Consider the following 115,220-nt stretch of genomic DNA (forward strand, 5'->3'; position numbering starts at 1 on the left):
GTACTATACAATCTGTTGCACAACGAATTGCCTCATTGGGGACAAATAAAGACTTTGAACTTTGAACTTGAACTAATATTCTTATGCCTTGTTTGTTTCTTTCTTTTTTACATGCTCATATAGCTTAAATAAACCAGTACGTCTTAAAGTAACGTTCAAAAATGTATTTATTACATATTATTAGATTTGACACATCAAGAATGTCTGAAACCCCAATACAAATGAAGAAGCATAAAAATGTATATAAAGTTATTTTTGGCAAAGACTTAAAGGCCGTTCTGTTTTAACACATCAGCAAAAGGAGCCATTCAACTTGTGTCACGCCTGCCTCCAAAATCTGTCTGAAAATTATTAAATACGGATTTGTAAAAACAGTAAAATATGAAACATACCCTATATGCACTTACGCTGATCCTTCAATTTCTCCCAAACACAAGAGGCACTATAACCGCAGTTCCTCATGTTTTCATACACAGTTAAAGATGGCGGAGTCTGAAGAGCCGAAAACAACCTGCAAGTTTCTTTTTAAGAAGTCAAACAAGAAATTTTCTGCACGGAAAAGAAATGCAAGTGATAGCGAAAAAGGTATTTCGCTCTTGTTTTTCCTCAGTGCTCGGACTGGGCGGTTTTCGTACAGTGAACTTTATGTTTAGTGAGTGTCCAGGTTCAACACCTTTCTGCGTTAAATCAGTATTTGTGTGTTCATCAGACAGAAGCAGCGGCGAGGAGGGCAGTTCTGTGGTCAGGAAGAAGAAAGCTGCTGTTACGAATCCCATGATTCAGAAAGTATGTTTGTATTTTATACTCGAAATCTGCATTATTTGTCTTTTACGAAGCTGTTGTTGACACCGAAGCCATAACCACCAGTTATATCCCTGCACATAGACAAAGAAAGTGGAGAGGGAAGAAGTCTCATCGAGCGAAAGTGAAGAGGAGAAAGAAGACAAGAGTGTCACTGTCTCTTACAAGTCGACTCGGTCCGCGGTGAGTCTGTCACAACATCTTTACCTATGATTCATATACGACCGTGTGATTTATACTGTAACAAACCTTACATGAAGAACGTGAATCATTCTTAATTCATTTCACATCTCTGCTGACCAGAGCTACAGAAACATTAGAGTCTTGTAATTCAGTGTATTTCTGTAAATTTCCTGCAGAAACCAGAGGGACCGGATGACATGGGGGCCACCGCTGTTTATGAGCTGGACACAGAGAGGGACAAAGATGCTCAGGCCATTTTTGAGCGCAGCCAGAAGATTCAGGAGGTACAGTACAGTTAACTGCACCGACATTGTAAATTCAAGTTTATGTGTATTGCACACTTTACAATGCAAAATGCATCTAAACAGCTTTACAGGAGTAAACAGAAGAAAAAAGCTAAACAATGTTTGTGTTTCAGAGTTGTTTAATGAGGATTCACTATTTCAGTTATAAATATGCCTATAGAAGATAATCTAGTAGGTGTATTGAGGCCAGTTCAGTTATTTAGCGACCTCATTTGATTTCAAGCACAGCAGAGTTGATGCATTTTACTGAATAGTAATTATCTAAAAATATAATTGAATAAATGGGTGAAATCAAAACAAAAGTTTGCCTTCGAATCAACTGTTGCAAATAAATATTTCTTCTTCTTATTAGTTTATTCAAATATTGTCTAATTGTGTCTTATTTACTATTACACTTTTTCAAACTAAACTTGCTTACACTGCCGTCTTAAATCATGTTTCTGTCTCTGATGAAAAAAATATTTTGTATTACGTTAAAATAAATACAAATTTAATCAGCCTATTCTACTTACGATTCTATGTCGAAATCAACACCAACTTTGTTTTAAAATACATCGCAAAATCTTCTAACTGAAGATCACATGATCATAAACTGAAATCAGTTCCGTGAAGTGACCATCGCGTGTTCCCTTCGCTAATGGACTTGAAGGGATTCAGTTGTTCACTTTCGTTTGGAACGTCCTTCAAGGGAGCAAAAAAAGCCGTTTGGAATTGCCCAATGTATTAGAAGAAGAGCCTCTGTGACTTATAAAAACATGTGGAAACAATCTTGTAGTAATTCAACGGATATTATGATAAACTTTTAAAGAGAGAGTTCACCCAAAAATTATAGATTTTGCCATCATTTACTCACCCTCTTGTCTTTTCAAAAAGATGTTATTAAGCAGGAGACAGAAAAGTTTAATAAAATATTAAAAATAAACACTCCCTTGGGTTATTCAAAGTCCTCAAAAACCATGCTGTAGCTTTGTGTGAGGAACAAAAGTCATTATTCACAGAAAATGATCCTCTCAACCTCAACTCTAGAATCTCGTTTGAGTGATTTAAATATGCACATATTCAAACTTGGTGCATACAACAGCCAACTGTTTCTTTAAAGTTGCAATGAAACGGAAGTAGCGATAGGTAATTTCTTATGCATTGTGACATACATCTGAGTGAAAGATATTATCAAAAAAGAAATAAAATGTAGGACGTGACTTGGTTCAGTCCATTAGTTGTTGATTGAATGGAAGTAGATCTGAATGTGAGCTTGCAGTAAATTATAAGAGAAAGGGGTGCCGTTTAAGTGACCTAATGATTGGAAAAGTCAGTTATTCCACCGGAAGATCCAGTTATTACATTTTTAATTAGAATGTAAAAAAAAAAGAAACATAAATAGATGATCTGTTTACAGTACGATCATTAAGATGCACTTAGAAGATAAAAGATGGTTGAATTTCCATTTTATATTTTAAGATATATAATTACTGATGTTTTTAGGATGGCCACAATAATCACAATCTCTTAATTTAGTGACATGCCTGTATTTTATTTCTAGGAGCTCTCTGGTAAAGATGACGATAAAATTTATCGTGGCATCAACAACTACCACAAATACATTAAACCCAAAGACTCCACCATGGGCAACGCTTCCTCTGGTATGGTCAGGTGAGTCAGTATAACTGAGCCGCTGAGTCTGTTTGCTGTGACTGTATCTGTTTTTGAGGACACGCAACGTTAAACTGATCCACAATGTCTTTTATGTGATAGGAAAGGACCAATCAGAGCACCTGAGCACCTGAGGGCCACGGTACGGTGGGATTACCAGCCTGACATTTGTAAAGACTATAAAGAGACTGGCTTCTGTGGGTTTGGAGGCGAGTAAGCAACAGATTTCCTCTCTAGTTTTGTCATTCCTTTGAGGTTCATGCGAACAACCGTGGCGATATTCATTGCAGAAATAAACGTAACTTTTTTTTTTTTTAAACCTCAGACAGCTGTAAGTTTCTTCACGACCGCTCAGACTATAAGCACGGCTGGCAGATTGAGCGAGAGCTAGAAGAAGGACGATATGGGGCAAACGGTGAGCCATCTTTACAGGTCAGGTCTTTAGGTAAACTTAGCTTCTTTTGTTCTGTTTTCTGACATATTGTTTATCTCACAGATGGGGAGAACTATGAAGTGAGCAGCGATGAGGAAGATTTTCCTTTCAAGTGTTTCATTTGTAGAGATTCGTTTAAAAACCCCATTATTACAAAGTAAGTGCTACATTAAGCCATGGCCAGTTTGAATTGCAAATGCTATTCCCTACTCTTACCACAGCACAAATCCACATTATTTTGCTTTAGTCTCTCGTATCTAAATCATTTGACATTGTGTTTGCATGTCATAGCCACATATTTGACTGTGGAACTAGTATGTCATTGTATATTCATAAGTATGATGTCTTTGTTTTCCAGGTGCCGGCACTACTTCTGCGAGGCCTGTGCTCTCCAGCACTACCGCAAATCTAAGCGCTGCTACGTTTGCAACCAGCAGACCAACGGCGTCTTCAACCCTGCCAAAGGTGCTTATCTACTTATAAATCTTGAATTGAACAAAGGTTCGGGGTCAGTCAGATTTTTGTTTTTGAAAGAAATGAATACTATTATTCAGCAAGGATACAAATAAATTTATAATGTTACATAATATTTCTAAACAGCCCTGAAAAAATGTATCACAGTTTCCACAAACAAAAACGAAAAACTTTTTACTGACCCCAAACTTTTGAAAGGTTGTGTAGTTTAAGGTGGCAAATTCTTTTGCATAAAATTACAGATAACTGGAATAGGTGTGGTCAGTTCAAAAGTTGTGGAAAATTGGTAGATCCCTGATGTTTCACTCACCAATATCCTATATGTGACCCTGGACCAGTCTTAAGTCGCTGGGGTATATTTGTAGCAATAGCCAAAAATACACTGTATGGGTCAAAATTATAGATTTTTCTTTTATGCCAAAAATCATTAGTATATTAAGTAAAGATCACATTCAATGAAGATATTTTGTAAATTTACAACTGTAAATATATCAAAACGTTGTTTTTGGTCAGTAATATGCATAGCTAAGAATTCATTTGGACAACTTTAAAGGCGATTTTCTCAATATTTAGATTTTTTTGCACCCTCAGATTCCAGATTATAAAATATTGTATCTCGACCAAATATTGTCCGATCCTAACAAACCATACATCAATGGAAAGCTTATTTATTGAGCTTTCAGATGATGTATGAATCTCAATTTCAAAAAATTGGCACTTAAGACTGGTTTTGTGGTCCAGGGTCGCATAGTATTTGAAAAGAAGAATAAGAAACTCATTTTAGTGTATTTTTTCCTCAGAGCTCATGGCTAAGATGCAGAAGCAACAGGCAGCTGATGACCAGCCTCCCTCAGATGAGGATGATTAGCGCCACACAGCTTCCCCTTCTGTGTTTTACTTTTGTTATTCAGATTCCCTCGAAGTTGTACATTTTTGACCTTTGAAATAAAAGTGGAACTTGTTTTGTAGAACGTTTTTTCATGACTTTTTTTTTTTTTTAGAATTCACAGGATAAAAACCTTAACTGAAGTTTTAGTAATCGTTCCATGTGAACATGAAAGCCCACACAACTATAACAACAATATCATTGTAATTTAAGGTTATGAAGGTTAAAATGTTGACAGCCAATCAGAATCCACCCGGCATTAACCTCGGTGATTGTTGTTAGATCATGGCAAAGTTAAATTTGATCTTTAAAAATATTTTTTTACACTGTTAAATGCAATCTTAGCCAGATCTCGGAAATATTTGTATAATGTATATTGTAACATGATGGCTAAGTGCCTAGAATTTAAAATTAATTTATTTTTCCTTTTTTTATTTAGGTAAGTAAGTATGGATTTTTAATATCTGCCATTTATTAGTTGTTGGCCATAATATTAATATAATTATCAGCTTCTCTCTAAAATTTATGTGCATTCCCTATTATAAACTGAATATTATATGAGAAACCATTATTGCAGAAGCTGTTTTTCAAAATAGTTTGTGATGTAACAAACAGCATTGGTAAAAACAAACAAGGGCTGACACTTGTGAAGTTGCGACATTTATTCCATTTGAACAAGAGGTAAATTTGCTGAAAATACACAAACGGTCCACTGAAGTACTTCCTCCTGTAATACATGCCAAGAACAGAAATGAATCTCAGCAGAAATGCAACCAATTTAAAACTAATTACTACACCAGATAGCAGGCAAAAACTAAATCTTGTCCTCTAGCATATTTCTGGTGGCGTCAACATTTGTGCTGGGGGAAGAAACTTGGTAGTTTTAATACCCACAATACACCCATAAATTGAACAGTTGTATGTTTAAGTTGACTTTACTGACAGCTCTTTATGCTTCATTGGACAAATATGCTGGGAGACATGGGAATACAATTGTGAACCTGTTTTTCTGTAAGCTGGTAGACATTCATAGAGTGTCATTAGTTCAGGTGAATCACCATTGTCACATGGCCAGTCAGTTTGCGCAGTGCATGCCTCAGGCTTCAGTTCATGCTTCTGAATGCATTAGCAAGGCGATGGCGGCTGCTGGTTTTTCATTTCTCTTTATAGTCAGTCCTTGTAGTTTCAGTGATATACACAAATCACAAAAGACAACAAGCTCTTTGTAATGTCTATAACACATTCACATAGCACCAGCCTTCCCTTTTTCTCCCTTAAAACACAACAAAAACAATCAGTTCTCATGAAGAGTCCTACAGTATCTCCTCCCTTTCTGTCCAATCCATTGTCCCTTCATTTCTCATCCCATTAATGTCAAAAGTCCCAGTCATCCACATCCAGCTGGCTGAGATCAGACTCCAGACTGGCTAATCCAGTGGGTGAATCCTGAGGTTGCATGCAGTCTAGGCTGCTGATTGGAGAAACTGGATGCAGGAGCTCAGGAAAAGCCTCGGATGGTCTGCGCTTTATCTACAACATGATAACATTATACTGAGTCAAGTCACATTTATTTACAGTATATAGCGCTTTATTCAATACAGATCGTTCAAATCAGCTTAACATTAATAAACAGGAAAATAAGTGTTAATGTTGTAAAATTAATCGGTTATGAAACACATTCAATTTCAGCAGCTCTACAAATGAAAATGGTGTCTTAACTTAGTTCAGTGTTGTTTCAATTCAGTTCAATCCACCTTATTTTTCCTGTAAGAGCAGATGCATGATGCATGTCTGGCTTCCTGTCTCATCTGCTTCCAGCTAATTTTAGCTGTCCAAAACAGCTCGTTTTGCTGCTTGTTATTGAAAACTGGTGTGTCTAACCATATTATCTTAATTATGAACACAGTGGTTTGTAATGCAAACAGTTTTAGCATTTACTGCACGTTGTTATTCTTCTGGCTATTTCCCTACAGAGGCTAATGAACCGGAACAGAAAACGGCTTACTTCAGTGTTGAAAAATAAGGTGGATAACTTTGTCGGTGTTGAAAATTTCATAAATGTCTTTACTCATCACATCCCATTAAACATTCATGTAAGTGAACTTTACCTTGTTGTCATTACCTGGATGATCAACAAATGTTGTTCAGAACAAACAAGGAACTCATGAAACTCAAAGATTAGAATTGTTTGTGTTGTTAGCTCAAGCAAATTATGTTTATCTATATCGATTTTAATGAAGACCAGATGACATTTTGACTTTTTTTTTTTTTTACCTGTTTGAAGAAGGAATGGCCTATTAGAGAGCTGGCAGAGGGTCTGTGGGAAGACATGACAAACATACATTTAGTCTATTTATTACACCATGAAAGTATGCATTAATTTTGTGAAACTTTTTATGCTACAGTTATTTTTAGTTTGGAGCCTGGATCACCTTCATTATAATGTAACGAGTGATCAGTCCATTCCTAAAATGTCTCTTTTTGTGTTCCACAATCATTTGGAATGATGTTATGGTGAGTAAGTGACAGAATTTTCAATGATTTCTTTCTAAATAAATATAAAATCACAAAGAGTAGAGTGTTATTTACCTTTTCTCAGGATCTCTCTGTAGACAAAGTCCCACAAAGGCATGAAAGTGAGGACTGAATGTTCGGCTGTACGGGTTTCCTCCAGAGGACGATGAGGGCTCTCCGTTAGTGTGGCGAGCTCCACCGGCACCGGGACCCTCGCAGATCCCAGAGTCGGCCCCGGAGCGAGACGGTTTCATGCTCAGTTCTTCAGGGGGGATGGTGGTGGTGTCCAGCAGGCAGGGGACTGTACCATTCAACTTCTCTAACAACATCTGACACAGGCAAAGAGACCATTCATCAAGGTAAATGTAAGATAAAAAGGAGGGAAAGCAAAGAGATTGATTTATAAAAAAAAACAAAAAAAAACAGGCGTTTGCCTTACCTGTGTAGCAGGCATGTCTTTGAAGGGCACGTGTCCATTAGCTAGTTCACATGCAGTGATGCCCAAACTGTAAATGTCTGAGCGGAAGTCATATCCCTGAAGATTCTGTCATATATAATAATAATTTCCAGTGTGTTATATAGACAGTTTAAACGTCTGTAAGATTTAAAAAGTCTCTTATGTTCATAAAGGTTGCGCTATTTTATCAAAAATATTATGAAATATACAAATTTTTATTTATTCCTGTGATTCAAAGCTGAATTTTCAGCATCATTACTCCAGTCTTCAGTGTCACATGATCCTTCAGAGATCATTCTAATATGCTGCTCAAGAAACATTTTCTTATTTTTAACATTTCTATTTAAAAAAATCTTACTGACCCAAACTTGAGATTGGAGGTGTATATATATATTATATATATACAGTGAGGAAAATAAGTATTTGAACACCCTGCTATTTTGCAAGTTCTCCCACTTAGAAATCATGGAGGGGTCTGAAATTGTCATCGTAGGTGCATGTCCACTGTGAGAGACATAATCTAAAAAAAATCCAGAAATCACAATGTATGATTTTTAACTATTTATTTGTATGATACAGCTGCAAATAAGTATTTGAACACCTGAGAAAATCAATGTTAATATTTGGTACAGTAGCCTTTGTTTGCAATTACAGAGGTCAAACTTTTCCTGTAGTTTTTCACCAGGTTTGCACACACTGCAGGAGGGATTTTGGCCACTCCTCCACACAGATCTTCTCTAGATCAGTCAGGTTTCTGGCCTGTCGCTGAGAAACACGGAGTTTGAGCTCCCTCAAAGATTCTCTATTGGGTTTAGGTCTGGAGACTGGCTAGGCCACGCCAGAACCTTGATATGCTTCTTACAGAGCCACTCCTTGGTTATCCTGGCTGTGTGCTTCAGGTCATTGTCATGTTGGAAGACCCAGCCTCGACCCATCTTCAATGCTCTAACTGAGGGAAGGAGGTTGTTCCCCAAAATCTCGCAATACATGGCCCCGGTCATCCTCTCCTTAATACAGTGCAGTCGCCCTGTCCCATGTGCAGAAAAACACCCCCAAAGCATGATGCTACCACCCCCATGCTTCACAGTAGGGATGGTGTTCTTGGGATGGTACTCATCATTCTTCTTCCTCCAAACACGTTTAGTGGAATTATGACCAAAAGTTCTATTTTGGTCTCATCTGACCACATGACTTTCTCCCATGACTCCTCTGGATCATCCAAATGGTCATTGGCAAACTTAAGTCGGGCCTGGACATGTGCTGGTTTAAGCAGGGGAACCTTCCGTGCCATGCATGATTTCAAACCATGATGTCTTAGTGTATTACCAACAGTAACCTTGGAAGCGGTGGTCCCAGCTCTTTTCAGGTCATTGACCAGCTCCTCCCGTGTAGTTCTGGGCTGATTTCTCACCTTTCTTAGGATCATTGAGACCCCACGGTGAGATCTTGCATGGAGCCCCAGTCCGAGGAGATTGACAGTCATGTTTAGCTTCTTCCATTTTCTAATGATTGCTCCAACAGTGGACCTTTTTCACCAAGCTGCTTGGCAATTTCCCGTAGCCCTTTCCAGCCTTGTGGAGGTGTACAATTTTGTCTCTAGTGTCTTTGGACAGCTCTTTGGTCTTAGCCATGTTAGTAGTTGGATTCTTACTGATTGTATGGGGTGGACAGGTGTCTTTATGCAGCTAACGACCTCAAACAGGTGCATCTAATTTAGGATAATAAATGGAGTGGAGGTGGACATTTTAAAGGCAGACTAACAGGTCTTTGAGGGTCAGAATTCTAGCTGATAGACAGGTGTTCAAATACTTATTTGCAGCTGTATCATACAAATAAATAGTTAAAAAATCATACATTGTGATTTCTGGATTTTGTTTTTTAGATTATGTCTCTCACAGTGGACATGCACCTACGATGACAATTTCAGACCCCTCCATGATTTCTAAGTGGGAGAACTTGCAAAATAGCAGGGTGTTCAAATACTTCTTTTCCTCACTGTGTATGTATATATATATATATATATATATATATATAAATAAAATAAACATACCTGCTGCAGAACCTCTGGACTGAGCCAAGGTAGTACTTTAACACTGTACTGAGGAAAATCGTGTACAACACGTGCTCTCTGACCGTGACGGATCAAGCTGAAGATACTCCTGAGACCGGACAGATACACCTGTCCATCTCCTGAAATCAGGATGTGGCTTGCCTTCACACTACTATAGACACATATTGAGATGATAGAAAAAAACTTCAATATTCTTGTAGCAATCTACATTAAAAACATCAGGCTGACAGTACGGTGTGGTTGTTGATTCATCAACCTGTTTGACTAATAATAATAATAAAAAGAACTAATCATAATTTGTCATAATATGTGCTCCTCACCGGTGAACGTAGCCCATCTGATGTATGTACTCCAGCGCTCTCAGCACACCCAGCAGGATGTAGGCTATTGTCTGCTCACTCAAACCGTCAGTAAAATGTGTACTGATCAAGGCTCGCGCAGATCCTGATGAAGAAGAGAAACACATGGGAATGGTAAGCAAAACACATTTAGAACTGGTACTACAAGCTGTTTAGACTTAATATAGTTGACGCAGAATGTCTCGGCTAACCGTAGGCCATGAAGGGTGTGATCACCCACAGCTCATTCTCAGCGATGAAGACGCTCTTGTATGGGAGGATACAGGGGTGGTGGAACAGCTTAGACACATGGAGCTCTCCCTTTAGAAAAACAGACAGTGGTTACAATGCATACGTATATATGCTAACAATACGCAGGACTAATTAACTAGTTCAGTGTTTGTTCTGCACCAACTAGTCAACTAATAAATACACTAAACTTCTCAAAACACAAATTGAAATACACTTTCATACTGAATCAGTGTTATTATTGTTAACTAAAACTCTAACTATTGTAAATTGTTTTCGTTAATTGAAATATAAATAAAACACAACAAAATATAAATATTAGTTTAAAAAAAAAGAAAAACTAGAATGAAAATGAGAAATGTTGCCTTGGCATTAAAGGAAATAAGCAGAAGTACTAAAATGAAATTAAAAGTATATATATATATATATATATATATATATATATATATATATATATATATATATATATATATATATATATATATATATATATATATATATATATATATATATATATATATATATATTAACTCAGTCATACAATGAGCCTACAGAGTATTTCAACACTTAATTCACACTTACAAATGTATGAAATGTTATTACATTTGATGACCAAATGTCCTCTTTAAGAAATGTGCTTATTCACGTTTCCAAGCACAACACTTCATTAAAAGAATATATATATATATATATATATATATATATATATACATACATACACACACTTTTAATTTCATTTTTAGTACTTCTGCTTATTTCCTTTAATGCCAAGGCAACATTTCTCATTTATATATATATATATATATATATATATACATACACACACACACACACACACATTTATATTAAAACCACTAAAAAGCCAAAAATTTCTAACTTGAACTACGAAAAATGGAAACTGAAAATATAAAAATAAAAGCCAATTCAAAAATTTAAAAAATAGTATAATATGCTAGTGTATATAAATAATATTAAATAACAGTACATTTATTGTACTAAATCTCTCTTTATATATAAATGATCAATGTTCTGATTAATGTATATTGCCTGATTCAGTTGTGTGTCTAACTTTTATATTTTACTATATTAATGATTATATTTATTTGATATTTTATTTGAATTATTCTGGTAGATACAAATTTAAATAAATTTCAAAAATTTAAATATATATAAAATTACATTTTAATATGAAACATTTTAGCTTGCTCTATTCTATATGTTTTCTTTTTATTTATTATATAATAATAAAAAAAAAACTTGCTACGTGTACTGCGTTAAGCTAACTGAGACTTGTTATAGCGCTTGCATATCATTGCTCTTTTGTTGATTTTGATTGCTTCCATTGTCCTCATTTGTAAATTGCTTTGGATAAAAGCGTCTGCTAAATGACTAAATGTAAATGAATTGTCCATCTCTGATATATCGTGACTCGTGAGAGAAGCCCTGCTGTCACCGCTACTGACCTGTAAGTAATTGACCATGTCGTTGGTACAGGAATCCAGGTCAATGCGCCGGATGGCCACATACTCTCCTGTGGGTTTGTACCTGGCCAGATTCACTGTCATCAAGTCCTCCAAACCTCGACCTTCACAAGCAGAGACAGACACATATCACCATCAGCAGGAGGAATCACAGACGCTCCTCAAAGAGATCTAGAGCTGTTCTAGTGCTGGGCGGCCTTGGCCTCACCTATGACAGTGCGCAGCTCATAGGCGCTGTTGTCTGGAAGGAAGCTTCCCATGGTGTCTCTGCGTGGGAGCGGGCTCAGAGACTCTTGACTGTCCTCATGGGCCTGAGCCAAAAAAACAGCATCATTAGTCAAATGTGGAAACACTAAATAAACATAGTCAAAGTGCAAACTGGCCATGGCTGTGTCTCAATCCACTTCCTGATGTCAGAGAGTATATTTTACACTTAAACTCAGGCATTAAAACCAGCTGTAATCTACCAAATACTGAGACACTAGGGAGCAGGTTGAGACACAACGCGGGTCCCAGAACATGTCGTTTGCCTTTTCAACACAATTAAAACCTTTTAACATAATTCAATTATTAGGTTGTGTACCCTGTGATTATTAAGAAGGTGCATTTGTGAAAGTGGTTTGTGGGTACTCAGTCATACAATGAGCCTACAGAGTATTTCAACACTTAATTCACACTTACAAATGTATGAAATGTTATTACATTTGATGACCAAATGTCCTCTTTAAGAAATGTGCTTATTCACGTTTCCAAGCACAACACTTCATTAAAAGAAGCTTGTTACGTTTTTAAAAGATAAAACAATAGATAATCTGTGCAAAATGAAGATGAAGCATAATTTTTCATTAGTGGAATGTGATGAACTCCCTGATCTATGGTGGATGAACTACACTATTGTTCAAAAGGGCCAAATTAAAAAAATAAATAAAAGAAATGAATACTTTTTATTAGCAAGGATGTATTACATTGATCAAAAGTGACATTAAAGACACCTACAAAAACGTTTTGCTGTTTCCAAAAAGGTACATTTTTGAATAATTATAAATGTTTCTTAAACAGCAAATCAGAATTTTGAAATGACTTCTGAATGACCTGTGACGCTGAAGACTGAAGTAATGTTTTGCTATCAGTTTTAAAATATAGAAGTCATTTTATACTGTAATCATTTTCCACAATATTACTCTTTTTACTCTTTTGATCATAAAAAGAATACTCTTTTGATATTTTGTTTCTAATGCACATACATTTTAAGCACAATTTATGTGTCCAAATACTTTTTTGACTCACTGTGCATTCAAAGATATCATAGGGAATTTGGAAAATAATATAGTGAAACATAAAATGCTCGATTTGTCATTTGAACGTTTAGCGTTTCTGACAGGATTGGTGTCACTGTGCAAGCAGTGTTCGGGTAGCACACATTTTAAGTGCATGTTAGCTTTCCTTCAAATGCATCATAGTAATTTGGGATATCAACCAAATATACTATGACCATCAATGTCAGTTTCAGTGAATTAGAAACATTTCAAGATTACACACATATACAATCACAGACACTGATGCCACTGTTGTGATAACAGCACAAACCAACCTGGTTTTGAAGAGGGGAAGGGTTTTTATTGCGCATACACTGATAAATCCCAGCCATTGCAAAGCTCTTCAGAGAACAATACAGATCAAGCACTGAAGATCGGCAGATTATGGCTAATTAAAGATTCAGTCCAACTGTTCTGAGACTCGGTACGAGACCAAGAAGTTGAAAACGGCAGCAGGAATGGCTTCACAAAACTCTGCGTATTTGCAAAAGCATGTTATAAGCATCAAATAAACTACAATCCACTGTGTTGCATTTGGTTATAGATATGCATGATCCCATAAACATCAAATACTTGTTTTTTTTTTTACTTACATCAAAGTGTCCATTGGCTCTGCCATGGAACTTACAGATAAGAATATTAATTCCTCACACATACGATGAGAGCATCTGTCAGAGGAGATCATGCAGGTCTATGGCAATTCATAAAACAAATCATTTTATGCCCTTTGAAGTGTAGGCAGGACTAATTCAGTGAACAGTGCAGCAAGCCCAGGCTTTGACAGGATGACTCCATGTGTTGCAATAACACAATGAGCATCATCCCACTCCACATGCTTAGGTGACCAATGACAACATCACCATTATTCCTGGTGTTGGTTTGTTCTTTGTGACAACTCTTATGAGGCAATTTCGTAAGACCGATGTTCTAATATTGCGTCAATGAGGGGTAATGCAGAATTAGTCTCACTGATTCACTCTGCATATCTCTTGTACCTGTTCTTTCAAATAAATGTTTAATTCAGGCTTAATACTTAATTATGATATTAGTATTAAATTACTGGGAAACTGAACCCCAAGTTTTCATTTCCCTGTGGATGATCAAGCACAATAATAAAGCACTGTACCCAGAGAGTTTCATGAGACCTCATCTTTCTTTTCCCTGCTTAAATACAAGCATTTCCCTCTCCTGGAGCCTCAGTCTGAGCGAGTGTGGAGGTATGAGTGTCACAGCAGCACGATGAGTGCATGCAGACAAACACAGGAGCACAGGGGATGTATTCATCTGAGCACGCACACACACGCGCACACACACGCGCGCACACACACACGCGCACACCATTACTCTTACATTTGCACACTTACACAAGCACACGCCATCTCACATGCTCACTCACACAAACAGGCGGATGGAAAAGCCGGAAGATATTCCGCACTTACTTTCCTTAGTGGGCTTGCCTGAGTTTGCTCTGGCGTAGAGAAACCGTGTAAATGACGCAAAAGACACACATACAAACAAACAATCTGCCTTTAAAGTGGTTCTCACAAATTTAACAAACTCGCATTGGAACAGCTTTAGTTTTCTGAGAGCCAGCATCCTTCCAAGCAACACTTTCTACATCCTCCATGCGATTTAATACTTTTTTTTTCCCATTTTAAATACAATTCAAATAGATACTTTGTATAAAAAAATATATATGTCATTGATACCAATTTATAATTTTATTTTCTGTTCTCTTAAAAAAAAACAATGTAACAATGCAAGAAAAACATAAGTATCCGTCAAATGTTTTTATTGTCAAGTCAAAATTTATACCATGTATATTATAATCTATATCATAGCATCCTGCATATACTAAATGATAAAAATCATTTAAGCAAGAAGAAATTATATGAGCATTCAATTCAACAACAAAATGACAAACCATCAGAAAAACTTTTTTTTAATTACTTATTTTATATAATTTATTTTTTGAACAAACTTGGTTATCAACCCTTGACTCATTGCTATGGAACAAATAACAGCCAAAAGCAAACATAAATGAGCATCGCTACAGCAGACATGGAGCAGCGATTATGGACCACAGGAAAATGAGTGAAAGCAGATATACAAAAAGCAACATCTAAAAAAAAAAATCCCTTAATGCATTATACACCCATCTTAGAGACAGGCAACATTGAAAACCTATTGATATTAGGAAATATGTAACACTCAGACTATCATGACACTGGCTAAACACTTAAAAAAAAAATATATATATATATATATATATATAGCTACATGCTACATGGCATTAAAATAGAACTCTTGAACAAGACCCATGTCAGCAAGACCATGCAAACTAGAGAACTGCACAAAATAATGCTTTTCATATTTACATGAAAGTTTGCGCGACTGCAGTTTACATAGGGTCAGTAAGATTTTTTAAAATGTTTTTGAATGAAGTCTCTTATACTCATCAAGGTTGCATTTATTTAATCAAAAATACAGTAAGAACAGTAATATTGTTAAACATTATTACAATTTAGAATAACATTTTTCTATTTAAATACCGTATAAGATAAAAAATTTTTTTTATTTTTTCCCTGTGTTGGCAAAGTTGAATTTTCAGCAGCTAATACTCTAGTCTACAGGGTCAAGTGATCCTTCAGAAATAATGTTTGGTGCTTAAGAAATATTTCTTATTATCAATGTTGAAAACAGTTGTGCTTAATATTTTTGTGGAACCCTTGATACTTTTTAAGGATTCTTTGATGGACAAATTCCAAAAGAACAGCATTCATTGAAATATAAATCTTTTGTAACAAATGTCCTTACTACCACTTTTTATCAATTTAATGCATCCTTGCTGAATATAAGTATTAATTTCTTTATTTATAAAAAAAAAAAAAAAAAAAAAAAAACTCACTAACCCCAAACTTTTGAACAGTAGTGTATATTAACTTGTTATGTCTTGCAACTATCTAGGAGAAAATATGGATAAAAAGAATAAATACTGATGCACACCAAATACTATCCAAAAGAACTGGCATCAAAAGCTATCAAATTTGATATCTGGATTTCCCTGTAAACTAGTATAAGTAAAAGCCCACAATCCGCAAATACATGTGGTATTCCTCTAATGTACAGATTTCATACCACTTCAGCAGTGTTGGACCTGCCCTGCAGATCAGTCTACCCCTTGTTAGGCTGCAGTGACTCAGCTGTCAGTTGCACCACAGAAGCAATCCATCAACACCTAGCAATAACACTACATCACAGCCAGCCATACATATAGATACATCACCACAGGAAGGAGATTAAAAAGCCTCACAGACACAAGGACACACAGACTCTGCTGTCACCACCATCATTAGTCACCATGACGCAAACGCAGTGTCACACCACACTGCAGAACACATTTATGACAAAAACTCAAAAAGACTGACAATATTAAAATTCACAAATTCTTCTCATAAAGAACACGCAAAACAAATAGCGAAGCCACGTTTTTGCTTTTGCAAAAGTACTGATTGGTTGTGATCATGGGTAATCTGCATATGTAAAGCTCCTCTTTTGCTATGGGCCTGCATAGCTGACTATGAGGGGGATGTGTGTCCAAAAAAATGTGTACTACTATTCCATTTGATGAGTTCAAGATGGGCCAATTGTTCCTTTAAATGTTGCAGAGGAATCTTTAAATATGAGTGTGTTATAGAAACGAAATGTTTCTAGGATTCCCCTTCACATTCACCCGGCTAATGTGGAAGAAAGCTCAGGCGGGTGAGGTTTGCTGAAAGAGGTACGAGAAGCACAGCAGCATGAGATGCTGGACTACTGAACTCACCTCCAAATAACTCCAGATCCCTCAGGCTTTCCACACTGAGTTTCTCTGACACCCAGCGCTGAGAGAAAGGGAGAAAATATGGTGATTTAATGTACACGCAAACAAAATCAATCACTTTGACAACCAACCAAGTTCACTCACCAAAAAAGACATGGATCCTGGAGATGGTGATGACAGGTAGCAATACTTTCACAAACACACAAAGAGTACAAATCTGCAAGGGGAAAAAAAAAATAAGATTCATGAAATTAGAAATAGAAAACAACTTCTTTTCTTCTGCCCTGATACTTTATGAATTTTTAGCAGTAAGTTAGCCTACCACAGAACAGTGCTCGGATTCAAATGAGACTGTCTTTATAACTGCATACGTTTGTAAATAAAATATAACACCTCGGGTTCGCCCATTTAGTGCGCAGCACGAAAGATGTGTATTTACTAATACAACACAGCTATATTTAATAAGCAGAGTTATTAAAGTATAAAAAAATGTGGCATGCCAGCTTACAGGTCGGTATCGTTCAGTTAGCCATGCAGCGACATGATTATCTCTCTATTATGATAAACCGAGCACGGCGCTCCAGTGTGTTTGTGTAAGTAATACAATACAATCGTTGAACTCACCCTCTGCTAGTAAATTGTATGGGTCTTACTTTTCTATATCGTCAAATGTCCAGCTATCATCAAAACTGCAGGTTGTAACCACTGATCTATATATCAGTGGCTGTAACGCATTTCTTCTGCTCGTCTCGCGGTGGGCTGGTCTTGTGTTAAGGAACGTTTGCTGAATGGACGAGTGACTTTGACGACGCGGCGTCCTCGTGTTCCTATTGGACCAAAGGTTGGATGCGTGTCTCCTGATTGGCCAAAACTCGCGAGCGAATAAAATAGTCTGCGTTCTATGTTGCCATATCTTCTTAGTCGCATATAAACATGAGCTGTTGCAGGTTGCAGTCATAATGTCAAATATCCCACCCACTGCCATGTTCACAATAAAGAGGGATTTATTGTTATATTTGCTGATATTTGTCATTATTATTATTGAATGTGTTTGCTATATTTGCTTTTCTTGCAACCGTGCTGTTAAGCTTTTTAATCAGTGGCTTTTGTATGTTTTCTATGCAGATCAACGAAAGTTACTGACTTTTGAGAAATGTTTTTATTATTTCTAAGTATAATAAGGAAGGGATTCGTTCAAAACTAAAGCAAAACAGGACAGTCTTTGTTCCATACATTATTATTATTTTTTTATTTTTTGTCTTACTGAAAAAGATTGGGATCTGGCAACATTACATTACGTTCTCCACCAAACGCGTCGCACAAATTTTACCAAACACAAAACGAGTCCATTGTAAATGACGTAAAACCCAATCTCCGAGAAGTGTGCAAGATAGCCTGAAGTGGTAAATACGTTGTGGATAAATAAGCTATCCACCCACTTTAGAAGATCGTTCGTTTCACGTTATCAGAAACAGGTAAATAAACATTGTAAATAAATCCAGGTTTTACTCTTCGACGCATGCAATGTGACAGTAATCGAAGCATAATCCGTATAGGTTACACATAACACTAGCTCAAGGCCTCTCCACCGCCATCAGCGTAGCATTACGAGACAGCGTCTCCTTCTTTCTGTTTGGCCCCGAAATATTGAGATATTAGAATTTTTTTTAAAAAGCGAACCATGAAAATGAATTAGCAATGGCAAAAAACAGCAAAGCTGCTGAGAAATATCTATAAGCAGTGCGCGAGCAATGAGACTTTGTAATTGTTTTGCTTCTGTAGCCTGATGGGGATATACACATTATACAGTCTGGATTTAATTAGCATTTAAATAGTTGTTTTAACCCCTAATCTGATGCTTTGTTTTGCAGCCCAACAGCAATGAACTGGAACAAGGGAGGCCCGAGTGGCAAGCGAGGCTTTGGATTCGGGGGGTTCTCTCTTGCGACTGGGAAGAAAGAGGAACCTCGTCTTCCCCAGAAGGCCCACTCTGCATTTGGTGCTTCAGGACCATCCGGTGGATATGGCAAGAATCAGCAGCTTTCGTCTTTTTACAAAATAGGAACAAAACGAGCCAATTTCGACGAGGAGAATGCGTAAGTACTTAAAATGTGACTGCTTCTACAATGAAAACATTGCTAATGGGACAGTTCACGCCAAAATGAAAACCGTAAAATCAGTTCAATCTAAAAAGAAGTTCAATCTCGTTATTTACTCGCCCTCATGTTGTTCCTAACCTATCTGACTTACTGTTTTATGTGGAACACAAAAGTGTATGTTTCAGTCACTTTCATTCACTTTTATTGCTTTTGTTCAAACAATGAAAGTAAAAGGTGCCTAAGAAGACTGTCATTATAACTAATATCTGTTTTTAAGGTTGAGTAAATGAGTTTTAGGTGAACGAAAGAGGCTTTTACAGTTATTGCTTGAAATGTATTTTTTCCATAGTTATTTTGAGGATGATGAAGAGGAGTCTAGCAGTACAGATCTGCCGTATATACCCGCCGAGAACTCTCCCACTAGAAAGCAGTTCCAGTCTGGAGGAGGAGGAGGCGGCGGCGGCTCTGACAGTGAGGATGACCCTCTTGATGCTTTTATGGCTGAGGTGGAGGTGAGAGCTGAGCTCCTGAACTGATCTCTTTGAGAAGAGGCAGTGGACATTGCTGCTGTTTTGCTTTAATTCTTGTTTTTGACTTCTTTCAGGACCAAGCAGCAAAAGACATGAAGAAACTTGAAGAAAAGGAAAAAGAGAAAAAGTTAGCCAAGTAAGATTCTGATATTATCACAGAATTTTTTAAGACCGTTCATCCAAATAATATTTATAGCAGAGAGAATGGGAATGGAAGGGGGTTTATGTGTAGAATATGGGTTTCCATGGGTGATTGAGCGAGTCGCAGGGAAGTTTTTTTTCTCCGCTTGTTTCTTCCAGGGGTATACGGGATGACATTGAAGAGGAGGATGACCAAGTGAGTGACCCTCTTGAAGTTACTACCGCCACCGTATCTTTGCCACAGAAATGACTGTGCCCCACTCCTATTTCTATTTTTCTTTCTTATATTCTCTATATCAGTTTACAGACTGAGCCATTCAAATGTTCTTTTGGTGATGGAGCAGGTGTTGTTTTTAAGGTTTTATATGCAATCCTCATACTTGTTTTCTTAACCAGTTCATTGGTTCTCAGTTATTATCTATTGTCTTTAAATGCTTACAGGAAGAGTGATTCTTTTGTGACTGAAACATGAGATTAGAGTCAGTGCTATTTGTTAAAATAGCAGTGATCAATTAAAATGAATTTTAATGTCATTGACAGCACCTCAGTGCTCAGTAAATTGTTGGTTTCAGAAGTTACTATTTAATAATTAGTTATTCTAAATCATTTCTTTAACATCATTTTTTTTTAACATGCCATGTTTTATTAGACGAGTTCATTTCGATGCAGTCTAAGGCAACATTTAGATGACTTTTTTTGATATTCAGCAGTAAAGACCTGCTGCTGTTTGTCTTGATCTAAATCATTTTTTGCATTCTTTGCAGGAAGCATATTTTCGTTACATGGCGGAAAACCCAACAGCTGGGCTGACCCAAGAGGAAGATGAGGAAGAAGTGGACTATGACAGCGATGGAAACCCCATTGCTCCTACTACCAAAAAGATTATCATGCCACTGCCCCCAATAGACCACTCAGAGGTACTGTTACTGCGTTTCCCAACAGTGATTGTTGCATTAATGTCCTTAAATAGACTGCTGCAGGGATGGCTTATTTTTTTAGGCCAGCTCAGACTTTTTTATAAAAAAAAGCTAATAGTTTTTGGGATTATTGCAGAAAACAAGCTCTGTGACCATTAAAAATATGATCCTTACACCTTGGTGCATTAAGATAATCGTCACAAATGAACACAACTTTTATCAATTTTGAAGCTTAAATACAGTTGCCAGAAGACAAACAACCCTTTAATCAAAAGTTAGAAAGTTTGAGTTAAGAGTTTGCAATAATGTGACTACAAAACAGTAAGGCTATTAAAAGCGCACTTGAGTTTTCCTGTAAAAAAGTTTTCCTGTGATGCTTTAAAATGTTCCCAACAGCTTCTGTAGTCCTATTTAGCCACTTTTGAGCAACCACCTCTTTCAAGACATTGAAAAAGCTTAAAATTCAACAGTGGTGTATTGCTTTCGTATTTTATGTTTTAGAATGAAATGTGAAAATATCTTGAACTTGTATTAACAGCAAACCTTATTTCAGACATTTGATCCATTTAAACAAACATGTCAGTTTCCCAACTTCTGCTAACTTGTTTTCATGTTTTAGGACTCATTCCTGCAGCTCTATTGATGAGCAAGTATGTTGTAGATTATTAGATTGCTCATATCAAGAAGACCCTTGTATATACATTAAAACAAAAGTATATGTAATCAAAGTGCAAATCTCGAATAGTATGTTTTTATGTCTCTTCTGTCTATAGATTGACTATCCTCCCTTTGAGAAGAACTTCTATATTGAGCATGAGGAACTCAGCAGTCTGACTGAGGCCGGAGTGGTGGAACTGAGAAAGAAACTCAATCTGAAGGTCAGTGGCAGCACATGCAAGCACATACACAAATTATCGTTCTCTTTCTTTCAACCCACATTAAGCCATATTCAAAATGAACAGGTTTCAGGTGCAGCCCCTCCTAAACCAGCCACCAGTTTTGCCCACTTTGGATTTGATGAGCAGCTCATGCACCAGATCCGTAAATCAGAGTACACTCAACCCACACCCATCCAGTGCCAGGTGAGCTGCCAAACCCTTCCACAAATGAACCTTTGTTTGTTTAGGTATTGGTTTATTTTTCTACAGTAATGTGTGTTGTTTCACTAGGGTGTTCCGATAGCTTTGGGTGGCAGAGACATGATTGGCATTGCAAAAACTGGCAGTGGAAAGACCGCAGCTTTCATTTGGCCAATACTGGTGCACATCATGGACCAGAAGGAGCTGGAGCAGGGAGAGGGACCCATTGCTGTGATCGTCTGCCCCACCAGAGAGCTCTGTCAACAGGTCAGAGAGGACAACAAAAATACTCTTTTATACTAGGGAAAGGTGTAAAAGATGGAAGGAGATGAAAAATAATTGCTGGGAAAAAAGGATTAATTGTTTTTCTTATGTAGTCTTGGTCATGAAGCAAGTTTTGTAGTGTGTTTTGGCTTTTAATCACTTTAAAATATCTATCTGTGTGGTTCAGATCCATTCTGAATGCAAGCGCTTCGGGAAGGTATATGGCCTCCGCTCAGTGGCAGTATATGGAGGAGGCAGCATGTGGGAACAAGCCAAAGCTCTACAGGAAGGAGCCGAAATTGTTGTCTGCACCCCAGTAAGAACATCCTATCTTTTGATACACAACCCAGTTTGACCCATGTTTCTGTTTACGTGTGAGGGTGTTCCTTGGTTGTTCTGTTAAAGGCTCTTCTCACTTAGGGTCGCCTGATTGATCATGTGAAGAAGAAGGCTACATCTCTGCAGCGAGTGACCTACCTGGTGTTTGATGAAGCCGATCGCATGTTCGATATGGGCTTTGGTACGTTTAAAATAGCACTTTTTTGTTTTATCCCATTAATTTGTGTCCTATTATTGTCCTATTGAAAGCTCTATCTGTGCAATTCCAAACTGATATTTCATCACTAAAGTAATAAATTAAAGAATTAGTTCAGTAGTCTTACTCAGCCTCATATTGTATTAAACCCGCAAGACTTTCATTTATCCTAAAAACAGAAATGATATCTGAGAGATTTCTATTTCTCCTTTGAAAGTTCATTCCACCAATACTTCGATGTTTAAAAAAGGCCATAAAGACATGGTAAAACTAATCCATATCAGTATTGTTTTTTTTTTGTTAAAGCCTAAATTAAATCTGTTTGGAACAATGAGGGTGGGTAAATACAGAATTTGACAGAATTTATTTTCTTTTAGGTAAACTATTCCTTTAAAGAACATAAGTGCACATTTCATTTAACCTTGGTCTCTATTATACAGAATACCAAGTGAGATCCATTGCCAGCCATGTCAGACCTGATCGACAGAGTAAGTATCTCTCAAATTTATATTAATGTGCTGCTTCTACATTCCAGCATTTACCCAATCCAGTGCGTTTATTGTACTTAAAAGCTCTTCATGACCTCTGATCTCTCGCAGCTCTGTTATTCAGTGCAACATTTCGGAAGAAAATTGAAAAGCTGGCTCGAGATATTTTGGTCGACCCCATTCGTGTTGTGCAGGGAGACATAGGAGAGGTGCATACTTAATTTCTTATGCGAGTGTTTGAAAATGCACATTGTATTTGAAAATGTCCATTTAAACCTCTTTTCTCATCCTCCCAGGCTAATGAGGATGTCACTCAGATAGTGGAGGTGCTGCCGACTGGGCTGGAAAAGTGGGGTTGGCTGACACGCAGGCTGGTTGAGTTCACCTCAGCTGGCTCTGTGCTGATCTTCGTCACTAAAAAGGCTAACTGCGAGGAACTGGCTACAAATCTCAATCAGGAAGGTTACAGCCTAGGGCTGCTGCATGGAGACATGGATCAGAGCGAGAGGAACAAAGTCATCGCTGACTTTAAGAAGAAGAATCTGCCTGTATTAGTAGCTACTGATGTTGCTGGTTAGTAGGGCTTATTCTCTCTATCTAGCTCTATCTTTTCAGAATAAATGAACTATTTCCGTTTGTCACCTTTTTTGTATTAATTAAAATTTCTCTTGCACTTCTCAGCTCGTGGGTTGGATATTCCATCTATCCGTACAGTTGTGAACTACGATGTAGCACGAGACATTGACACACATACACATCGAATTGGTAGAACAGGTCGTGCAGGAGAGAAAGGTTTAGCTTACACTCTGCTCACCACTAAAGACACTTCATTTGCTGGTGACCTGGTTCGAAATTTAGAGGGAGCCAATCAGAGTGTTTCAAAGGAGCTGATGGACCTGGCAATGCAGGTAAAACAATGACCTGAATACAATTCCAATACCTTTCATAGTACAACATGTTTCACAGACTTGCTCCACAACTTTTCATTACTGTTTTTTTTTTTGTTTGTTTTTTCCTAGAATCCCTGGTTCAGAAAGTCCCGCTTTAAGGGAGGGAAAGGGAAGAAGCTAAATATTGGAGGTGGAGGCCTGGGTTACAGAGAGAGACCAGGCCTTGGATCTGAATCCACTGTTAGTTTGGCTTTACTTTTGCTTGCTTGCTTTATGTATTTATTTATTTTTAACAATTTATTATATAAAAAAAAAATTCTGTTCTGCCCCTCCCCCCTTTTATTTTGTCGCCAATTATTTTTTGTAATTACAGACAGAAATCACAGCTAATTCATTGCTAATGCTTTTATTATATTCATTACATCTTAAATTGATTCAAACAGGAGCGCAGTAGTAGTGGTGGTGGTGGTTCTGCTCTTGGCAACTATGAAGCCTACAAACCCTCCACTGGGGCCATGGGAGACCGTATGTCTGCCCTGAAGCAAGCATTTCAGGTACATTTTAATTTTTTTTTATTTTGTCTTGATCACGTCTTTCACGTGTTTCTTTTGCCTCCCACTCTTAATGGGGTGGTTGATCAGCTTTTTTCGAAGGCTTGATTGTGTTTTTGTGGTGCAGTGTAACACGTGTTCATGTTTAGTTTTTAAAAAAAGCACATTATTTTCATATATTTTACCTTTATTCTACACCGGTGTTTCCGTTCTCATCAAAACGTTCTGTTGAGTTCTTGGTTCTATGAATCCCCTCCCTCAGAAATACATAATCGGGCTCAGATTAGTTAGCTTTGCACTTTGTCCGGAAATGTCACGCCCCCTTACCATTATGGGTAGATGCATGTTCCCGGGGGCAGGTTTACGCAAACATGGGGGTTAGTGATGTCTCAAACCTGGGAAGAAGCTTATTGTAGTCCCTAGCAGTCTTTTTTGTAGTCCTTAAACAGTGATTTCTTTGCATTGAACAGCAACATTAAACACTAACTTAAGTTAAAAAAGTGAAATCATACTCAACCACCCCTTTAAGTTCCTCAGTAAAGATGTCTAGTCTTATGTACCAATTTATGGATTTTGTTTGACTGCTCTTGCTTTCCCCTCAGGCTCAGTATAAAAACCACTTTGTGGCAGCATCTGGTGTTCCTCCCAAACTCACCACAAAGTCCAGCAGCTCCTCTGGGTGGACCAGTGCAGGAAGTCTAAGTTCTTTGCCTTCAGGAGCACCAGAGGGGCCTGACAGAACCCAACTGTCCTACTCGCCACCGTCCTCTTCCTCGTTTTCCCCCATGCCGCCACCTCCTGCCCTCAGCTCGGGCACCAAAATGAGCGGCTTCAGCAGTGCAGGCTCCCTGAGCTCAGTTTCAGACTCTTATTCTAGCTCTTCGTCAAAAGAGGGGTCCCGTAGCGATAGGAATGCTGACGACAGGGGTCATCGTGGAGATAGTCATTATCGTCACAGTGACAGGCATAGTGGCGGAGACCGTGATCGCTATGGAGAAAGGGAACGGCATAGTGACAGAGATCGTCACAGCGATAGCCGAAACGGTGAAGGGGGCCATAGGGACAGAGAGGGGCGGTCAGAAAGAGACGGGGGTGAGAGGTCAGGGACTCATAAAGACAGCTTTGCAGTTCCTGATCCCCCCAAACGTAAGAAAAGCAGATGGGACAATTAAAGTGTACAGGAAAGAATCAGTCAACTGTTCTTAGATCAGAATACACAGCTGACCCAGTCTCCCTAGCAGTGTCTTTACCTGTCTGCTTGTCTTTTTGTCTGTATGTAAGATGAAGCTGTTTTAAGGGTGCCTAGGAGACTCCCACCCCATCACCCTTGTCATTTACCAGAAATAAATGCATCCATTACAGGCTCTTTCAGCCAGTTAGAACTGTGAATTGGCAAGATGAATAAAATGCACCATGAGCCTAAGTAGATGTGACTGTTCAGTGGCACGAAAGTTGTTTCTTTCTGAAGAAGCGAATTGAATGAGAAATGTTGGCTGTGTAACAGAAAAAATAACAGCAAAAAAAATTATTTCAAAACCTCTTTGTTAATAGTTGACAACTTGTTTTATTACTGTGTGCTGCTTCACAAACTATTTGTCAACTATATATTTTGTTTAAGACTTTAAAATTTTCCAGTGTGTTTTAATATGTGCTGTCATGTTTCAAACACCACCATTTGTAAGTCCTTAATGTCCATTAATGGGTTTCTTTTGCTCATACTTGTTAATATTTGGAATTCAAAAGCTTATTAGTCGTCTGTTCAGGTTGTATTTCTGTGCTGCCCAGCATGTAGTATAGTTCAATTTGAAGGAATGAAGTCTACTGTAAATCCACACACACTGATCAACCTAGTCATAAAACAATTGGAAGGGGGAGAAAACATATCAGTGAATCTACAATAAAATCTATGTATGATACTATGATCTTGCATTCCCTTGCTCCATTTCCATCTCTTGTGAAGACAGATGTGCTGATGTGAGGTACATTGTGTCACAATCTAAACCTGACTGTAGAAACATGATAATCTTTATTATTTTGGATACTCTAGTGTACAAGTCTGTCTGTGGTCATGTTTCTGAATTAATAAAAAGAGGACACAAAAAGGCTTAGAGGTTGGTTATGTTTCAGAGAATTGATGTCATTTTGATATTTAAAATAAGCAATCATTTGGTATATCTTCTAATACAACATGTCCTTATATGGGGCGTAGTTTATTCTGAGTAATGAGAAATGAATGATTTTCACCTGTGACATATTGATTGAGTAAATTAGCTGGTCCAGAGAAAAATGATGCTTGTCACGAGAGAGGAGGAGCCATCCTGATTTTCAGCTGTATAAATTTGCATGGTGGAACGCTAATGCATCATTGAACTGAAAGCTTAGCAACAATGGGGTTTTGGCAAGTTGGGTTTGGATTGGTGTGTCTTCTGGTGCTGGGATTTTCTGAAGCACAATCGAGACCCAGAGGAAGAAGCATCTTTAGGCCTACTGCACAAGTTCAGCAGACAGACTCCAGGAAGCCTCCAGTTCCCCAGAAATATGGCTCTGGCAACCCTGCATCTGCACAAGGATTTCCCACTCAGTTTCTTGTCCAAACGCCAGCTAGGAGTGACTCTGGAAAGCCTTCTCAAGATCTCTTTGGTGTTCAGTCAAAAGTGCTGCTGGGTCCAGTGGCAAAACTGACATGGCGCTTTCCAAGCCTACCAGAAGAACCACAGAAGCCAGATATTCCTTTTGAGTTGCGTCGTCCTGTCCCTGCCAACAGTGTAGCAGCTCAGTGTGGAGAAAATTCAATACATGTGGAAGTTATGGAAGACTTCTTTGGGACTGGAAAGCCACTGAGGTCATCTGCTCTTACACTGGGAGGCTGTACTGCAACTGAAGACCCTTCTGCTCAAGTGTTTATCTTTGAGTCTGAACTGCATGGATGTGGCAGTGTAGTAACGGTGAGGTGTTTCAATCTTCCATTCTGAATGGTTTCTGTGACTAATATGGTTCTACTCCCTTCAGGTGACTGAAGATGAGCTTGTCTATACCTTCAAACTTCTCTACACCCCACAAGAGGTTTCATATGGTGTTCCTATTGTTAGGAGCAGAAGTGCAGTGGTTGGTATCGAGTGTCACTATTCAAGGTGAGTGCAAAATTCATGGTTGCTGGATGTACTAAAGCCACTGTTAGGTGACGGTATTTAATTCTCTTGCAGAAAGCATAATGTGAGCAGCGATTCCTTGGTGCCTGCTTGGATCCCATATGCCGCTACTAAAATTGCAGAGGAGGTCTTTGTCTTCTCCCTCCAACTCATGACTGGTTGGTATAACAAATGCTTTAACACTTCAGTCCTTGTGAACCTGTGCTAAAGGTTATCTTTGCAGATGACTGGAGATTCGAGAGACCTTCTAAGCAATACTTCCTGGGTGATATCATAAATCTTGAAGCATCTGTGCATTCGTACAGCCATGTTCCCATCCGTGTGTTTGTGGACAGCTGCATAGCTACAACCGTCCCTGATGTCACATCTGTCCCTAGATACTCCTTTATTGAGAACAATGGGTAAGTGGTGCACCTCGTGTGTCCCATGCTCTAGATGTATTGCAAGATGTCTGACTGGGTTCATTTTCCCAGGTGCCTGGTTGATGCCAAGCTCACAGGCTCCAGGTCTCACTTTATGCCCCGAACCCAAGGTGATAAGTTGCAGTTTCAGTTGGAGGCTTTCAGGTTCCTGCCACCAAACAGTGGACCGGTATGTGACCTGTTGCACAACACTTCATATGATGTGCTACCATGGTTTACAAACAATGGTCTTTGCAGGTTTACATCACATGCATGGTGAAGGTGGCTGTAGCAACTCCTACTCCAAGTCCTGAACAGAAAGCTTGTTCGTTCTCTGCCAATGGGTATGTTCCCCTCCCCACCCCCAAAATAAGTGTACAGGTGACCTGAGGAATTGCATTAACTTAAGGGTTTGTCTTGACAGTTGGGTGTCTGCAGATGATTCTGACCAGGTGTGTGGCTGTTGTGACAACACCTGTAGTATCAGAAGAGGAAGTGATCAGCTTCTCAAAGGTGTTTTTTTTAATTTTTTTAATATAAATGTTGGGGGGGGGGTTCACTGCTCTCTCACACAGCTTGTTTGTTCTTCAGATCTGCGGTGGGATAGAACATCTGTCGGGCCCATCAATGTTAAAGAATATGGCTACGTCCAAAAATAATTGAAAGTGCCATGTGACTTCTGTTGACTTAATAAAAAAAAAGGTATTAATTGGTTGTGAACTCCTTACTCACTTTTGAAAATCTATAACTGCTTTTATTCTATTCTAGAAGCCAAACTCACTGTAACAAAACTAGTTCTTTAACTTAGTAATTCTGGTGACAAATGTATGAAGCTTTTGACTTGTACACTGACTAAATGGTGCCAGAAGCCTTACTTCAGTGTAAACACTGGTTAGGGTAGGGCTGTTTACACTTAATATGGCTGCCATTGAAACATCCTTATGTTGCGTACTGGATAAGGCCTCATCTGGAATGCACTGAAAATAACTAGTGAACATTGAGCACTGCATCTGTGTATGGTGGCAACTAGTATTCTAACTCATGTCTTAAGTGCTACACAAACATGTAGCACCTAGGAAGTCTCATGCACTACCTCTTATGTCTTGCCTTACTGGTTGCCACTAAATTCAAGGCCCTGATACTGGGAGACAAGTCACTAGATACTTTTGCAAGGCTACCATGCAAAATCAAGCTGACAAGCCCTAACTGGATTTGCTGAACTTTATTTAACCTTTGAGTGTTAAATACTGGCTCTGTCAGGCTGTTTAAAGTTATATACTAGGTTAACTCCACTCTAAGAGTCAAGAGTTGTCTTCCAGGTTTTGAAAGCTCCTCAGTTGAATCCCTTTTGTTGCACTTTTGTCTTATGCAGGGTTGTTTTGCTCCAATTCATGTAATGGGGGGCCAGCTCGCAAGGTAAACCTCACTCCTCTGATCTTGAGGTGCTCTAGTAATCTTATATTAGAGGCTGTAATCTTTAGCATCCTCTGTTAGTGTGCCGTACCTCTCACTTTGAGAAGATCAAATAGAACCAATGGGGTTGCATATATGTAACTTTAATGCAAGGATAGCCATTTAATCAAATTGCAAAAATGTTGCAGAGGTTGTTTCGTGCTTTCTGCAGTCCCTTGTTCCCTTCAAAGCAGCTGATTCAAATTCCTTATACAAAAACCTTTCTTGCTATGTTATTCTCTCCAGAAACAAAAGTAGGCTTTTTTTTTTTTTTCCCAAAACCAAATAAAACTTCCAGTAACACTTTGAAACATTTTACACTTTGGTGTAACATTTTAAAATGTAATTAAGAATTAATAGAAAACAATGGGCTACTTGTGTATAAAAGGTTTTCAAACTGTTCCTGGAGTCTCCCCAGCAACATATTTCCTTTAGACACTCCCAGCTTTTTGTCATTGGGTATGATCAGGGTATGACAAAGTACCGCAGGAGTGATTTAAAATCATCTGGATCCATCTGCTCTCGCGGTACTTTGTCATACACTGATCATTCTGTGCAGCGCCGATTCAAGTCGAACACACCTGTGGAGTACTCCACTAATCAACTGATACGTTTAATTCAGCTGGGTTATCTCAAAATGAGGGAGACTCCAAAAATAAATCCTCTATAAAAAGACAAAAAAAAAAAAAACATTCAGCATGTTGATTTAAAAAAAATAAATAAATGGCAATGGGGTTGAGTCAAGCAGTATTTGGAAAGTTATTTGTGTTATTACATGCATTGTGAAGGCGACTGCAACATCCACCCCAACAAGTCTAATGGGTGTGTTAACTGACCCTCGAGATGTAAGGGTAAATGAGGTTGTGCAAGTAATTAACATTTATCCAGCAGGTGGGTTTCTGCGGATGAATCTGACCAGGTGTGTGGCTGCTGTGACACAACCTGTAGCATCAGGACTGGAAGTGATCAGCTTCTTACAGGTATAAACTAACTCTGCAACTTTTTGGTTATTGTCATGTAGAAGGCCTTCTCACAATTAGTTTGTTCCTCAGATCTATGGTGGGAGAGTCTCTCTGTTTGGCCTATCAGTGTTAAGGAATATGGTTATGGCCAAATTTAACTGAATAGCTGTGTGGTGATGTCAAAAAAATAAAGTTTTAAAAACCATCATCTGGCTATTTGTTTTTATTTAAAACCACCCGTTTGCTCTCTAGATTTGAGTAATTATTTTTGGTTCTGAAAAATTTTGTAAGTGGCATGTTTCTTCTGAACCCATATTAACAGCCATTCACATTGCACACACTAACAGTGGTGTAGAACAGTGAACTGTTTTAGCATTGAGAGTTTTGTGTTTGTGTGCGCAGTGCATTTTTGCACAAAATGGGCTGAAAGTGCATTGTGGCCTGTAGCACGAAGCCAGTTAAAATTTTTACCCGGGAAAGTTCACATTTAGTTTAAGCAAACTATGAGTTTTTGGGCTCAAGAAGGTGGGTTGGTTTTGAGTGGGTTTCGTCACCATGGTAACTTACCTTACACAACTTCCCTGCTCCGGAGCAGGCTTTAATCTGGGTTAGAGATCGCAAACCAAAATGGACCAATCAGCTGATAGCAAAGTGACCTATATCTCATGCAATGAAGCCACTCCCCTGTATCTCTCGCTCCAAATTAAAGCAGTTTACAGTCAAAGAATTTTAGAGACAAAATTGCCTGACTTTTGCAGCTACTTATTTATATTTATATATAATTTATTATATATATTATATAATTCATATAATTTATTCATATAATTATTATATGAAGTGGAAATTAATTTCAGGTTTTGTATTTAAATTAAATGAAATCTATATATTTACACACACATATAGATAAGCTTTAATATATCCAACTTTTAAAATGACTAGGCTAACATTTTCCTTTTGAGCTCTGTGCGAAACTATAAATAAATAAATTTAGTTGATTCCTTTGCATATAGCCATATATTTTCTTTGTGCTGCCAAACTTTTGCAGAAGTGTTTATTCCTACCTTGTAAATGCATTTAAATTTATTACATTTTTAATAACGACATCTCTTAATCTTCAGCAGAAAAGTGAATTGCTCTGACTCTCGCAAGAAGTGAATCCAAATGATGCTTTGCTGATTCTCTCCACGTTCTGTGTGATTGGCTGTTTGCTGCATGTGTCACACTTTCAGGTGCAAGCTCTCCAGAGTTAATCACAAACTCTGAGTTGACAGAGAACATTTATATCGAGGTTTGTAAGCCCGGTGAACCTTGGGCCTGTACCATGATGGCAGATGAACAAATTCAGAGTTATAGGATAAGTTTTGACTTGACAAATGCAAACCACTCCAATCTGGCTTTGTTGGTACCATGAAGCTGATCATCAACTTTCTCTGTCAACTCAGGCTTGATCCTGAGTTAATGGAGCACGTGCACATGAATGTGTGACATCAGCGGCGAACAGCCAATCACAACACAGATCAAGTGTGATTCACTTCTCGCGAGAGAGTCAGCGAGATACAAAACTCTTTTGTTAAAGGTTAAGAGATTAAAGAATATGAGGAATTTAAACGCATTTCCACTGAATTACTTGTCCATGAAAGAGGACAAATAAAGGAAATTATCTTGCTCTATCAGTGCAGTCACAAGTGAAACTTGTAAAGTTAGTTTATATAGTTGATAATATATAACGATAGAGACTCAAACATGTAAGGTCACATGTAGCCATTTTTAAAGTGTTATCTATTGATTCTACCACTTATTTATATTACATATGATCTGTATATTAATATTCATTTAAAATAAATGCTTTATAATAATTGTTAAACTAAAAGTGATTGTGTAATGGAGTAATAATAATATAAATCATATTAAAATTATATAAATCATATGTAAATCATATGTAAATTGTATCATATAAAGCCAGACAATTTTGTTGTTGTTGTTGTTTTTTAAGGTACTTCATAGTGACCTTTAATTTGTAGGAAGAGAAACTGGGGGAGTGACTTTTGTTTGTGTCAGACGTGTGTCACTTTGCTCACATCCGATTGGTCCAATTTCAGTTTGCGATCTCTAACTCAGAACATAACCTGCCCCGGAGCAGGTTAGCTGTGCAGTGTAAGTTACTATGGTAATGAACGCAGCTAAAAGCCAAGCCACTTTCATGGTACCTAAAACCCAGGATTGGTGCAAACTAAACTGAAATTTACCTGGCTAGCCAGCTAATCCGGCTTCATGGTACAGGCCCCTGATCTAAACCAGGTTGGCTTTATTGGGTTTTGTCAACAAAACTTCCTCTGCAACTCTGAGTTTGTTCATCTTGCTTCATGCTACAGGCCACAGAAGCTCATTTATCAACATTTCTTTGCAATCTAGTCTTGAGTAACAATATATAGTGAAAATTGCTCTGTATTAGAATGTCAGATATCAGCTTGTAGCAAGTTCCACATGCAATGACACACTGCATTGTTACTTCTATCAGTAACTAAATCCTGATGATGCATTTGCATTTTGTAGGTTGAGTGTAGGTTAGTTAATGCTTGATTTGTAAATATGGTCATTGTTTTATGGAATTTAATTCATGACAATCTGTATATTATATAACTGCAATGTGCCAGCGACTTACAATTTCTGATATATGTGTGTATAGCACCAACACTGAGCATTTGTATAGCGGTGGTGTGTGTGTGTATACTTATATAATCATTGCATCTAGTGATCTTTTTCTTGTTCTCAATACTGACATGAATGATTCATTAAAATTAGAAACATACTGTAAAATTTTATTGAAGCAATCACTTGGTTTGTAGCTTTTATTTATATACTGGGAAATATACAATCATGGCCAAAAATATCTGCACCCTTGGTAAATATGATCAAAAAAGGCTGTGAAAATTAATCTGCATTGTTAATCCTTTTGATCTTTTATTAAAAAAATTCACAAAAATCTAACCTTTAATAAGATAATAAGAATTTAAAATGGGGGAAATATCATTATGAAAGAAATGTTTTTCTCTAATACACATTGGCCACAATTAACAGCACCCTTTTATTCAATACTTTTTGAAACCTCCATTTGCCAGTTTAACAGCTACACTGTAAAAAATTGCTGTAATTTTTACAGTAAATATTTACAATAGACTACTGTATTTTGAAATTTACAGCATTACTGTATTTTGCTATGAATTGTGGGAACATATAAATAATTACTGTAAATTTTACAGTAGTATCTACCATAATATACTGTGCATGTTTTTAAAGGAAGAATGTTTGTGCATTTTCCTATAGATTCTGGGAACATGATTATGCAGTAAATGCTACAGGATATCATATCTGATTTATTAAAAAAAAAAAGTTTTGAAATCCAGTTTTGGAACTCAGTCAACTGTAATAAATACAGCCTTTTTAACGAAATATTTACACCATGTTGACTCTGACATATGATTATATAATGTACACATCTATTAGTTTAAAACTGTTTGCTTTAAAAAACACACATGATTAATATCACTCGTAAGGGTGCATGTAGTCATATTAGTAGTTTAGTTGTTCATTACAAAGTACATTGGACATTGCTGTGCACATGCTTATTATTGCAGTTGAACATGTTTATCTGTCAATTCTGTAATAATGAGAGCAGCACAATCCCACATTTTGTGCAGCATGTGAAATTGCATAGAAATGTGCCTAATTCACAATTTAGATGTGGTGTGCCTGACTGCCCACATGTTTTCACAAAGTTTTCTTCATTGAAGTCCCACATATACAGACATCACAAAGAACATCACACATCTGCTAAAGAGTTTCAGGCACAGATGTGTGATAAAACATTTAAATGCCATATGGACTTTTGTGAAGTTTAATGTGGGACCCTAACACAGTTTTTGTCTCATTTGAAGATATTCTAACATAAATAAAGGTCACTTCAGCTTTAGAAAAGCATATTATGTAATTACAATTATTATACAATTAATTGGTAACACTTTACAATAAGGTTCATTAGTTAACATTAGTTTACATGAACTAAGAATGAACAATACTTCTACAGCATTTGTTAATCTTAGTTAATGTTAATTTCAGCATTTACTAATGCATCATTAAAATCACAAGTTGTGTTTTTTAACACTGGTAAATGCACTGTGAACTAACATGAACAAACAATGAACAACTGTATTTTTGTTAACCAGCATTAACAAAGATTAATAGTTAAATTTAATAAATGCATTGTTCATTGATGTTAATTAATACATTCATGTTAACAAATTATACCTTATTGTAAAGTGTTACCAATTCATTATACAAATAGATGTATTTGGCACACAAAATGAGATGACAGACAGAGACACTCTCTCACCATTTAATTAGCTACATGGAAAAGTAACTGAATGACACATCTTTCACATTCTGCCAAACATCTCCTTTTGTAAGTCATATAGACAAAATAAAGGTAAGCTATAAGATGCTTTGGATAAACATGTCTTAAAATACCTTATAGGGTTATGATAACCAAAACAGTCCTGAGCTAGATCAAGCTTTGATCTCTGTAAACCAAACTATCACTTTAATGAAATAATTTTTTCCCACTAATAAAAATTTTATCATTAGCTAGTTCCACACTGGAGAGCTGCTTTATTTCAGAAAATAAAGTTGTAATTCTAACTGAAAGCGACACTGACTGTGGTTTTTCATGTTTAATACCGTAAAGCTGCTTGAATTAAGGCTATCTATTGCATAAAGTACTATATAAATAAACATGATGTGACCGGACTTTACTGGAGTAACGTTACGTTACTGAAAAGCAGAGCTCATGCTAACATCCACATCGTTGTAATTAGATGGATTTTTAACTGCTGCTTTCACACTGCTGCCAGTTTTTGTTGTTTATTTCGTTACTGAGAGGAAAGCGCGCAATATATATTTACATATTCATCCAAACGCCGCTCACGTTCTGGTGCATTTTCTCTGAAGCGCTTCTTCTTCTTCTTCTTCTTCTTCTTCTTCTTCTTGGCTTTTGCAACTTGTTATTGCATATCGCCACCTACTGTACAGGAGTGTGTAGAAGGACTTGACAGATACTTCACTTATTTAACTTAGGGAGAAAAAAAAAAAGTAAATTCAATATAACTCAAATAAAATAAACTCAAATTATTAACTTTTCCGTACCTAAATTCTTTTGATTAATCCAGTATTTTCAAGAAACATAAACAAAGCTTTGAGTCTATTTCTTTCCATCCCTTGTTCTCTAAGAACATCTTCAATTTTATTTTCTTCTTCCATTTCCTGCCATTTCTGCCTAAATTCATATTTATTGCATCTAAACAAGACATGTTCTACATCTTCCTTGGTTTGACATCTTGTACATAATCCATTACTCTTCCCTATGATCTGTAATGTATCATTCAATCCAGTATGACCTAATCTCAGCCTTGAGTATACCACTTCTTCTCGCCTGTTTTTCATATGTATCCTATTTCCTCCTACTTTTGATTGATTATTATGATAATGTTTAGCTTTAATTTCAGACTCCCATTCTTTTTGCCATATTTGCATTATTTCACATTTGATCTTAGCTTTAATCTCTCCTTTTCCCATTGAAGTATTAATTTCTACTTGCTCTTTTTCCAATGCTTCTTTTGCTATCTTATCAGCCTTTTCATTACCTTTGATGCCAATATGTGCTGGAACCCAACAAAACTGAACTTATATTCCTAAATTTCTAATATTTAAAAGCAAATGTCTAGTTTCAATGATTAAATCTTCTCTACCTGAAATATTACTTTCTAAACTTTGTAAGGCTGCCATTGAATCTGTACATATGACTGCTCTGAAGCGCTATGTCTGTCTTCTTCTCTTGAATTGCATCCAGGAGATCTGAATTACAGTCTTGCGCTACAGCGCCACACTGGTCAAACAGCAGTATTGCAGGCTCTTACATTAGGTCATATGAGATCAAACGATTACTCGACAACAAAAATGTTTGTCGACAATTTTTTATTGTCGACGTTGTCGATAATGTCGACTAATCGTTGCAGCCCTATGCAGAACCATATATTTATATATATATATATACATACAGGTACACTGTATATACGAGTGGTGTGAAAAAGTGTTTGTTCCCTTCCTGATTTTTTTTATTTTTTTGCATGTTTGTCACACTTTAATGTTTCAGATCATCAAACTAATTTAAATAGTAATCAAAGATAACACAAGTAAACACAACATGCAGTTTTTAAATTAAGTTTTTTTATAATGAAGGGAAAACAAAATCCAAACCCACATGGCCCTGTGTGGGACTCCAGCAAAAATCAGGAAGGGGCAAAGACTTTTTCACACCACTGTTTTATATATATATGTATGTATGTGTAATTATTAGAAAAGAATTATGAAAATAACAGGAAAAAAGGGCATATATAACAGAAATAAAAAGTAAATATAATGTAAATAAAATAAATAATAATTATAATTTTATTAAAAATATATTTCTCACCTTTGTGGAGCATGTTGCAGCCATCAAAATCAAAATTTATTTTCAAAATACAATTAACTTCAGTAAACTTCAGTAAAAATGGTCAGTAAAACCATTGGAAATATTTTCTTCAGCCCGAACTCTTCAATAAATGAAATGTTAAGGAAAATGTGATTTTCAAAATAACACTTCAATTTATTTTATTCTTTGAGTATATGCTGTTTTTTAAAAAAATAATTGATGTGTGTTGTGTGTTTTTTTTTTTTCCCACAGAGGAATTGTGGGCATTAACCCGGAAACTGGATCAAAAGTTGCTGGAAAGAGAGACAAGAAAATGAAAGGAATGAACCCACATGTATGCACACTGCTACGGAAGTTAATGGACTTTGAATGGCTTGCCATTTAAAAAAAAAAAAAAGTGTTCCAATGAAATTGAAGTGAGAGACTCTGAACTGATTGTCAAGTGCATCGTTGATGTTCAAGTTAATGTACACAATGTTAATGTGTCTTGCCCCTTCATGGACTTGGCAATTTAAAGGTAGGCACAGTTCAGACCCTTTCTTTTGTATTTATTTAAACTTTGAGTTTATGAATGAAGGTCAGTCACACTGTTGAAATGTTTTTTTTTTGGTTTGTTTTTTTTCCCCAAGGCTAAAGCCTTTGGTCTAATGTGCAATCTCCATTTTTGTTTCTCCAAATATGTTTTGGAAAATGGTGCATATGTTAAATGAACATTATTGTACAATAAATTGTTACATTTATGAAAACCTGTTATTTTGAAAGGTTTATTCTTCACATTACACATTAAATTGACAGACTACTGAAAATTACAGGGAAAAGTAGGTTTACATTATCACAGCAGTGAAAAATCTCAACTATTAATTTAGTGAACTGAATTTCACAACAAATGCATGTATAGCAGTACAAGTTAACAGTTGCTCTAGTAATTCCAGTCACATTTGTAAACATTGCTACTGTAATTTTACAGGAATTGCTGTAAAAAAAAACCCCATAAATTTACAGCACATATACAGCAGTGCTGTATTTTTTACTGTATTTTGTAATTATTGATTTACAGTACTCTTGTAAATTTTACAGTCTTACTGGCAACCAAAATTGCCAGTAAGTTACTGTAAATTTTACAGTAAATTTTTTACAGTGTATAGATTTTCTCCTATAATGCCTGATGAGGTCAGGGGTGCAACTGCACATTTGCAGAGGGGTATGCAAGATCAGTGTTGGTGCCCCCCTGTATTCTAGTAGCCCCTAAAACAAACTCCCACAGAAAAGTTTAAATATAGGTCTATTATTCAATTGCCTCAAAGGTATTCATATTTTTGCACATTTTTATATAATATGAGAACACTGTAAGTAAAATTTACCTTAAAGAATGTCTGCACCTTTTTTTTTTCATTTTTACTTAGAGATAATTCATGGAAAAGTGGCCATGCTAAATTGAAGATTTCTGCCAATATTTCACCTGGCAGAAAAACAAATAGGCCTACTATTAAAATGAATGTCATGATTTCCACTATGACCATTAGATGTCAGCAGAAGATCATTTATTGTCTCATTTACCATTTCCACTTTGTAATATGGTTCTTTTCACATGTTTTGCTAATGGATTTATATTTAGACATAAGAATCACAATTATAGCATTTAAAAATGTTATTTTTGTCAAAATTCAGCATTGTTTTGTATTGAAGTATGAAGTAGCAAGAGTTTTCAACTCATCGGATCTACTTCAATCACAGATGGCCTATTTTGAATTCAAAACGGCAATTTTTAGTGATAGGTGGCTAGTTTGTATTGTTTACGATCTTCTCAGTTTCTCTCAAATGTAAATCAAATGCACATTCACAAACGTGGGTATTTTATATTTATTTTTTTTGAGGAATTGAGATACTCAAAAATGAACTGATATTTGCCGCCTTAGGCAGTGGATGTTTTCATAGGGGTGGCCAGTCTGTGGTGGCACAGAAATCTACAGGCCTATTTGACTACACTAGACTGTTTTAGTGCCTAAAACACAACTGAATACAATTAATTTGTACGTAATTGTAATTGAGAATTTGTGAAGTTGTGAATTAGATCAGGTAATTGAGTTAATATGACCATTTTTGTATGATTTTTTGTATTACCTCCAGGTATTTATTTTAATAAAAGGGCTCACTACAGATTTATTGTTCAGTCAGCTTGGTTCTGGGTCTCAACACCCCAAAAGCTTGTCCTCCATCATGGATATTCATGGATGAGACATGCAGATAGTTCAAAGTTTAGTCAACCTTCACTGAATTTTATATAATCAATGAACTCTGGAACCCCCCCATCTGCAATAATGTGAAAAAGGGCACATAAATGTCAGAAAGTAAAATGTTTATTTTATGCATTTAAATATTATTTCATTCAAAATGTTTCATTACATTATTTTTAACAACTAAGCTTTTGATTATTTATGACGTTTTATTAAATAAGATTTTCACATAATGATTTTGGCAATATAGCGCCCCCCTATTATGAGGCGCCCCGTTTTTGCACCACTGGATGAGGTTAGAAAACACCTGACAAGAGATCAGAGACCATTCTATGGAGTCAATTTAATGCCGCATATATATGCAAAAGAAAATAAAGTTTTGCAAAAGAAAATAAGTTTTGCAAAGAAAAATAAAGAATTGCAAAAGAAAATGAAGAATTGCAAAAAGAAAATAAGTTTTGCAAATAAAAATAAAGAATTGCAAAATAGATAAATAAAACAGAGCAAAAGCAATGATTTTGCAATACATATTTTCCATGGCCATATCTACTAATTTATTTGCAATGCAGCTTTTATTTTGCGTTTCAGTCAAGTTTGAGCTTGCCATACCGTTTTCCCTTTGTGCTTCACGTTTCTGCGCGTCTCACTTTGTGGCGCTGTTTTGATGTGGGGTGGAGTCAGGGGACGGGGGCGTGTCCAACAGGCCTGGGCATGCCTCCCTGGAAGTGACGTCATCGGCCCGAGACGCAGATCACAGCTGATCCAGGCACCGTCATTGAGCAGAGGCATGGGGTGGATCGTTTCCTTTTATTCACTTGCTTTAAAACATGCATGCTTTCGTTTTATTCACAAATATATATGTGTATTAGCAGCGTTTGCTCAAGTTAAAGAAGTTGTTAATATGAACATCTGCTGTTTATTTCTCTCAATGTGTGCACACTTTTATAGCATTAAAATGTGTATTGTTTCATCTGGTTAACTAAATGTGCATTAATAGTGCTTGTTTAAAATCTCTTAATCTCTTAATCTGTGCACAGCGCTCTTTGTTTACATTAGTTCAGAGTTACTGCTAGTTTTAATGTAAAAGAATGCAATTAACTTCACAAACTATACATCATTAAAAAGGTCTAAGACTCAAGCTTCATATCCATCTCGACTTCGTTTTTCATTTACGTAACTCCTGGCATAAATTAAGAAATGACTGGCACTGGAAGTTTAAAAAATAAAATGAAGCTTGAGTCTTTTTGGTTTAAATTTCTCGTGGCCACAAGATATTAATGGGTAAACAAACCAGCGTGACCATACTTCATTTTCTTTTGCAATTCTTTATTTTTATTTGCAAAACTTATTTTCTTTTTGCAATACTTCATTTTCTTTTGCAATTCTTTATTTTTCTTTGCAAAACTTATTTTCTTTTGCAAAACTTTATTTTCTTTTGCATATATATGCGGCATTAAATTGACTCCATACCATTCCTTCATCCAGAATCACTCCAGACCCTTTAGATTCACAGCTCCATGTTGGTGCTTCTTCTCTTCAGTTCACCCACTCATTATCTACAGGGTTCAGGTCAGAGGACTGGAATGGCCAGCAAAACTTGGTTTTGTGCTCAGTGGTATTTGATAGAATCCATGATGCCATGTGTCTAAACAAGATGTCCAGGACCTCCAGCAGAAATATAGGCCCACAACATCAAAAATACAGCAGTATATTTCATTGTACACATGGGGTACTTTTTATCCCTGTGTTCACCAAACCCATCTTCAGTGTTTGCTCATTTTTTAGTTTCACCTGACCATAGAAGCCAGTCCTATTTGAAGTTTCAGTCATGTCTGATAACTGAATATGCTGGAGTTTGTTTTTGGATGAGCGAGGAGAATTTTTCTTGAAACCCTCCCAAACAACATGTGGTGATGTAGGTACTGTTTGACAATTTTTTAAAAAGGTTTTCTGACCCCGAGACTCAACTATTTTCTGCAATTCTCCAGCTGTGGTCCTTGGAGAGTCTTTAGCCACTCAAACTCTCCTTCTCACCGTGCATTAGGACGATATAGACACACGTCCTCTTCCAGGCAGTTTCATAACATTTTATGTTGATTGGAAATTCTTAATTATTGCCCTGATGGTGGAAATGGGAATTTTCACTGCTCTAGCTCTTTTCTTAAAGCCACATCACTAATTTGTGAAGCTCAATTATCTTTTGCTGCTCATCAGAAATATATTCTTTGGTTTTTCCAAATGTCATTTAACAACACAAAACTCTCACATTTTCCTTTAATTAATGATGACTTGATGATTTTCACCTGTGACATGTTGCGTTAGTCAGTTAACAAGTCCAGGGAATGATTATGCTTAATGCTAAAGAGGTGGAGTCAGGCTTATACTATACATAAAGGAAAAAGTCAAGGATCAGCATTAGGCTTCTGAAGGTTTCTGACAATGGGGTTGAGGAAAGTTTGTCTTGGATTGGTGTTTATGGTTGTATTTGGTTTGTCTGAAGGACAACAGCGAGGAAAGTCAAAACAAAATCAGAACCCAGCTGCGCCTAAGCCTAGGCCATTAGCTCAAGTTCCTCAACCGACTGAAACCAGGATTCCTCAGGTTCCACATAGATATGACCCTAGCATCCCTGTATTTGCACCACAAAGTTTTCCCGTCCAGACACCAACTGGGAGTGACTTTGGAAGGCATTCTCAAGATCTTTATGGTGTTCAGTCAAAAGAACTGATACTGGGTCCAGTTGCAAAACTGACATGGCGCTTTCCAAGCCTACCAGAAGAACCACAGAAGCCAGATATTCCTTTTGAATTGCGCCATCCTGTACCTGCCAACAGTGTAGCAGCTCAGTGTGGAGAGAATTCAATACATGTGGAAGTTATGGAAGACTTCTTTGGGACTGGACGACCCCTAATGCCCTCCGCTTTTACACTGGGAGGCTGTACTGCAACTGGAGAGGATCCTTCTGCTCAAGTGCTCATCTTTGAGTCTGAACTGCATGGATGTGGTAGCACATCATTGGTAAGGTTTGACTGCAGTAAAATGATGGGTGTTCTAAAGTCACTACAAATAATGGTTCTCTTCTAACCCTTCTGTTTAGGTAACTGAGGATGAACTTGTCTATATTTTCTCCGTTATTTACACCCCGCAAGAGGCTTCATATGGTGGTCCTATTGTCAGGAGCAGAGGTGTGGTGGTTGGTATTGAGTGCCATTATCCAAGGTAAGGACTAAATTTGTTCAGGATTACTGGATGTGCTAATCGCATGCACTATCTTAAAATAAAGTGACTGCCTCCAACTCTTCTATAGAATGCATAATGTGAGCAGCGACGCCTTAATGCCCACTTGGACCCCTTATGTCTCTCCTGTAGTTTTGGAGGAACTTTTGGTCTTCTCCCTCAGGCTCATGACTGGTTGGTATAACGTATAGTGTCTGTAACATGCCAGTGCTCGTGAACCTGGGCTAAAGTTCGTTCTTTGCAGATGACTGGAGATTTGAGCGATCTTCCTACCAGTACTACTTGGGAGATTTCATTAATATTGAGGCTTCAGTGAGGTTGTACAACCATGTTCCTCTTCGTGTGTTTGTGGACAACTGTGTGGCTACTTCAGTCCCTTATACAAATGCTATCCCCAGATACTCCTTTATTGAGAATAATGGGTAAGACGAGGTCCTTCATGCACGACTCACTCGTGGCGTCATAAGGTCTGATGGTTTTAATTCCCTCCCACACATTCTAGGTGCCTAGTTGATGCCAAGCTCACAGGCTCCAGCTCACGATTCATGCCCCGGACACAAATTGACAAGCTGCAGTTTCAGCTGGAGGCATTCAGATTCCAGCAAGAGATTAGTGGATTTGTATGTATGTGGTTTAGCAGTTTGGGTGCATGTTTGCATTGACTATACAAGTAAAATTTCTCTTTGTAGGTCTACATCACTTGTGTTCTCAAGGTGGCTGCAGCATCCACCTCTACTAATGTTGAGCAGAAAGCTTGCTCTTTCTCCACTAATCGGTATGTTGCCACTGAATTGAAGTACCTGAATAGCTGTGTGGGAATCTAATGCTTTGTTTATCTGACAGGTGGGTGTCTGCTGATGAGGATGATCAGGTGTGCAGCTGCTGTGACGCAAACTGTGGCATTGGGAGTGGAAGTGATAAGCTCCGTAAAGGTATATGGTTTTTTTTTTTTTTTTTAAATGTACAAAGGGAAATGTGTATTTTGTATGGTCATACTTTGTGGTGGGGGTCCCCCCATTTTTCTTCTGCAGATCTGTGGTGGGACAGAGCCCATGCTGGACCCATCAGAGTCAAGGACTATGGTCTTGGTCCAATGTAACTCCACTGCACAATGGCAAAATAAAGTGCTTAATCATACTGTTTGAGTTACTGGTTTATCTACAACTTTAGTTTGTTTGTGGTTAAATTTAGGAGGCATGTGACGTGAGCAGTCTTGATGCTCTGAGCAAAACATTTCACCTCCATACTAGTGCAGTGCAGGAGTCTCAAACCCTGCTCCTGGAGAGCTACTGTCCTCAGGGCCGGATTATCCATAGACGGGATTGGGCGAGTGCCCTGGGGCACCAGCCAATAGGGGGGCACCAAGTGATTACAATAATGACAAATCAAGTCAAGTCACCTTTATTTATATAGCGCTTTTACAATACAGATTGTCAAAGCACTTAACAGTATCAAATTGGAGGATAGAGTGTCAGTAATGTATAATGATAAGATTAAACACTCAATTTTCAGTTAAAGGCATTTCATTATTGAATTCAGAGATGTCATTGTCTAGCTCAGTTTAGTTTAAATAGTATCTGTGCGATCAAATCGGCGATAATCGCTAGAAATTAAGTGTCCCCAACTGAGCAAGCCAGCATAAGACAAGACCTTTAAAATATTTTTCATGTTTTGTATATATTATTTTGCTGGAAGAGATACAGATGGGTAGAAAATGAACAGTTAATGATACAATATACGGAGAGAATATCAAATATATGCACGCATATAAATAATTGCGATTAGGTCAGGTCACAGTGTGCCCCCTCCCCCCAGTCAGAGTCAAGCATATTTATTCTCAAATGGATAGGCAGCATCAATTTGGCGGTTGTGCGAAACGTAAATAAAAAAAAAAAATTTAAAAAAAGAGAAAATATCACGACACATTGCCAGGGCTATACAGTGCGACTGAAAAGTAGCTACTGTGTGCGACGATCAAAAAATATTTAGGAGCACCTGTGCGACTAACCCGATCAGCATAGACTATTTGTGTTTGCGCTGAGAGGAGCTTCAAAGATTTCTACTTGCGTGTTTGTGCAGCGGTGAGTAATGTATCGCAGACATGATTCCTTGAATGCAATGTTAATCAGAATCCACTCACTGCTCAAAATACTTTTGTTCATTGCTGAGTTATGCAAGCTCACAAATCCTCTCATTATAACAAACAAAGTGTAGACGGTGTAAATAAGAGATTCGTTGTGCAGTGTAGAGGGCTTCATTGATTATAATGGAGTTTCGTGAGATTGCGATGAACTGAAGTGAGTAACAGCTTTTAAAGATTATTAAAGGAGTTTGTAAATGTGATATTAAATTAATACAACAGCTCAATAAACAATAAGTTATGTAAAGTGATGTACATTGTATGACTTTTAACAATATTGCCCGATTTTGCTCTATTTGGTCAAGGAACATAGTTTCTAACAGTCACAGCTGAGCCACTGCTCATCATTCAAACACAGCTGGTGTTTCATTTATGAATGAACCTGCGTTTTTAAATGAGTCTAGTGAGTCAGTGATTCAATTACCCACTCATAAAGACAGTCACTTGCTTCGTTCCTGAATGAATCACCTGTTCAAACGAATCAGTTGAATGAATGATTCAGTGAAAAAATCAGTGACTTGCCGCCATCTACTGGCAGTTTTATTTTTATGTTTAAAGTGTCCGTTCAGTTATTTAAATCATTTCAATCAAACAATAGTTCTATATTCAAAATTGTATATTTAAAACATTAATCTCACAACATTGTTATGAATTTAAATCATCCATGCCACCTCTGAGCCTCTGTAAATGTCTGTAAATTCGTAGCCTATATGCCACTTTGTGTTCTTCTGTGCCACCTTTGTAGTGGATTTTGTTATATGATTTCTTTTGATTAGTAACTTATTCTTCTTATTCTACCTGTTCTTATTCTATTTTTTTATTATTAGAAATTTTTGAAAAATATACATTTTAAAATTTGACAATGACATAGCCTACCTTTAATAAAATTAAGGGAAAAATGGCATTACAAAAAAATGCCCCTGTAAATCACTTTAAGTAGTCAAATATTACCTTGTAATGGGAAGGCTAATTTTTGTTATTGATCAGAAGGTGCTCCTGAATTGGGGTTTTGGGGGCACTTCAAATGTGGTCACCCTAGGGCACTACACTGTGTTAATCCGGGCCTGACTGTCCTGCAGACAATTCCATCTCTACTCCAACAAACCTGCCTCTAAGTAACCTAGAAGGCCTTGATTTGGCTGGTTCAGGTGTTTGATTGGGGTTTGAACTCAACCTGCAGGGCAATCTCTAGAAGCAGCGTTGGAGACCCTTGGTGTAGTGAAAGTCACTTTGGACAAGTGAGAATCTTATTTTTTTTTTTTTTTGTTTCTTTTAAACCTGCTGAATGCTACTGCTTCGCACAAGACAAAAGCACATTGGGACAAGAGGTGCTCAACTACTGTAATGTGTATGCTGAAAATGGAAATGAGTCACTTTAGAAATTGCTACCATGTTATGATTGTAGAAAAGGGCAAGTAACACAGCTGGCAGTTTGAAAACTGATGGGGTGTTTTCTTGTAAAAACTAACTTCAATATATGCTATAATTTGTTTTGCGTGTAGTACCTACTGTAGATCAGCGCATTCAAATTAAGCATTGATGTGGTCCAGTCACTAAATTTCCCACCCACAAGATTTGAACAATTGTATAAATTTAAGCCTGATTTGCCCAACTTTTCCAAAACAAATTTTCAACCACAGTCAGTATCTTATTAACATGCTGAATTGGCTGTACTCTAATGCTAATGTTGTGAAAGCCAAACAAAGGTGGTCTTGAGGTGTACTGTATCAAGAACCAAAGCAAAAAACCTAATCTTTCCTGATATAAAGTCTGTCTTCTCAGCTGCAGTTCTAGTATTTTCCCACCAGATGGTGGATGCTTAGTTCTTTCCCATTGTACTACTTCCCTGAATGTTATAAAGTAGCCAGTACCACCTCCCTTTGGTATGAAAGGTGACTCATGAACATCTGTTTCCAATAAGCCAGAGTCACCACTCCCGAACAGCTTAAGGTGATCACTAATGAAGTCTTCATCTACCTCTCGTGTTACTACTAGCAGATTTTTGAGAATAAGCAGAATTAAAGTAATTTTTAAATTATATGGTCTAAATATATTTTGTAGCCTTGTATATTCACTTACAGCAGCACATTTGAAGAGCTGCTGCAGAGGATGTTAACCTTTGTATTGTGTTCGCTTTCTGGGTACGATTTTGATGGAGCGGGTCAAATTGATCCTAATTGACTTCAATGCAATTCCCTAAATATCACATTATTGAAAACGAGGAATAAGGTATGAACAGAATTTTAATATCAGTATTCGTCACGCAGTGCAAACCATATCAAAAAGTATTTTTTTTTTTTATAAATGTTTAACCACTTTTTTTTAACCCCTTAACTGTTACCGTCCTGCTGGTAGAAGTTTACTACTGTACTTTTACTATATTACAGTTAAATCCTAATCTAATCATGACAAACTATATATCGTTGGAAAGGTCTAAGACTCCTAAATAGATATTTTCTATCACTGTTTTGTTACAAATTATGTTGGAACGTAATAGATTAATTTATGACAAGACTGCACCTCAAAACATACTACATAATAGGAGTTCTGACCTCTGTCACAAAATTTCTTGGTTTCATTTTTCCCTATAATATGTTTTAGTAATCATAAATTATATATCATTTGAAAGCATAAAACCTCAATTTATCCTGTGAAAACCATTTTGAAACCGGACATTGTGTTAACAAGGAAATGGTACTTTAAAATCTTTGTTTTTATATCAACTTCAAATTTGGAACACAACTTATTTAGACATGTTCATGGCCCTAAGTGAGAAAAAGTAACAATTTCTGGAAGAAAAAGATGTTAAATAGTATTTCATGTACATTGAAAATTATTGCTCACTTTTAAGTATTTCTGCACTGAAAATGAGAAAAAAGCTATTTTTTTTCCCTTTCCAGGATAGTAAAAGACCAAAATAGCAACATATATCGAAGAAATATATTTAATTTGGGTCTGTGCAGTTGCCTTGGAACCACAAAAAAAAAAGGTAGTCAAATTGACCCGTGAACATCAAAATTGTCAGAAAATGATTTGTGTGCACTTCAAAACACATCAGTGTATCGTGACTTTGCATGCATGTTCATGGCCCTAAATGAGAAAAAGTCACAGAATATCAAGAATAAAATTACAGATTAACTGGTATTTCCGACAGCTGGAAAATCAAAATGTGTCAAATTGACCCGGAACATAATACAAGGTTAAAGGGTTATGAAACCCCAGACTACTTTTGCTGAGATTTTAGCCGAGGTGTTTGTGTTGCACATCATAGAATTTAGCATCCATTAATTTAATTGTTGGAGAAAATAGGTTAATTTTAAGCTTTTTTGCACTATTTTCATCTTCTGGGTTTAAAATCTACATCGTGTTGACGTCACAATTTGTGATGTGGCAAAGGACTATAGTACATCGATGATGCATCGGTGTCTATTAAATTATTCATCGAGACTGCATCATCATATCCTATGAGAAAACCCTTTGCTTGATTATTCACAACAGCATATGTTGATTTGCTATGACAGATGCTTCAGATTATGAGACCGCATACATTAACTGAGAGAAACGTTCATGGATCAAAGGAGAGTGTTTGTTTTTGCTTTGTAATAAGAGTTCGGCACAAACGCGATTCAGTGAGTGTAACCGTTTTTACAGCTCCTTGACACAACCCGTCTGCAATCACTGCAGAATAATCAGTCATTATCAGAGGTGCAACAGCGTGTTCATATATATGTTTTGGATGCAGAGTGCAAATGGCTGTGCATGCATTTATTTGTGTTTTTAACTAGATGGGACTGTGTTGTCTGTCTCTCCTCTTCCCCGGGTTGTGGCTAGAAGGGATACAGCTCTGACCGGAAATTAACAATGAAATTAATTTTCTACCTATTAGATTGTGTTTTATTAACATCTACACCTACCTAAACCTACCCCTTACAATAATGAAAAATTGTAATTGTTGTACAGTGTGACGACAAATTACGCCGTATTGATGTGCGCATGCCCAGTAGTGCCAAACGTATCCCTTCTAGCCTTAAGATCATTGCACACTGAGTCTGAAATTTTCGCACATTAAAAAATAAATATGACCTCACGTTGTGTTAATCACATTTATACACTGCCTCCGAAACTTTCGTCTGTCATAAATTCGGATCAGGTTTGATTTTCTGCGTTTTCGCATCCGTAGCATGCATTTTGATAGGAAAGGATTACGAATACGAAAAAATGGGAAAATGCATGTGAAAATTTCAGACTCAGTATACAAGGACCTTTAACCCTCTTCCCCCTCCACTCGCACGCACCCCTCCACTTTTTTAGCATTTTTTAAAACTGTGGTGAGAACTAACCAGTGTTGAAACAGGGGTTTCATGACCATTTAAAGGCCATGGGGGATTGGTTGGAGTCATTGATCATTTTTAAATCATACCCTATTAATTGCATCAAAATTTGTTAATACTTTTCTACAGTTAACGGTGGATAATCTTATCAGTTGTTTATTATTCATGCAACAATACTGTTAGCATTTTTTATTAATAACCATTGCTATATAGCTGATAACTTTGTCTAGTGCTCTTATGACTGTTTAGGCCTATATAGCATGCTTTGTGAAAATTTAACTACTATACTGAATGACAGCATTGACTTTTTCATGGCTAGTGTTTGCGAATTTCATTACCTTCTGTAACCTACTTGTTCTACAGATCTGTGTACTAGTGTATGCTACTATTTTTGATAGCATTGATAACGTTTCTGACTAATAATGTTTTTATTTAATTTTTTTACGTTTCCCTTATTGAATGTCGTATCCTGTCAGCAATAACCTGTCCATGGGATTTTTGGATTACTGTCAGTTTAAGTGCCAAAAAACAAACAAAAAATGAAAAATAAATAAAAATAAACTGAAATTATTTAAAATCTTTTGCAAATAAAATAAGATAAAGATATCACTGACCCTAAACTGCAACTTCCTACTTTATTAACTTTCGAAAGTGTTAAATTAAGTGGAAAAGACAGATCCCAAAAACGCTTATAATGGATCTGGTAACATGGGCGCCCGCGCCCTCACTCACAACTCTCTCTTATCACCTCTTTCACTCCGCCAGAGTCTCGCAGCGATCATTTTAACACCATGGACGGACACTAAACATTCTTGCAAACTGTCTAAACTGAATTATACATGTCAAGCAGACATTCAAATGAGGAGTTCAACAGCAAATTAGTCATTCAGAGAACAAATTAGATTTTTGAACATGAAAAATATACGAGGTCCGGACCTCTGTGACCTCAGCTGGCTATGGGCCTGATCAGAGGTGCAACAGCGCATATGTTTTGGATGCAGAGTGCAAATGGTTGTGCATTTATTTGTTTTTAACTCGATGGGTGAAATGAAACTGTATGAACCCGAAGCTGTGTGTGTTGTCTGTCTCCCCTCTTCCCCCTCCACTCACAGTGCACCACGCCCACTTTTTAAGTTTTTAAAACTGTGGTGAGAACTAACCAGTGCTGAAACAGGGGGTTTCATGACCATTTAATGAACTTAAATTTGGTTCTGCTCTTCTCTATATTATTATGACTTCGGAAGACTTGGAATGTTGCACATGAGTTGCATAGCCTACTTTTACAAGGCTTTAATGATGTTTAAACTGATGTCATTTTTGAATATTGACAGATTTAAGATTCCGCAAATTGTCCAGGTTAGTACACCAACAATTCACCCCCCGGAGCCGCGTGAGGCACGTTTTATTATGGATGGATGCGCTTTATTTGACTACTTTTGGACTGTTAAAAAAAAAAAAAAAACTACTACCTTTCTAACGCTTGTAAGAGCAAAGATAATTTTTAATATAACTCTGATTGGATTTGTGTGAAAGAAGAAAGTAATACACACCTACACTGTAAAAAAAAAAAAAAAAAAAGTTGAGCCAACTTAAAATATTAAGGCAACCAGCTTCAGCAGATTTTTGAGTTTTCTCAACTTATTTTTGTGGGAGATTCTCAAATTTTTTTTGTATAAACAAGTTGAGAAAACTCAAAAATCTGTTGAAGCTGGTTGACATAAAATTTTAAGTTGGCTCAACTTTTTTTTTTTTTTTAAACAGTGTAGGATGCTGTGAGGGTGAATAAACATGGGCTAATTTTCATTTTTGGTGAACTAACCCTGTAAGTGCTGCAAAGAAGAAAATAAATACAGGCCATATTGGAACGACATGACGGTCGGTGAGTATAAAATCAAAGTATTCTGTAGTCTTTGGTAAAATATGACCATTACTAATCCATCAGTATCCATTACGTTGTAGAGATGTCAGTCGAAGCTAAATTACGATGGCTAAAAACGAATTATCCCGGTTGCCTCTTACTTACCTCACATATTAGTCACTAATGACTGAATAAAGACAGCGGGAAAGAAACAGGCGAGGAATTAGGAATCCATGAGGTAATATGGCTATTTCTCGCCAGAGTCTCCTCAGAAAATGTACCTACATTCAGAGGTGGGAGGAGAGCGCGAGGACGCGGCACGAGCGGCGTCCAATCGCGTGCGACATCCTGCTGAATAAAAAAAAGGCGTGATGAGGAGAGAAAGAGAGAGAGAGAAAAAACGTCCGTTGAAAAGAGAGGTGGGGGGAAAGCACGTCAAGCTCGTGTGCTGGTACGTTTCATTTAGCTCAACCGGAGAAGTTAATCGTTTAGACGAGCGGAGGAAACGAATGAGATTTCAACCGAGTCGCGCACAGTGAGTGGACCGGACCGGACCGGACAGGGCAGCAGATCTCTCATCCCCTTTCTCTTCAGCAGACTGATAAGGAGACCCAGATGGTGAGTTTCTCCGCTTTGATTCAGCTGCAGCCAGTGAACCCAGCGACCCCCTCGTCGTCTATTGTGGTGAGGTGCAGTCCGCTAGCAAGAGTGCTATCAAGAGCTAACTGTGGGATACTGGGCTCGGACTTACTAGTGTTGCAGTGATCCATCAGATCAGATGATTTGCTTACTGTAGAGATGTATTTATGTGAGCTTTAGGGTTGGATACAGAATATGAATACTAATCAGACCTGTGTTGTGGGAGGCTAGGTCTCAGGGTCCAAAGCTGTCATGTGTGTTTTCTTGAAGATGCCTGTTTCCAGATGAATTTAGACCGAAAACAAAGCCTTCTGGTTTTGACATCTGGTTTTCGTCGACCCAGTTTAGTTCACGGAAAGCTGGACCGGTACTGAAGCAGCGGTAAACTTACATGTGTTTTTTTTTTTTTTTAACAATACATTTTTCGTACTTCCTCTCAGTGTAACGGTGCATCTTTTCCGTTATATGTTGCTTGATTACATAAAATAGCCCAGCCTGTCTGTGTCTAATGCATCTTTTCTCCTGATGAAATTTATTCATCATTTGGCAGACACGTTTATCCAAAGTGGCTTGTAGTGTATTCAGGTTTCACATTCTGTTTGTTTCTGTGTGTGACATTATTAATTGAGATTCATTACTCAGCCCAAATGTAGCCTAAACTCTAGGCTGCTTTCATATAGACAAACATCCTTTCTTTTTGTCATTGTATCATGGAAAGCAGCGACTAGGACTAGGCATAGGTTTTATGTGGAAATTTATGTAAATGCTTTTTACATGTGAATCTCAGCCTAATGTTGTCATGGTTACATGTTTGTTTAACTCCTGCCCAGCATCAGCTGGCTGAAACCATATATTCACACAATAATAATGGGAAGAAATGTATATTGGCCAGTTTTAGATGATTATCATTTTGACAATACAAGAAATATCACGCTTGACAGCGATTCTGTTGTAGACCTGAAACTGCAGGTAGTCACAGTTGTGATGATATTCATTATTGCAGTATAAATGCAAGTTCTAATAGCCTGAATATTATTGAGCATCTTGTTGCAGACAAAAATTTGCCAGTTATTTTGTACAACGAAAATAGTTCTAAAATTACAATGAAGTTTTGCGTGTTCCTGGTTTGGAACCGCGTATGTGTTCTTCAGCGACAGGGATTTTCTCACTTCCTACACATTGAGGGGAAAAAAAAACACACAAAAAGCTCATGTGTGAGAGAATATGTAGATGCTTTGACTTCCACTTTGAAAAACTTGCCCCACTTCCATTCTGCATACTCCAGAGTGAAACACCACAATTTTACAGTAAATATCACTACTGAATCAAATTTGAGGAACTGTTGTATAACCAATAAAGCTTAAATGTGTGTATCTTTAGTCTTTAAAGCTCCCATTTCTTTCGGACTGTTCGTGGCAGTCATTAGTGATAGTGGCACTTTGTTTTGGCGGTTAGGGATCACCATCTGCCAGTGGATTGTCTGATTAAACATATGTACTTTCTCCGTTAAATTGGCTCCATTGGGCATTCAGCAGCATGAGGAAAATGCCTGTTTTACAAACGATGTGCATGAGAGATTGCGAATGCTCAAGCAAATGGTACAAATAAACTTGAATGTGACCTCTTTCCGAGTGTTGCTTTTTAATGATGGCTTCTTTCATTAGAGGTGTCAATCTCTTGTACGCTGAAGTTAAGAGCAGACGGCAGAGGCCCTCGGGGTTTTCAGATGAAACTAAGCCCTGAAGATTGTATACGCAGATTATTCAGGTGGAGATGACAGCCTGCGGCGTCAACTGTCCAGTTGTCAGAAACGAACGTGGAGGGATGTCATTCCAGGTGTTTCAAAACGTTGTAACTTGCAGGAACTTAAAAGTATTTGGGAGGCCCCAAGAAATCATCCATAGTGGATTTTTTTTTTTCTTTCTTCAAATTCTTATTCTTGACAATATCAAATAATTTAATCATGGCCATCTAGGTGAGTTTATTCATTCAAGTCTGTTCAAGTCTACCATCAAATGCAGTATTTTCTTTTGCACGCTGTGCATCAGTGATGTTCCTGTTTGAGCTGAATGTCACACACTGAGGTTCTAGTCCATGGTCTACTCTTAGTCTCTTGACTATTCTTAGATCTCCATACTAATGAAATTATGCCAACAAGGACTCTGGGACAGCCTCTGCAGAGTGATAATGGAACCCTTTTTTTCCCTTGCAAAAACTGTCTCCTTATATGGAGAAAGAGAAGAAATTAGGCTTGCTCCATAGGCCTAAATAGAACTTTCCACTGAGTGACTAACTGTAGTCGATGCAGTGGTTATCTGTGGTGTCCTAGCAGTATGTCTTTGACTTCAATGTTGGTTCATGTATGTATTTGTGGTGTAATATGTATTTTTATGTTAATGCAGGTTTTGGGTGTTAAGTTTGTTTGGCCTGTCAAGCCCTTACCGGCATTGAGTTTAACCCAATTTGAGACATATTGAACACTTCTAGCCTTCATATAGGGGCTCTTTTGTTGCAGATTGTTTTTGTGCTAAAATGGCTTTCCTGTGTGAAAATGTGTGAAATGTCCCGTGAAAGGGCAAAGGAGAAGAGGTTTGCCATCTCTACCATGTTTGTCAAATTCCATTTGAAAAGAGCAATGTCTCTTGGCAGTACTTCTGTGAATGCTTTATGATTTCTGATTGCAAAATGCACTCCCTTCCTTGTGATAAGATCACGGTATGGTAGATGCTGATGGCTGTGTTTTGTGAAGTACCACGAAGTGCCTAGATCAAGTTTCGAACTCTGTCTGAACATGTGTGAAAGGATTCAAAAAAGGGATGTGTCCTAGCAGTACCGTTCTAAGTAATGATCCAGTGGTTTTCTGCTCATTTTTGCAAGTGTTTTGCGACGTGTAGCAAACATAAACTGAAGTTACAGAAAATGGGGGGAGATTCTTTTTAAAACGTGTTTGAAAACGATTATTATTTTTGCAGTTGTGTTCTAGTGGCGCCACTTCAGCTTTAACAGGTGAAATTTTACACCGTGCACTTTCTCTTGGTCAAAGGTGTACTCTGGAGTTAAATGAAACATTAGACTGTTCCTCTACAACCCTGCCCACAAGCCTTCTCTTTAAAACATCCTGTACAGTCGTCTTCAGATTTTTTTTTTTTCTGCCTAAACACATTTTACAGTTTCACATCCGTGTGTACACTCCAGCATCAGCTTCTGTCTGCGGCTCAACGCATTGGCAAAGACTTTCACGTTCTTCTTTAGAAGTGTTTAAACCTTAGCGTTTTCTGCATCCTCATGCAAATACTTTCACGCAATCGTTGTCTCTGACACAGGGCGTTTCTGCTCTCAGCAAGAATTCAGTCAGCTGTGACTTATGAAAACGAGCACTATAATAATTGGAAAAGCACTTGGGTCTAACGATGGTGCGAAACAAAACATGAGGTAGAAATTTGGCTAAGCCAAACTGAAGCTTTCATTTAAAACGTATACAACCGTCATATATCTAGATACAAGAGTAATTGGCAGCCAAGGCTTTGAGTATTTGCTTTCTGTTTTATGTCTCCTGTGAGTTATCCATCTAAACTGAAAGTAAGCAATGCATTGCAGTGGAGAAATGCACAAAATAATGGAATCTTTTGGAAAATGCCTTATTGATAAGCACTAGTGGAGGACGACTAACCCTAATGTGTCAACTGGTAAATGAATGTATGTGTTTTGCTGCCTGAAGGCTCATTTTGCTTTTCTGGTTACAGGGAGATCAATCATAGCTTGAGTTTTGCAAAAATGTGCCTTCCAGCGTCTTTTAAAACATTGCTTCTCATTCATGGCGCCCAGCCAGACTCCCTCAGGGTTTCTGCATGAACATCTTATCTGTGTTGCCAGGAATCTTGACAAAAGAGTTTTGTCTTCTAAATCTGACTCATTTCTCTTGTTCTTTAAGAATTATTAGCTCGGCAGATTGTGGCAAAAGGGACGTCAGCCAAATCATTCACTCCATGTCTAGGTTGGCCTGTTTTTACCTAATATTCCAGAGGATCCATCTACAAGTGGTCGCCCAAAACAGATTGCCATTTACACCCATTATTAACTGTCATCTAAAATGCATGGCACTGCACGTTGAGTCAGATATTCTGTGGGCAATTTGCAGTGGTAGCACAAATGTAATGGTTCTGTGCATCCCAGATCACATCTGAAAGATCACAAGATGTATTAGACACAAGGTGAACAGGGGTTGCGTGGGTTAACCACATGATGGTTGTTGCCTCCTCAGTCCACTGAACTCCTGCTTATTCCCCTGGCTGTCTGGACCCATGGGGAGCAGCTGATGGGATTTTGTCCAGCTAATGAGATTAAAAGAGCGTCTGCAGTCCAGTACTATAGAGGAAGAGTAATGGAGAGTGAATGTTGTGTGTGCTCGGTGTGTGGCTGTGAGAGAGAGTAAAATACTGACCTTTGGTAATGGTAGGGGATCACAAATCTGTCAGTGTCTGAGAGGGGAGCAAAGGTTCAAATATGTATACATACTAGCCCGGGTCACAGAATTGCCCACAGTCCATCTGGTTGGCTGTAATTTTGAATTTGGGTAGATGTTTAGCTCGCTGTGTCTTGCACTCTCTCTTTACCTCACTTTCTTTTGCACAGTTCTGTGTAGTCCGAACTTTAGAATACTGTTGTGATGGCCAGTTATCTCAAACTTGATGATGCTTGATTATTATATTAATGTAATTATTTAATTTATTTTAATGTTGTAATGGGCAATTATGTTAAATATTATCATTTAAAGTATTGTTCAATTTTAAAAATAATGTTATTTATATAAAAATTTTTTTATTTTTTTTTACTTTCCTTTTGAAGATTTGTATCTTCATTGTGCTTGATATCATGCATAAAAATACTCTGTGGTAAAATCACTAATGCACAGTGCCATGTTTGAGGTGCAACTTTTTTTAAAAATTGGTATTATGGCTATATCTAAAATACCTATTAGAGTATAAACGGACTCTGAAAAATGAATACACTATAATGATCACTTTATATTTAATGGCCTGATTGCATTTCTTTTCTTGTGACATTCACATGCAAGGCAGTGTTTTTGAAACAAGGTTGAACTTTAAAGGTAACATGGTGTTTTTTTTTTTTGAGTGTGTCATTGTGAAACTCCGAGGAGCTGGTAATGTGAACTGTAATGCAGTGATCTTCAGGGTCTTATGACTGCATATGGCATGCATACAGCACTAAAGCTGTCTCAGTGTGCATGTCAGCTGATGACTGATTTTTGAGGGTCTCTAGGGAGGGCAGATTGGACCTCATCATCATAAAGTGCATCAGAGCAGAGCACAGGAAGATGTGTCATCACTCCTTCCTGCCACAGTGCAGACGGTTGGGCAGCAGTGCTATCTGCATGTGTGTGGTGAGAGAGTGTGTTTTTCTTCATCTTATGTACAAATAAGGCAAAAAGGGACAGATGGCACAAGCTGAGATAGTACCCTGCTCCATTGCTTTGTGTGCTTCTCTTGTGTGTGTGTGTGTGTGTGTGTGTGTGTGTGTATTAACGCGCTCACACATCTCTAATCCCGTTTTTGCCACCATTTCAACTGTGATTGACCCAAGCATCTTTGTTTTGGATTTAATCGTTAGTGGCATCATTTTATTGCACTTCTGCTAACTAGAAGACAAAGTGCCTAAAACTTTTTATTTTTTTGTAATAGTAATAGAAACATTAGTAATAATTTTAAGGCTCCTTTTTCACAGTTTCTTTAAATGTAAATGGTGTTTTTGATTATTCATGCTAAATGCACACAAAAATGTAAATTTCTTGAGCAATGGCTCTGAAACAAACGTGTTACACAAACGCTCTGAAACAGGAAGTGGGCTGAGGGTTGTCTTGCTCTCAGGGTGTGTTGTGACTTTATCAGATAAAGCTTAATCATGTTGGCTTCTCGTTTTACTGCATAGCATTGGCTAATACATAGTAAATGGTTCTTTCTTTAGTGACCAGGGGATGAACACATTATATATTGTACAATAAAACACTTCACAAGCCGATGCAGACACCCATTGTACTTCCTTTTGCAACACATGCTTTGAAATGTGGCAATGCAAATTCAGAATAGTGTTACTTTTATTCTGTTATGAGAATTGTAATGTTTTATGTTGTATATCTATTGAATGCATCTTTTTCACAGCATGGAATGAAAACAATCATGTTGGTGGTGGTGGTGTGTATGTGTTTGAAAAAGATTTTAAAAATTCTTAAAATTAAAATTACTGCACTTTATTATTATTCTAGTTAATTACCTATTGCAGTTAACAAATCACAAAATAGCTTGGTTTTACATTGAAAATGTAATCCTTAATAAATGATTTAGGATGCAGTGATTCAAGAGAATTTGTTAGTATTCTGTTTAAAAAAATAAAAATAAAATAAGTGACATTTACGGTAAAATACCACCTGCTGTTTTTGCCAGAAATTTACTATAAAAAAATATGGTAGCAACATTTCAGGTTTTACAGACTTAATATACCAACCTACTAAAGTACTAATATCTGTTTTGTACCATTTGTAATACACTAACCACCAAAAACAGGTGGTGACGAGTCACATGATGAATCACGAGCAGTTTTTCCACAAGCTGAGAAAGTAAAGAGTTCTGGTAATATCAATTTATGGTTTTTCACTTTTTCAAAAACTATATTTAAGTTTTTTACTGTTAAATGTAATTAGTTATTTGCTGTATATAGTACAGAAACTTACTGTTAAACAATTAACAGGTTTGTACTGTAGCATTTTTGCAGCCTTTTACTGTTAAAATCACAATTTTTTTTTTATTTTATTTTTTTTAAACGTGTACCTGATACTGATAGCATTCTTGTCTGATTCTGTTTTTAAGCAAATATTATCATGAGAGCTGAGAGCTTGTAATCTCATTTCCGGTCTTTGATAGTATGTGAGTGAGAGCATGAAGTCCCTCTCGATAATGGCTGTAATTTGTGAAAAGTGGTGTTATTGAATGTCTGATGTGATATAATGGTCATTACTGATACGTGCGCTGCCTGTCTGAGCCAAGCAAAAACTTTCTTTCTTTTTTTTTTTTGGAGGCACAACAACAGTGGGCATGAGTGTGAGCCGTTATACCAGCAGATCTGTGTGCGATTTAAGCTCTTGATTTCCACGAAAGAGACAAGTATAGATGCTGTAGTGGAGGTGGAGATCTGCTCTTGGCTTTCTGACAGACCTGAGCAGTTACATAAAAACCTGTCAGCTCAGCAGATGATTCTTATACTGCACTGCATTAAAAACATTTTAGACTCTCTGTGGGTCTGTTCTCAGAATCCTTTGTTGCTGCCTCAGTGTTGTGCAGGTGTGTCCCAAACCTGGACCCTGTCATTAGCATTTTGTCTGAAATCTTTCGTAAACACTTGCTGCTTAAATTCCCAATCTCTCCTGTGCGTAATTTGGTGGCCTGTTCAGGCTGGCAGCTGTTTCGAATATTTGGTGCAGAGTTGACCGTGGGACATGGTTTGTGTTATGTAATGTCATATTGTAGCTTTAGACCGGCTGAAACCAAAAGAGTGTGTGAGCAGGGCATTTATTTCAAAGGGTGATCGAGTTAGAAACGCTCACCAGGCTTAGGCTTCGTTGATCCCTCTTCATGCATTTGTGCGTGTAGGTACACGGACAAAAGGTGCTTGTAAGAGCATACGGCCAGATGGAGGGATATAGGAGGCACTGCAGGAACATTTTTGGAGCGTGTCAGGTTAAAAGAACAGTAGTGATGATGGCGGGATTATGCTGTGGTGTTCACAAGGCTGTCTGAAAAAGTGTTGCCATGGGTAACCTGTCTTAGGACCACCGGCTTCATTTTCTCTTTTTGTTTGTTTGTTTCCAGGACAACAGGAACACGTCTGATGACAAGCCCGTTCAGCGTTCTAAGGTATGTCGCTTTATTCACATCCTTCTAGTCTTTTCTTTTCTTTTAGTACCAGCACTCCCTCTGGTACTAGTTTTGTCAAGTAAAGCAATCTGTTTTGTTCCTCCATGGGGTTTTGAACATAATTCATTATCTTTTATACATATTATTTTATAATACATTTAATAAATAAAAGATTAAATGCATTTTAATAATGCATTAAGTTGAAAATACAGTGAGGAAAATAAGTATTTGAACACCCTGCTATTTTGCAAGTTCTCCCACTTAGAAATCATGGAGGGGTCTGAAATTGTCATCGAGGTGCATGTCCACTGTGAGAGACATAATCTAAAAAAAATCCAGAAATCACAATGTATGATTTTTAACTATTTATTTGTATGATACAGCTGCAAATAAGTATTTGAACACCTGTCTATCAGCTAGAATTCTGACCCTCAAAGACCTGTTAGTCTGCCTTTAAAATGTCCACCTCCACTCCATTTATTATCCTAAATTAGATGCACCTGTTTGAGGTCGTTAGCTGCATAAAGACACCTGTCCACCCCATACAATCAGTAAGAATCCAACTACTAACATGGCCAAGACCAAAGAGCTGTCCAAAGACACTAGAGACAAAATTGTACACCTCCACAAGGCTGGAAAGGGCTACGGGAAATTGCCAAGCAGCTTGGTGAAAAAGGTCCACTGTTGGAGCAATCATTAGAAAATGGAAGAAGCTAAACATGACTGTCAATCTCCTCGGACTGGGGCTCCATGCAAGATCTCACCGTGGGGTCTCAATGATCCTAAGAAAGGTGAGAAATCAGCCCAGAACTACACGGGAGGAGCTGGTCAATGACCTGAAAAGAGCTGGGACCACCGTTTCCAAGGTTACTGTTGGTAATACACTAAGGCGTCATGGTTTGAAATCATGCATGGCACGGAAGGTTCCCCTGCTTAAACCAGCACATGTCCAGGCCCGACTTAAGTTTGCCAATGACCATTTGGATGATCCAGAGGAGTCATGGGAGAAAGTCATGTGGTCAGATGAGACCAAAATAGAACTTTTGGTCATAATTCCACTAAACGTGTTTGGAGGAAGAAGAATGATGAGTACCATCCCAAGAACACCATCCCTACTGTGAAGCATGGGGTGGTAGCATCATGCTTTGGGGTGTTTTTCTGCACATGGGACAGGGCGACTGCACTGTATTAAGGAGAGGATGACCGGGGCCATGTATTGCGAGATTTTGGGGAACAACCTCCTTCCCTCAGTTAGAGCATTGAAGATGGGTCGAGGCTGGGTCTTCCAACATGACAATGACCCGAAGCACACAGCCAGGATAACCAAGGAGTGGCTCTGTAAGAAGCATATCAAGGTTCTGGCGTGGCCGAGCCAGTCTCCAGACCTAAACCCAATAGAGAATCTTTGGAGGAGCTCAAACTCCGTGTTTCTCAGCGACAGGCCAGAAACCTGACTGATCTAGAGAAGATCTGTGTGGAGGAGTGGGCCAAAATCCCTCCTGCAGTGTGTGCAAACCTGGTGAAAACTACAGGAAAGCGTTTGACCTCTGTAATTGCAAACAAAGGCTACTGTACCAAATATTAACACTGATTTTCTCAGGTGTTCAAATACTTATTTGCAGCTGTATCATACAAATAAATAGTTAAAAAATCATACATTGTGATTTCTGGATTTTTTTTTTTAGATTGTCTCTCACAGTGGACATGCACCTACGATGACAATTTCAGACCCCTCCATGATTTCTAAGTGGGAGAACTTGCAAAATAGCAGGGTGTTCAAATACTTATTTTCCTCACTGTATATAATGCATTAGATTTTTTTTTACTTCTCTAGAATATGACTGTAAGATTTGTACTAAGGATAGATGCTGATAAGGAAAAGTAAAGCTTCAAAACTAAAGTACCTTTTAATATAAGTTTTTATGTCTCATGCACAGTCAGTGCAAGTCAATATTCTGATGTCATTTAGTGATATTTTGATCTGCTCTTTGATTGAAAACCAATGTCTTTACTTGCGTTTCCTACCAGTCTTTCAGTTTCAAGACCCAGAAAGAGACGTGTGCATCATGTGAGAAAACCGTGTATCCGATGGAGAGATTGGTGGCCAACAACCTCATCTTCCACGCCACGTGCTTCTGCTGCAAGCATTGCAACACCAAACTCAGGTTAGTCACTTCCTCACCAGCACAGCCTGAGAAAACCCCAAAAACTAGAGCAGTTAAACAGGAGTTGTAAACTGAAAGAAGTCTTCTTTTGTAATAAATCCTTTTTGCTCTCCAAGGGTGCATGTATCTGATCAGAAATACAGTGCAAACAGTAATATTGTTATAATTACAAATAACCGTTTTCTATTTGAATATATTTAAAAAATCTATTTATTCCTGTGATTGCAGCGCTGAATTTGTCCAGTTTTCAGTGTCACATGATCCTTCAGAAATCATTCTGATATGCTGATTTGTTTTTTTTTGGTTTGTTTTTTAGATTAATAGAACGCTCAAAAGAACAGCATTTATTTGCAATAGTAAAGACATTTGTAAGACATCACTTGATTTGTCAATTTAATGCAGTAACATTTATTATTTTTTTCATGTATATTATCTCTTGGCTTCTGCAGTCTGGGGACCTATGCAGCGCTGCAGGGGGAGTTCTACTGCAAACCACACTTCCAGCAGCTCTTCAAGAGTAAAGGGAACTACGACGAGGGCTTCGGGCGCAAGCAGCACAAGGAGCTCTGGGCCTCCAAGGATGCAGAGAGCATCACCAAGACGCCATAATCCTCAGTGATTTCCAAAGCACATTTCCCCTCCCTAGCCAGTGATGATGACCGTTTATATACTCTGCCCACATCAATACACACATGCTTCCACACAAACACAAACTCATTTCAAGCACACAAGCAGTTCTCATGATATCACAATCACAGATATACCACAATGTGATAGGGTTGATTAGCGTCCCTTTTGTTTGTTGTTCATTTTTATTTTTATTTTTTGTCCTCCCACCCTTCCTTCTCTGCTTAGTTTTAATTTTCAGTTAGCTTTAGAAAATGTCTTTTTTTTTTTTTGTAGTGTCGTGGAGTTAACAGTTAGTTGATTGTGACCAAAATCTTTGTGTCCCTATAGGTGGGATGATTCACTTATTAGCGTCATTACGATCCGGTTTGGCAGTACTAGTATCAGTTGGTTTTCTGTTGTGAAAGGTTTCAAGATGGTTTAGATCATACACTCAGGTAAAGATTCTGGGTTGTTGCATCAAGATTATTCAGCAATCTTTTATGTACATAGTGGACTTAAATATTTTGTGTTATGATTGATATATGTCCCTCATTTCAGTTACAGCAATCTGTACTGTTTTCAAACTAAATGGCTTTTAACTACGTTCCTTAAAATGGGAAAACTGTCTTTTTTTTTATTTTGTCTGCTTTGCTGGCGTAGGGTATTTTATCTGTGAATCTACAGGGTACACTGTACTGTAAAGAACTCACTTGAGTTTACATCCCCCTTACTTTTCATTCTTTTTCATCCTTGTTTTATCATCTTTTTACATTAAGAATTGGTATTTGACAGATCTTGTCAAATCTGTGATCAATCAGACAATATCATTCTTATAGCATGAGCATCTTTTACCAAATGTAGTTGTAAACACAATATTTGCTCAGATAATATTTACCACTCTAAAATTTAATTTGATTACAAATTAAGATTTAAGAAACTTAGTCTTATATCAGCCATCATTTCTGGCGCCCTCTAGTGTTTTGGATGATATTCCTTATTTGACCTAATGTTGGTTATTCTTTGCCATCTATTGATGCCATCTAGTGATATCTATGCTCATTGTATCAAATATTCCTTGTATATCTTATTTTAGTCACATTTTAGTGTTTTTCTTCTCTTATATTGTTGTTCAGTGATTTCTTGTAAAGGCATTTGTACAGAAGTACCACTAAGCGGAGTGAATGTACTGTGATGCACTGTACTGTACTTATGCCTTGCTGCATGGGACCAAGCTTGTACAACAAAATTAAGATATTCACAGGGAACTAGGTCTCAGAGGAAATGACATTTATGATGCTTTGCACCATTGCCTCCCCCCTCCCTACTCCACCACTTCCTGTCATCGCATAGTTTTTGGCTGTTTCCTGTGGGCTTCTCTGTGACGAGGTTTTGTGGGACTTTGAGCACACACGTAACCGTGTGGCTCGGAAGCATTGCTCAGGAATATGGATGGGTCACAATGATCCAGCGGTGTCACCCCTAGTGTTCATTGTTAAAAGCTGTTGTTCACTAAATGAATAATTTTTACACTTTCAATCGACAAACAGTCAGCAGTTGGGGTTTGAGCAGGAAGGGGGTGCTTTACATCTAAATGAACACTTCCATCCCAGGTTTATATGCACATGTCAGCGTGAAACTGTGACTCGTGAATTGTCACTGTGGCCATAAACTGTGACCTCTCCAGAGGTTCATGTATTTGTGTACAAACATCATTAATGCCATCATGTTGTTTCTTTTAATGAATGAAATGCCTCTGTGTTTTAATACTGTTGCTTTTTTGGTTTTCTAGTGTAACACGGTAAAGCTGTTCTGATAAGCCTGTATTTGTTAAATGCCATAAGGAAGTGGTCTGTAGATAGTTTTGCCTTTAGTTTTAGGCCCATGATAATGGCTTGTTGTGTTTGCAAATGTCTCGTCTGCCTTCCAGTGCAATGGCCTTTTGTCTGTACGTTTGAGGAGATTCTCCATTTAGACTTTAGACTTGCTAAGCCATTGAAAATCATCCAAATATTTTCAACAACTTGAACGCCACAAAAGTCCCAGTGTGTGTATATATTAAAGATGACTGTGAAATTGAAATGCATTGCGAGGTTTAGATGAATTATCGAAAGCTCTTGGCACGAACGGAAAGAATATTTTCATATTAAGCCTTATCATTTTAGTTGCTTTTTGTTTTTTTTGCGCGTTGCATTTTTAAGAATACTTTGTTTTCAGCTTCCTATGAGTTTTTCCCCCAAATCATCAGCTTTTTAAAATTTCTTAATCAACTTTCTCATTTTCTCTCTGTAAATGATTTGGTCTTCATTCCAATGCATAATATAATTTTTTTTTTTTCTTTCCAAATGTGCTTTTAATTTTGGAACAAACTTTTCACAGACACAAATCACTGTGTTTATGCCAATTGTTAGTTGTGTTTGCACGCAGTGCGCCAAGGTACAAATGACACAATATCCTGCAAGCACTCACTGTCTTTTATAGACTACAGAACAAACAGGAAAAAGGTACGCTCTTCTTTGCTCTTTTCTGATGGATTTGTAGTTCTTGAAATGTGTGAGTGTGTAAATGTATGGATATTTAAGGTGGCAAAAGATTATTTTTAAATGCTGTTTACTGTCCGCATGCGTTGAGTGCGAAGGAGATAAATGTACGCAAAGTGTATTACTCTATATCTAAAACTTGATCAGTGGAACAAGGTGGCCTTAAAGCAGAAGGAGGTCTTTTGGCTCTTTACTTGTCTCTTTTGTCCCCCATCAGGTTTATTTTTGTCTCAGTACTTTTATCAGCCCTCAACTGCTACAAGAATTTATAATAAAATGTGATTTTGCTTTCTTTCACTTCCCACAGTCTGGTCTCATCTTTTTCTCCTCCCTTTTTATTTCTCATTTTTGTACACTTTTGGAGAAAAACAATAAATGATATGCTGGTGTTGATCAACCCTTAGTTTGGATGTTTTCTTATAGTGAAGACAATGAAATGTTAACTCAAAATATGAAAATTTTTATTTTTTTAATAATTGATGTACTACACTAAAACTGAAATAACGATGAACAATGAAGGACGTTTAGAAAAAAACGAATAAAAATGACAAACCTGGACAACAAACATTTACAGAAAACAATTCTCAACGAAGTGATATAATTCTATGGTGGCCAAGAGAGCTCATTGCAACTTCAGAAAACACATGCAAATAGAAAAAGCACCAGTAAATCAAGAAAATCTCTTCATCAGTTTGACAGCAGGTGCTGCAAACGCTCACAACGCAAACAAATAAAAAACACGCTGCACATGCTCTCAACACAACCAAATATAGAATTTTATTTGCAGTTCGTTTCTTTAGTTGGTTGTGTTGTGAAATTTTATTTGCAGTGCATTGAGCTCTCTCGGCCACTGTATAATTATTTAAAAAAGCAGCAGCATTACAATGACTAAAATATATTGTTTAAGATAAAAGACAGTACAGAAAACAACAGATTTTCAGCACTTTCATTTGTAATGTCTATTTACAAGTGACACAAATATTGTAAATAAATACTGGTCCCAGATACAAGTCCAAAAACAAATCACACCAAGAAATATTACTGTGAAAAGTTCTGGTGTGCATATGTTAAATCACGTTATTCATCTAAATACGGAACCTCTGGTAAATTTTATTTTATTTTATATTGAAAATCATAAAAGGTACAAACAAAACAGGCTTCAAGTGAAATACACAGTTGCAAATGCAATAGGCAGAGACAACTGTAAGCAATGATGGGCAGTATTTCAAATACATGTATTTAAAATACAAAATACTATTTTCTATTTTGTATTTAAATACCTTAGAAAAAAAGTCTAATGTATTTAAATACATTTAATCTTAGTATTTTTGTATTTTCAAAATACATAAAATACTTTTTGCCAGTCAACCTCTTTATTAGACTGCTGATTTCCTGTATCAACTACACTGTAAAAAAAAAAAAAAAAAGGTGAGCCAACTGAAAATTTTAAGGCAACCAGCATCAGCAGATTTTTGAGTTTTTTCAACTTGTCGTTTTAAGTTTATACAACAAAAATTTGAGAATGTCCCACAAAAATAAGTTGAGCAAACTCAAAAATCTGCTGAAGCTGGTTGCCTTAAAATTTAAGTTGACTCAACTTTTTTTTCTTTTTTTTTTTTACAGTGTAGTTCAAACCTCAAACATGCCACTCTCATTCATGTGAGCTGCAGCTGTATGACTCCATCTGAAATTGGGTAATGACATTTTCTGGATTCCTGAAAGGAAATAAGGAATAATACTTCCTAATAATAAAATTTCCTACTTCCAATTTTTATAAATATAAGGAACACAAAGGCCAAATTCCCTTAATCATCCATCACAAGGAGTAATACCTAAGAATATAGTTCTGATGTGCAGAACAAGATTGCTGAGCATCACAAAATAGAAAGTGCCTGTAAGAAAAGTGTTAAAGCAGTGAAAATTCCCATTTCCACCATCAGGGTAATAATTAAGAGGTTCCAATCAACTAAAGATGTTACAAATCTGCCTGGAAGAGAACATGTGTCTATATCGTCCTAATGCACGGTGAGAAGGAGAGTTTGAGTGGCTAAAGACTCTCCAAGAGTCACAGCTGGAGAATTGCAGAGATTAGTTGAGTCTCGGGGTCAGAAACCTAAAAAAACATATATCAAACATCCCCTAGATCACCACATGTTGTTTGGGAGGGTTTCAAGGAAAATTCTCCTCGCTCATCCAAAAACAAACTCCAGCATATTCAGTCAGACACGTCTGGAACTTCAAATGGCACTGGCTTCTATGGTCAGATGAAACTGAAAAAAGAGCTTTTTGGCAGCAAACCCACCAGATGGGTTTAGTGCAAACAGGGATAAAAAAGTAGCCCATGCCCATGGTTAAACATACTGCTGGATCTTTAATGTTGTGGGCCTATATTTCTGCTGGAGGTCCTGGACATCTTGTTTAGACACATGGCATCATAGATTCTATCAAATAACAACAGATAAAAAATCAAAACCTGACTGACTCTGTTAGAAATCTTATAATGGGCCATGTTTGGATCTTCCAACCATACAATAATCCAAAACAAACATCAAAATAAACACAAAACTGGGTCACTGAGCACAAAATGAATCTTTTACCGTGGCTATCCCAGTCCTCTGACCTGAACCCTACAGAAAATGAGTGGGTGAACTGAAGAGAAGAAGTACCAACCTGGAGCTGTGAATCTAAAGGGTCTGGAGTGATTCCGGATGAAGAAAATGGTTTCTGATCTCTTATCAGGTGTTCTCCAAACTCTTCAGGCATTACAGAAGAAAACTCAGAGCTGTTACCCTGGGAAAAGGACGTTGCAATAATTGGGTGCCAATAATTGTGGCCAACATGAACTAGAGAAAGCATTTATTTCACAATGAGACACCCCCACCACCACCACTTTCAATTGTTTTACTTCAATGATAGGTTGGAATTTTGTGAATTTTTTTAATGAAAGATAAAAAGCATAAACAATGCAGATTTATTTTCACAGCCGCCTTTGCTCATATTTACCAAGGGTGCGGGCACTGTAACTATAATGCTAATAATAAAGATATAAATAAAAAAAATAAATGTTCTAAGGGCATGCTCACACTAGGCACAGCTGCCTTGTACTAAAGCCCAAGCGCGATTGTCCTTTCGCTATTATTACAGAGGCAGCTGAGGTTAATGGTGGAATTTGCAGCTTTACTCACAAACTACAATACATGTTCATCAATAAGATGAGAACCAGACCCATTATAAATCTAAATGTACTCAAAATTAAATTAATTGAAAAGTGTGATATCCAAGTAGTAGGGTACAACGGGGCTAAAGGCCCACCTTATGAAAAAATGTGCTATTACCTGTGCCTAAAATGCATAATTGCAGAAAAAATTTATATGTTGCATTGAACATTAATGGAGCAACAGATTTTGTGTGAAAATAAATCATTCAAGTTGTTTATTTTGTTTAAAAATCTTATAAATGTATGGGGGTAATTGCCTTTCTATTTGTACTATGTTGAATAGTACAAAAATAGTTTTCCAATTCTTTATATACCACTGTAAAACAGAGCTTTTTGTTAGAAAACTTACACTTATGAATGTGAAACTTGACAAATGAAATAATGCCAGAAAATGTGAGGGACTGTCTCCAGGTGCAAAGAGCAAAAAGAGCAACTAACATCAATATCCTTCTTAAACTTACTGAGAAAATGTTTAACAGGATAAAATTGATTAATTATTTTGAAAGAGATTTCTTTCACCTTGTTTGCAACAACAACAACAAAAAAAAAAACGTGTGAGGCAATAACCAAACACTTTCGCACTTAAGATTTGCAAATTTGGACCAATAAGCAATAGAGCAAGACTTGGTGGCAAGTTCTTTTAGAAATAGGGAACGAATAGATTTGTTGTTTTTGGACTGTGAAAAACACATTTTTACCACATATTGTATCAATTAGATTAATTACGGGCATATCACATCTCTACATAAAGAGACTATACTAGAATTAATTGCAGAGAAAATGAGAGAAAATTCCTTGGGAGTCACAGGAAAATTAAAGTGTACAAGAAACTCATCATAAGTCATAAGATACCCTTGCATATTAAATAAATGACTAACTTAAACAATGCTCTTATCAAACCAGCTTGTCAAAAAAAATAAATACTTTTGCGTTTATACAAAATACAACGGTTGTTCCAAAAGAAAAAATGAAAAATTGAGCTTGTAGATCAGTTTCCGAGTCAACTTTGAATCTCACCTCTATGACAGCTCACTTCTGACTGCTACCTCATAAACGTGTGCGCGTCACGTGACCGAGCGTGATTGAACTAAAGAGAGGAACAGCGCGCCCCCGAGCGAGCACAAACTCCGTGTGCTTGCCCCAGTTGTCATATTGAACATGTCACGGAAATTACAGACGCTATGCGATGCATTGTTTCTCACCGACGACGATGAACAATCCTGAGTGCGATTTAATCCGTGCACGAGCATTAACATGACGAACTTTGGGCTGGTTTTGAAGGAAGCGAGCTTTTGGGTTCCGGTGACGAACTGCTTTTTGGCTGTCAGGAAACTCTGCGCTAAAGATTCATTCTAGCATCTGCTGCTTATCATCAACAACATCACGAGAACGCCTGGACTAATGTCGCCTCAAGACCTCCTCTCCTCCCTAACACCAACAAATCCGCTCGCGCGGCCGTCTGGGAGCGCATTTCTCGCACTTTCTCCGAGTTTTAACTTTCGCTGAGTATAGCCGTAATCAACGGAAAGAGGAATTTGCTCAAGTAAGGCGCACGCTCTTTTGTCCAGATCCTCGACTGTGCGGTTCCTGTGCAGTTGTCCTCGTACGTTTTTCGCTTTTACTTGGGTAAAGTGGATACATGAAGGCTGCTTTCACAGTCACATGCCTTCATTCATAATCATTTGTCGCATAATAATGCGGAGACTATCCAAGGATCGAGCTGAGAGCTCGTTTTCTTGTTTATTTGGCTTTACAAAGTTGTTACGCACAGGATTCATTGACACAGACGGACTGTTACCGATTCGCCTCTCAATAGAAAAGTGAAAACTGTAGGTTTGTGCAGTGAGCTGGCCAGACCCATCGACGGAGAGGGAAAATATGCAAACCTAGCAGGAAAAGAAGCCATCAAAATTACGGAAATCCCTTCTTTTTTCCTCCGGTCTGCTATTGCGAATGCATTCAATGTAACCGCTCGTTTAGCCTATATCTGCAACATTTGTGTTATTTTCATACATCCTACACCTTTTGGACGCGAAGTTTATTATTCAGATTTATTTTGGACTCTCCATGCAGTAGTTATGCTGTCTACACAAAGCTATACATATATTGACGAAACGTCAATATCTTTGTAGTATTATTGCTACTTTCTCTCAGCATAAACTGGAAATCACGTTTTTGTGTGTGTGTTAAGAAGAGGTCTCTTCTCTTGCCTGCTCTGAGGATTAAGTTTGATGGGTGATATGGGAGACCCTCAGGGGTCCGCTGGCCAGGAAGCTCTTTAGCAATGGCAGCGGCCTGGATATCTATGGACAGTCACATTACATTAACTGTTACGTTTGTCCTCACGATATACATCGAGTTCCTGAAGACAGGACAGAAAGTGACTCTGTGAAGAGCCCTCTTTCACCTGCGTTAAGTTCAGGTGAGTGTTTTTTAGTCTCACATATGCCATACAGATACCAGCTATTTATGTGTATGTTCAGTGCACATTTCATGAATGACAAGAGGGAACGGGATACCATGGGCATGTCAGTTTCATCAGTCAAGACAGTGATACACCCAAAACACAATATCAAAACCTGTTGCTATACTTCACACACCTTGACACAACTTTGCAAACATTCAAGCATGTTAATGTAATTACATACTGAACCCTAAGTTAAAATGATTCACTATTACTGGAAATCATGTAGAACAATAACCGTTATTTGGCATGGACCTAAATGGAGGTCTTCGTGCTCATATTTCAAGTCAAGAAAAATCACTTTTTTTTTTTTTTTTTTTTTTTCTATAGCGCTTTATACAGTACTGATTGTTTCAAAGGAGCTTCACAGTAATAAACAGTAAGATAGCAGAATCAATTATGGAAAGTCTGCTATGGAGACGATTCAGATTTTGCTGTGAAGCAGCTCTGAAAGACAATAGTGTTACTATTAAGTTAGGTGAGTGTTGGTTCAGTTCAGTTCGATAACAATGTAAAGTTTATCTATTTTGAAACAAGTAATTCATCTAAAAGCGGGTCTACAGAAGCCAGCAATGTTGTTATTCAGCTCGAGTCGGTTTTATGGTGATTCAGTTCAGTTGTATAACAGTATTGCTGTTGCAAGATGCGATTCAGCTATGATTCCGCTATAAAGCAGCTCTACAGAAGATAATATACAACTATATGCGTGACATGCAGTTTCTCATTGTTGAGCTTTGAAGCGTACAATAGCATGTTCATATGTGTTAGTATTTTACATTAGGGAGTGCTATAGGTCAGTGTTTCCCAACCTTTTTTGTCTTCTAGAACTGACAGCTCCATCAGTATGCCTAAATGAATAGGTCTTTGACACAATCCTGAAATGTGTTTATAGCATCACATGATACTATCATGTCATTGACAAAACAAATTGATAGTGCAAAAAGCACATTTATTCTAACTAGAACTTAAAACATTAATATATTTTTAGTTCTATATATAAACCATGCTCCTGACAGCTGTTCTACTGACAGTTGTTTAAAATGTTCTGTGTGTGTACAGCTTATTTGCGTTGTATTATACATTGCCATTCACAAGTTTATTGTCAGTAAGATTTTGTGTTTAAAGACACACCAAGGCTGCATTTATTTGATCAAAAATACACTAAAATAGTAATACTATTGTGAAATATTATTAAATGTTTAAATGTAACTTTTTTTATATATTAATGTATTTTCAAGTGTAGTTTATTCCTGTGTTGGCAAAGCTGAATTTTCAGCGGCCATTAATCCAGTCATAAGTGTCACATGACATGATCCTTGTGAAATCAAATGTTTTGTTTATTTATTTTTTATTTTTTTGATAAATGGAACATTCAAAATGAATTGAAAGAGAATTCATTTATATTTGTATCATGAGTATTAATTTCCTCAAGATGAATAAAATCTTACTGACCCTAAACTTCTAAGTGGTGTGTGTAGATTAGCATTGTATTGTCATGGCCAGTCTACTTTCTAGATATTAGTGTCTACCATGGAAAAAAGCAATATCGGTTGACCGCAAGTGATTCACATAACTGAAATATTTCCAATGCCAAGCAAACCCAGGAAGCTGGTTGGAAATCACTGTTATAGATGAATAAACCATATTTGGACACACATCTGTTAACATTTCTACAAGAACACTGGTCTACATTTTATGATTTCCCAACACTGGAGAACACTTCATAATCAGAAATTGATTATTGAAAACACTCAAATTAACTACAAAATCAGTCAGTTTAGAAAGTTCCTCATGAAGAAGGGACTCGGATACCAAAGTAGCTTTGTTTAGAGTAGATTCATGAAGGGAATACCAGCATGGTACAGAACTGAGAGTCAGTCTGCTTTTTTGTGCTTTTTCTGTGTTGAGAAAATCCTTCACATCTCTCCAGTGTCAATGTGTCTTTGTGTCACAACTTTAACTTGAAAACACTGCATAGACTACAACTTACACAGATGGTTTAAGATCTGTTTATGTATGATGTAACATGGGCTTTTTATCAGTTCATGACCTAGTGATAAAACACTGTCTTTTTCACCATCTAAAACAATTTTTCATGTCTACCCTGGAGCTGACAGGAACCGTTTAGTCTATTCACTCTAAAGCATTGGGAACACTAGGGGGGATTTGTGCTGTAAGCCTCTGAATCTCTTGTACTGTAAGCCCCTCCATGAGCAAAAGCCAACAGCCTTGGTGCCAGCACCATGGCTGGGAAAACCAGCCACAGACTAAACAGCTGAAAATCAGGCAAGAGGTGGCTGGGGGCAGGAACGGTCAGAGAAATTTGTTGAGATTCTGGCAAATACTGGAAAAGGGATACAAGCAAAACAAAGCGGGTCCAGCTGACAGAGCCCATGGACGGCCTTCTCCCCTTTCCAGATTCCACACATACTTACCACAAGGTAATTAAGAACAGGAGAAACAGAAAATTAGACCAAGACGGGGCCAGAGACTGAACAAAAACTGGCTTTTTTGCTCCATGACCTATTTTAAGATTTAACTTTTAAAAAATTTTTTTTTACCCCTGCCCCAACTGTTATATCCAGCTTTTATCATACCAATTGACCTATCAGTAAGCCCCCCTTAGTTGCTGTGGCTCCCTCGGACAAACAAACGGAGTTGCTCACTGTCTCACAATGACAGCTGTCAGTGTGAAAACCTTGTCCCACAAAGTTTTTGCACTATTTTGGACACAGAAGGGCCACCATTCAAGTGGGAATTAAATATTCCATGGAGGGAGATATAAAATATTTTAAAATAAATACGGTGGGTAACTCAAGTGGGTTTACAGATCACAATGCGAGTGCGGATGACAACATGCAGGATCAACACTGTTCATGTACCGCAGAGTGTGATTAAATTAATGTACATTTAACCAGTTTAATATGGAGAGGCACTGAAATGTAGACCTTCTTTTATGTGTTTTTGACCTACACTGTACAAGACGCGAGAACAGTCTGCTATTTAGGTTTGTACGTTAGCATGGACTCACTAATTTTAACGTTAGCTAGTTTTAGCCAGAGATACCTTGCTGAAATGCAAGGTGACATTAACGTTCTGCTTGAGCAGATGAAAATTGTAACTGAATGAGTGTATGACAAACAGAAAATGAACATTTTTGTCTTCATTGGGATTGGGGTAGGGACATTTTGCTCTGTTTTGTTTGGGTTTAGGAAATGTAATAAAATAAATTCTACTGCATATCCTCTTAGGATACCTGGAATCAGTGTTACAAGTATCCCAGGCACACCGTTTTTCCATTTTCGTAGCATAAACACCATCAAACTGATGAAAGCTTCGGATCTTCCAATGTTTCTCTATGGCACTGAAACCTACAGATGTCTGAGTTCCCCCCGCCCGTGCAACTGATACTTGACTGCCACTGGCTCATCTGCGTTCGAGGGGAGGGGCTTACCGATAGGTCAATTCACACACTGCATCAAACTATTAAGTGCCAGCATACAGTACCAAAGGCAATATTATGGTGCTCTGTCAGTTGATGTGCATGCATCTAAGTTGCGAAAAATCACAATAGTGCAAAAACAATTAGCAAATACATCAACGTTTCTTCCCAATGGCTGCATCTGAAATCACACACTCTCTTGATTAGATATTTATTTTGAATAAGTAAATACTTTGTGACTACTAAAAAAAGTATGCTTTAGTTGCATCACTTGCATCACAGTGTCATTCACAAATCCTCCTGTGGCCTCATGGGATAGTAAAGTGTCCATCATATGCACACTTCAGAATCTTGCTGGAAGTTCATCCTGGTACTTTTTGCTTACTCTTTTATGAGTAATGTGAATTCGGACATGCTTATTTCCCTACTTCTCATACAGTTTTTCACCATCTATACGTATAGTAGGGAGGTATGCAATTTCGGATGCAGCCTATGTGTTCAAGAAAACAAAGTGGTCTCTTCTGGAGAAATTGGTGCAAAATAGGAATGGAAATGGAAGTTGTAGCCACTTGGGAAATCACAGAGATTCTTTTTGGTAAATGTGCTTCCATCACAGTTTATGCACATCTTATAGAATAAGCGAGTGTATGCTTTTTGTGAGCATTTTGGAAATGTATTATGCATGTTGCTATTCCTGCTTGGCGTTTTATATTTCCTACCCCAAAATTTGCTTATAAATACATGGATGTAAACCCAGCTATTGTCATTTAGCCTTTGCAACATTTCCTCATTACAATGTGTTGCAATTTTGAAAATATACCATAGATAAGGTACAGTTGATAGTGCCTATGTATAATAAAACAACTTGTACATTAAAAATTTGTAGTAATAATATTGAAATGATAATAAATTAAAAGCAAGTTAGTTTTAAAAACACACTTGACTAGATTACATCTCAAGTTTAGACTCCAGAGTTCATGCTCCAGTTTAAATAGAAAGAAAGTGTTTTGATAGCAAAGCAACAAAAGATGGAAGGAGAATCTAAAGTCGTGGAAGGTAGGTAGTTGAGTTGGTGTTTTACAAACTGTGAGATTTCCAGTGGTGTGGCATCACCCCATCATAAATCCATTCAGACCTTGCATTAAGGAAAAGTTTTCGCACCAAATCCTCTGTGAAACATTATGGTGAGGGTCTGTTTAACTTAGATTTGGATTTATGTATAGCGTACATAAATCATCGAGTGTGTTCATAGGTGCAGTCGGTCAGGCCACCTGGGTGCCACTCAGGATATTTGGCTGAATGAGTGCAACTGAATGATGTCTGACCTAGGGTAATTTCTCACGGTTCAGTTGAAACTGCATGCCTGGAGGTGCTGAAACAAACGCTTGCATGCGCGCCCACACTCCTTACCTCATCTGTTTGGTTAATCATTTCAGCACTGACCGTAAGTTTGGAAGGATGAGCAATTCTCAGCAATGTCCAGTTAGTCCTCTCTCCTCCGATCTGCTGTAATTGGATCAAAAGAGAGTTTTGCAGGTCTGTTGAAGCGCGGCAGTGAAGCACAGGCAGGTAATGTCATTATGAATGATGCAGTCCTCTCCAGAGCTCTGCTTTTAAAGGTCAGGATATGCTGATGGAAGCAATTGAATGAGACTTAGCAGAATTTCTAGAGTGACCATTGGTCGTTTTTTTCCCCTCAGCAGCACACCTGGTCTGAGTTGTTCAGGATTTTAAACTGATTTAGAAAAGGTGGCAAGTCAACATCTATATGTATATTTTATATCATATTTTCACATGTTTGTAGTGTTGCATTTAAGTAAAAGTAACTGAATTATGTAAGTCTAAGTATTAATATTTCCTGATTTGATGTCAATTCAGTGCTTATTTGATTTTGATTCTGATTCATTTGAGTATATTTAATATATAATGTCCATTTTACTTAGCTGCAGTCTGTAAGTTTTTCCTCTTTGTCGCCATCTCTGTTTGAAAACCTGGAATTGCAGTTACTTGCGGAATTATTTTCCGTGCGTGGTCTGTACTCCGGCATGGCTCCAGCACGGATGAATAATGTTTTGAGGTGAATGTGTGGCAGTCAGTCACCGCACCGAGATTCTAGCCTATGTCTTGGAATATTTGACCCAAATAAGAATTTTCACCGTATATTGCCATCTGAACAAGTAAGTAACAAGTCTGCCGTTTTTGTTCTGACCAACTGAGGAAAAAAGAATTACAATAAATCGTGCTAATGATGATTAAATCTAATGACTGGTTAGCTCATATCACATCAAACCGTGCAAATTATTATTATTGTTATACTTTATTCTCAAATTATTAATGCTAACAACATCAGCATTGCGTGACAATGAGTGTATTAACCTGTAGATTTCAATTTCTAATTGTCATGCCATTCAAATTTCATATTAAGAAATTCTTCTAACCCAAAAAGCAAATTATGCTACCTTCGAACTGGTTTTCTTTAAAATACAAATCTTGTATAATCCCAGGCTATCTGTAATCGGAAGCACATTTAAAACTGGAATATGATTTAATTTCATTCACATGTGTTTCATAAACACACAATCCTTTCTGGATTACTATCCACCATCAAAATGATACATTTAATTATTCTAGCTGCTGTGAGAAAAGGATAAACGATCCGCCACCTGCAGGATCCTCACATGTGATATTCAACTTCTTTATGTTTACAGACGTGACGTAATGACGCAGTGCCGTGCTCGAATTTCCCGCGAAAACCTACCTGTACCACTCAAATTAGAAAACATTATTATAAGCTAACCGTTGTGAATCGGGCTAAAGTAAGGTGATAGTTTTGAATACTGGCTGGTTATGTACTTTCTCAAATATTGATTTTGGATCATTTTTAACCAAAAAAATATACGGACTGCAGCTTTAAATATGAAAAAATTTTCTCTCGGTTAATTTTCAACACATTTAATTTTTGAGATATTCTTTAAAATAATTAACTCAAAAAGGATTGTATGGGGGAAATTAGGGTACACTTGTCGCACTTTGTTTTTGATTGACTAATAAAAACTGTAAGAGTCATTTGTTTGTGAATCTGACTTCACTGCTCATGTGTATATACTTGTTTTTGCATACAGCCTATAAGGACAACTGAACAAAAAGTAATTTCTGGTGGTGCCAATTGCCTTGTGGGCAGTGCGCTGACATATAGCGCTGTTGCGCTTCGGGCGTCTCAAGTTCCCCCGGCGCCCCACACTAGCTTCCTGTCTACATTACTGTCCTATCCTAACAAAAGCCAAAATCAAAATCAAAAGCCTTGACATTGTTTTGTGATACATGGCCTTTTTGTTGCATCACTATCAATACAGATCGCAAACTCACATTCACAGCTTGGTTAAAATGTTATTTAATTGTCGGACTAGTGGCACTGACTGCTCAGTAGGATGCAATGACACCTGCCGGGAGGTTGGTGCTGTACAAATACATTTTCATACAGCCGCTGAATGTTGCCATAGAGCACAATATTCGTCTTTGAATTTTAGGAATTGATAGCTGGGTCATTTAAATTAAGATCTGTATTTTGGACCCAGTTTTTGAATTAAAACTGATATTGTTCATCAAATGCATTAGAATATGCTGTTTGTAACATTTTACTAGAGCTGAAAACTGAAATGTAGCCAAACATTTTTAACCAGACAGTCTTAGATGAAAATTGCAATTCTTGGTAAATGAATGCTGACACTATAGATTCCATGCATTCCATGCAGAGGTTAGCTGTTGTTAAATAGGTTTCTTCAAAGAAGTGGGTTACATATTATGTGAAACTATCATTTGACACATTTGTGGTAAATTAGTTTTTTCCTCTTCCAGGAAGAACAGATAACACCTTTGAAGGACATCAGAAGGTCACTAGGTACATTTGTTTTTTTTTCTCTCTAATTTGTATAGAATTGCACATTTTAGAGCTCCAAGTACATGGTCAACAATATTACCACATTATCTGTCATGTTGTTGAGCCTTAAAAATAAGACAAAACCTCAGTTAAAAAGCAGAACATTCAATGCGAAGTACAGCTATTTTTACATTAACATTCTTTTTATAATGTGAGCCACCTGTGTTCATGGGCAAATGTAGTATGAAAATATTACAGTGATAGTGTTTGAAGGGAGTATGGCATTGTTGAGAGGAGCCTTTATGGCTGGAATCAAGCTTGGAGCTGAAAATCGGCTTCTTTCTCCTTGGCTTGAAGGTTTGTGCCAGGTTCCTCAGTGCCAGAAGGGATCAGGTTACAGTCCTTCAGGTCTCACATGCATGACCAGCACACATTCACACCATCCTGTTACACATGTAAAACATTTTTAGGCTATTGCCTATATTTTGGGTGGAGTTTTTGTGCATCTAGCATCAGTAAATTTTAATGTGTCAAATTTACAATGAGGCGGTAAACAGTTTGCTATTAAAATACTCTTGTAAATGAAAGGCCCCTGGAAAGATGGTGATATAGTACATAGTTGTTGGCTGTGGTGTTGGCTATGATATCATTGTTTGTTGGCTTAGATTACATTTTTTAGATATGGAGGTAAGGTACAGCTAACAACAGTCAGTTGTAATGATGTGTCCACTCTGATTTTTAGGCCATTGATGGGTGACGTAAGAGGACAGTGTGTGTGAGGACCTTCAAACCTGAACTCTCATCAAGAGCACGCACATACCGCCAAAATGAGTAAGTCCTCATGTTTTTTCCCTTCATATATCAAGTGTCTTCAACATGTTTTCAGTTGTTGTTTGATCTCAAACATATGGAAGCCCTTTTCTGCCACTGAATTAAAAAAAAAAAAAAAAGTAATTGTGACTTTATCTCACAGTTCTGACTTCTCAGAATTGTGAGATATAAACACAATTGTGAGTTATAAAGTCAGAATTGAGAGTTCAGTCAGAATTTTGCAATATAAACTTGCAATTCTGAGAAAAAAAAGTCAGAATTGCAACATTCGGACATTTTTCTCTCAGTTCTGATTTTATAACTCTCAACTGCAAGTTTATATCACGCAATTCTGAAGAATTGCCAGTTTATCTCACAATTACCTTTTATATATTTTCTAATTGGTGGTGGAAACGGGCTTCCAGGCTAACATTTTTTTAGGCAAAAAAATTTAATCTAAAATATACATTATTAGGTGAATTTCAACCGAAGTTAAAAAGCTAACGCTTAGCTAGATTCAAAAATGTGAGGTCAGTAAAATATTGTAATGTTTTTGAAAAGTCTCACCACGTCTGCATTTATTTGATTGAAAATACAGTAAAAATAAACATTACTAAAATATTATAATTTCAAATAACTGTTTTCTATTTTAATATTTAATATTTAAAATTACCGAGGAAAAAGAGTGACTAAGAAATGGCAGACAAGCTGCTGTAGAGCTGGAAGCAACTTTGAGGCCTGGAATTAAAAGGATGTTTGGAGATATTTGTTTAAGAAAGAGAGAGTGAGACATGTAGACAGACAGTGGCTTATGTTCTCACTGGTCACATGAACGCACAGATATTCAACAGTTGAGTGGTTAAGTCTGTTGCTTGGGTTGATCTGTTGTGTTCCCAGTATTGGTGGGTAGACGAGGCTTCTCTGTTTCTCTCCCTCTCTGGAGATGTGTGAAGTCCGTCCAAACAACACACTGTGAATATTTTCCCTCCGTGAGTGAGCTCAGCCAAGACACATCTCGTTCTTACATCAAACATGAGAACAGAGTTCTCGAAAAAACACGGTCATCTCCCTCTCACAACTTTCACTGCGTTGACGCAGGTCTAGTCGTCTGACTGTGCGTGTGTTTATTCATGAAAGAGAGCAGAACAACCTCTCAGTTCCTCTGCACCTGTGCTGTAACTGTATAGCAAGTTTATAGTTTCTCCGTTTAGTTTAAAATGAGGTAATAAGCCACTCAAGGACATTCATTGCAATGATTAACCACAATTAAGGTTAGGCAACAAAGAGGGTGCACAAATATTGTTAAAATTAATACATTGAATTAACTAAGTTTAGAATAAAATTCTTACATATAAATGATTAAAGTTTAATACTTATAATTTCAATAAATCTTTAAAGCCAAACAGAGTAGTTCATTAGCCTGCTCTGGCCAATAGCTGCCAAGAAAAGAATGTTTGTCCGACATATAAATGACTAAATGTTTGTAATTTTTTTTACGTTTTTCTTTGAAATAGATTACAACATAAATAAATGCAAATAATAGCACAGTAGTCTCCTTGAAAAAATGTAAAAAAAAATAATAATAATTTTTTATTTACAAAATAATAAATATTGATTATTTGGAAGTATGCAAAATGTGTCATATTGGTTATCGGCCGATATTAGGGATTTTTTTTTCTGTATTGACTAATATTGCATATTTAATTGTTGGTAATTTCCCCTATTTTTACATTTAGATAAAGAATAAATTAATAATTTGATAACATTGTAAAATGTAATCTTTAGTACATCTTAAAATGAATATCTATTTTTCATATTGTACAATATAATATTTTTATGCATAAATAAGACAAAATAGTTTAGAATGTTAATTGGTCAGCGGCTGTAACATCTCTCTCTTTCTCCCAAGATGAGAGACAGGCTCTCCATTCAATTATGAAGGATCTGGTGGCCCTGCAGATGACCAGGCGCCAGTCGGCGTCAACTTATGACACGGCAAAACCTAAACCTGTCAGCACTGCCAGCTCTTCCAAAAGAATGGTAATGCACATACATACAGGAGAACATAGTTACCTTGTGACTCCTGTATGACCCTGTAGTGACCCTGTGTTTCTTTCTCTTCAGGAGGATGTCAGGATCAAGTTTGAGTTCTGTGGTGAAAGAAGGTGAATTTGAGTTTCTTTCTACTGGAACACGCGTGTGTGTGTGTGTGTCTGTGTGTGTGTAAAACACACATAAAACAAAATGTAGAACGTACATTTTGAGTTTGCGGCATTTACACACAGATACATACAGGCATCCTGTCTCTCAGCTCTCAGACTGGTATCACAGTGGAAAGGGAAAGGACTGTGGTTAGTCTGTGGCTGCCAGGACAGACCACAGCTATGCTAGGTGTGCTTGAAGGAATGTGTGCACTCTGCAGATCCAACCGTGTGTTTGACTTGACTTGCTGGCTCAGATTACACATCTAAAGAAATCTCAGCTTCCTGTTTAATGTCCCCCCCTCTGCGTGCGTGGCGTGTGTGTATGTTTATATATGTTTGTGTAGGATTCTGATGTTTGGGCGGCCTGTGCAGTTTGAGGAAGTCCAGCAGAAAGTCAAAACATTCTTCGGTCAGCAGTTAGACCTGCATTATATGAATAATGAGGTATTGATTCACATTCAAATGCACTCACTGACACTCACTTATGTCTGATTGCTGCACTCTTATAAGAAATACTCAGGACTTTAAGATCTCCCTGTTTTAGGACTATTTTGCTGAACTCCTCATTTTGTGTAAACTTAAAAGTGCACACAAAGGTTAACAATGATACATAAATTATAGTAAGCTAATTTGAACATTTATTGGTAGCACTTTATTTTACAGTCCTTTTCTGCATGTACATACTATGTGCTTATTATAGTAATTACAATAGCTATGTAATAACTAGGTACTAACCCTTAACCTACCCCTAAACCTAACCAAACCTAACCATAACACATGTAGTTACCTTATACTACCCAGTACTTTCTTAAGTAATTACGCTAAGTACAGGTAAGTGCACGTACTGTAAAATGAAGTGCAACCCATTTTTTTAAATTAAAAATGTATAGTAATTACAAAAAATAAATTGGCAACCTTTCAGTAATAATACTGACACAAAACTTACTTCACTTTAAGATGGACATCACTGAATGCAGTTCATTAAGGGGCCGTTCACACGGAATGCATATTTGTGTTTAAAAACGCGAGACCCAACGCTCAGGAATAGGTTTTGAAAAAACGCTGGGCAAAATCCGACCGTCTTGAGATGGGAAAAGAGGGAATCACTCGTAGCACTTCATTTAACTGCTTTTGTAGTTTTAATAATCAATTTATTTGTAATGAACACACTGAAGTGATTTTTACATTTGATAATTTGTTTTTCGTAGGCTATATGAATGCTTTTGTTTAGATGTAATATGATAAAGGTAATGCATTATTTGTTTCTTTCTAGGCTATTTGTTCCTATATTGTTTTTTTTTTTTTTTTTTTTTTTTGCATCTGTTCTTATTTATAATAGGAAAGATAAAATAAAAAACAGCTATATTGTGATTTATTAATATAGTAGCCTAATTATTAATAAGAAAAGAACTGGAGGAAAATATAATCAACTTTGCTGACTCTATATTGACTTTAAACGGGTGTAGCAGTCATTTTTTGTCCGATTCCAAAAAATCATACATCATCTTGAAGGTCTTTTAATGGAGAATGTGAAAATAAAAAACAAATTTTTCAAATTTGCTCGACTCGTTTTGTCAGCACAGGTCACATTATTCTCGGGAGGAACCACATGTGGAGGTGCTAAATGACAACAACGCATGCGGGATGTTTCAGATAGTATGGCAAGTGTAAACACATGAATCGGATATGGGTCACAATTGAAAGAACGTGTAAACAAAATCAGATATAGGCAACAAATCGGAATTGAGCATCAAGACCTGCAGTGTAAACGAGGCCTATGAGTGCCACCTCCACCATGTTGCTGTCAAATAAAACAGTTGCCAACTTGCTACTGTAAACAAAAGCTCACAACACTTGCCCCGTCTCCGGGGTTCTCTGATTGATCCACTGTTTTGGAACTGACATTGATGAGCGGCGCTGTGTGTAAAAGCTGGAATTCTTTTAACTTGACACAGCATTTTAAAAATGCGACACTCATGTACGAGGTGCTGCAAAAGAAGTGAGATGTGAGCTGTCTAGCATGTGTTTATTGTGTGAACGGCCCCTAATTGCATCAGATGTTGATTCAGTAACTCCGTTATTTCATTGAAGGATTCATCAGACTCATTCAAACCAGTAACTCCTGAGTTTATAAATCTCTTGAATGATCCAATAAAAAAACCTGCATACAAAAGTTGCTGTGAATCAGACTACTCTGCAGTGGATGGGCAGGAAACACAGAAACACAGATGATAACTCAGATCACTTGTATTCCTCATTTGTAATCTGCTTTTGATGAAGGCATAAACTAAATGAATAAATGTAAATGTATAACATAAGTTAATATGATTTTTTTAAGAAGTGCCTAAATACAGATTTATTTCTTTGTGTATGTTGTTTAAGTGACAGCTCTACAGTGCGTTTGTTAAGTGTGTTTGTGTTTGTGCACACAGCTGTCCATTCCCCTGCGTGATCAGGATGACTTGGATAAAGCCATTGATCTGTTGGACCGCAGCTCAAACATGAAGAGCATCAAGATCATGCTGCTGACACAGGAACAAAGCAATGTGAGACTTATTAATATTACATGTCAATATGAACCAGTTCCATTTGGAAAGTAGAATTCAAATTCAAATAGAATTCAAAAAGCTAATTCTAGTATCTCTGCTTGCTAGAAAGAGGTTTAAATGCTACCACTGCTGTATATCAGTTAGTACACAGGAGCAGAGATGTGTTGATGTGTTGTTTCTACACATATAATGATTTCTAGATGCTTATGTACATTTTTGTGTGTGTTTGCATATGCAGGCCTCTTCTCCATCTCATCACACATTGTGTAAGCAGGTTCGCATCAAAGCCTCTCAGTCCACCGGTGATGTCAGTACTGCCTACCAATCCTCAGAAACAAGAGGACGCCACCACTCCACCAGTGAGTTCATACACTCACACGCACATATGCACACACTGCAGCACTTAACCAAAAACCCCTTTGCTTTTCTTATCAATCTTCTTACCCTGGTCTTTTTCTCTCTCATACTCTTTCATTTTCTCTCTCTCTCCCTCTGTTGTTTCTCTGACTTCCTCTGTGAGCAGTGGGTCCTCTTCCTTTTCCTGTCCACCATCACTGGCTGCTCCACAATGGCTTGCTGGCTCCCAGCCAATCAGATTGCGAGACACTATTAGCATGGTGGGCCAATGGCCTGTTGTAGAGATAGTGTGTATTTTAGGGGGGAGGGGAGGTTGCTACAGCTTGTAAGGACGTCTGGAGAAAAGCGTGAGCTCTTTGAGTTCTGTGACTGGAGGAAAAAGCTGTTTGTTTATATTATGCTTCAGTCTCATGATTCAGCTGTTCTGCTGTTAGATTGTGCTCTTGTCACAGTGTAACACATTGCTTGGGACTTTTTCTTGTTTGGTATTGCGAATGCAGTGTTGCTGTTCTTTTGAGCTCATCATAATCTTTAAAAATGCAGTTGGAACTGTGAAATCCAGAAAAATCCAGAAACCCTATTATTGTAAAAATTTTGAATTTTTTTTTGTTTTGTTTAAAATTTTATTAAATCATTAAAACAAAATTTTGAATATTTTAAACAGAAAACACTGAATTTTGTAAAATAAATAAAATGGAATTTAGGGACAAAATAAAACTAAAAAGTAAAGATTTCATAGGGACCTAAAAATGTACATTTAATGACTATTAATAACTATTAGCAGTGTAATTTGATTAAATGTGTGCAAATTTGTACCTGTAATGGTTTGTACAGTCCTGATTTGTACTGGTTTATTGCATGCTAACACTGCTTTAGAAGATATAAATATTATTGTGTATAAACTATAAGGTGTCCATTTTGAGGGTAATTATTGTATTTTTCTCTTTCACTCTGTACTGTCACTGTACTGACTGAAAGGAAACATTTAACATTAACATGTCTTGTAACATTTATGTCTATTGCCTTGTCCTTACATAGGCTCTCAGAACACTGGCCGAAGTTCTCCGCCCCCTGGTTACGTTCCTGAGCACCAACAGCGAATTGCACGTCAGGGATCTTACACCAGCATCAACAGCGAGGGGGAGTTCATACCTGAAACCAGCGACCAGTGTGTGAGTTTAAAGACATGTGCACAAATATGTCAGTGGGTACTTCAAAACTTTAACAGATTTAGTGTTTCTGAATTTTTGATTCGTTGTGTCGTAAGTCAGATGTATTTTAATATATCAGGTAGCATTTATATACACTACAGCAGTGGTTCCCAAACCTTTTGAAAGCATGGCACCCCTTTGTAGCGTTTTCTTTTTTCTTTTTCCAGGGCACCCCAACCCAATTAAACTAAACTACATGTGTACATAAATTAAATCCAGATGAGCAAACAACAAATGAAGCATAAACCGCAGCATGAATTTATTATGAATGCATCACAACAGACATAATAAGAGGTGAAAGAAACCATTCAAATGAACCATCTGTCTTTTACAACTGGATGACACATGTCAACAGACTTGATTTGAACCATTTACTATATGTGTGAATCATTGGAACAAAACACATTTAAAGATTGATACTTAACTCTTGAAATAATAATAGTAACTCAAATTAAATTTTTTCTTTAGTTTCTCATTTGCTTTGTTCAAACCTGACCTTATAACTTAAAAAATGTAACTAAAATATCTGTGCATGGAAAAAGGCTGAAAATGGCAACAGCATATTGACGGCGCATTCTGAGAGAGATGGGAATGATTTAGGGTTGTGACGGTGAGGAAAAGAGGGGGGTAGTTTTCCCTCTTTTCCTCGCTTTCCTTCCGTTTTAAATAGCTTGTAAAAGCACCCTGCGCATTTTACTTTCACTTTCAAATTAGCGCCAATTCTGCATCAAGTTGATTGTTTTTAGTTCGTTTGAGTTTTGGCTCTTTTCAGATTCAGATCCGGACTCATTGCTGGCCATTTCAGAACTCTCCAGCGCTTTGTTTGTAACCATTTCTGAGTGCTTTTTGAAGTGCGTTTCGGGTCATTGTCCTGCTGGAAGACCCATGACCTCTGGTGGAGACGTAGCTTTCTGACACTGACCACTACGTTGCGCCCCAGAATTCTTTGGTAATCATCAGATTTCATGATACCGTTCACACAGTCAAGGCATCCAGTGCCAGAAGCAGCAAAGCAACCCCAAAACATCTTTGAACCTCCACCATGTTTGACTGTAGGGACTGTGTTCTTTTCTTTGAAGGCCTCATTTCTTTTTCTGTAAACAGTGCCATGATGTCCTTTACCAAAAAGCTCTACTTTTGTCTCATCTGTCCACAGTACGTTCTCCCAGAAGGATTGTGGTTTTGTCACATAAGTTTTTTATGCCTTTGTGTCAGCAGTGGTGTCCTCCTGGGTCTCCTACCATAGTGTCCCTTTTCATTCAGATGGCGACGGATAGTGTGAGCTGACACTATTGTACCCTGTGTCTGCAGATCAGCTTAAATTTGTTTGGAAGTTAATCGGGGTTCTTTATCCACCATTCGAACAATCCTTCGTTGTAATTTTTCATTATTTTTGCTCTTCCGTCCACGTCCAGGGAGGTTAGCTACAGTGCCATGGGCTGTAAACCTCTTGATGATATTGCGCACGGTGGACACGGAAACATTAAGATCTCTGGAGATGGACTTGTAGCCTTGATTGTCCATGTTTTTCCAAAATTTTTCTCTCAAATCCACAGATAACTCTTTACATTTTTCTTTTTTCCATGCTCAGTGTGACACACAACACAAAGGTTGAGTCAACTTTTCTCCATTTTAACTGGTTGCAAGTGTGATTACTATATTGCCCACACCTGTTATTGCCACAGGTGTGTCTAAATACAAATTACAGGAGCATCACATGCTTGAAAAACAATTATTTCTTAAAATTTTGACAAGGGGCCAATAATTCTGTCCAGTCCATTTTTGAGTTCTGTGTGAAATTTTATCAAGTTTGACTTTTCTTCTCTTTTTTTTGTGTTTTTGCAGTGCAAACAAAAACAATAAGCACGTGAATACCAAAACATTTGCAATTGGAACAATTTTGTGGAGGAAGTGTTGCATTTTCTGACAGAATTGCAAGGGTGCCGATATTTTTTGGCCATAACTGTGTATATATAAAAAATACACTGCAAACACTGTTGAACCAAATAAATAAGAAACGAACGTTTAAAAAACGTCCAAAATCACCTTAGATAAATGGCAGAAGTCAAAATCCTTTTCAAAATCCAAAATATTTTTAGTGTTTTTGCATGTCATTTTGAAACTCTTCTGCCATCGTCTTGTCTGTCTCATCTCTCTCTTCTTGTCAGTTCTCCTCGTGTGATAAATGAAATCTGATCTGTGATGCGACTGTTGTTCAGCATGCTGCATTGAATAGCCGCGTTCAGTTTTAATTGTAGTGAACTAAATGGTTTTTATTACTATAAAAAAATCATAACATCGGTGGGGGCGTTTCTGCGGTGGGCAATGACATAACCGGTGTTGCGGCTTCACACCGGTAAAACCGTCAACACCTTCTGTAGCAGCAACACGAATTTCGTGTCCTGTCAATCACTGCGTGAAATGTGTATAAAATTGAGCTCGCACCAGTACAAAGGGCGGAGCTGAGCGGAGCTGACAGGGCGATTCTCTCCTGAGAACGAGATGGTCCTCACTGCAGAACACAAGATCCAGGGGGCGTGGTTGCATCTAGATCCAACTCCTCCCACCTTACATATCCCTAAACCCACCCATCTCCACCCCTAAACCCACCCATCTTCACCCCTAAACATACCCTCTCCACCCCCTAGATGTAGATCCAACCTCGCCCCCTGGATCTTTGTTCTGCAGTGAGGGGCTACTACTGAGAACAGTCCAATTGGCGGTAAATACATACTTGAACTTGAAATAAGTATGAAATATATCAGTGTTTTTTCGCTTATTTATTTTCGTATAGACATGCTCATATTTTGGTGTTTTGATGTAGCCTATTTTTAAAATATATGCTGTAAAAGGTTATTATATGGTACGGTAGTTATTTTAAGTTGTTTAAGTTGGAAAAAAGCTGAGATTCTGCGGCACCCCTTAGCCAGTTGTCATGGCACTCACTTTGGGAACCACTGCACTACAGAACGAAGTCTGCTTAACATTTTTTGCAGAAACATACTTTTCAGGATTCTTTAAAAGAATAAAGTTCAAAAGAACAGCATATGTTTGAAATTAATTTTAAGTAACATTATAAATGTATTTACTGTCACTTTTGAATGTATCCTTGCTGAATTTAAGTAATAATTTCATTCAAAAAATCTTTCTGACCCAAACTTTTGAAAAGTAGTGTTCTTATATTTGAAAATTTCTATTCTATTCTATTCATTCTAAATACATGCCAGATATGCCGTTTAGTGCTTTTAAGTGCTGTATATCACACTCTAAAGCAGAGATAAATGTTCAAAATAATGTCAATTTGTAATTTGGCAACATGCTAACTTTTGCAATTACTGTACTTCCTTCGGTTCATATATACATGGCTAACTTGCATATTCTCACAGCCAGAGTGGAAAAAGAGCTACTTGTGCAGCATTGACTTGAAGTATAGAATAGGTGTCAGGGTTATCGTGAAACAGTGAGATGTTCCCATAGAAATGGCATATGTTCTTTTGAGATAATTCACGCATATGCCACATTATATACCACTGCTAAAATGAAATAGTCACCTAATCACCTGCCGTGCCTCCTGAGTCCATTTAACTTATAGTTCCCCTGTATTTAAAGGTGCTGGATCGTTGGAGCAGTGCAGAAAACTCTGTGTCTGGCAGCTGTCAGTCATTGGACAGCAACTCTGACAGGTGAGGAGATTAATACAATATGAAATGTGTTTGAGTAAGCACCCATCACTGTTATTTTTCATTTATTGGTGTCTCTTGTTTCGTAGTCCCTCACTCAGGAAACCTCGTACACACAGGGTTAAGAGTTACCCTGACAACCGACAGGATTGTGCAGGTGTGTCTCAGTGAAGATACTTTTAGTTTTAAAATCAGCTTTTCCATTGGCCCAAATATCCATCCCCTCTCTGTGTTCTCCTCTTTCAGACCGGGAAAACCATGTATATGATAAGACTGTCGGGAAGGGAGGGACGTACCCTCGCAGATATCATGTGTCGCTGCATCATAAAGACCACAGTGAAGGTATGAAACACTCAAATTTAGGACGCTCACACACACACACTCCAGTTCCTCCCATGTTGTAATTTATGCAAACAATGCTGCTCCTCAGGTCGACGGACATTTCCACGGATCCGTCGTCCCCAGGGAAACTTGTTCACGTTGGTGCCGTCGCGGCGTTCACTGAACGGCAGTGAGGAGAGTTTGGGGAGCTGGCAGCTGGTTGATACTCAAGCCAGACTCCGCCCACAGGACCGCCCAGTCCCTCACAAGTGTGAGTGTGAGATAGATCCTGATGTTGTAGAGTATAGTTGTGTTTGTAAATATTTTAGGAATTCTTTGATGTATTTAAAATGTTGGTATTTGTGTGATATTGTCAATTCATATGTTTAATTCAGCCAGTCATTATTGTATCTGTGTGTTATGTTCATGCATGTAGCTCCTACAGCTCCAGTGACGTGGCGCAGGGGGAAGTTGCTGGGTCAGGGAGCTTTTGGAAGGGTGTATCTGTGCTATGACGTGGATACAGGCAGGGAACTTGCAGCAAAACAGGTTCATTTTGACCCTGCCAGTCCAGAGACCAGCAAGGTATTACACTTTGTTGTTGTTTTTTTTTGTGTTTTGTGTTGTGTTTTTTGTTGGGTTGTGTTGCGTTGTTTTGTTTTGTTGTGTGTGTTGTTTTGTGATTTGTTTTTTTTTGTTTTTTTATTTTGTTTTATTTTCTCTTTATATAGTTTTTTTTTTTCTTTTTACTTTTTATTTTGGTAACACTTTACAATAAGGTTCATTAGTTAAACATTAGTTAATGTATTAACTAACATGAACTAACCATGAGCAATACATTTGTTACTGTATTTACTAATCTTCGCTAACGTTAGTTAATAAAAATACAGATGTTCATTGTTAGTTCATGTTAGTTCACAGTGCATTACCTAATGTTAACAAGATTTTAATAATGTATTATTAAATGTTGAAATTAACATTAACAAAGATTAATAAACGCTGTATAAGTGCAGTTCATTATTAGTTCATGTTAACTAATGTAGTTAACTAATGAACCTTATTGTAAAGTGTTACCTTTTATTTTTGTATTTTTCATTATCCTTTCTTTCTTGTTTTTTTTTTTTCTCTTTGAGTTTGCCAGCATGTTTTTTTCGTTCTTTCTCAGACTTTTCCCCCACTCTTTAAATCCTTTCCTGTCTGCCATTGCAAAAACATGCACTGTCGCTTCCTGTATCTGTGTGTGATTGTGTGTGCATCGGCCAGAGCGGGGTTTTGAGGCGAGGGGAAGTGGGGTAGTCTATCAACGCATTTCTCATTGATCGTGCCCTCACTTGACACAAACACACACACACACGCTTACACACTCAAAAAAACAAAGCGACTCTTAACCACTCTTTGGCACTAGTGTGTTGTGGTTCATTTGATCTTCCACGTACATGCTCAGCCCTCTCACTCATGCCCTGCTCTGGTCACAGCCAGCTGCCCCTGTGTGTCATGACTCTTGGTCCCCCTTTTTCAGGAGGTGAGCGCTTTAGAGTGTGAGATACAGCTGTTGAAGAACCTGCATCACGAACGAATCGTTCAGTACTATGGTTGCCTTAGAGACCATAATGAGAAGACCCTCACCATTTTCATGGAGTATATGCCTGGGGTGAGTTTGAGACAGCACTGACTCAAGTGTTGGGAAAGCAACAAGACTAGACTTGTTAAAGAAATAGTTCACCAAAAATGAACATTCTGTCATTTACATGTTGTTAGAAACAGTAATATTATGAAATATTATTATAAAAAAATTGTTAAAATAACTTTTTTTATTTCAATATATTAAAATTTTTATTTATCCCTGCTTAATGGTTTTGTGAAATCAGCGGAACACGTTTTACTTTGATGAATGATAAAAAAAACTTTTGTAAGATTATAAATGTTTTTTCTTTCACTTATGATCAATTTAATGCAATTCTTTCTGAATAAAAGCTTTAATTTCTTTCAAAATCTTGACCCCAAACTTAAATGGTATTGTATTTAAAATGTATCTGTCTATTTCTGAATGCATATGATGACTTTTTGTGAGAAACAGAAGAAAAAGTCTCATTCAGAGATAAAAATTTGCCTCTGCTGCAACTCTCAAATCAAATATGATTACAGTTCATATCAATAGAAACTGTTGTTGTATCAGAAATATCAATGGAATCTGTTACTTTGGTGTTCCACAGAAAAAAATAACATTGGGTTGGAATGACGTGAGGGTGAATAATCAATGACACAATTTCCATTTTGGTGCTTTAACACAGCTAATGCTTTCTATTGTAAATAAATTATTTTTATTGTAAGGGTTATAATGTGTCATCACACACCTGTTTGTTAGCAATACTGTGGTTGTGATGTAGAGTTCGACGTGACTCACTGGTGCTGTGGCCTTTGACCCTCAGGGTTCAGTCAAAGACCAGCTGAAGGCTTATGGGGCTTTGACAGAGAATGTGACACGCAAGTATACCAGACAAATTCTGGAGGGCATGTCCTACTTGCACAGCAACATGATCGTCCACAGGGACATCAAAGGTACCGTCTGGCATTAGACCTCACATAGTCAAATACTGTGTGTGTTTTTGTCAGCTGTTTGAAATGCAATTAAAATAAACAAAAGTGTATTATATTTGTAGTGGCTATTTGAGTAAAACGTTTTCATGTTTTAATAATTTTGGATCAACTGTTATAGCTTGTAAATCTTCTTTTAGTCATGTAACAAGAGGAAAACTAGATCAAAGATCTTTCGGTCCATTGCATGCTAACAGCTCTCCCTGGTCACTTCCTCCGGTGCGTTCAGGTGCCAACATCCTGCGAGATTCGGCCGGCAATGTGAAGCTGGGAGATTTTGGTGCCAGTAAGCGGCTTCAGACCATCTGCATGTCCAGCACTGGGGTCCGTTCTGTTACTGGAACGCCGTACTGGATGAGCCCAGAGGTCATCAGCGGAGAGGGCTACGGCCGGAAGGCAGATGTTTGGTGAGAACTATTTTTTTTTTTGTTTATGAATAAAAAAAAAAACACATCACACAAGAAGTGCACACATTTTTATGAGGTGGAATTTTACGTTTTAAGGAAAAAATGCTTTGGAACAGCATTTTCCATCTTCATCCATCAGGGAAACCTAAAAACCTTTTAAAATATTTTCAAAATCTCATTTTACTAGAGTGAAGAAAGCAGCTGGGATTTGTGGAATGGTACGATGCTCTCAGTAATTTTTCACCATTAAGGTCCAGTCTAAGAGTCACATTTTACTGTAAACTCTTTTTTTTTTTTTAAGCAGACATGGTTGTGGTCAATGTTGTCTAAAAAAAGCAACATCCTCTTAATATTAAGTACCTATTTTTAACAAAGAATGATTTATAAACAGATGTTGAAGTAGGAGAAAAAGAATTTGGTTATTTTTATGTCCTTAAGAAGTGCTCAGATTCTTAGTCGGTGGGAGTGGCTTAGTTGCCGCTCAGGGATTCCCCCACATAAACTGATTGGACAGTCTCCTGTCAGGTCAGGAAAGCATTATGACTGGCTGAAAGTCAGCTCACAAGAGTAAGCTGGGAAAAGTTTTGGTAACACTTTACTTAAAGCATTTATGTATAATGCATTATAAAGTGTTATTAAAGGATATAATGCACTATAATTATTCATAGTGTGTGTTTTAATACATTATATCTTGTCATAAATAATTATAACCAGATTTAAAATGCGTACTTTTATAATGCATTATACTTAAAGGCTTTAAGTAACGTGTTACCAAATTACCAATTAACAATTAGCTATTCAAAATGCAATTAAAAATGAACAGAAGTGTATTAGTTAAATTTGCTTCTTTGGTAAACCATTCGGAAACTTATTCTATAAAAATGTAGCCATATTTGAATAGTGGAAATTCAAAAACATACAGTGAAATGTGTGTTTTCATATTCAAATAGTTTTAGATCACATAATAAAGCTTGTAAATCTTCTTGTAGTCATACAGCAAGAACAAAACTGATCAAAGATCTTTCGGCCAGGAAAGTGTTATGATTGGCTGCAAGTTAGCTCATACGAGTGAGCTTGAAAGTTTGATGTTCTCCGGGTCACCAGATCATCTATTAGCATATAACACTACAAAACATCATTCTTAATCAGGATTTTCTTTTATTTTGCAATTAAAAATGTCTATAAACATCCATAAAACAAAATACATTTACTTGAAGCAAAATTACAAAAGATAATGAGAATATTACAACGATTTAAACAAAAAACAATCAAAATGTAATTTTGAAACACTTGGAATCTGTAACATGTAGAATATTAAATAAACAATATCATGTAACCTAACGGGTCTTTTTTCTTAAACTGTGTTGTGTGAACAGGAGTCTAGGCTGCACTGTGGTGGAGATGTTGACAGAAAAGCCCCCGTGGGCTGAATTCGAGGCCATGGCAGCCATATTTAAGATTGCCACACAGCCCACCAACCCCCAGCTGCCCTCTCACATCTCCGAGCACACTCGGGACTTCCTCCGCTGCATCTTCGTGGAGGCCAAGTACCGGCCGAGTGCAGAGGAGCTGCTCAGACATCCCTTCTCCCAGATCTTGTGCTGAGGTGTCCGTCTAGGTGCTTACACGGGTTAAAACCCCTCATTTCTCTTGTTAAAGAGTGATAAACTCAGCTTCAAAGGAAATCTGCATTTCCGCAGCATGTGACCTGCCAGCACCCAATCCAGGGTGTTGCTGGATTAGGTCGCAAAACTGGTTTCTTCTCTAATGGTTTGAAATGTGATGTCTTTGGGACAGCAGGGGGCGCTACATGACTTTCGTGATGCACATGCTCTTTATCACAGAAATAAACCAATTGAGGGTGTCACAGGATTAGCAGATGCAACAAACATGATACCGTTTGAGCCACTGAGCTGCTTCAAACCGGACCGTTTCTTACAGCAACTGCCAAATGTGCCTTCTAAAGTTTTTCAGACATCAAGAAAGTCTCCTAGTACTGAATGTTTCATACAGTCCACAGCAGAGTTATGAAGTCAGTGTTTTTATGTGCCATTTCCCCTTCCACACGGATTCCCGTGTGCGCCCATTGTCTCTATGACTCCAGGCACTTAGTGTTAAAGGAAACGTAATAATTGTGTGCCGGTTTGTTCCTGCCTTGGATGAATGAGGGTCACATGCACGTCAGTCTCGAATGGTTTGCATTCGTGATTAATCGTCGATATTGATTAATCTTCGTAGAATTGCACTTCCTTGATTTGTTGTTTGTAAGAACTGTTTTAGTCTGTTACAGAAAGCAGCTTCTTCTCGTTTTTTGACTGAGGTCAGGTGCCGAGGGTCAGGGCATGAGGTTATAGTGGTTGAAGTGTAATACGTAGTTTTGTACCGCAGTAGTGCCTTATAGTGTCCTGTAGAGAGCAGTAGTGCAGTACTTAAGATGCAGCTAATCTATAGTATTCCTATAGTGATGATGAGATGTTCAATTGGGAATCGGTTATTTTGTGTCTGGTGAGATATTGAGAGCACATTAGGTTGTATATTAGCTTTCTCTCCAGCCCTGCCAAAGAAAATGTATTTAGAAAGTGTTGTGCCTTAAGTGTCTTATGGCAGTATATTGGACTCATTTGGATCAGATGCACTTTTGAATATGAATGTTGAATATACCAAATTGTTCATTTGTTACACAGAATGTGAAGCTTTTTTCACTTTTTTTATTTATGTCCCAATGGTCAGCCATTTTTATATACGAGTATATATATGTATGTGTATAAATCTATTTTTATATAGTGACTCTGAACCGAGTTATGCTTTTAGGAACAGAAGATGAGTTAGAAACAAGAATTGTAACAGCAGCTGGTTTTGCAGAGACTACAACATGATTTTACATGTGTTTATTACTGGCTGGAAATCGAGCTCTGGCGATTTATGCCGCAAGTCACAAGTCTTCTGTACTCGTGTTTTTAAGTGTTTTATTGTGTGTCTGTTTCTGTCTGCTTTTTCACCCGAGGATATCGTGGAGAATCTCATGCAGACAGGTTGTCACAGGAAGTGACTAGTGCCTTGAATCATTCTCAGAAATGCATGTACACACAGATATTCACATTTGCTGCCACTTAGGAAGGACTTGCACAGATATTTGCCTTTATGTATTCAGAGTTGCAGTGTTGGAAAGGAAAAATAAGAGGTGGAAAAGAAAGATTTTGTTTTTATGTTAAGAAAATGAAAATGGTATTAAGGTTGATGTACACTACCTTTCACAGTTTGGGGTCAGTAATATTTTTGTGAAAGAAATAACATGTTTATTTAGCAAGGATGCATTAAATTGATCAAAAGTGACAGTAAAGATTATTTATGTTACAAAAAAATTCTACTTTATCTTTTTCTTTTTTTTTAATTGACTTTCCAGCCATCAAAGAATCTTGTATCAAGGTTTCCACAAAAATGTTAAGCAACACAAATGTTTTCAACATGAATGTTTTTTGAACATACAAGCAAATCAGCATATAAAATAATGCTTTCAGAACGATCATGTGACACTAAAACTTGAAGTAAATTAAGTTTTGCCATTATAGTAATTCATTTTTTTTTTTTTTCAAGTTATTTTTAGGTGGAAATAAATTTACATAACATTACTGTTTTTGGTGTATTTTTGATCAAATGTAGCCTTTTGTCTTTTTTTCTTTATTTTTTTTTCTTAAACATTTAAAAAAATCTTACTGACCCCAAACTTCTGAATGCTTGGATAATTCGGAATTATTCAGAATGCAGGAAGTGTAGGAAGACTAGGCATGTTTATGTGGAACTAAGAAAAGTGTGTGAAAAGGCACTATGCTTTCTTTGGAAATGTATCATGGGGTATTGCTCAAGTGAAAGTGTAGGTGGATGCCAGGGGTGAATTTCCACTCAGCTTGACGACTTTGTTTAGCTCAGGGTTTGAGTGACAGGTGTCCGTCATACGGGCACACCAACACTGACCGCAGGACCACTTGTCCTCCTTTTATATTATTTTGAAAGTATTTTGGCCTCCTCAAAAACAGTTGAATGGCTCAAATATGTTCTCAAATAGCTGCTAGTTTTTGTTTCGGCAGCTAAGAATCAGTATTGTACCAAAGATTGAGAAATGTGTCAGAGAAATGTCTAGTTGAGAACCCTGGGATAAGCAAAAGAATACGAGCCAGTAGGTTAGATACACAATATATGATTGTTTATGTATCTTGACATGAGACTTGCAGTGCAAAGTCCAGTGTATCAAATATTTTCAAATAAAACAATATGCACAAAACCACATATTTAATGTAAAGTGTGCTTGTTTTTAATCTTGAATATATGGTGTAGTTTTCAGTGTCCTCTAATACCTGTTATATGTGTTTGTTCATGATTCTTGCTAACAGTGCGTTTCTCACCATCTGTCTTTGTCTGTTTGGAGTCAGTCTAAGCCAGTCACAGTACTAACTGCTTTTCTCTGTGAATACACACCATTGTGGCATCAAGGAAAGGAGCGACTGAATTTATAGCGCTTCCTCCCCCTCTTCTCTCTGTTCAGTGAAATATAGTGCAAAGCGAAACATTATGTTCAGGCAGGAATAAAGAAGTGACTTATGTGAAGTCTAAGATGTACATTATTTCTTCACTGCATTTTTTTCCGCAGTTACTGCAAGCATTCAGCTGTCAGTGTTCCACAAGAAAGTAAAAGTGTTTTTCTTCTGTATGTTGTTAGACCAGTTGTGTCCGAGAAGGAATGCATTTCTTTTGACTTCATGTGATAAACTTGTATTTGTAGTGCACTAATGCTGCAGGCATAGACACCAAATGTGTTAATTAGAATGACTGACAGGTTTGTTCTTTGAATTTCTTCAACAGTTTTTTTCATTAAGATTAACATGCATTAACAATGAGTAAAACGTTTTATTTATTCATTTTTTTTATTACAAAATACCATAGGTATTACATGCATAATATTTATAATGTATTCTAATCCTATGTATAATTTAGCAGGTTAATTGTCATTTTTAAGTTTATTTTTTTAATTTAATTTTTAATTTGTCCTTTCAGTAGCTTAGTTTTGATAGAATTCAGTAGTCACTGTATAAAATGGTAGCTAGTGTTACCTAGTTTAAAGGGTTACTCCACCCCACAATGAAAAGTTTGTCATTAATCACTTACCCCCATGTCGTTCCAAACCCGTAAAAGCTTAGTTTGTCTTCAGAACACAAATTAAGATATTTTGAATAAAATCTGAGAGCTCTCTGACCCTCCCATAGACAGCAATGTGATTAACACGATCAACGTCCAGAAACGTAGTAAGGAGATCTGTAAAATAATCCATGTGACATCAGCGGTAAAACCGTAATTTTACGAAGCTACGACAATACTTTTTGTACGCAAAGAAAATAAAAATAACGACTATATTCAACAATTCGTCAGTGTATGCTGTTCTGTGTCAGCTGCGCCACACAGATACATTGTTTACGTCGTTTACGCTTTGATTTGAATGAAAACTGCCTATCCGCATTGTGCAGCTGACACAGAACAGCATACGCTGTTTGCGTTCAGTGGCTACTCTCCAAAATGGCGCTAGGGTGACACGGAGGAGATGAATTGTTGAATAAAGTTATTTTTGTTTCACGTTGATCGTGTTAATCACATTGCTGTCTATGGGAGGGACAGAGAGTTCTCTGATTTTATCCAAAATATCTTAATTTGTGTTCCGAAGACGAACGAAGCTTTTACGGGTTTGGAACGACATGGGGGTAAGTGATTAATGACAAAATTTTCATTTTGGGGTGGAGTAACCCTTTAAGTTTAGTTTTCCAATATATGTAGTTAATGTTTAGGGCTGCCAAAGTTAATACATAATACTGATAACATTTATACTGTTTTTCAGGCCTCGATATCTCAAATCTACCAATATGTTCATGTGTAAGCATATACAATACAAAAACAAACTCTCTTTATTAAGCTTGTTGTTTTATTTTTAATCATTTATTTATTTTGTTTTAGTTATTTTTTGGTCTTTCATTTTATTATTGTAGTTTTCTTTAGTTTTTTCCAAACACATTTTTTATATGAAAATATTGTCATTTAGTTTAGCAAAAGGTTTTAAAGGAATAGTTCACCCAAAAATGTTTAATTCTGTCATTTACTCACCCTCATGTCATTCCAAACCTGTATCATTTTCTTTCTGATGTTAAACACACAAACAAAGATATTTTGAAGAAGAACCAAACAGTTGTCCCCAATCAATGACTTCCATAGCAGGGAAAGAAATACTATGGATTTGAATACCAGCATTCTTTAAAATATCTTATGTTCAACATAAGAAAGAAACTCTTACAGGTTTGAAACAACATGAGGGCGAGTAAATGATTCATTTTTGGGTGAACTATCCCTTTAATTTAGTTTTGGTGAACTCTTGTGCACAAAACATTTGCACAACAGCGTTTGAAGCAGGACAAATGTTTCTTGTCAGCTTCTAAGCGGAGCACCTGGCTGAATTTTTTGGCAAAATTAGCTTGTGTCCTGGACTTGCTAGTTGTTGTGTTAGCCATGATTGTCACATCATTTAAATTTGTATTCCTCAGATTCTATTACACACAGTGCGATTCACAATCGACACGCACACACATAAACAAGCGTAAACGCTCACAAACGGAGTTTGGCAGATTAGTGCAGACTCCGAGTCTGGTTGTGGCTTTGTTTTGGCTGATGATCAGTCGGTGGAAGCAGCATTAGGATTCTGCTGTTCGCTCCTGCCTCATTACACTGGAGACATGAATCAGCTGTTCGACGCCTCTCAAACCAGAGGGAGTGAAACCAAGCGCGCCAATAAACAGAAGAGACTGACTAACTCAAAAAATGAGGCAGATTTGAAGAGAGAACAACTGGACATCTCTATGGAAAAGCTTCTCGTACACTAACAGACTTTTCTCTTTGAACTTTTCACCTCTCTTGAATGTTTGGTCTCAGACAGACATTCCCCCAGTTACCGAGGCTGAGGCAACCAGAGTCACCCCTGCAGATATTTATTAGCAGATCGTAACGACAGCCCCTCCATGTTAGTCCTGACACTAAACACACCAAACAGCATAAATTACAGCTGGCTTACAGTGGAAGCACTCTTTCAGAAACAGTGCGATAAAAGAGTCATTTGTATTCTAGTTGCCCTGTCAAGTCCAACCACCCTACTTGATCATTTAAGTGAGAATTTACATGAGTTTTATCTGATGCCTATTTGTTCACAGTTATTTATTATCAGAAAGTTGGAATATTTCTGGTATGTATTTTTTGTAACACTTTAGTTAAGGGACCAATTCTCACAATGAACTAGTTGCTTATTAGCATTCATATTACTGGCATATTGGCTGTTTATTAATACTTATAAAGCACATATTAATACCGCGTGATCAAATTTTAGATCCCTTAAACCTACATTATACCTAAACTTAACTATATACACTGTAAAAAGTGATAAGCTGACTTAACTTAAAAAAATTGAGGAAACCCGTTGCCTTAAAATTTGATAATTAAAAAAATGAGTTATTTGAATTGTCAAGTTCACTTAACTTTTTTTTTTTTATTATTATGTACTTAATAATTTTAAGGCAACGGGTTTCCTCAATTTTTTTAAGTTAAGTCAACTTTCACTTTTTACAGTGTACTACACTCTTAAAAATAACGACTCCAAAAGGGTGTTTTTGCAGTGATGTCATAGAAGAACCATTTTTGGTTCCCAAAAGAACCTTTCAGTGAACAGTTCTTAAAAGAACCATTTTGAAGAACATTTTAAATATCTAAAGAACCTTTTCTGCATTTGAAAAGTTCCATGATGTTCAAGGGTCTTCATAGAACCATTGATGCCAATAACCTTTATTTTTAAGAGTGTAACTATTAATCAGGAGTTTACTGAGGCAAAAGTCATAGTTAATTTTTAGTTAATAGTGAGAATTGATGCCCAAACTAAAGTGTGACTGTTTTTTTTTATTACTGAATTTTTGTTTCATACACCTGAAGCAATACATTTAACTGTCTCAGCAGTACAAAATAAGCAACACATTAAGAGCATATCATTCATGCAGACAAATATATATTTTAATATTTTTATTGAGTTTTTAAGTGCTCATGCTTATTACATTTTCTCTATAGACTGATTAGTGTTTACATTTTAAATTTGCTAATCAATAACTTGCAAATGATTCTTCATGCATATCCAGGCTTTTTGTTGACTGGACCGAGAGATGTTCAGCCGCACAAGTCGTGATTGCAGCAGTGGATGTTCTCCGCAGGTGTGCAGGACTCCTCACATGTGCGGGACAAAGAATGTGCTGGAAAAACACATTCGTATTTTAAATACATCATTTATATATGTATATAATTATATGTACACACACAAAAAAGGTACAAAAGCTGTCAGCTTATTTAGTACCTAAGAGTATTGCCAGAGTAAGTTTTTGTAAACAACTAAAATACACCATAATCTAATGTTGCCAAGGTGACTCAGCCATATTAAACACTATTCAATATATGTAACAATATTTATAATATTTAACAATTTAGGTTACTTGATATTTTAACAGTGTATGTATGTGGCCTGCCATTTTTTAAGCTAGAATAAATCTGCCTCTGTATCTGCATCTAAGCAAGCCTCACTTATGTTACAGAGGCTCAGAGCTGTAGTTTTGCCTAATAGCAGCAGGATGAGGACATGTCTCAGCACGTACCGGTGGCCTCGGTCCTGCAGAAGTTGGCAGATGGGGGGCATTCGGTTCTGACCTTGCAGTCATCGCCCACACAGGTGAAGCACTGGAGGGAGTGCACTGCACAGAGATTGACAAACAAATCATGAGCTACTGTGACACATACATGTTTTCTAACTTTTTCGGTACAATTGAGTTTAGCACAGTTAACACAACATTTCCATCCCTACTTCTCTCCTCATAGTACTGAATTCCAATCCAATCATCAGTAGTATAAATCTCAGGCAGGTCTGATATTCAGCAGTTAGAGATGTTAACTCACCAGTAGTGCTGCACACAAGCATCAGGACAAGAGCGCAGACCAGAGCCTTCATGGTTTCAGCTTTAGCAAACTCCTTTTGAAGCAATACAAAGGGTGTTAGTCAGTGTCTGGAAAACTGCAAGAGTGTCTTCAGTTATATAGTCTGCTTGCTAAAGTGAAAGATGTTATGGTGAGAAAATGGCATGATGGCAATGTTGCAGTGCAGGTTGGGATAATTAAATACCTTTGGGCTAAATATTGTTATTGGCTAGAAATTACATTAAATAATAAGTGTTTTAAGTAAGTAAATTTAAACAAAATCTGAAAGAAAGAAAAAAAAGTTAAATAAATGAGAAACACCCTTGAAAAACAGTCCTATAAAACAATTAAATAGCTGCTATATGCAGCATTTTATTTCCGCAGCGATAGAGAGACGCGTGAAAATGTCCTGGGGTGTTTTTTGTTCTGAAAATTAAAATAGACGTTATGAGGTAGCTATGTGCCACATACTGTATATACAGTATTTTCCTGAGGCAAAATTATGCTGTGAATGAGTCTCAAGCCCTGCAGACAAACATGACATTTAAACAAGATGTTTGGAATTTCAGCTGTAGGTTCAGCAGAAAATATTTCCATTCCAACATCAATGATATTTGCATACAGGTATATATTGTACTTCTACAATTTACTAAAATACATTTGAACTGAAAAGCCTTTTATCTAAGTTCATTAAAACTTTTGTATGTGTACATTATTTGATGTTCAGAAGATTCAATATTAAAATTACAATGTTCTTATCAACCTTAACTGCCAGCAGATTTGCAACAGGTCATAAATATATATAACATGCTTTTGATTTCACATGTTCAGAAATGTTGAGAGTAGACATGTTTGGCTTGCTATAGAACTCAAGAATGAGGAAAAAAGAAATATGTCACATTTCTACATTCCAGCTCTTAATGTTGCAGGGAAATTGCAGTGGTTTTATATAAATATTTTATATATTTACATGTATGTATATTAAATATTTATATTATATAATGTTATTTTGGTAACACTTTGTTTTAAGGACCAATTCTCACTATTAACTAGTTGCTTATTATTAGCATGCATATTACTAGCATACTGGCTGTTTATTAGTACTTATAAAGCACATATTACTGCCTTATTCTGCATGTCCATGTTCAAAACCCTTTAATCCTACCCCATACCTAAACTTAATAACTACCTTACTAACTATTAATAAGCAGCAAAGCAGGTGTTTACCGAGTCAAAAGCTGTGGTTATAGTTTAGAGTGAGAATTGGTTACCGATCTAAAGAGTGATCGAAGGATCATGTGACACTGAAGACTGGAGTAATGGCTGCTGAAAATTCAGCTTTGTCATCACAGGAATAAATTACATTTCAAACTATATCTGTTTTTATATGACAGTTATTTAAATTGTAATAATAGGACACAATATTACCATTTACTGTACTTTAAATCAAATTAATGTAGCCTTAGCGTTCGAGTGAGTATATAGACTTTCAAAAATAAAAATAATTGTACTGATACTGACTTTTGTAATGTAGTATACATAAAACAGCATACTTCCTCACATATAATGCTATATAATAATAGCCTATAATGCTTTCTAAATATATGTTCACTTGGCAAAAGTTGTTAACAATTCCATAAATGAATGGGTGGCACAGTTGAACCACTGACACATCTTACCCCATTCTTCTCTATGTTGAATTTATGCCCCATAACTAACTTCTAATATCTTCCCCACTTTTCCTAATCAACCATCCTTCATAGCCTGCATTCCCACTGGATCTGACCGTCCATCCATAACAATCCTGCAGTCTGCTGGTCATCAGTGCTGGCTGCTAATGAGCTCATCTCCTACAAATCTGATTGGTGGGTGTGTTGTTTTCTGTCTGGCTGTGAGTCTAGTGCCCCAATGTCTCTCTGGCCTTGATACACTTACCTCTACTACTTTGTAGACTGCTGATGGGGCATGAGCCAAACCATTTATCAAAACAATCTGTCCTTTATCTTTTGCACTTCAGAAATGTATAGTATAAATCTTATATATTTATACTCATCTTATAAATTTATTAGTAAAATGTCTGCGCTACACTCCCATACACATCTGTCAAGTAAGCTTTTCAAGGCAAGATTTTCAGTAGGCCTAAATATTGAGTCAGATTTCTGAGTTTCAAAGTCATTGTATGACGACTTGGAATAGGCTACAGCAGATGAGGCATATTGCCTACTTTCATGATGCTTTGACCAGTGTTTAGTATTATTTATGTATAATTATAGTATTTATTAATCATTTGAAATGCAGTTGTCACGGTTACTCTACTCTCTCTCATCTGCACCAGAATTTGGAAAATGCAGCTGAACTGTTCAGTGCAAACTCATCGTAACACATTCAAGTAATTTAAATTAAACTTATATATTGTAAATAGAAATAGACATACATACTTAACAAAATATATTAGTCCAGGTGATATGTGCACTTTTTCATAAAAGCATGAAGGGCCCTGAACATTTTCAGAAATGGAGCCATCAGAAAAACACCTTGTGGTTGCCATGGTGACCATTTTACTTTCCGCCATAACCAAATTACAGTGGGGCAAAAAAGTATTTAGTCAGCCATCAATTGTGCAAGTTCTCCCAAATAAAAAGATGAGAGAGGCCTGTAATTTTCATCATAGGTATACCTCAACTATGAGAGACAAAATGAGAAAAAAAATCCAGAAAAATCACAATGTAGGATTTTTAAAGAATTTATTTGCAAATTATGGTGGAAAATAAGTATTTGGTCAATAACAAAATTTCATCTCAATACTTTGTTATATACCCTTTGTTGGCAATGACAGAGGTCAAACGTTTTCTGTAAGTCTTCACACACTGTTGCTGGTATTTTGGCCCATTCCTCCATGCAGATCTCCTCTAGAGCAGTAATGTTTTGGGGCTGTCGCTGGGCAAAACGGACTTTCAACTCCCTCCAAAGATTTTCGATGGGGTTGAGATCTGGAGACTGGCTAGGCCACTCCAGGACCTTGAAATGCTTCTTACGAAGCCACTCCTTCGTTGCCCGGGCGGTGTGTTTAGGATCATTGTCATGCTGAAAAATGCTTATTTCAATTTACAAGAATGATTTTTAATAGTTTTATTTAACAACACTGACTTTGAGTGCTTTTTTTTTTCTTTTTTTGAGCTTCCATTTACATTTTATGACCGAGAGCAGCTCAGGCATTTTTCAAACTGTCTTCTTTTGTGTGACATGAAGGTGAGTATATGATGACTTAAGTTTCATTTTGAGCGAACTATTCCTTTAGTAGCTAACCAGTGGGAGTTGTATAAAGTTAAATGAGTCAAATCTTCTGGTTACTTGATTTTTCTGGTAAACAGATATGAATCAGTGGTGCTGAAAAGCATGTGTGGTGTTCCCAGATCAGCACAAAAGAGAGCGGCAGACTCCTTTTATAACAAAGAGTTACGTAATCACCCCAGTGTTCCGTGACATCATTAAAAGCCCTCTTGGAACGACAGGAAAAACTCTGACCAAGTAGCAGAGGAACTCCAAATTAACTTAAAAGGTACAAAGCAGCACTTTTTTATGGGGTGAGAAAGAACAGTCAGATATCAGCGCCATTACAGTCTGTCTCTGTGTGTATGTGTTCCAGCAGTGGCATGAATATGATTTTCTCTGACCGACTGTGTGCACCCCACACCAGAGACACAGACAGAATAGAGTGAAAAGAAGCAGTCAGGAGACTGGGTGGACAAGCACAAACAATTCCGGGCTCACATACACACCCCCTGGCCTTTGGCCTCCCCATTGGACCCCCTCTCTCTCCCCCGCCTTCTCTATAAAAACCCAAAGTTCACCCACACTCGATCTCATTTTCCTCTGGCATGGAGCCCCAGCGAACTTTCTCGTCCTACCGAAAGCGTTTCGGGACTTCAGGCGGCTCCCCGTCCATGGGGGTCACCAGCCGCCTAAGCACGGGCCGCCTGTCCCTCCACAGCAGCCCACGCCACCTGACCTCCAGCCCCATCACAATGTCCACCTCGCGCCTGTCCCTGGGCGGAGAGCGGCTGGACTTCTCTGCGGACTCCCTGCTGAAGGCCCAGTACCGGGAGACACGCACCAATGAGAAAGTGGAGATGATGGGGCTGAACGACCGCTTCGCCAGCTACATCGAGAAAGTGCGCTTCCTGGAGCAACAGAACAAGATTCTGGTGGCGGAACTGAACCAGCTGAGAGGGAAGGAGCCCAGCCGTCTGGGGGACATCTACCAGGAGGAGCTGAGAGAGCTCCGCAGGCAGGTGGATGGTCTCAACGCTGGTAAAGCCAGACTGGAGATTGAAAGAGACAACCTGGCCTCAGACCTGGCCACTCTTAAACAGAGGTAAGGACAGATCTGTTGTGCCCGTTTAAAGTGCCCTCCCAGAGTTTTGAGCCAGGTGGATATTGAATGGAATTTTCCAAAAAAAAAAAAGATAATAAATAAAACACAAAATAATAATATAATATTATTGTATCTTGCACCTTGTTTTTCTAAAACGTGTTTCAGACTAGGGTACTTCAAGGGTTATATAGTGTATTGTATAATATATAAATGTATTTAACCAAATATAAAAATTGTCAAATTAAAGATTATAGATTTATATTTTTCACAAAATGTTTTGAATGTATTTGAATATTAAAACAAAAATTAAGACATTAATATTAAGATCAATATTAAGACAAAATATAAGACAAATATATACATCTATTTTACAATTAAATTAAATTAAAAATTAAAATATAAACATGATACAAATTAAACATGATATAAATTAAAATATAAACATGATACAAATGCATATACTTTTGCAAAAATAAAATTATTTTATATTGTTTTTATTTTAGTCTGCACAAGAAGATTATGCAGAGCAAGGCTGTGTGATTTAATTTACAATCAAAGAGATACTTTTTTTTAAATTCAAAACTGTATGAACTTTGATCTTTAGAGTAACTTCTGTTGACATTACATTTACATTTATACAATTGGCAGACACGCTTATTTAAAGTGACTTGCACTGCATTCAAGTGAGATCATTTATCAGTTCACTTTCAAAAATGAAAAGGAACCCAGTGAGAAACAAAAACTACCCTGATTTGTAGGTGTCGTGATGAAAACAACTGGCAACACAAAGTTAGAATCATTATAACCAATGTGTCAAAGTAAAATACAGCCTAAAAAGGGTGTACTTGTGTATGAGTAGATGTGCCTAGCTGGAGTGGAGGTATCACACATTCCAGGACACATCAACAAGAACGCCAAGAGCAACAGGAGAACAATGTCACAAAAAAGGTCAATAGCCATATGCAAGAAATGCCATCCTGCCCTTAAGAAGAGCTTTCATATGGGTAAAGAATCTCTTAAGAATGGCATTTTTCCACATCAGCACTATTGCCACAACTTCAGTGTTACTATGTGAATTTATAGCACCCCAACTCTGTTTTCAATGAGAGGCTCCCCATTTCTTACTCTCATTCGATCCCACGCTGCCTCTCTTTTCATTCGCTGAGTGGTATGGGGGCAGGGAGGGGCACAATACCCCGGTACAGCTTCCACAAAGACTGAACACTCCCAGTTCAGATGTCCTGTTGTTAGAGAAGAACCACATTTTTAACCTTTTTTACATTTTACACTCACTGGAATCAGTGTTTCCCATACCAGATCATTCAGAGACCAAATCTGATTCAAGATACAAAGCGAAAACATTCATAAGAATCTCTTATGACAGGAAAATGCATATTTTTTTTCAATCACTAAACTTTATTTTATTTAATGCAATTCTCTATTTAATATCTGTTGAAACATTAGTAACATTTATATGAAATAAAACTGAAATCAGAAACTATGGTAACCTAAAGTTGCATTAGGACTAAGCTGTGCATCCAAATTCAAAGTGATTATTTTTGATGTACATGCATTACCTTTATTTGCATGCTCAAACTAGACACTATTTGTTTGGAATTGTTGATATGGATGTAGCTGCTCAGGTTAGAAGGGTGTGTATGAAAGGCAGTGCATCTACTCCACCCCGTGGGAAAGAGCAGTAGCTGCAGTGTGTCTGTGAGCAGTTAATGATGCACGAGTGATCCGTTGAATCCTGTCCAGCCCCCTGCTGCAGGTCTCACCACACCATCATAGGACACCTCCACTGTGAGCCTTTCATTACAACTGTCAAAACTGATTTATCATAAGTAACTCTTTAGAATACACTTTGAGGGCAGATGAAATTCACAGATCACAGAACATATTTTGACGTTATGACCGGTATATATTAAATGTCCTACCTATAGGCTCTTATGCTGCATTTATTTAATCAAAAAACGTTAAAAGTAAAAACAGTACTTTGAAATACTCTTACAGTTTAAAAATGTAAGATGTTAATACATTTTAAAATGCAATTTATTCCTGTGATGACAAAGCTGAATTTTCAGCATCATTACTCCAGTCTTCAGTGTCACATGATTCTTCAGACATATAGGGGTGCAAAGGGGTGGAACATTTCTAGTAAATTTTCAGAAACTTTTCAAAAATTCCTGGAATGTTTAATTACTGTAATGGTTCCGAAATTTACTGGATTTTACCAGTTTTACATCTTTTTGCAACTCGATTCAGAAATCATTCTAATATGCTGATTAAGAAACATTTCTTATCAATGCAGGGCTCGCAAAATCGCTAGCCCGACGTCCCAGGGCTATTGTGTTTTCCAGTCGGGCTACCAAAATGTATCACTGCCTGCCTGGCGGGCTCCTTAAATACAGTCCTTAAAAACTCTGAAAGTGAGTTGTATCAAAATTAAGGCCTTAAAAAGTTTTAAGTACGTTAAATGGTATAAGAAATGTCTTAATTATAATTTCAAGAGGTCTTACAGTTGGGGACGGAAAGACAAGAGTCGTGATACGGCAGGATTAAACTTCAAAGCGCCACTTCGTGGCAGAGAATGAATTTGCATTTCCAATAAGCCTTTCTTGCTGTTTATGCTCAGATCAATGCAAATATCAACTCATGTTTTTACACAGCAAACACATAGAGTTGTAAATGAGAAAGAAGTTAATGTGCCTTCTAAAAATCTAAACAATTAAGACAGTAATATTTATACATATTTAACATAACATAAAAATATAGCCTGAAATGCTGTTGTATAAGATTTTTGTTTTTGTGAAAACCTGTATCTGAACTGTAAATCATGTAATTTTATGGCTCAAAACTGTATGTTACCATAGACATTGTCCAACCCCGCTCATTCTGTGTTCATTTTTACTTGTGCAGCTCTTAAAATGGGTCATAAATTGCCTTAAATTTATTTAAAAAAATTCTGCAGATACCCTGTAAATAGTGAAATGAGATTCCTTCCTTCATATTTGTTGATATTTGTGTATTGAAAATATTTTTGATTGACATTTAAACTCCTATCTGATTTTCTATATTTAAAAAAAAAAAAGATATTTTTTTTAATTCGGGCTAGTTAAATTAATTTTCGGGCTACCAAAATCCGAAGAGTACCTGCCCGAAGGGCTACCAGGGATTTTGAAATTTTGCGAGCCCTGCAATGTTGAAAACAGCTATGCTGCTTAATATTCTTGTGGAAACAGTGATCAAATGTTTTTCAGGACTCTTTGATGAAAAGAAAGTTCAAAAGAACTGCATTTATTTACAACATAATTTTATTTGTAACAATGTAAAAGTCTTTACCGTCACTTTTGATCAATTTTAAAAATATTAATTTCTATCAAAAAGTAATACAAACAGTGAAGCGGTTGGAGTTCCGATATCACTAGAATAGAATATCGCACTCCTCTCAGCCAGAGAGGAGGACCAGAAAGAAGTGTTATATATATATATATATGTATGTATGTGATGATGTGTGTATATATATATATATATATATATTTATATATGAAGATATATATAAACAATTATAGAATTTTATAGAATATACTCTTTTAAAATTCTTTTTATACATCCCCGACAAGTGACTGTCTTTATGACCGTCCTCCTAGGCCTCCTAATTTGCTGGGAAGGTGTTTTTTTTTTCTCTCAAATGATTGCTTCAAAAAAAAATTTTTAATAAATAAATAAAAATAAATATAATAACTTCCTATATACATTTTCAAGAGGGGAAATAGTTCTTTGGGTTCTGCAAATCTTGAATATGTGGACAACTATTGGGTGTAGAAATTAGGGTAGAATCCTTTTTTTAGATATGTTTTCTTATCTGTCCTCCAGACTTCAAGATGAAACTGCCCTACGGCAAGACGCAGAAAACAACCTCAACACCTTTAGTAAAGTAAGGAGCACTCCATTCCCGTCTCATGAATAAGTTATCATATTGCTGTCATGAATTTCACTTTGATTCCAGGATGTGGATGAAGCAGCTCTGAACCGCGTACAGCTGGAGAGGAAGATTGATGCTCTCCAGGATGAGATCAATTTCCTGAAGAAGGTCCACGAGGAGGTGTGTTATCTCTCCCACTCTCTCCACATTATACCGCCACTTCAGCCCCGTCTCCTTTCATTTTACTCCAACTGGCATATCTGTCTTAAATCTGTTCATTTAGAAATATAAAATTCTTAGAAACGTTAGTCATCTAATTAGTTTTCTTCAAGACTGGTCACAACTTTGTAAATTCAGTTAAGGTAGATTGGTCTTATTTGTATTAGAAAAGTATGACTGACTACCCCTTGGCAACTGCTAGTTGCTCAAACTATTTCTTAAGACGCAGTCTTAACATGGCGGCAAAGTTTATGCAACTGTGCACAAACAGATTAAAACGTAAGTCCTAAAGATCAGATTAGATCAGACTCCATTATATTCACCTGTAAACTTCTCTCCCTCCTTCACCCTTCTTCCTTGCTCGGTGTAGGAAATGAGGGAGCTGCAGGAGCAGCTGATGGCCCAACAGGTTCATGTGGATCTGGATGTGTCTAAGCCAGACTTAACCACTGCCCTGAAGGAGATCAGAGCTCAGTTTGAGGCCATGGCCACCTCCAATATGCAGGAGACCGAGGAGTGGTATCGCTCAAAGGTTACATGAACACACATGCATTCTCTTTAGTGGATTTTCTCTATTAGAAGATTTTATGTGCAAAATTTTATTTGTAATATAATATAATATAATGTTTCTACACCTTTTTTAATAATAAATGAATAAATAATAGTATTTATGATTTATTTCATTAGTTTGTTGATCTGACTGATGCAGCCAACCGTAACGCAGAGGCTCTGAGACAAGCTAAGCAGGAGGCCAACGACTATCGTCGACAGATTCAGGGCCTGACCTGTGACCTGGAATCTCTTCGTGGATCTGTAAGTATTCACCAGACTTATTCAGAACAACAATAACGACAAATTCAGCCATGACTGTAGAGCGCAGTACTTGACAGCAAAGTCGTCATCCTCTCAAAACCATTTCAAACTTCTCACTCTGTCTTTAAGAACGAGTCCCTGGAGCGTCAGCTGCGAGAGATGGAGGAGCGTTTCTCCATAGAGACGGCCGGTTACCAGGACACTGTGGCCCGTCTGGAGGATGAGATCCAGATGCTGAAGGAGGAGATGGCCAGACACCTGCAGGAGTACCAGGATCTGCTCAATGTAAGCTGGCTCTGGATATTGAAATTGCCACCTACAGGAAGCTGCTCGAAGGAGAGGAAAGCAGGTGATGAGAGGAGAGAAATGGCATCAGCCACAATAATTTGAGGAAATAAATTCAAATATGATTAAATGAATATCTTCCACCTCTTCTAGAATCACTGTTCCGGTGCAGAACTTCACCAACTTACAGTTTAGAGGTGATTCATCACCCAGTTGTTGATTTCTGCTTGAATTAAATGTCTCTGTATAACATTTGTGTGTGTGTGTTTTGGTAGACACCAGCTTGGACACTAAGCTGACTCCTGAGGCGCATATGAAGAGGAGCATAGTTGTGCGAACCGTGGAGACTCGTGATGGAGAGGTAAACACTAGGAGGCGCTCTTCATCAATCTTTAAATATTCAAAAAAGTTTTTGACACCCAGTTTACATGAATACACATCTACTTCATCACCAGCTGATGACATTTTCTTTTCCAATAATCTCACAAAAGAATTAAATGAACAATTCTTTCATTCATTTTATTAACTGATTCATTCTTTCATATATGGCATTAAGGCAGAAGTGTCCAAAATGTTAACTGTTATAGTTGTTATAAATTCATTGTAAACCACGGCTTCATGAAGCTTATTGCTTTTATAAAACGGTCATTCCATATATGTAGTAAGGTTTCACAAAATAAAACAGAGCAAATAAGTGTAATGATATTAATAAAAACAGTATTCTTCCACCAAACAATGTAGTTCCTCAGAAACGGTTGTGGTTCCAATAAAGTGGTTGCCGAGCAACACACAAACGTAAACAAAGGTGTATGTTTATACTGTAATTTACATCAACTTCGAACTTGGCTCAACCAATCAGAATCGAGGACCGGAACTATCCGTTTTATAATATTATATTTATATGTTTAAATTAACATTAACTAAGATTAATACATGATCTAGAAGTACTTTTTTTAGTTCATGTTAAAGGGATAGTTCACCCAAAAATGAAAGTTCTAAAATATCTTAATTTGTGTTCCAAAGATGAACAAAGGTCTTATGGGTTTCGAACGACATCAGGGTGAGAAATTCATGATATAATTTTCATTTATGGGTGCAAAACTGTCCCTTTAACTACTGCAGTTAACTAATACTAACAAATTTTGTAAAGTGTTACCATTTTTTTCAGCCAATTTCATTTAGATTCTCTAGATGCAATGCAATGCAAAAAAAAAAAAGGATGAATTAGAAATTAAGATATGCTTTCCCCAACGTCTATGGCATGGCGGGCCAAATGAAAGGTCATTAACTGATTTATACTTAAATCAGCCAACTATAGCCTTGGGCATCTCTGCATTACAGATTTGTATATTTATCTTTTTTTATTTGTTCACTGTTTTCTGTTTCAACTAAAACTAACCTGTGCAATCTCTCTTTCAAAGATCATTAAGGAGTCCACCACGGAGAGGAAGGATCTGCCGTAATCAGTCTCAGACACTGGATTGGATGCAACTGAAGAGTTCATCACTAAAGCTTCGGGATGCTGTGATCAAATATGTGATTTCTTGCCAACTATCCCTGCTTATTCTCTCCTAGTCTATATAGTTCCTGGGAACTATATTCAGTTATATTAGCCACTATTAGCAATAAGCAACTGCATTTTGATCTCTTTTTCTCCCTGGGATTCTCTCTTTATCTGTCTTTATATGTGGCAAAGTGTCTTTGCATGATATTAGACTAGTTTATCGCCGATTGTGCCATAAAAAGTCATGGTTGAACAGATGAAAGTAGAAAGTAGAACAAGATGTAGCTAGTGGTCAGAGCGGGTGCACGGGGAATATAGTATTTGTCAAGCACAAACTGTAGAGAATACATTCTGAAATGTATTGTAGTCTTTATGTACTAGATGAAGAAGAGCAGGATTGAAAGTTTTTGAATCTAAATGGTCAGTGTTAATGTAAGGCAGATGGAAACTATAACATAAAGGTCTTTGTGAGGGTTTTAAAGGAATGATGGATTTTGTCAGCGGTGCTATATGAACATTTTACCCCACATTTTCTCTCTTTCACTGTGTATACGCAAGGTTTTGCACAGTAGCTAACTAAACCATCTCTATGGACCCAGGTTAAAATGCTTTGAAATGCTTGTTGACTGTTAATTAACTTGTAGAAAACATATTAATAGTAAATTTTAATCAACAAAAAACAATATCTTACTGAACTCATTATGTAAACGTCTGACATATTGTCTTAAGGTGCAGTCTTATTTACCACTGATCGATGAAATTTTGGTGAATTCCAATAGTTTCATTAGGAATTTGTGTGATATGGAGTTTCCCATGCAGATTGTGCTCATGTTCAAGTTTGCAACATGAATTCACAGCACTGACAAACAGGAAGCTGCTTGGTTTGAAAGTGACTTCTGTGACCTTCATACATCTCCACACTATTGAAAATAGATAGTTTTGCATGCAAAATGTAGCTGCAATTTGGCTAATGTGACTGTACATTTACTAAAAACTCATACTGTCAGGAAACACTGAACTATGTTTTCAGCTGAGGAGGGCTAACTTTCACACTACTGCTGCATTACGAATTGGACATCACTTTATTGTGGTGTCTAATATTGATATACTAATAAAAAATCATTTTTATTTGGTAGCATGTGTTCTGTTTATCTGTTTATGTTTCTGGGCTTATCCACCTTATTTTGCAATTTGGAAGAAAGATATTTTCTGTCAATGTGTGAGATGTAGAAGGTTGACATCTAAAAGAATAGTAAGGTGCAGGAAACAGTAAAACTTCTTGTGGTGTGTTTATAATTACAATAATAGCGTTCGCAAAATGAAGCAGCTTAACTGTTTTTGTACAGCTAAAACAAGTGAAAAGCAGATGACACAGGAAGTCTCGCACATTCAAGTTACAAAATTCCACACCCGCTCTTACGTTAAAAATAAGGTGGATAAAAGAGGACTTCTCAACACAAGCACATCGGCATTGCAGCTGATGCATTCAGACTGACTAATAATGACTTAAAACTTAACTAAATAGGAAGTGACAGTGATCTTCTGTCACATGTGAACGTGTCAAGGGGGCAGAAGGTTTGAGTGACAGCTATGTGTGACAGAGTCACTGATAGGGTGTGGATCCAGGGGCGTAAATTTCATCTGGGACAATAAACGTAAAATTTCTCAAGAGCAATTTTTGAAGGGGACACAAATAATACAGCCAAAATTGTACTTGTAAGGATAGATGTGTACACAGCATGGAGACCATGTTTAAATATGAGTTCATGGTTCACCACGCGGTCATATTATAATTATTATTTTGCTTGTAATGATATTTTTAGGGGGGACAAGCCTCAGATAGGGGGGGGGGGGGGGATTTACGCCTATGTGTGGATCCCACGCTTAGTTAGAGGGGATTACACGCAGGGTATATAATTTACTGTAGAACTAGGTTTGCTCCTATATAAGGTTCCTTTGCCCTGGATATCAAGATAATGAATTCCTCCTAGGTAGAGCAAGAGTAATGAAATTCAAAGACAAAGAACATTCTCAAAAATCTTTTCACAGGTTTATAAAAGTGAAATCTCTCACTCTCGAGTACATAACGACGTCTTCTAAGGGACCCGTGTAAAGTCACACACTCATTCTAAGTCTCAGTATGATATACAGTACGTAATATTCAATATTTATTGGCAGAAGTGAGAATTTATATTATAAATACAGCACTTATTTCATTACTTGCAATATCATTGAATATTTAGGGGTCAAATGATTTTTAATGACGTGAAAATGAAGGCAACGAGATTACAATGCATAAATTCAAGGTGACAGCATTCTGAATGGAAATGGCTCTTCTAACATGAAAAAAGAACACTCTTTACCATTGCAGTCTCCTTGACGACAAACTGCAATGGGTAAGCTAGCTTATCTAATGGTAACCTATAAAAATGAGGATAAAAAATGAATAAAGACATGACTGTGGGGTATACAGATAAAGACAGAATATATTTTTGTCTTCTTAGTGGCAAAGCAAGTAAGAAAACAAATGTTATTGATGTTAAGATGTATCTACATGGAACTTGACGTTCAGTATGTGGGTCAAAGTCATGTTGATTCGGTAGCCGATCTGAAGGTCCGGCTTCCTTAAAATAATAATCTCAAAAAGAGTCATTCGTTTGCGAATTGGGCTGCATAGGGTACATTCTCACACTTTCTGTGACCCACAGTTTGAAACCCACTGTTCTAACAGAATGGACAGAAACTGAATTTAATGGTTCAGACCCCATGTGTATATAGAAAACCTAATATGCTGAGAAATATGACTTTCCACAACATGTCCCTGGCGAAATCTGGGAAAAAATGTTTTTTAGCCAGCTGGGTAGATATCCTCAAAAAAAAAAAAAACACCATGCCAACAAATGTCCTAATCAAAACTCATGAAATAAAGTGTCATTTCAGAACATCAAACTTTGAGGTCACTGAAACATTTCACAGCAATGCTAGACATTCACAGAGGGGGGCACTGAGTCGACAGAACTTGGCTTGAGTTGAGTCCTATGTGAAGAAATTGGGGCATATTGGATGAGTCATTTGGAGCGTGGCAACTCTAGAACAAGGGCAACTGAGAGGCATAATTACATGCTGTCCTCACTGATCTTAGATATCTGGAAAGGAGTGCTTAGAATAATGTGTGATGTATAGTCTGATAGCATCTGGATGTTTAACTGATTCCAAGTTAAGCACTGCACTAAGAAATAAATCATTAGGCAGCTTGACTTATTTCTGGATCCAAGGATAATATGGGCATGAGAAA

At 37.2% G+C, this 115,220-nt stretch overlaps 8 protein-coding genes and 1 long non-coding RNA gene across 13 annotated transcripts; 7 read left to right on the plus strand and 2 right to left on the minus strand.

Annotated features, from left to right (window-relative positions):
* Positions 1-428: 428 nt before the first annotated feature.
* rnf113a (ring finger protein 113A) lies at positions 429-4,817 on the plus strand. The gene is made up of 10 exons (XM_058770440.1): positions 429-585; positions 710-786; positions 886-984; positions 1,161-1,268; positions 2,830-2,939; positions 3,042-3,152; positions 3,269-3,354; positions 3,436-3,529; positions 3,731-3,837; positions 4,647-4,817. The coding sequence occupies exons 1-10, from the start codon at positions 483-485 to the stop codon at positions 4,712-4,714; spliced, it is 963 nt and encodes a 320-aa protein (XP_058626423.1). The 5' UTR covers positions 429-482; the 3' UTR covers positions 4,715-4,817.
* A 534-nt stretch (positions 4,818-5,351) lies between these two features.
* strada (STE20 related adaptor alpha) lies at positions 5,352-17,762 on the minus strand. 3 transcript variants are annotated; one of them, XM_058771658.1, is made up of 13 exons: positions 17,606-17,762; positions 17,126-17,198; positions 16,985-17,042; positions 14,598-14,626; positions 12,051-12,153; positions 11,825-11,946; positions 10,325-10,433; positions 10,095-10,218; positions 9,754-9,925; positions 7,686-7,790; positions 7,322-7,575; positions 7,007-7,049; positions 5,352-6,262 (listed from the first exon to the last, which is right to left on the minus strand). In XM_058771658.1, the coding sequence occupies exons 2-13, from the start codon at positions 17,135-17,137 to the stop codon at positions 6,107-6,109; spliced, it is 1,287 nt and encodes a 428-aa protein (XP_058627641.1). In that variant the 5' UTR covers positions 17,138-17,198; positions 17,606-17,762; the 3' UTR covers positions 5,352-6,106. The 3 variants fall into 3 exon arrangements, with proteins under 3 accessions (XP_058627641.1, XP_058627642.1, XP_058627643.1); XM_058771659.1 differs by having other exon boundaries at positions 17,635-17,749; XM_058771660.1 differs by lacking the exons at positions 14,598-14,626; positions 17,606-17,762 and having other exon boundaries at positions 17,126-17,199.
* A 555-nt stretch (positions 17,763-18,317) lies between these two features.
* Positions 18,318-26,684, plus strand: ddx42 (DEAD (Asp-Glu-Ala-Asp) box helicase 42). The gene is made up of 18 exons (XM_058770102.1): positions 18,318-18,456; positions 18,853-19,077; positions 19,430-19,592; positions 19,685-19,746; positions 19,911-19,947; positions 20,516-20,668; positions 21,442-21,546; positions 21,631-21,750; positions 21,838-22,014; positions 22,199-22,327; positions 22,432-22,531; positions 22,987-23,034; positions 23,146-23,243; positions 23,331-23,607; positions 23,716-23,942; positions 24,054-24,164; positions 24,368-24,478; positions 25,078-26,684. Exons 2-18 carry the CDS (start codon positions 18,863-18,865, stop codon positions 25,645-25,647), a joined length of 2,703 nt encoding a protein of 900 aa, XP_058626085.1. The 5' UTR covers positions 18,318-18,456; positions 18,853-18,862; the 3' UTR covers positions 25,648-26,684.
* Positions 26,685-26,825: 141 nt separating this feature from the next.
* Positions 26,826-28,759, plus strand: LOC131536911 (zona pellucida sperm-binding protein 3-like). The gene is made up of 8 exons (XM_058770103.1): positions 26,826-27,420; positions 27,485-27,606; positions 27,679-27,782; positions 27,848-28,025; positions 28,098-28,215; positions 28,284-28,369; positions 28,450-28,538; positions 28,617-28,759. The coding sequence occupies exons 1-8, from the start codon at positions 26,863-26,865 to the stop codon at positions 28,682-28,684; spliced, it is 1,323 nt and encodes a 440-aa protein (XP_058626086.1). The 5' UTR covers positions 26,826-26,862; the 3' UTR covers positions 28,685-28,759.
* A 12,833-nt stretch (positions 28,760-41,592) lies between these two features.
* On the plus strand, positions 41,593-43,589 carry LOC131538159 (zona pellucida sperm-binding protein 3-like). The gene is made up of 8 exons (XM_058772037.1): positions 41,593-42,214; positions 42,294-42,415; positions 42,504-42,607; positions 42,678-42,855; positions 42,936-43,053; positions 43,123-43,208; positions 43,277-43,365; positions 43,465-43,589. Exons 1-8 carry the CDS (start codon positions 41,636-41,638, stop codon positions 43,530-43,532), a joined length of 1,344 nt encoding a protein of 447 aa, XP_058628020.1. The 5' UTR covers positions 41,593-41,635; the 3' UTR covers positions 43,533-43,589.
* Positions 43,590-51,140: 7,551 nt separating this feature from the next.
* On the plus strand, positions 51,141-64,934 carry limd2 (LIM domain containing 2). Its single transcript, XM_058771723.1, has 4 exons — positions 51,141-51,380; positions 59,282-59,326; positions 61,355-61,491; positions 61,941-64,934. The coding sequence occupies exons 1-4, from the start codon at positions 51,378-51,380 to the stop codon at positions 62,098-62,100; spliced, it is 345 nt and encodes a 114-aa protein (XP_058627706.1). The 5' UTR covers positions 51,141-51,377; the 3' UTR covers positions 62,101-64,934.
* Positions 64,935-66,270: 1,336 nt separating this feature from the next.
* On the minus strand, positions 66,271-68,974 carry LOC131537411 (uncharacterized). The gene is made up of 3 exons (XR_009270274.1): positions 68,872-68,974; positions 67,308-67,427; positions 66,271-67,078 (listed from the first exon to the last, which is right to left on the minus strand). It is a non-coding gene; the product is annotated as an uncharacterized LOC131537411 (long non-coding RNA).
* map3k3 (mitogen-activated protein kinase kinase kinase 3) lies at positions 68,970-96,055 on the plus strand. Of its 3 annotated transcripts, none has more exons than XM_058770789.1 (18): positions 68,970-70,276; positions 77,616-77,658; positions 78,380-78,468; positions 80,357-80,487; positions 80,572-80,612; positions 80,996-81,095; positions 83,084-83,197; positions 83,475-83,559; positions 84,596-84,729; positions 88,378-88,451; positions 88,538-88,605; positions 88,695-88,790; positions 88,879-89,040; positions 89,206-89,354; positions 90,289-90,420; positions 91,199-91,328; positions 91,594-91,771; positions 93,148-96,055. In XM_058770789.1, exons 3-18 carry the CDS (start codon positions 78,465-78,467, stop codon positions 93,374-93,376), a joined length of 1,827 nt encoding a protein of 608 aa, XP_058626772.1. In that variant the 5' UTR covers positions 68,970-70,276; positions 77,616-77,658; positions 78,380-78,464; the 3' UTR covers positions 93,377-96,055. The 3 variants fall into 3 exon arrangements, with proteins under 3 accessions (XP_058626772.1, XP_058626769.1, XP_058626770.1); XM_058770786.1 differs by having other exon boundaries at positions 68,971-70,276; positions 83,439-83,559; XM_058770787.1 differs by lacking the exon at positions 77,616-77,658 and having other exon boundaries at positions 68,971-70,276; positions 83,439-83,559.
* An 8,585-nt stretch (positions 96,056-104,640) lies between these two features.
* Positions 104,641-113,053, plus strand: gfap (glial fibrillary acidic protein). The gene is given in 10 exon segments (XM_058768865.1): positions 104,641-105,176; positions 109,056-109,116; positions 109,189-109,284; positions 109,694-109,855; positions 110,011-110,136; positions 110,266-110,419; positions 110,422-110,485; positions 110,575-110,618; positions 110,697-110,782; positions 111,843-113,053. Coding segments are annotated over 10 exon segments (1,332 nt in total). The 5' UTR covers positions 104,641-104,679; the 3' UTR covers positions 111,885-113,053.
* Positions 113,054-115,220: the final 2,167 nt, after the last annotated feature.

The sequence above is a fragment of the Onychostoma macrolepis genome, chromosome 03 (genome assembly GCF_012432095.1).
Source record: "Onychostoma macrolepis isolate SWU-2019 chromosome 03, ASM1243209v1, whole genome shotgun sequence".
Lineage (NCBI taxonomy): Eukaryota > Metazoa > Chordata > Actinopteri > Cypriniformes > Cyprinidae > Onychostoma > Onychostoma macrolepis.

Excerpts from the sequence above, each read along its gene's own strand:
- strada (XM_058771658.1), bottom strand. Across the intron at positions 14,627-16,984 it reads GGATCTGGAGTTATTTGGAG|AGCAAACTCAGGCAAGCCCA; the intron begins GTGAGTTCAGTA and ends TCTCTACGCCAG. Across the intron at positions 10,434-11,824 it reads ACATGGTCAATTACTTACAG|GGAGAGCTCCATGTGTCTAA; the intron begins GTCAGTAGCGGT and ends GTTTTTCTAAAG.
- rnf113a (XM_058770440.1), top strand. The coding sequence starts at position 483 with ATGGCGGAGTCTGAAGAGCCGAAAACAACCTGCAAGTTTCTTTTTAAG. Across the intron at positions 586-709 it reads TGCAAGTGATAGCGAAAAAG|ACAGAAGCAGCGGCGAGGAG; the intron begins GTATTTCGCTCT and ends TGTGTTCATCAG. Across the intron at positions 3,838-4,646 it reads CGTCTTCAACCCTGCCAAAG|AGCTCATGGCTAAGATGCAG; the intron begins GTGCTTATCTAC and ends TTTTTTCCTCAG.
- LOC131536911 (XM_058770103.1), top strand. The coding sequence starts at position 26,863 with ATGGGGTTTTGGCAAGTTGGGTTTGGATTGGTGTGTCTTCTGGTGCTG. Across the intron at positions 28,216-28,283 it reads TGCCACCAAACAGTGGACCG|GTTTACATCACATGCATGGT; the intron begins GTATGTGACCTG and ends TGGTCTTTGCAG. Across the intron at positions 28,539-28,616 it reads AAGTGATCAGCTTCTCAAAG|ATCTGCGGTGGGATAGAACA; the intron begins GTGTTTTTTTTA and ends TTTGTTCTTCAG.
- ddx42 (XM_058770102.1), top strand. The coding sequence starts at position 18,863 with ATGAACTGGAACAAGGGAGGCCCGAGTGGCAAGCGAGGCTTTGGATTC. Across the intron at positions 19,747-19,910 it reads AAAGAGAAAAAGTTAGCCAA|GGGTATACGGGATGACATTG; the intron begins GTAAGATTCTGA and ends TGTTTCTTCCAG. Across the intron at positions 24,479-25,077 it reads CCCTGAAGCAAGCATTTCAG|GCTCAGTATAAAAACCACTT; the intron begins GTACATTTTAAT and ends CTTTCCCCTCAG.
- LOC131538159 (XM_058772037.1), top strand. The coding sequence starts at position 41,636 with ATGGGGTTGAGGAAAGTTTGTCTTGGATTGGTGTTTATGGTTGTATTT. Across the intron at positions 43,209-43,276 it reads TGCTCTTTCTCCACTAATCG|GTGGGTGTCTGCTGATGAGG; the intron begins GTATGTTGCCAC and ends TTTATCTGACAG. Across the intron at positions 43,366-43,464 it reads AAGTGATAAGCTCCGTAAAG|ATCTGTGGTGGGACAGAGCC; the intron begins GTATATGGTTTT and ends TTTCTTCTGCAG.
- map3k3 (XM_058770786.1), top strand. Across the intron at positions 83,560-84,595 it reads AGGACGCCACCACTCCACCA|GCTCTCAGAACACTGGCCGA; the intron begins GTGAGTTCATAC and ends GTCCTTACATAG. Across the intron at positions 90,421-91,198 it reads TCATGGAGTATATGCCTGGG|GGTTCAGTCAAAGACCAGCT; the intron begins GTGAGTTTGAGA and ends TTTGACCCTCAG.
- limd2 (XM_058771723.1), top strand. Across the intron at positions 59,327-61,354 it reads AGCCCGTTCAGCGTTCTAAG|TCTTTCAGTTTCAAGACCCA; the intron begins GTATGTCGCTTT and ends GTTTCCTACCAG. Across the intron at positions 61,492-61,940 it reads CATTGCAACACCAAACTCAG|TCTGGGGACCTATGCAGCGC; the intron begins GTTAGTCACTTC and ends TGGCTTCTGCAG.